At 39.7% G+C, this 142,742-nt stretch overlaps 10 protein-coding genes and 1 pseudogene across 12 annotated transcripts; 2 read left to right on the top strand and 9 right to left on the bottom strand.

The window, feature by feature from the left end:
- Positions 1-4,357: 4,357 nt before the first annotated feature.
- LOC128365740 (cathepsin S-like) lies at positions 4,358-8,851 on the bottom strand. Its single transcript, XM_053326304.1, has 7 exons — positions 8,708-8,851; positions 8,441-8,563; positions 7,807-7,950; positions 7,297-7,527; positions 6,419-6,584; positions 5,582-5,684; positions 4,358-4,457 (listed from the first exon to the last, which is right to left on the bottom strand). The coding sequence occupies exons 1-7, from the start codon at positions 8,843-8,845 to the stop codon at positions 4,358-4,360; spliced, it is 1,005 nt and encodes a 334-aa protein (XP_053182279.1). The 5' UTR covers positions 8,846-8,851.
- A 9,989-nt stretch (positions 8,852-18,840) lies between these two features.
- Positions 18,841-23,440, bottom strand: LOC128365739 (cathepsin S-like). Its single transcript, XM_053326303.1, has 7 exons — positions 23,297-23,440; positions 23,030-23,152; positions 22,418-22,561; positions 21,944-22,165; positions 20,877-21,042; positions 19,894-19,996; positions 18,841-18,963 (listed from the first exon to the last, which is right to left on the bottom strand). Exons 1-7 carry the CDS (start codon positions 23,432-23,434, stop codon positions 18,864-18,866), a joined length of 996 nt encoding a protein of 331 aa, XP_053182278.1. The 5' UTR covers positions 23,435-23,440; the 3' UTR covers positions 18,841-18,863.
- Positions 23,441-29,258: 5,818 nt separating this feature from the next.
- LOC128365732 (cathepsin S-like) lies at positions 29,259-35,479 on the bottom strand. Its single transcript, XM_053326296.1, has 6 exons — positions 35,357-35,479; positions 34,115-34,237; positions 32,517-32,738; positions 31,385-31,550; positions 30,569-30,671; positions 29,259-29,497 (listed from the first exon to the last, which is right to left on the bottom strand). Exons 1-6 carry the CDS (start codon positions 35,477-35,479, stop codon positions 29,398-29,400), a joined length of 837 nt encoding a protein of 278 aa, XP_053182271.1. The 3' UTR covers positions 29,259-29,397.
- A 3,594-nt stretch (positions 35,480-39,073) lies between these two features.
- Positions 39,074-45,146, top strand: LOC128366892 (cathepsin S-like; annotated as a pseudogene).
- Positions 45,147-46,280: 1,134 nt separating this feature from the next.
- On the top strand, positions 46,281-50,940 carry LOC128365728 (cathepsin S-like). The gene is made up of 8 exons (XM_053326291.1): positions 46,281-46,331; positions 46,496-46,623; positions 46,775-46,897; positions 48,096-48,248; positions 48,853-49,074; positions 49,773-49,938; positions 50,383-50,485; positions 50,721-50,940. The coding sequence occupies exons 1-8, from the start codon at positions 46,310-46,312 to the stop codon at positions 50,818-50,820; spliced, it is 1,017 nt and encodes a 338-aa protein (XP_053182266.1). The 5' UTR covers positions 46,281-46,309; the 3' UTR covers positions 50,821-50,940.
- A 2,432-nt stretch (positions 50,941-53,372) lies between these two features.
- On the bottom strand, positions 53,373-57,340 carry LOC128366893 (cathepsin S-like). Its single transcript, XM_053327657.1, has 5 exons — positions 57,203-57,340; positions 55,851-56,068; positions 55,254-55,423; positions 54,426-54,528; positions 53,373-53,472 (listed from the first exon to the last, which is right to left on the bottom strand). Exons 1-5 carry the CDS (start codon positions 57,338-57,340, stop codon positions 53,373-53,375), a joined length of 729 nt encoding a protein of 242 aa, XP_053183632.1.
- An 823-nt stretch (positions 57,341-58,163) lies between these two features.
- On the bottom strand, positions 58,164-63,609 carry LOC128365729 (procathepsin L-like). Of its 2 annotated transcripts, XM_053326293.1 has the most exons (8): positions 63,591-63,609; positions 62,147-62,274; positions 61,859-61,981; positions 60,963-61,115; positions 60,008-60,229; positions 59,063-59,228; positions 58,498-58,600; positions 58,164-58,263 (listed from the first exon to the last, which is right to left on the bottom strand). In XM_053326293.1, exons 1-8 carry the CDS (start codon positions 63,607-63,609, stop codon positions 58,164-58,166), a joined length of 1,014 nt encoding a protein of 337 aa, XP_053182268.1. The 2 variants fall into 2 exon arrangements, with proteins under 2 accessions (XP_053182268.1, XP_053182267.1); XM_053326292.1 differs by lacking the exon at positions 63,591-63,609 and having other exon boundaries at positions 62,147-62,296.
- A 5,492-nt stretch (positions 63,610-69,101) lies between these two features.
- Positions 69,102-74,675, bottom strand: LOC128365727 (cathepsin S-like). 2 transcript variants are annotated; one of them, XM_053326290.1, is made up of 8 exons: positions 74,657-74,675; positions 72,324-72,451; positions 72,085-72,207; positions 71,642-71,794; positions 71,118-71,339; positions 70,546-70,711; positions 70,077-70,179; positions 69,102-69,198 (listed from the first exon to the last, which is right to left on the bottom strand). In XM_053326290.1, the coding sequence occupies exons 1-8, from the start codon at positions 74,673-74,675 to the stop codon at positions 69,102-69,104; spliced, it is 1,011 nt and encodes a 336-aa protein (XP_053182265.1). The 2 variants fall into 2 exon arrangements, with proteins under 2 accessions (XP_053182265.1, XP_053182263.1); XM_053326288.1 differs by lacking the exon at positions 74,657-74,675 and adding an exon at positions 72,824-72,874.
- Positions 74,676-77,392: 2,717 nt separating this feature from the next.
- Positions 77,393-80,523, bottom strand: LOC128365733 (cathepsin S-like). The gene is made up of 7 exons (XM_053326297.1): positions 80,377-80,523; positions 80,120-80,242; positions 79,646-79,798; positions 79,161-79,382; positions 78,589-78,754; positions 78,001-78,103; positions 77,393-77,571 (listed from the first exon to the last, which is right to left on the bottom strand). Exons 1-7 carry the CDS (start codon positions 80,512-80,514, stop codon positions 77,475-77,477), a joined length of 1,002 nt encoding a protein of 333 aa, XP_053182272.1. The 5' UTR covers positions 80,515-80,523; the 3' UTR covers positions 77,393-77,474.
- A 2,406-nt stretch (positions 80,524-82,929) lies between these two features.
- On the bottom strand, positions 82,930-91,684 carry LOC128365737 (cathepsin S-like). Its single transcript, XM_053326300.1, has 7 exons — positions 91,553-91,684; positions 90,886-91,008; positions 88,711-88,857; positions 86,992-87,216; positions 85,419-85,584; positions 84,922-85,024; positions 82,930-83,315 (listed from the first exon to the last, which is right to left on the bottom strand). The coding sequence occupies exons 1-7, from the start codon at positions 91,673-91,675 to the stop codon at positions 83,216-83,218; spliced, it is 987 nt and encodes a 328-aa protein (XP_053182275.1). The 5' UTR covers positions 91,676-91,684; the 3' UTR covers positions 82,930-83,215.
- Positions 91,685-98,311: 6,627 nt separating this feature from the next.
- Positions 98,312-114,959, bottom strand: LOC128365726 (cathepsin K-like). Its single transcript, XM_053326287.1, has 8 exons — positions 114,870-114,959; positions 113,115-113,238; positions 106,925-107,047; positions 104,808-104,960; positions 101,989-102,207; positions 100,304-100,469; positions 99,393-99,501; positions 98,312-99,187 (listed from the first exon to the last, which is right to left on the bottom strand). The coding sequence occupies exons 2-8, from the start codon at positions 113,235-113,237 to the stop codon at positions 99,088-99,090; spliced, it is 993 nt and encodes a 330-aa protein (XP_053182262.1). The 5' UTR covers position 113,238; positions 114,870-114,959; the 3' UTR covers positions 98,312-99,087.
- Between the last annotated feature and the right edge of the window lie 27,783 nt (positions 114,960-142,742).

Raw genomic sequence — 142,742 nt, forward strand, 5'->3', positions numbered from 1 at the left:
AATGAATTTCTCTTACCATTACGGAGACATAATGGCATGGCGAAAAAGTTTAAGCAACTACAGTACGATTTTTTTTTTTTGCGAATAATGCGTATGAAAATATATAGAGAGAGAAGTCTTCTTCGGAGTCCGAACTTGACATTCGCAAGATCCAAATTTCCGTTTCAGTGCGCGCATAGTGGTGTGGTGGTGAAGTACAGCCATATGCGTTGCGGTATAATAAACACGTTCAATACAAAGTTGTGAATGCATGGTGATCGGAATATGAAACGAGTTTTATTTATTTGGCGATATTTATATCTAAATGGTGATATATTTAGGGCTATTATGCTCATTAAGGTAATATAATATGACGCATTGAAAACACAGAAAATCAAGTTTGCCTCTTTCATAGGAGCCTTAGGGAAAGGGAGCTCAGCTCCCCTTGGCTCCCACGTAATTCGAACACTGGTAGCGGTGCATCCTCGAAAAAGAGGGAAAAGAAGGCCGCATTTCAAGGCTGCATTTGAAGGAGTCTTCGAATTGGGACAGCCTTCGCGCGGCGTTGTGACGTAATCGGCCTCTAAATGCGTACTTCGAAGGATGCAGCCTCGCAATTGAGACACAGCCATAGCCTACTACTACAACAAAATGGACAATGCGGCTAAAAAGCGAAAAGGCGGAGCGGAAAAACAAAGAGATAAAAAAAGAAAAGCTCTAGCAACCGACGCTGCTACGAGCAAAAAAATTTCAGAAATGTTTGCTGCGGGGACCAGCGTGGCCGGAGCGGCTTCAGGAGTGGGTCCCTCTCAGCAGCAGGTGTCGGACAGTGAGTCAAGTGAGGCTCCCGCTGCCATGGTGGTGCAGGAGCAGGAGGTTGAGGAAGACTCTCCACCATGTGGAAGTGGTGATAGAGTTTTAAGCAGGTGTGAGCCTGCCAGCATGGTGTGGATAAAAACTCATTAAATGTTCAGAATGGTTACTAACTGTATGAACTTTACTTGACATAGCCTAATAAATAGCAAACTCTGCATAGTGTGGTGTGTTACAACTAGGCCTAAATCTAGTTATCTAAAGTATTAGAAAACAATAACCATATTCATATACTATCCTGATTAATTGATTAGTTGCTTTTATTAACCACTTAACCACTATTTTCATCAAAGGATGCCACACAATTACAAATGTGCAAGCTTACAACTCACATGTTGCAATGTGATGTGGTTTGAGCATGTAGATCTGCTACTTTCACAATTTTTGATAATTTCTACCTACAATGACATCCGCCAAATCAGGTCACCAGAGTTAAAGTGTTGTAAGTGTCAATATGCACCTTTCTTTGTGCCTATAGTCTAATTCAGGGGTCTTCAACGTTTTCCAGGCCAAGGACCCCCAAACTGATAGAGAGATGGCGCGGGGACCCCTTACTTTTATATATTGTATAAAATGGTGTTTTATATTAAACCGGTCCTATAGTGCCATGCATAAATGTACCTTATTATTATTATATATTACCAGGTGTATTTAAACTTGATTCATGTTGATTATGCCTGCAGCACAATGCCAAAAAATCCGGCGCACGTTTCCGCACACACATGTTGCCCTTTTCTGACTTTGAGCCCCTGCCCCTCTATAATCATGTGCACGTCTCTGATAAGGACGCTTTGCTCTCACACGCGCTGCATTTATAGTCACACAACACACACATGCGCACGCAGTCACTTTCTAGTGCGCGCTCTTGCTCTCTCCAGATTCCGGGAGATTGTGTCTCATTTGCGGGCGTCAGGGAGCCGCTATCAATATGCGGGAGACTCCCAGAACTTCCGGGGGAGTTGGAATGTCTGTAATACACAGGTTCATATATTCATGTTTTTATTTTAAGCATGTGCAAGGTACGACCTCGTGATTGGCACAGCAGCGATGGGGCCGGGTCCTCCTCGTTGGCGGGACAGTTGTTGTGAATGAACCGGTGCCCAGCTTGAAACAGCTCCTGTGTGTCGCTGAATGTGTGCACTGCTGACTGAAAGACGTCTTCTGCCTCCATTTATCTGTTCACTACAGTGTGTTGGATTCATGTTCATGTGTATTTAAAGACATTTCAATTTGTGGAAAAAATTGCAAGGGGGAATATAAAAAAAATGTCTAATCAACCAAAACTTTCGCGACCCCCCTGCAGTACCTCCGCGGACCCCCTAGGGGTCGCGGACCCCCTGTTGAAGACCTCTGGTCTAATTTGTTCATGATGGACATTGATCTAACACCATAACACATATGTAGCCTATGATGCTTTACATATTTTTTTCAGTCAGTGTTTATGGTTTATTGCTCGTTCAACAGTTTCACATTATACAGTTAAAACTAAGTCAAGCCTATTGAAGTCTCCAGAATATAAGGGATATTGTTCAGTATACTATTGTTATTAAGGGCTTGTGTGTTTAAATGTACATCAACATGAGTTGGCACAGTATCTGAGCATGGATTGTAGTGGGCCGAAAAAAAAGAACCAAAAAGTCCAGGGCCGAATTTTTGTCCCAGTCCAGGCCTGGCTGGAACTGTGTAGTGGAAAAGCGTATTGTATAAGTATTGTTGCTGACCATGTCCATCCCTTTATGACCACAGTGTACCAAAATGTCACAATGCTCAAATAATCTCAAACTGGTTTCTTGAACATGACAATGAGTTCACTGTACTCAAATGGCCTCCTCAGTCACCAGATGTCAATCCAGTAGAGCAGCTTTGGGAACAGGAGATTCATATCATGGATGTGCAGCTGACAAATCTGCAGCAACTATGTGATACTATAATGTCAATATGGACAAAAATCTCTGAAGATTGTTTCCCAGCACCTCGTTGAATATATGCCACAAAGACTTAAGTACGGTGGCCCTGAAGTGCAAAATACAACAGCAAATCAGAAAACACAACAGCATTAGAGAGACTCACAACGGAAAAGGTGGGTACATGGTAGGTGCTTACAGGTAGGTAGGTATTGGACAATGATGCCTCGTCCTGATTGAATGTACTGTCTGTCAGTCTGCGAGTAATAGGCGGGGGCCAAAGGGAAATTACGTGTATTTAGACGATCCCCACCGAGGGAGGACCTAATTGTCTGTGTACAACATCTTAATTTTTCAACAAATTAAACAAAAATTGTTACCGCTCTTACCTCTTGCACATTTTTTGTTTGTCTGAGTTATCGGTTCCGGCAAACCAAGCGGGCAGCTATGCTCGGGGTCCGACATGTATGACTTCATTGCAGTTATTGTCCAATGACACGACTCGAAATTTCCTGGGGTTTAACTTTTTTTTCTTTGTTTGCTGTTTACCATGGATACTGCAGTTATTGTCCAATGACACGCCATGGATCTGCTGCTGTCAAGTCGGAGTACAGTACATCAACACTTCACACACACATTGCTAATATAACACGGATTTTGCATATATATATATATATATATTAAAATAAATATATATATATAATATACATATATATTATAATATATTATAATATATTATATATATATATATATAAATGAGGTCAGCATGCATAGTTAGTAGACTTTAGATATGCTGATTTTGAGACATTTGGACAGAGCTGAACAAGTGGTTTCTGGTCTTTATGCTGCTGGCTATAGTTTTATATTTAATACTACAAGAGTGCTATCAATCATCTCATCTAACTTTTCACAAGAAAATAAAAAGCTATTTACCAAAATGTAAAACTCTTCTTTTAAACAAATTATATTGACCTTCTGAAAAAATCAACCCACTGTTTGATGAGATTGTATATAAAACAACAACAACACAGAATAAAAATAAAACATGCCAAAGGGCATTTTTTGGTTACATAAGACAATGTTACTTTCATACAGGCAGGTAATTTAAAGATGCTTTCATGTCAGCATGTGCACAGGATAGAGATATTTACCAGAGACACATGTATTGATTTTGGCGTTCATTCTGTTGTAACATGTAAAGACTGAATCGACCAGCAAGCCAATTTTCCAAAGAGTCAATGGATTGTTTCAGGCAGTTTTTATGGCAGTTGAAGCTACCAACAGACAAGCCTGATGCTGCTTCAGTAAAATCAGTAAGATCTTTACCTCCACTGCATCAATGGCACAGAACACAGATCTGATATTTACTGAAATGCCAACATTGGCCTAATCACATAACTGATATATCGATGCAAACCTGTCGTGTATCACTGTGACTGAGACTCAACAAGGGGGGTGATGCTTCATAACATCTTTATTATAGATTCAGAAATACAGGCACAAGATAAAGCGTATCAGTGATCACATGAAGAAGAAAGAAAATGCAAAAAAGTAGGAAGGAAACTTAAGTTTGTATAGACTCAGTCTGGTTTCCTCTGCAGCTACATGATGGGGTAGCAGGGGTGCAGAGCGATGCCACACTGGTTGTTCTTGTTGCGTGACATTTTGACGTAGCCCGCTTCTCCATAACTAGTTCCCCAGCTGGATGAAAAGTAAGAAAAGAATATGAGTAAAGGGAAAAATCAAAGTTTACATCAATAAACACAGCAAAGTCATCGAAAAAAGGGTCATAATGCATAATGATGTTCTCTAGCAGAACATGACAGAAATATGTTTAATGCATTAAACTTCATTGTATTCTGGGAACTGGTTATGTTTTTAATGTAATAATTGATGGGAAATTAAATTCCTTCTTCTCTTTTATGCAGAAATCATTTTGTGGCTTAGCCCAACTTTGCAGTCTGTGTTAATCATTGCTTTAAATACAAGTAGTTGAAGAATTTAGAATCAATGCCACCACGACACTCATGTCAGCAAAACACTCAAAATCTGAACAAAAATAATTCTTGTCCTGACCTCAGTGATTCACTTTCTCTTTGTCCTCCAACAAAGCCAGAGTGCTAAAGCTCATATAGGCCGAGGAACATACAGGACCCAGCTATCTTGTCCATGTGGGCCCCAGAAGGGTTAAATTTGGGCTGCAAATATGGGTCCCAAGCGGGTTTGTCTGCATATGGACCTGTGTTTGTCCATATGGGCTTTAAGTGGGTTCTGACTGGGTTTCAGGTGGGGCCAAGAGTAGTAAAGCTCATATGGGGTGAGGAACATACAGGACCCAGCTATCTTGTCCATGTGGGCCCCAGAAGGGTTAAATTTGGGCTGCAAATATGGGTCCCAAATGGTTTTGTCTGCAGTTTCCATGGTGTCCACACCTGTGTGTGTCCATATGGGCTTTAAGTGGGTTCTGACTGGGTTTCAGGTGGGGCCCAAATGGGTGAGACCCATATGTTTGCCCATATGGGGTCTAAGTGGGATCAGAATGGACCTTAAATAGGGCCCACTGAGCCAGCCCACATGGGCTTCACATGTGGGGCCCATGTTTCTGAAACAGTATGGGGCCCATACAGTTTGCCCTGTTCATACCCATGCCCGCTTAGCCCACGTACATCCCTTATGGGGCTCATACAGTCAGCCAAAGTGGGCTTCACGTTACTGAAATGTGGGACCTGCAAAATTTCCCCAGTTCAAGCAATGGGCATATGGGCATGAGGGCTGGGAAGCTATATGGACTGAGTTTATATTGTGTGTACTGTGTATATTCATACCTGTTCTTCACCAGCCAGTAGTCTTTTCCGTTCTCTGTGCCGTAGCCCACAACTACGACCGCATGGGTCACATCCTGTGTGCACATCGGGTTATCGTACACTCCTGAAATGACATCGTCATCACATTTATGTATTTTTTTCTTTTAAGAAGAGAGTAGAATAGAAAGCTTTATCCTTATTATATATTACATTTAGCCTTTATTTAAATGTCAAGGGGATCATATCATATATAAATATTATATTAATGAGATTACAGGTGCCACTCCATTTTTGCTTTAAAAACAGATATATAATAAAATAATATATAGTATATAATAGCATAACATGGAGAGTATTGCATATGAATAAAATAAATAGAAAAATAAAAGCAGCGGTCAAGAGTATTGCACAGTTAAACATGTAAAGACATGTTTATGCCAAGATTTCTTGAATTCTTACTCAATTTTGTATGAATTTAGCTATATTCTGATTTTGATTCAGATGTTTTATCTAAACTTGTATTGATATCATTACTGGGATCAATATACTGTAGCCAATAAATCCCTATCCAGCTGTAACTTTAACAATTACACCGGTCCTTCTCATGAGAGTTTTAACAATTTGAGCATTTCATATACTGTAGGTAAATAGTATTAACATGTAATGTCATTGTTTTTCCTCTGTAGAAAAGATTATAATATGTAATTGTAACCTGTTAGTTAAAAAGTTAAACTCTTTCTGTGACTTTTTGCTCCCACTCCTCTAAAAACAAAATGATAACATGTAGATCTGTAACTCCTCAGCTTGATGTAAATAAAGATGAGAGCCTGTGCAGCTGATGATGATGTGTGAACATACCACCCTTGTAGAACTTAAATTCTTCTGGTTTTGCGTCAATCGCAACTGCAATGGGTCCGATGGTGAAGACGGCCTGTTTCATCTTATACTCGTCCCCTGGAGCCAGGCAGGTGTGATCAATCAATGTTGCAACATTGTTGTTGGAGTTGTGGTGGCACTGTCCATCCTGAAATAAGAGGACAAACTGTTTTTATAGTAGAGAATTTAAAATGGATGCTATTAAAGAAAGCTGTTTAAACCCCCTCAACAGGACCCCTGTTTAATTTCTGATTTGGAAGCTTGCTGTTCTATCAGACTCCCAAATCCCAAAACGTTATTTAGAGAGCAAGAGTAGATGTAGTCTAATTATTTATTTATCTTTTAACTTCTGGAACATTTGAACTTTAATAATTGGTCAGAAATAAAACAGAAAACTGAGGTGAAGAGTGAGAGTTCTGCTAAAACGTAATGCTCATTTTTAGCGGGAACAAGTAGGAATCCAGTACAAACTCAAGTTTAGTTAGAGAAGTAAACTGCAAAAGGAGGATCATTTCACTCTATGGTTGCCTTTTTTGATAAAAATGTGTCTAAAGAACATTTTTGTTCTTTTTAAGTGTTATGAGTTTACAACCAAGGGAAACTCGCCTTCATTGCAACAAGGGTTTTAATTTCTTTCAGTCCGATGACAGACCTCTGCTGAAGAGGTCATAAACACCATGGAAGCATCAAGTACCAAAATGCATTTGTCAGTTACAGATCCATAGTTATTTGTTGTCCAGTAACAAAGCTCAAAGTGATCCAATTAGTTTCACATAGTTTCTCACTTGTCCTAAAATCAAGCTTAATGGGTTAAACTGATTGATACATTGTTGACCAGCAACATTGAACCAATTACTTACTTCTGCTTTGTATGGGTATGAAGCCTCAGACTCGATACCGTGGTCCTTGATGTAATTGAAGGCATTTGTATAGAAGCCACCGTGGCAGCCGTGGGTGCCGTATTGAGTTGAACAGTCCACCAGGTTTTGGGGGCTGAGGTCTACCAGCTTCCCTGTTTTCAAGGCCAACTGACCCTCCAGGGCACCGACAGCAGTGAAGGCCCAGCAGGAACCACAAATGTGTGGTTGTGACTGCAATATCATGGACACAATGCATCACACTCCCAGTATGAATCTGCTGCTGCATTTAGCTGAAGATATTGTAAATGCTTTATGCATCACTTTATACATTCCCACATTTAGAAACTCATGATAAGTTTGTATAGAGAGGTTAAAGGGCTCCAATAACTCTTAAGGTGAGATGTGGTGTTGGTGACGACTTCTTCTATGAACAAACTGAGTCAAGAAGAGTGGAACAGGATGAATTGTGTGTGTGCCTGTGTGTGTGTGTGTGTGGGGGGTAGGGGTTACCTGATCCTTGACACGGGTCACACAGCCATACTCTCTCCAGTCAACGGTATCTGATACATCGGCATCCAGAAAAGTAAGTGGTGCCCTCTTGAGGTCAGTGGGAGGAATGAGCTTGCCAGTGAACTGATGGATCTCCTCTTGTGTCTACAAGGAAGTTGTTAACAAAGGATTCATTCTCCTAATGGATTTTTTGCTGTTTTGTTGATACTATTATTTAAAGACATTTAAAGGACCTGCAAGTTCTCATTCCACTTCAGCTCTCTATAAACATCTATAAACGTAACCATAGTTTATAATAATAACTATAACTACTAACTAAAAAATAATAACTATATATTTGTTTATTTTTATGCTGAATTTTGAGGGTTTTTCTGTCTTTTAACATGTTGGAAATTTGTTTTTTCACTTTAACATGTGATCACTTGGATGTCTATAATCCACAAATGAATCATATCACATGATAAGATGTTAAGCTTTTGAGCTGAAACTAGTCATAATGTTTTCTGCCTGTATCTGGCTGACCTTTCAGCATCATTAAAAACATTAATGATTAATGAATACACGTGGTGGTAATATATCAATACAATTAATAAAACTTGATTTAATCTCTGTATAAAACAGCAGAGTTTCTCACCATGTCTCCCATGAAGTTCATGCCCAGTTCATAGGAGTGAAGCCCCATGGAGGCCTCCAGGTTGTGCATGGTGATGAGCATCAGATTCTTCTCCCACAATCCCCTGCGGTGTGTATTCTCCACCTCAACACACACACAAACACATACAGAATGAGTGCATAGGGTCAAATACTGTGTAAGTAAAAATTAAGCAGTCAGATTGTTTTGGGGGGAAAAATTACAAACATTAAAATTGACAATTTAGCAAGTAGCATTTTTATTACATACCTCATCCTGGTACGTCTTCCCATGGGTAATCTTCCACAGGTCCCAGTGGTCGTCCAGCTGTTTGCTGTCAAACATGGCTGCTTCCCCAACACACAGTGAGACAAGGAGCAGGCTCCCCAACATCAGGCCTGTAAACATACACAGAGAAACATGGACCACATGACTTTTCACCAAAATTCAAAAGTCTAAATCCACGAAAGAAGTTAAATATCTAACCAAGTACATATTCATCATCTTAAATGTCTAACACATCAACAAATAACACAAAAAGCATCAGATTGTATTAAAACTGTAAATTAATTGAGGTAGAAGGTTCAACTTGCCTTGATCAGTCAGACGCATCATCGCTTCTTTGTTGAATCCACTGCCACAGTTTTAACCTGGTTCGTATTTATCAAGAAAATGTCACGTAGTCTTTCACAATTCCCCCTCTTTGGAAACAGAAAGCTTTGGTAATCACATAATATACACAATCACAGTTTGGTAATCACAAAAATAAAATTGTGTACAGTGCATCACAGTATAACACCAAGTCAGTAAAACTTCAGGGATATCATTCTGTCCACTTAGGAAGCACAAGTGATTATGAATCAATTTCACCTTCTTTGGTTTAAATGAAAGTTACAACAGGTGCAATGGATCCTTCCTGATTCTTCTCTAGTTTTGAATTCTGAGCATGAGTTCTGCTTGTGTCCATGTCACTGCTGGTAGCATGAGGCGGTACCTGCAATCAGGTTGTATAGTCAATCCAGCTCCTCCAGGATGGCACATCCATATGTGTAGTTGCAAGATGGTTTGATGTGTCTCCCAGCGCAGTCTGAAGAGCATGGAGGAGATACCAGGAGACTGGCTGTGACACAAGTAGAGCTGGACAGGGCTGTAGAAGGGCATCAACCCAACAGCAGGACCAGAGGAACAAGGGGAGCACTGTCAGAGCCCTACAAAATGATCTCCAGCAGGCTACTGGTGTGCATGTTTCTGACCAAACTGTCAGAAACAGACTCCATTTGGGTGGCATGAGGGCCTGATGTCCTTTGGTAGGAGCTGTGCTCACAGGCCAGCACCATACAGCTTGATTGGCATTTGCCAGAGAACACTAGAATTACAGGTCTGCCACAGGTGCCTGGTTCTCTTCACAGATGAGAGTGTTGAGCACATGTGACAGGTATGAAAACTAACTGAAACAATCACTGATTACCAGATAAATACTGTAAATTTTGGATGTGCCTGGTGGGTTTGTAGATTTAACTTGGCACTTTGGCACAAAACCAATCTGTGTTCTGGGTTGTTATTATTACCATTACCCTGAAGGTAATTAAAATATATGTGTTTCTTAATGGAGGTAAGACCACAATGGAGGTCTTTTGGTCTGAAGATACGACTGAAAAGACTTCAAGGGATCAAAGTCCTTCAACTCACTCAAGATAACCAAATGTCATCTTCAGACATTTTTAAGAACATTGGAATCCAAGACACAACATTTAATCCTTTTTGTTACCAGAAGAGTTTATCCCTGAAGACAATAAGGTCAGTTTAAATTTCATTTCATTGTACACTTAAGTAAATCAAATGTCTCCTGTAGTTGTTTAGTGATTACTTTTTTATTACATTTTCGAGTGAACTTTGCGTACATTTCCAAGTGTATTCTTTGTGTGCAGTAGTCTTAGCAAAGTTCCTTGTATCTGTTTGAGCTCCAGACTCGTCTCCTCACATGATGGGATAGTTGGCGAAGTTGGCAATGCCACACGCGTTGCAACGGGTACGTGCCATCAGGATGTAGCCCTTGTTGTCCCAGCTTTTGCTCCAGCTGTTAGGGGCTAGACAAAAGATGACGACAGAGATAAAGACATGAGGAGTTGATCATCACCAGAAGTCAAACAACAATTCAGTTCATCACCAGTTTGTCACCAATACGGCCGACAGAAGGCATCAAATCTCAAACAAATTATTTTCAAGCCAGAGGCAGTTTCTACCTTTGGCCTGTTTATCAGAAACAAATTGCATCTCTTTGTTCATTTAAAAATAAGACAGATAAATTGGTGGCATTTGGCTGCAATACCTTCACATTTGGTGGCATATTATAGGGACAGTACTGAAATCCTATGGCATAAATATATTTTTTATCTTTCATCAACAAATGGAGCAGATTGTATGTCTCGATTTTATGTAGTACAGGGAACAGAAGAGGCAGCTGTATGAATGAGTATGAGGATCTATGCTTGCCATGAGACAGATACGGTGGTCGTCATCATTGAGGGAATACCTGTGCTAGCTGATCTTGACAAACTGGCCAGAGCATGCTGCCTCGTCCTAAATTTTTTAACATTTTTCTGAGTTTGATGAGTGCAGTTCTTCATAATGTACATCTGATGTTATAGTGCTAAAATGTTTTAAGACTATATATACGCACGAAAAGACACTACTGTGAAGGTGTTCTAGCGAGCTGAATATTGCAAGTTGATGCAAGGAGTTCTGGTAAAGTGAATTGTTCTTCATAAAGACACCGGACTTTGAAGGTGTTCTAGGGAGCTGCATTTTGCAACTTAAACAGGTCAGGATTTCATCACTCCATATTGCAAACAGAGGTCAGGATTTCATCACTCCATTTTGTAAACAAAGGTCAGGATTTCATCACTCCATATTGTGAACAGGTCAGAAATTCCTTGCTGCAAAAATGGCCTCATTAATATCCTATAAGCCGAATGGAAACCAAACTCATTCAAATCAGTTAATTGGAAACGAAAAAGAAGTGGTGAGTGCATTCTCCTGTGTGTTCACTGACAACTTTAATTCAGTTTGTTGGCTCAAAGACAGTGTGGTTGTTTGAACAGGAGTGTGCGCATGTCAATTAATAATAAACTGGTGATTAATGGACTGAACTGATACATCCCACATATTAACAATATGGAAAGCACTGATATTGTGTTCCAACATCTTGCAGAAAGCCTTTGCAGAAGAATGGAGCCTGTAATAGCAGCAGGGTTGGGCCCAACTGGTTCAATCAGCTTTCTTCTAAGCTTGGTGCATTCTTCCCCTGGGAGTATGCATGCCTCAAAGGTTGATAGTAATGTTTGGGATGCTCACGATGGGAATGTTTAATTTGCAGCGCTGCATCCATTGCAGAGATATTGTCAGCAGTAGAAGAGAATTCTTCCATTAGTGCTTAACAGAGCTCTTTGTAGTCATTTCTAACTCTGGAAGGTTGTGACTATATAACTTGTGAACAGCTTTAGAGCTCGTCTTCTACATAAGTCTAACTTTTTACTCTCACAGCCCAGCCACCCTACGGAGAAAACTCATTTTGGCCGCTTGTATCCGCGATCTTGTTCTTTTGGTCACTAGCCGAAGCTCATGACCATGACCACGAAGATTGACTGGTAAATCGAGAGCTTTGCCTTTCGGCTCAGCTCTCTCTTCACCACGACAGATCTGTGCAGAGTCCGCGTTACTGCAGACGCCGCACCGATCCGCCTGTCGATCTCACGCTCCATCTTTCCCTCGCTCGTGAACAAGACCCCGAGGTACTTGAACTCCTCCACTTGGTGCAGGATCTCATCCCATCTCAGAGTGCACTCCACCCTTTTCCGGTTGAGGACCATGGCCTCGGATTTGGAGGTGCTGATTCTCATCCCGGCCGCTTCACTCTCAGCTGCGAACCGATCCAGTGAGAGTTGGAGGTCACGGCCTGATGAAGCCAACAGGACCACATCATCCACAAAAGGCAGTGACCCAATCCTGAGGTCACCAAACCGGACCCCCTCAACGCCCTGGCTGCGCCTAGAAATCCTGTCCATAAAAATTATGAACAGGATCGGTGACAAAGGGCAGCCCTGGCGGAGTCCAATCCTCACCGGAAACAAGTAAGACTTATTACTGGCAATGCGGACCAAGCTCTGACACCGGTCATACAGGGAACAGACGGCCCGTATCAGGGGGTCCGGGTCTTGAGGAACTCGGGGCGGATCTCATCCAACCCCGGGGCCCTGCCACCGAGGAGCTTTTTGACCACCTCGGCGACCTCAGCCCCAGAAATAGGAGAGCCCACACCCGAGACTCCAGGCCCTGCTTCCTTACCAGAAGGCGTGTCGGTGGGATTGAGGAGGTCTTCAAAGTATTCCTTCCACCGATCCACAATGTCCCAAGTCGAGGTCAGCAGCCCACCATCCCCACCATACACAGAATTGACGGCGCACTGCTTCCCCCTCCTGAGACGCCGGATGGTGGTCCAGAATCTCCGTCCGGAAGTCTTTTTCCATGGCCTTGCCGAACTCCTCCCATATCTGGGTTTTTGCCTCAGCACTCCGCTTGGTCTGCCGGTACCTGCCTGCTGCCTCTGGAGTCCCACAGGCCAAAAAGGCCCTATAGGACTTTGACAGCATCCCTCACCGCCGGTGTCCACCAGCGGGTTCGGGGATTAACGCACGGCAGGCACCGACCACCTTGCGGCCACAGCTCAAGTCGGCCGCCTTAACAATGGAGGCACGGAACATGGCCCACTCGGACTCAATGTCCCCCGCCTTCCCTGGTACATGGTTGAAGCTCTCCCAGAGGTGGGAGTTGAAAATCTCTTTGACAGGAGACTCTGCCAGACGTTCCCAGCAGACCCTCACAATACATTTGGGTCTGCCAGGTCTGACCGGCATCCTCCCCCACCATCGTAGCCAACTCACCACCAGGTGGTGATCAGTTGACAGCTCCGCCCCTCTCTTCACCCGAGTGTCCAAGACATGCCGACGACACGACTACAAAGTCAATCATCGAACTGCGGCCTAGGGTGTCCTGGTGCCAAGTGCACATATGGACACCCTTATGCTTGAACATGGTGTTCGTTATGGACAGTCTGTGATGAGCACAGAATTCCAATAACAGAACACCGCTCGGGTTCAGATTGGGGGGGCCGTTCCTCCCAATCACACCCCTCCAGGTCTCACTGTCGCTGCCAACATGAGTGTTGAAGTCCCCCAGCAGAACGAGGGAATCCGCAGAGGGAGTGCTTTCCAGCACCCCCTCCAAGGAATCCAAGAAGGGTGGAGCTGCTGTTTGGACCATAGGCACAAACAACAATTAGGATCCGTCCCCCCACCTGAAGGCAGAGGGAGGCTACCCTCTCGTCTACCAGGGTAAACTCCAACGTACATTAAGTATTGCCACCCCTGCCCAGCGCCTCTCACCAGTGGCAACTCCAGAGTGGAAGAGAGTCCAACACCTCTCGAGGAGACTGGTTCCAGAGCCCTTGCTGTGTGTCGAAGCTGAGTTGAGGCTGACTATATCTAACTGGAACTTCTCAACCTCGCGCACCAGCTCAGGCTCCTTCCCCACCAGAGAGGTGACGTTTCACGTCCCTAGAGGTAGCTGCTGCAGCCGAGGATCGGACCTCCAAGGTCCCCTTAAGGTGAAGTCAAGACTCAGCTAGTACTACTATGGACCTGTGCATCATGTGCTGCAGTTCTCTGAATTAGAGGCAGTTCTGTAATGTTCTAGTCCCACCTTTGGAGGCTGTCAGGATGTAGCCCTTGTTGACTCAGCTCTCGCTCCAAGTGTTAGGGACTAGACAAAAGACAATGACAGACACAAAGACATGGAAGGAGTTGCGCATCACCAGAAGTCAAACAACATTTCAGTTCATCATTTTGTCACCAATACGCCCACGAACAAACAGGCTCCTGATGCTGTACAGACAGGTGATGTATCCTACCTGTTCTTGACAATCCAGTACTTCTTGCCCTTGGGGATGACTCCATAGCCCACTGCCAGCACAGCTTGATTGATGTCATCTTTGTTACAGTTGCGGCACAAGACAGAGAGGAAGAACGACCAGTGTGGCAGAAGTGCTGCCACTGTCTGCAGCTTTTGAAGGGCAAGTAAACCTGCTGAATGGAAATGGAAAGCTTCCAAATTAAGGTGCAATTTTAATGCTATGAAAAAGCTGTTAAAAGAGTTTAATAACACTGTGAATGAAGAAATAAAAATAAAAATAAATACTAATCCTCACAACCACAAGTTGCTCTTTAGGACTATTAACTCTTTCATCCACCATTCTCCCAATTCCAGTGAAGTCTCTTCTATTGAAAGATTTGAAACATTTGTGGTCTTTTTTGTTGATATAGTTAAAGCCAAAAGCATGCCATCTCTGTTCGTTATGAGGTATAACAGATGTTGTAAGGACACTAGACTGTGAAGGTGTTCTATCAAGCTGCATTTTGTAAACAGAGGTCAGGATTTCATCAATCCATTTTGTAAACAGAGGTCAGGATTTCATCAATCCATTTTGTAAACAGGTCAGAATTTCATCACTCCATTTTGTGAGCAGAAGACAGAATTTCGAGAGAAATTCGTCAGAATTGGAGGCTGTTATAGTAAAGATATCAAATATAATTATTAATTATGGAAATCAATCAAAAATATGAATAAGAATAACAATGACCCTTTAACTTCATCAGACAATGGGCTTCTCTCTGTCCTTGTTCTGTTAGATCTTAGAGCTGCCTTTGACACTATTGATCATCAAGTCCTGTTGCAGAGACTTGAACATTTAATTGGTATTAAAGGAACAGCACTGAAATGGTTTACATCATATTTATCTGCTAGATTTCAGTTTGTAAATGTTAATGACAAATCCTCCATGCAAACAAAACTTAGACATGGTGTTCCTCAAGGTTCAGCGCTTGGACCAATACTATTCTCCTTATATATGACACACACACACACACACACACACACACACACACACACACACACACACCTCTCAACCCCAACCAGTCGAGGCAGATGTCCGCCCACTTCTGAGTCTGGTTCTGAGGTTTCTTCCTGTTAAAAGGGAGTTTTTTTCTTGCCACTGTTGCTCATGTGGGAATGTTGGGTCTCTTTAAAGTTAAAACCTGAACAGTTCGGTTTAGAACCTGCTGTATGTGTAAAGTGCCTTGAGATAACTTTGTTGTGATTTGGCGTTATACAAATAAAGATTGATTGATTGATATTGAAACCTTTTTAAATCCAGTTCTATAGAGTAGGGCTATTTGGGCTGCAACTAATGATTATTATCATTATTGATAAATCTGACAATTATTTTCCTGATTATTTGATTAGTTGTTCAGTCTATAGAATGACAACAGTCACAACCCAAAGATATTCAGCTTCTATATTCATAGAAGACCAAAGAAACCAGAACATATTTCAGCAGCATTTTTCTTCTTCAATTATTTTAATTTAAATTTTGCTCCCAGACACAGGAAAATCCAAAGTAATATGTAAATAATTCATATATTTTTTGGATTGTTTTCATGTGCAGTAGTGCTGCATTATATACCTTGTATGAAGCAGTCACTGGCCTCCCTTTGTTAAGGTGGAGTGCCAGCTCCTCTGCTGGGGTCATATCCTGGCTTGGTGGGCTGTCCCCGTGCCAGTTGTATGGGCTTTTTCTTTTACTGCTACAAATCATACATTCAATATGTCAGACACCTAATCTATTCACCTCATTTGTTCACTGTAATCTAAACTGAAGTCACTTACCAGCTTGCAAAATATATATTTATATTTAATTTTGACTTGCTGCCAGGACCTCTTCTGGGAGGACAAGTTTGTTCTTTATGAAGGATAGATCAATGAAATAGACAAAACACATAACGTAGGAAAAACAGATTAAATAGATAACATTGACACACACTGTGGGTAATTGTTTGCACTTAATTATATTTCCTGAGTAGCATGCCCTTTTACTTGCCACATTAAAATCAAAGTGTTTAATTTAATTTAAATCAAAACTGTTGATTAGTGGGCTTGGACAATAACTTCTTTAGTCCTTTAATTGTAATTATGTTAAGCTCTAGTGGAGCACTGTTGTATTAATTGTACATTTTTGCACTACTTACGCATTGAGCTGGTCCGCGTTTGTCTGCCAGGCTTTCTCCCTTTCCTTGATTACAGTGCTTTGTGCTTGTGTTGCCTTTTTTTCTTATAATTTCTTTAACCTCATCATGAAATTCCATCAGGAGCTGTTGTTCAGCAGTCGTGAAGAATGACGCACAACACCTTTCCATTTTCCAATCTGTGATTCTGTGATCGATGCCATGGGTCTATTTGAGAATGCCGTGAACACGCACTTATCCCAACTATCTACACCTGGCTTGACATAGCCGCACCTTTTCATCCTGGCTCGGCAAACGTGCAACTGATTAAGCAAAGATGCGCCGGTCAGACTAGATCAAGCTGCGCTTGCTCAGTTATCCTGGATTTCTTTATTCTACTTTTGTGCAATACCCCTCAGCTTCGTAGTACGGAAAACCCAGAGTTAACCCTGAAATTACCTCGATAAGACAAAATCCAGCTTCGTAGTACAGGCCTCGGAAAGGGTAGGTACAAACCTACAGGTAAGTAGGTATTGGACAATGATGCCTCGCCCTGATTGAATGTACTGTCTGTCAGTCTGCAAGTAATAGGCGGTGGGCCAAGGGGAAATTACGTGTATTTAGACGATCCCCACCGAGGGAGGACCTAATTGTCTGTGTACAACATCTTAATTTTTCAACAATTTAAACGAAAATTGTTACCACTCTTGCACATTTTTTGTTTGTCTGAGTTATCAGTTCCGGCAAACCAAGCGGGCAGCTATACTCAGGGTCCGACATGTATGACGTCATTGCAGTTATTGTCCAATGACACGCCTCGAAATTTCCTGGGGTTTAACTTTTTTTTCTTTGTTTGCCGGTTACCATGGATACTGCAGTTATTGTCCAGTGACACGCAATGGATCTGCTGCTGTCAAGTCGGAGTACAGTACATCAACACTTCATATATACACACATATATATATCTATCTCAAAATCCGTGTTATATTAGCAATGTGTGTGTGAAGTGTTGTATTGTACTCCGACTTGACAGCAGCAGATCCATGGCGTGTCATTGGACAATAACTGCAGTATCCATGGTAACCGGCAAACAAAGAAAAAAAGTTAAATCAGGACGAGACATTATTGTCCAATACCTACCTACCTGTAGGTACCTACCATGTACCTACCTTTTCCGTTGTGAGTCTCTCTAATGCTGTTGTGTTTTGTGATTTGCTGTCCAACCCGGTACGAGCAAGATGGAGCTAATAAGGTGGCAGATAATTGACTACTTGTAGCTCTCTTATAGATACTGGTCAGAATTTTATCAAAGTGTCCCACAAATTCATAATAAGGTATTTACTAGAGTACTTTTGGAGGGTTTCAAACACTACTAATAAAAATGACATTTTGTCAGTTGAAACAATGTTTGTTTCTTGTAGAGAATTTGGTGATATTGTTATGTTAAACCACAACTGATTAAACAAATGAGGTCAGCATGCATAGTTAGTAGACTTTAGATATGCTGATTTTGAGACATTTGGACAGAGCTGAACAAGTGGTTTCTGGTCTTTATGCTGCTGGCTATAGTTTTATATTTAATACTACAAGAGTGCTATCAATCATCTCATCTAACTTTTCACAAGAAAATAAAAAGCTATTTACCAAAATGTAAAACTCTTCTTTTAAACAAATTATATTGACCTTCTGAAAAAATCAACCCACTGTTTGATGAGATTGTATATAAAACAACAACAACACAGAATAAAAATAAAACATGCCAAAGGGCATTTTTTGGTTACATAAGACAATGTTACTTTCCTACAGGCAGGTAATTTAAAGATGCTTTCATGTCAGCATGTGCACAGGATAGAGATATTTACCAGAGACACATGTATTGATTTTGGCGTTCATTCTGTTGTAACATGTAAAGACTGAATCGACCAGCAAGCCAATTTTCCAAAGAGTCAATGGATTGTTTCAGGCAGTTTTTATGGCAGTTGAAGCTACCAACAGACAAGCCTGATGCTGCTTCAGTAAAATCAGTAAGATCTTTACCTCCACTGCATCAATGGCACAGAACACAGATCTGATATTTACTGAAATGCCAACATTGGCCTAATCACATAACTGATATATCGATGCAAACCTGTCGTGTATCACTGTGACTGAGACTCAACAAGGGGGGTGATGCTTCATAAAATCTTTATTATAGATTCAGAAATACAGGCACAAGATAAAGCGTATCAGTGATCACATGAAGAAGAAAGAACATGGAAAAAAGTAGGAAGGGAACTTAAGTTTGTATAGACTCAGTTTGGTTTCCTCTGCAGCTACATGATGGGGTAGCAGGGGACCTGAGCGATGCCACACTGGTTGTTCTTGTTGCGTGACATTTTGATGTAGCCCGCTTCTCCATAACTAGTTCCCCAGCTGGATGAAAAGCAGGAAAAGAATATGAGTAAAGGGAAAAATCAAAGTTTACATCAATAAACACAGCAAAGTCATCGAGAAAAGGGTCATAATACATAATGATGTTCTCTAGCAGAACATGAGAGAAATATGTTTAATGCATTAAACTTCATTGTATTCTGGGAACTGGTTATGTTTTTAATGTAATAATTGATGGAAAATGAAACTCTTAGTTTAGGCTTAGCCCAACTTTGCAGTCTGTGTTAATCATTGCTTTAAATACAAGTAGTTGAAGAATTTAGAATTAATGCCACCACGACACTCATGTCAGCAAAACACTCAAAATCTGAACAAAAATAACTCTTGTCCTGACCTCAGTGTTTCACTTTCTCTTTGTCCTCCAACAAAGCCAGAGTGCTAAAGATCATATGGGGCGAGGAACATACAGGACCCAGCTATCTTGTCCATGTGGGCCCCAGAAGGGTTAAATTTGGGCTGCAAATATGGGTCCCAAATGGTTTTGTCTGCAGTTTCCATGGTGTCCACACCTGTGTGTGTCCATATGGGCTTTAAGTGGGTTCTGACTGGGTTTCAGGTGGGGCCCAAATGGGTGAGACCCATATGTTTGTCCATATGGGGTCTAAGTGGGATCAGAATGGACCTTAAATAGGGCCCACTGAGCCAGCCCACATGGGCTTCACATGTGGGGCCCATGTTTCTGAAACAATATGGGGCCATACAGTTTGCCCTGTTCATACCCATGCCCGCTTAGCCCACGTACATCCCTTATGGGGCTCATACAGTCAGCCAAAGTGGGCTTCACGTTACTGAAACCATGTGGCACCTGCAAAATTTGCCCAGTTCAAGCAACCTGTGGGGCCCACATGGGCCCACATGGGTATGCTGGCTGGGAAGCTGAGTTTATATCGTGTGTACTGTGTATATTCATACCTGTTCTTCACCAGCCAGTAGTCTTTTCCGTTCTCTGTGCCGTAGCCCACAACTACGACCGCATGGTTCAGCTCTTGTGTGCACATCGGGTTATCGTACACTCCTGAAATGACATCATCATGGTAAATGGTAAATGGACTGTACTTATATAGCGCCTTTCTAGTCTGTGCGACCACTCAAAGCGCTTTACATGACATGACATCATTTACCCTTTCACACACATTCATACACTGATGGCAGGGGCTACCACGCAGGGTGCCAACCTGCTCATCAGAGGAGTCTAACCATTCATACACATTCATACACCGTTGGCACAGCAACGGGAGCAATTAGGGGTTAAGTGTCTTGCCCAAGGACACATCGACATGTGGACTGGAGGAGCCGGGAATCGAACCACCAATCTTCCAATTGAAGGACGATCGCTCTCCTGAGCCGCAGCCGCCCTTCATCACATTTATGTATTTTTCTCTTTTAAGAAGAGAGTAGAATAGAAAGCTTTATCCTTATTATATATTACATTTAGCCTATATTTAAATCTCAAGGGGATCATATCATATATAAATATTATATTCATGAGATTACAGGTGCCACTCCATTTGTGCTTTAAAAACACATACTATAATAGATATAGTATATAATAGCATAACGGGGATGGTATTGCATATGAATAAAATAAAGCTAAAGCAGTTAAACATATAAAGACATATTTATGCCAAGATTTACTGAATTTTTACTCAATTTGTATGAATTTAGCTATATTCTGATTTTGATTCTGATGTTTTGTCTAAACGTGTATTGATATCATTACTAGAAAAGATTATAATATGTAATTGTAACCTGTTAGTTAAAAAGTTAAACTCTTTCTGAGACCTTTTGCTCCCACTCCTCTAAAAACAGAATGATAACATGTAGATCTGTAACTCCTCAGCTTGATGTAAATAAAGATGAGAGCCTGTGCAGCTGATGATGATGTGTGAACATACCACTCTTGTAAAAATTAAATTCTTTTGGATTTGCGTCAATCGCAACTGCAATGGGTCCGATGGTGAAGACTGCCAGTTCCATCACAGCCTCGTTCCCTGGAGGCAGGCAGTTGTACTCATAGCATGTTGCAACATTGTTGTTGGAGTTGTGGTGGCATTGTCCTTCCTGAAATGAGAGGACAAACTGTTTTTATAGGTAGGAATCCAGCGCAAACTCAAGTTTACAGTTAAATTCCTGTATGAGATAACAACGTGGGTGTACAACAGCAACAAGAAATTAAGTCCGACCATTCAGGCTGTAGACACAACACTTTTCTCACTTGTCTGTGGACTGCTGTCTCTTTGGAGCAACAATAAATGAATCGGAGCGGACAACATATTTGTCCTCCAGGCTTCATCTGGTTCACAGTTTGTGTTTTTGTGGAGGAGGAAGGCATTTCTGAGAGGATCCGACACACTGTCCAGTCTCACGGAGGTGTTGTGGCTCCAAATCAACCGAAAAATAAATAAACTCTGTCTTTTATATGTTGTATGGCAATGATACTGCCCTGCGACTGTCTTTACTGGTTGTAATGTCACAAATCCTGGGCGTAAGTAAACCTGTTTCATCTAGATTTAAGGTGAGCTAAAACTCTGCACAGAGAAGTAAAAAATGAGATTATAATATGTTTAAACACTGTAAAAGGAGGATAATTTTACTCTGTGGTGCACTAATAGTTCCCTTTTTGATAAAATCTGTCCAAAGAACAGAGATTTTTGTTCTTTTTAAGTGCCGCTCTCCAGGTTAAGATGTTGTTATGAGTTTACAACCAAGGGAAACTCGCCTGCATTGCAACAAGGGTTTTAATTTCTTTCAGTCCGATGACAGACCTCTGCTGAAGAGGTCATAAACACCATGGAAGCATCAAGTAACAAAATGCATTTGTCAGTTACAGATCCATAGTTATTTGTTGTCCAGTAACAAAGCTCAAAGTGATCACATAGTTTCTCACTTGTCCTAAAATCAAGCTTAATGGGTTAAACTGATTGATACATTGTTGACCAGCAACATTGAACCAATTACTTACTTCTCCTTCGTATGGGTATGAAGCCTCAGTCTCGATACCGTTGTACTTGATGTAATTGAAGGCTTCTGTATAGAAGCCACCATTGCAGCCGTGGTTGCCGTATTGAGTTGAACAGTCCACCAGGTTTTGGGGGCTGAGGTCTACCAGCTTCCCTGTTTTCAAGGCCAACTGACCCTCCAGGGCACCGACAGCAGCGAAGGCCCAGCAGGAACCACAAGAACCCTGGATTTAAATGACTGTTGTTACTGTAATATCATGGACACAATGCATCACACTCCCAGTATGAATCTGCTGCTGCATTTAGCTGAAGATATTGTAAATGCTTTATGCATCACTTTATACATTCCCACATTTAGTGGATGTGGTGTTGGTGACGACTTCTTCTATGAACAAACTGAGTTGAGAAAAGTGGAACAGGATTAATTGTGTGTGTGTGTGTGTGTGTGTGTGTGTGTGTGTGGGGGGGGGGGTTACCTGATCCTTGACACAGGTCACACAGCCATGCTCTCTCCAGTCAAAGGTGTCTGATACATTGGCATTTGGAAAAGTAAGTGGCGCCCTCTTGAGGTCAGTGGGAGGAGTGAGCTTGCCAGTGAACTGATGGATCTCCTCTTGTGTCTACAAGGAAGTTGTTAACAAAGGATTCATTCTCCTAATGGATTTTTTGCTGTTTTATACTATAATTTAAAGACATTTAAAGGACCTGCAAGTTCTCATTCCACTTCAGCTCTCTATAAACATCTATAAACGTAACCATAGTTTATAATGAAAAATAACTATATATTTTTTTTATTTTTATGCTGAATTTTGAGGGTTTTTCTGTCTTTTAACATGTGTCACACATCGAAATGTGTGTTTTCACTTTAACATGTGATCACTTGGAGGTGTATAATCCACAAATTAATCATATCACATCATAAGATATTAAGCTTTTGAGCTGAAACTAGTCATAATGTTTTCTGCCTGTATCTGGCTGACCTTTCATTAAAAACATTGATGATGTGAATAAATACACGTGGTGGTAATATATCAATACAATTAATAAAACTTGATTTAATCTCTGTATAAAACAGCAGAGTTTCTCACCATGTCTCCCATGAAGTTCATGCCCAGTTCATAGGAGTGAAGCCCCATGGAGGCCTCCAGGTTGTGCATGGTGATGAGCATCAGGTTCTTCTCCCACAATCCCCTGCGGTGTGTATTCTCCACCTCAACACACACACAAACACATACAGAATGAGTGCATAGGGTCAAATACTGTGTAAGTAAAAATTAAGCAGTCAGATTGTTTTGGGGGAAAAAATTACAAACATTAAAATTGACAATTCAGCAAGTAGCCTTTTTTTCTCATACCTCATCCTGGTATGTCTTCCCGTAGGTTGTCTTCCACAGGTCCCAGTGGTCATCTAGCTGTTTGCTGTCAAACATGGCTGCTGCGCCAACACACAGTGAGACAAGGAGCAGGCTCCCCAACATCAGGCCTGTAAACATACACAGAGAAACATGGACCACATGACTTTTCACCAAAATTCAAAAGTCTAAATCCACGAAAGAAGTTGAATATCTAACCAAGTACATATTCATCATCTTAAATGTCTAACACATCAACATATAACACAAAAAGCATCAGATTGTATTAAAACTGTAAATTAATTGAGGTAGAAGGTTAAACTTGCCTTGATCAGTCAGACGCATCATCGTTTCTTTGTTCAATCCACTGCCACTGTTTTATCCTGGTTCGTATTTAATCAAGAAAATGTCACATAGTCTTTCACAATTCCCCCTCTTTGGAAACAGAAAGCTTTGGTAATCACATAATATACACAATCAGTTTGGTAATCACAAAAAGAAAATTGTGTACAGTGCTTTGAGCAAAAAAGAGGAAACATTGAATATACACTGCTCAAAAAAAAGGGAGAACACTTAATCATCACAGTATAACACCAAGTCAGTAAAACTTCAGGGATATCATTCTGTCCACTTAGGAAGCACAAGTGATTATGAATCAATTTCACCTTCTCTGGTTTAAATGAAAGTTACAACAGGTGCAATGGAGAAGAAAAGGACTACAGACTACTGTTTTTCTCCTTATCCTTCCTGATTCTTCTCTAGTTTTGAATTCTGAGCACGAGTTCTGCTTGTGTCCTTGTCACTGCTGGTAGCATGAGGCGGTACCTGCAATCAGGTTGTATAGTCAATCCAGCTCCTCCAAGATGGCACACCCATACGTGTAGTTGCAAGAAGGTTTGATGTGTCTCCCAGCGCAGTCTGAGGAGCATGGAGGAGATACCAGGAGACTGGATGTGACACAAGGAGAGCTGGACAGGACATCAACCCAATAGCAGGACCAGAGGAACAATGGGAGCACTGTCAGCATGTTTCTTACCAAACTGTCAGAAACAGTTTTAATGAACGGATTCTAGAGATTCAGTACAGTAAAAAGAACTGCTGTTCCCATCACTACTTTCTTCTGTTGCCACTGTGTCATTCACTAATGAGGTGCGTTCACTTGTAGTTGTGCAATCTAAAACATGCAATAAAAACTAAAAACACACTAGTAATTTAAAACACACACACACACACTATATGAATAAAACCCATGCAAGAAAACTCTAATATTATACAACAATAAAACAATAAAACCAGTCCCAACTGCCGTGTGACATATTCTTTGTGTGCAGTAGTCTTAGCAAAGTTCCTTGTATCTGTTTGAGCTCCAGACTCGTCTCCTCACATTATGGGATAGTTGGCGAAGTTGGCAATGCCACACGCGTTGCAACGGGTACGTGCCATCAGGATGTAGCCCTTGTTGTCCCAGCTTTTGCTCCAGCTGTTAGGGGCTAGACAAAAGATGACGACAGAGATAAAGACATGAGGAGTTGATCATCACCAGAAGTCAAACAACAATTCAGTTCATCACCAGTTTGTCACCAATACGGCCGACAGAAGGCATCAAATCTCAAACAAATTATTTTCAAGCCAGAGGCAGTTTCTACCTTTGGCCTGTTTATCAGAAACAAATTGCATCTCTTTGTTCATTTAAAAATAAGACAGATAAATTGGTGGCATTTGGCTGCAATACCTTCACATTTGGTGGCATATTATAGGGACAGTACTGAAATCCTATGGCATAAATATATTTTTTATCTTTCATCAACAAATGGAGCAGATTGTATGTCTCGATTTTATGTAGTACAGGGAACAGAAGAGGCAGCTGTATGAATGAGTATGAGGATCTATGCTTGCCATGAGACAGATACGGTGGTCGTCATCATTGAGGGAATACCTGTGCTGGCTGATCTTGACAAACTGGCCAGAGCATGCTGCCTCGTCCTAAATTTTTTAACATTTTTTTGCACTCATCAAAAAGTTTGATGAGTGCAGCTCTTCATAATGTACTTCTGCTATTATAGCGCTAAAATGTTTTAAGACTATATATATATGCACCAAAAGACACTACTGTGAAGGTGTTCTAGCGAGCTGAATATTGCAAGTTGATGCAAGGAGTTCTGGTAAAGTGAGTTGATCTTCATCAAGACACCGGACCTTGAAGGTGTTCTTGCGAGCTGCATTTTGCAAACAGAGGTCAGGATTTCATCACTCCATTTTGTAAACAAAAGGTCAGGATTTCATCACTCCATTTTGTAAACAAAGATCAGGATTTCATCACTCCATTTTGTAAACAAAGGTCAGGATTTCATCACTCCATATTGCAAACAGAGGTCAGGATTTCATCACTCCATATTGCAAACAGAGGTCAGGATTTCATCACTCCATTTTGTAAACAAAGGTCAGGATTTCATCACTCCATTTTGTAAACAAAGGTCAGGATTTCATCACTCCATATTGTGAACAGGTCAGAAATTCCTTGCTGCAAAAATGGCCTCATTAATATCCTATAAGCCGAATGGAAACCAAACTCATTCAAATCAGTTAATTGGAAACGAAAAAGAAGTGGTGAGTGCATTCTCCTGTGTGTTCACTGACAAGCAGGCTTTGACAACTTTAATTCAGTTTGTTGGCTCAAAGACAGTGTGGTTGTTTGAACAGGAGTGTGCACATGTCAATTAATAATAAACTGGTGATTAATGGACTGAACTGATACATCCCACATATTAACAATATGGAAAGCACTGATATTGTGTTCCAACATCTTGCAGAAAGCCTTTGCAGAAGAATGGAACCTGTAATAGCAGCAGCCCAATTGGTTCCGTCAGCTTTCTTCAAAGCTTGGTGCATTCTTACCCTGAGAGTATGCATGCCTCAAAGGTTGATAGTAATGTTTGGGATGCTCACGATGGGAATGTTTAATTTGCAGCGCTGCAACCATTGCTGAGATATTGTCAGCAGTAGAAGATAATTCTTCCATTCGTGCTTAACTGAGCTCTTCGTAGTCATTTCTAACTCTGGGAGGTTGTGACTATATAACTTGTGAACAGCTTTAGAGCTCGTCTTCTACATAAGTCTAACTTTCTCACTTTGGGTTACATGGGGTAAATCAAGTACCGTACCGTACCGTCCTCTTCCGCTTATCCGGGGTCTTATCCGGAGCTGCTGTTTGGACCATAAGCACAAACAACAGTTAGGATCCGTCTCCCAACCCGAAGGCGGAGGGGGGCTACCCTCTCGTCTACCGGGGTAAACTCCAACGTACAGGCACGAAGCCAGGGGGCAATAAGTATTGCCACCCCTGCCCAGCGCCTCTCACCAGTGGCAACTCCAGAGTGGAAGAGAGTCCAACCCCTCTCAAGGAGACTGGTTCCAGAGCCCTTGCTGTGTGTCGAGGTGAGGCCGACTATATCTAGCCGGAACTTCTCAACCTCGCGCACCAGCTCAGGCTCCTTCCCCACCAGAGAGGTGACGTTCCACGTCCCTAGAGCTAGTTTCTGCAGCCGAGGATTGGACCGCCAAGGTCCCTGCCTTCGGCTGCCTCCCAGCTCACAGCGCATCCGACCCCTTTGGCCCCTCCCACTGATGGTGAGTCTGTAGGAGCGGGGTCCAATGTCCCGTCTTTGGGCTGTGTCCGGCCGGGCCCCATGGGTGAAGGCCCGGCCACCAGGCGCTCGCCCCCGTGCCCCAACCCCAGGCCTGGCTCCAGTACAAAAGATGGTTTTCCGTGTCCCTCGTCCGGTGACCCGCGTCCAGGCGATGGACACGGAAAAACATTTTTTGTACTCATCATTAGGGTCTTCTGAGCTACCCTTTGTCTGGCCCTTCCCCCCGGACCTGTTTGCCATGGGAGACCCTATCAGGGGCATACAAACACCAGACAACTGAGCTCCTGGGGTCATTGGGACACGCAAACCCCTCCACCACGATAAGGTAGTAGCTCAGGGAGGGGGGTAAATCAACTAAATATTTGTATTCCAGTTCCCTAATCATCAATGTGGTGATTACAGTTGTCTGGATACAATTGTTCAATGTCCTTTGCTATTAACTTAGAGACAGGGACACTGTGAGTGTCAAGTGCTGCCACTGTCTGCAGCTTTTGAAGGGCAAGTAAACCTGCTGAATGGAAATGGAAAGCTTCCAAATTAAGGTGCAATTTTAATGCTATGAAAAAGCTGTTAAAAGAGTTGAATAACACTGTGAAGGACGAAAGCTCAAAATACTAATCCACACAACCACAAGTTGCTCTTTAGGACTATTAACTCTTTCATCCACCATTCTCCCAATTCCAGTGAAGTCTCTTCTATTGAAAGATTTGAAACATTTGTGGTCTTTTTTGTTGATAAAGTTTCCAGCATTAAAACCAAAAGCATCTCTGTTCGTTATGAGGTATAACAGATGTTGTAAGGACACTAGACTGTGAAGGTGTTCTATCAAGCTGCATTTTGTAAACAGAGGTCAGGATTTCATCAATCCATTTTGTAAACAGAGGTCAGGATTTCATCAATCCATTTTGTGAGCAGAAGTCAGAATTTCGTGAGAAATTCGTCAGAAGTGGAGGCTGTTATAGTAAAGATATCAAATATATTTATTAATTGTGGAAATCAATCAAAAATATGAATAAGAATTAATAATGATGAGGTACCACCATGGAAAACAGGGAAAAGGTAGCCAATTGGTTCAGTCTTCTTAAATATACCGAGCTGTCTGGAATTTGGATCTGGCATAATAATGGGTCTTTTGATGTGCTATGTGCATCACACCTGTGAGCAGTGAGTCTGTCTCTTTCCTACACTCACTGAAATTCAACCTGCTGATGAATTCAAGGTAGCCAGGTTCTAGGCTCTGTGCTAGGGAAAAATAGACAACTCTATACAAGGGTTCTCCATTGTTGACTCTGGAACGAAGGGTTAGATTGGCTTGGTGACGGTGCAGGTCACCTTGTAGTGTAGCTTAGGCAGTACACTAACCTAACAAAATGTGGTGACAGATGAAAAACTACATTTTGTTGGTTGAAACAATGTTTGTCCACATAATGTTTTGTGTTGGCGTTTAAGCGATCTGAATGACTCAATGTTTTCTAGTTTTATTCTGTTCAGGATAAAATAGTTTGTAAAACTTTACATACAGTAAATCTTTCAATCAAAACCTCTATTACTGACATTCTTTAGGAGAAAGCGTTTACAGCAATTGTTTGACATTTTGGGACACATACGCTTATTAGCTTTCTTGTAGAGAATTTGGTGATATTGTTATGTTAAACCACAACTGATTAAACAAATGAGGTCAGCATGCATAGTTAGTAGACTTTAGATATGCTGATTTTGAGACATTTGGACAGAGCTGAATTAGTTGTTTCTGGTCTTTATGCTGCTGGCTATAGTTTTATATTTAATACTACAAGAGTGCTATCAATCATCTCATCTAACTTTTCACAAGAAAATAAAAAGCTATTTACCAAAATGTAAAACTCTTCTTTTAAACAAACTATATTAAGCTTCTGAAAAAATTAACCCACTGTTTGATGAGATTGTATATAAAACAACAACAACACAGAATAAAAATAAAACATGCCAAAGGGCATTTTTTGGTTACATAAGACAATGTTACTTTCCTACAGGCAGGTAATTTAAAGATGCTTTCATGTCAGCATGTGCACAGGATAGAGATATTTACCAGAGACATTGATTTTGCGTTCATTCTGTTGTAACATTTTTCAGGCAGTTTTTATGGCAGTTGAAGCTACCAACAGACAAGCCTGAAGCTGCTTCAGTAAAATCAGATCTTTACCTCCACTGCATCAATGGCACAGAACACAGATCTGATATTTACTGAAATGCCAACATTGGCCTAATCACATAACTGATATATCAATGCAAACCTGTCGTGTATCACTGTGACTGAGACTCAACAAGGGGGGTGATGCTTCATAAAATCTTTATTATAGATTCAGAAATACAGGCACAAGATAAAGCGTATCAGTGATCACATGAAGAAGAAAGAAAATGCAAAAAAGTAGGAAGGAAACTTAAGTTTGTATAGACTCAGTTTGGTTTCCTCTGCAGCTACATGATGGGGTAGCAGGGGACCTGAGCGATGCCACACTGGTTGTTCTTGTTGCGTGACATTTTGACGTAGCCCGCTTCTCCATAACCAGTTCCCCAGCTGGATGAAAAGTAAGAAAAGAATATGAGTAAAGGGAAAAATCTAAATTTACATCAATAAACAGCAAAGTCATCGAGGAAAGGTTCATAATACATAATGATGTTCTCTAGCAGAAAATGAGAGAAATTTGTTTCATGCGTGTCACCATTAAACTTCATTTAAACCAGTCTACTACAAAACAATCTTCCATATATATGAAATATGGAGCAACTGAATCACTTATATACTGAGAAGAGATCATCACTTAACCTCTCAATCCAAACACACTGTGGGGATTCTGGGAACTGGTTATGTTTTTAATGTAATAATTGATGGGAAATTAAATTCCTTCTTCTCTTTTATGCAGAAATCATTTTGTGGCTTAGCCCAACTTTGCAGTCTGTGTTAATCATTGCTTTAAATACAAGTAGTTGAAGAATTTAGAATCAATGCCACCACGACACTCATGTCAGCAAAACACTCAAAATCTGAACAAAAATAACTCTTGTCCTGACCTCAGTGTTTCACTTTCTCTTTGTCCTCCAACAAAGCCAAAGTGCTAAAGATCATATAATGTGAGGAACATACGGGACCCAGCTATCTTGTCCATGTGGGCCCCAGAAGGGTTAAATTTGGGCTGCAAATATGGGTCCCAAGTGGGTTTGTCCACAGTTTCCATGGTGTCCACACCTGTGTTTGTCCATATGGGCTTCAAGTGGGTTCTGACTGGGTTTCCGGTGGGGCCCAAATGGGTGAGACCCATATGTTTGTCCATATGGGGTCTAAGTGGGATCAGAATGGACCTTAAATAGGGCCCACTGAGCCAGCCCACATGGGCTTCACATGTGGGGCCCATGTTTCTGAAACAATATGGGGCCATACAGTTTGCCCTGTTCATGCCCATGCCCGCTTAGCCCACATACATCCCTTATGGGGCTCATACAGTCAGCCAAAGTGGGCTTCACGTTACTGAAACCATGTGGCACCTGCAAAATTTGCCCAGTTCAAGCAACAAGGTGGGCCCACATGGGCATGCTGGCTGGGAAGCTATATGGACTGAGTTTATATTGTGTGTACTGTGTATATTCATACCTGTTCTTCACCAGCCAGTAGTCTTTTCCGTTCTCTGTGCCGTAGCCCACAACTACGACCCCATGGTTCAGCTCTTGTGTGCACATCGGGTTATCGTACACTCCTGAAATGACATCATCATCACATTTATGTATTTTTTTCTCTTTAGAAGAGAGTAGAATAGAAAGCTTTATCCTTATTATATACTACATTTAGCCTATATTTAAATCTCAAGGGGATCATATATAAATATTATATTCATGAGATTACAGGTGCCACTCCATTTGTGCTTTAAAAACACATAATATAATAGATATAGTATATAATAGCATAACGTGGAGGGTATTGCATATGAATAAAATAAAGCGGTCAAGAGTATTGCACAGTTAAACATGTAAAGACATGTTTATGCCAAGATTTCTTGAATTCTTACTCAATTTTGTATGAATTTAGCTATATTCTGATTTTGATTCAGATGTTTTATCTAAACTTGTATTGATATCATTACTGGGATCAATATACTGTAGCCAATAAATCCCTCAGTTATCCAGCTGTAACCTTAACAATTACACCGGTCCTTCTCATGAGAGTTTTAACAATTTGAGCATTTCATATATTGTACGTAAATATTATTAAGATGTAATGTCATTTTTTTTCCTCTGTAGAAAAGATTATAATATGTAATTGTAACCTGTTAGTTAAAAAGTTAAACTCTTTCTGTGACTTTTTGCTCCCACTCCTCTAAAAACAGAATGATAACATGTAGATCTGTAACTCCTCAGCTTGATGTAAATAAAGATGAGAGCCTGTGCAGCTGATGATGATGTGTGAACATACCACCCTTGTAAAATTGAAATTCTTTTGGATTTGCGTCAATCGCAACTGCAATGGGTCCGATGGTGAAGACTGCCAGTTCCATCACATCCTCGTTCCCTTGAGGCAGGCAGTTGTACTCATAGCATGTTGCAACATTGTTGTTGGAGTTGTGGTGGCACTGTCCTTCCTGAAATGAGAGGACAAACTGTTTTTATAGTTGAGAGTTCTGCTAAAACTTAATGCTCATTTTTAGCGGGAACAGGTACTGTAGGAATCCAGCGCAAACTCAAGTTTACAGTTAAATTCCTGTATGAGGTGTACAACAGCAACAAGAAATTATGTCCGACCCTTCAGGCTGTAGACAACAACACTTTTCTCACTTGTCTGTGGTCTGCTGTCTCTTTGGAGCAACAATAAATGAATCGGAGCGGACAACATATTTGTCCTCCAGGCTTCATCTGGTTCAAAGTTTGTGTTTTTGTGGAGGAGGAAGGCATTTCTGAGAGGATCCGACACACTGTCCAGTCTCAGAGAGGTGTTGTGGCTCAAAATCAACCGAAAAATAAATAAAAACTTTTTTGCCGACTCTGTCTTTTATATGTTGTATGGCAATGATACTGCCCTGCCGCGACTGTCTTTACTAGTTGTAATGTCACAAATCCTGGGCGTAGGTAAACCTGTTTCATCTAGATTTAAGGTGAGCTAAAACTCTGCACAGAGAAGTAAAAAATGAGATTATAATATGTTTAAACACTGTAAAAGGAGGATAATTTTACTCTGTGGTGCACTAATAGTTCCCTTTTTGATAAAATGACCGAAGAACAGATATTTTTGTTCTTTTTAAGTGCCGCTCTCCAGGTTAAGATGTTGTTATGAGTTTACATCCAAGGGAAACTCGCTTGCATTGCAACAAGGGTTTTAATTTCTTCCAGTCCGATGACAGACCTCTGCTGAAGAGGTCATAAACACCATGGAAGCATCAAGTACCAAAATGCATTTGTCAGTTACAGATCCATAGTTATTTGTTGTCCAGTAACAAAGCTCAAAGTGATCCAATTAGTTTCACATAGTTTCTCACTTGTCCTAAAATCAAGCTTAATGGGTTAAACTGATTGATACATTGTTGACCAGCAACATTGAACCAATTACTTACTTTTCCTTCGTATGGGTATGAAGCCTCAGTCTCGATACCATTGTACTTGATGTAATTGAAGGCATTTGTATAGAAGCCACCGTTGCAGCCGTGGTTGCCGTATTGAGTTGCACAGTCCACCAGGTTTTGGGGGCTGAGGTCTACCAGCTTCCCTGTTTTCAAGGCCAACTGACCCTCCAGGGCACCGACAGCAGTGAAGGCCCAGCAGGAACCACAAGAACCCTGGATTTAAATGACTGTTGTTACTGTAATATCATGGACACAATGCATCACACTCCCAGTATGAATCCCAAAGTGTTGTTTCGGCTGCTGCACTCAGTTGAAGATATTGTAAATGCTTTATGCTTCACTTTATACATTCCCACATTTAGAAACTCATGATAAGTTTGTATAGAGAGGTTAAAGGGCTCCAGGACTCTTTAGGTGGATGTGGTGTGGGTGACGACTTCTTCTATGAACAAACTGAGTCAATAAAAGTGGAACAGGATGAATTGTGTGTGTGTGTGTGCGTGTGTGTGTGTGTGTGTGTGGGGTGGGGGGGGGGTAGGGGTTACCTGATCCTTGACACCGGTCACACAGCCATGCTCTCTCCAGTCAAAGGTGTCTGATACATTGGCATTTGGAAAAGTAAGTGGCGCCCTCTTGAGGTCAGTGGGAGGAGTGAGCTTGCCAGTGAACTGATGGATCTCATCTTGTGTCTACAAGGAAGTTGTTAAATGATTAAAATATTGGCAGCTGGCCTTTATTTATTTAGCTGGATTTGATTTGGACTGACATACGTTTTCGAATGTCATACATGTGTGAAGCCACAATAAACATCTACATATTATAATACTATTTGGACTGAATGCTTCAGTCATTCATGAAGTTAGACTCAGAATATACTGTATTCTATTCACTACATATGTGAGCAGCAGCTGAGGATCTGTGGACAAGCTGAGGACAGAAATAATCTCATTAGTTCAATGAAATCTCCAAGTCCTCAGCAACAACATGACTAATTCACAATCTGCATGAAGTTAAAACAAACTTATTGTGATTTATTCCCTCATTATCTCAAGCTTTTTATGTACTTTGCAATGTACTGAAACAATTAGTTGATTATTTCAAACATTTCATGTCTCCAGCTTCTCACATTGTTTTTTTTTTTTTTTTTTAAACATTTTAAACAGTTAATAGTTGTAAGAATGAACATGTTTCTTTTGTTGTTTGGATTTTTTGGTTAATATCTGAGACATTTAAAGAACCTGCAAGTTCTCATTTCACTTCATCTCTCTATAAATGTCTACAAAGGTACATAGTTTATGATAAATAAAATAACTATAATGCAGGGCCAGTGTGTGTTCATATGAAGTGCATCGACTTAATAATGTGGCCAGAAGTTGTATAATGTATAACGTGTTATGCTGTGAAACCGACTTCACACCTGAGAGGAGCTTATAGGAGTCAGGACATGACTTATTTATGGAACTGGGTCACATGTTTATGATGAAGTGAAAGATAAGACTTTAGCCATCTGACTGTACTTGTCTTATTAAGGTGTCTTATTAAGCTTATTAAGGACTTTAATCTCTGTATAAAACAGCAGAGTTTCTCACCATGTCTCCCATGAAGTTCATGCCCAGTTCATAGGAGTGAAGCCCCATGGAGGCCTCCAGGTTGTGCATGGTGATGAGCATCAGGTTCTTCTCCCATAATTTCCTGCGGTGTGTATTCTCCACCTCAACACACACACACACACACACACACACACAAACACATACAGAATGAGTGTGTAACAGATCATCTTTGTAATTTTTGTTTCTTATGTATTTTGTTGTAAAATGCGGCAATTTAAAATCCCCCATTCTTCTGCTCTTGGTATTGGGAGTACTGCATTAGGTTGTAATCTAGCGCCCTCTGCTGGCCATTAGCAGACATAGCCTACTGCTTAATTTCCCGTCTCTCGTCAGTGTTCATTTATCCTGACTGAGAGAGTTGTATTCAAGGCAGCGCGATCATAAAATGTGAATTTTAAGTTTTAAAATTGTTTAAGTGCACACAGCAGTGTAAACATACTTAATATTATTATTGTAGATGAGCTGTGTAATTTTCTGTCGTTCGTTTTACCTGTAGAGATGAGGTTTAAGGCTTCAAAAACTATCTTAAACACGTTTTGCTTAGTAAACGTTAACTAAGTAACGTTGTGTGGTTGGTTTTCGTCATGTTGGCTTATGGGACCCACGCTTCAGTTTGTTTTTTCATGTTAGGTGTGTTGCAGAGATAAAACAGCCTAAAAAACAACGTTTTTGCTGTCTTTTGAACTCATTTGAACAGGTATGTGTATGTTGTAATGTACTCCCCTTATCAGTTCAGTAAATGTATTTTTCATTTTCAGTTTGTGTTAAGTTTACTGTGTTAAGTGTGATAGAGGATAGCTTTCAAGTGTTTCATTGTATGATATATGTATTTTGATGTGTTTCAATTGTTTTACATTGACATAATTATTATTTCACATTTCATGCTGTTAATATTAAAGCTAAATATGTTAACAATGTAATTTTGTCACATAATTTGAGACAAGTTTGTGGCACTTTGTTCACATTTGATTGTATTTTATGTCATTTACATTTTGAGTCTGCATTTATCCTGACTGAGAGAGGTGTGTTGCAGAGATAAAACAGCCTAAAAAACAATGTTTTTTGGACTCATTTTAACAGAACACAACGCAGACCGACCCAGTTACAAGTGCATAGGGTCAAATAATGTGTAAGTAAAAAGTAAGCAGTCAGATTGTTTTGGGGGAAAAAATTAAAAACATTAAAATTGACAATTTAGCAAGTAGCGTTTTTTTCTCATACCTCATCCTGGTATATCTTCCCGTGTGTTGTCTTCCACAGGTCCCAGTGGTTGTCCAGCTGTTTGCTGTCAAACATGGCTGCTGCCCCAACACACATGGAGACAAGGAGCAGGCTCCCCAACATCAGTCCTGTAAACATACACAGAGAAACATTCAAAAGTCTAAATCCACAAAAGAATAAGTTGAATATCTAACCAAGTATGCCTCATACTGGACTTTATCCAAAGAAAATGGCCTTGATTGATTACTTTAGTATTTCTTTGGATTAGTTATCTCAGGAATAGATCATGCCAATAATAAATGTTTTTATGATAAAATACCCCACAGTGAAAGATTGAATACCTTATGCTTATGGGAGACATTTAAATACACTGTATTCATATAAAGTTGTCCTAAAGTAATTTTCAACCAGCTCAACCACAATATATCTCTATGTCTAAAACATGAACACAAAAAGCATCAGATTGTATTAAAACTGTGAATTAATTTAAGAAGAAGGTTAAACTTGCCTTGATCAGTCAGACGCATCATCGCTTCTTTGTTGAATCTACTGCCAGTGTGTTATCCTGGTTGGTATTTATAAAGAAACTGTCACATGGTCTGCCACATGGTCTGCCACAATTCCCCCTCTTTGGAAACAGAAAGCTTTGGTAATCACATAATATACACAATCACAGTTTGGTAATCACAGTAATGTACACAATCACAGTTTGGTCATCACAAAAAGAAAATTGTGTACAGTGCTTTGAGCAAAAAAGAGGAAACACTGAATGCTCAATAAAATGAAGGGGGCACTTAATCATCACAGTATAACACCAAGTCAGTAAAACATCAGAGATATCAATTTGTTCATTTAGGAAGGACAAGTGATTGTGAATCAATTTCACCTTCTTTGGTGTAAATGAAAGTGACAGGTGCAATGGAGAGGAAAAAGCAAGTATGAATAAGTATGAGGATGTACATTATGTTTGCCATGAGACAGATACAGTGGGCGTCGTCATTGAGGGAAAACCTGTGCTGGCTGATCTTGACAAACTGGCCAGAGCATACTGCCTCATCCTAAGTTTGACATACGCCCTGAATCCCAAGTATCGATCCAAACCTTCCCAAACTTTTGAAGTCTTTCAAAGACTTTTTGTAAGCTTCAACAAGCTTCTAGCATAGAAAAGTCAAATATGGCGCCTGGCCTTTCACCCATTAAAGGTCCTTCTGTTGTGTGTGTTCAAAAATGTTATACATTTTTCTGAGTTTGATGAGTGCAGTTCTTCATAATGTACACTACCGGTCAAAAGTTTTAGAACACCCCTATTTTTCCAGTTTTTTATTGAAATTCAAGCAGTTCAAGTCCAATGAATAGCTTGAAATGGTACAAAGGTAAGTATTGAACTGCCAGAGGTTAAAAAAAAGGTAAGGTTACCCAAAAATGAAAATTATACAAAAACACGTAATGTTGGTCTTTGCTACAGAGAATGTCAAGGTGTCAGTGAGTACAGTTTCCTTCACCATCAAAAAGCACTCAGAAACTGGGAGAAACTCTGACAGGCTCAAAGCCACAACAGAGTCAGACGAAAAGTTTCTGAGAGTCAACAGCTTGCGTGATAGGTGGCTCACAGGACAACAGCTTCTAGCACAGCTTAATAGTGGCCATAGTAAGCAAGTCTCAGTTTCAACTGTGAAGAGAAGACTTCGAGTTCCAGGTTTGACAGGTGGAGTTGCAGCAAGAAAGCCATTGATAAGATGTCAGAATAAGAAAAAGAGGCTTGCCTGGGCCATGAAACAACACCAATGGACTACTGAAGACTGGAAGAAGGTGTTATGGACTGATGAATCAAAATTTTAAATATTCTGTTCATCACGCAGGAGTTTTGTACGCCCTCGAGTTGAAGTGTGTGACATTAACTGTTAAATATGGAGGAGGAAGCAGCAAGATAATGACCCAAAACATAAGTCCAAGCTATGCCAGAACAACCTTAGAAAAAACCAAGATGGTAAGCTTGAAAACATTTTTTCAATAAAAAAACTGGAAAAATTGGGGTGTTTTTGACCGGTAGTGTACTTCTGATGTTGTAGTGCTAATATATTTTAAGACTATATAAACACTAAAAGACACTACTGTGAAGGTGTTCTAGCGAGCTGAATATTGCAAGTTGATGCAAGGAGTTCTGGTAAGTGAATTTTTTAAAAACTTTCTAAAGATACTGGACTATGAAGATGTTCTTGCGAGCTGCATTTTGCAAACAGAGGTCAGAATTTTGTCACTCCATATTGTAAACAGAGGTCAGGATTTCATCTCTCCACTTTGTAAAAAGAGGTTAGGATTTTATCTCTCCGTTTTGTAAATAGAGGTCAGAAGTTCTTTGCTTCATTTTTTATTAATTATGAAAATCATCAAAAATATTAATAAGAATTAATAATAATGATGCACCACCCTGGAAAACAGGGGAAAAATGGCCAATTGGTTTAGTCTTCTTAAATATACTGTGCTGTCTGGAATTTGGATCTAGCATAACAATGGGTCTTTTGATGTGCTATGTGCATCACACCTGTGAGCAGTGAGTCTGTCTCTTTCCTACACTCACTGAAATTCAACCTGCTGATGAATTCAGGGTAGCCAGGTTCTAGGCTCTGTGCTAGGGAAAAAATAGACAACTCTACACAAGGGTCTTCCATTGTGGACTCTGGAACGAAGGGTTAGATTGGCTTGATGACGGTGCAGGTCACCTTGTAGTGTAGCTTGGGCAGCACACTAACCTAACAAAATGTGGTGACAAATGCAGGTTTACGTGAGTACCTCTGCTCACCCAAAATTTGAACATGTACTAACTGAGATGCAGGGCAGTAACAGTCAGAGAGTTCTTGTTTTATGCTATGCCCAGTATGTTATCAAGTCCACAGAAGGAGAAAGATGCTTTGTGCAGTGCTGCTTCTAAGCTGGCAAATCCATAGTTGAGTCAGGCTGAGAAGAGTTTGTCTAAATGGTGGCTTTGTTGTTGGACTTCCGTGCTGGTCATAGATTGGCCATAACAAACACCATGTTCAAGCAAAAGGGTGTTCATAACTATACATGGCAGAGCACCCTAGGCCAAAGGTCGACGATCGACTTTGTAGTTGTCTTATCTGATCTGTGGCTGTATGTTTTGGACACTCGGGTGAAAAGAGGAGCAGAGCTGTCAACTGATCACCACCTGGTGGTGAGTTGGATCAGGTGGTGGTGAAGGCTGCTGGACAGACCTGGGAAACCTAAATGTATAGTAACATCTGGCAGAGGGCCCTGTCTGTGAGGTCTTCAACTCCCTTGTCCGAAGGAACCTCTTCTTTGTTCCCGGGGAGGGTGAGGACATGTATTCCGAGTGGACCCTGTTCAAGACCTCAGCTGTGGAGGCGGCGGCTTAGAATTGCAGCCAGAAGGTCGTCTGTGCCTGTCAGGGTGGCAACCGGAGAACTCATTGGTGAACACTGGCAGTAAAGGAAGCCGTCAAGCTGAAGAAGGAGGCCTTTAGGGCCTGGCTGGCCTGTGGGTACCCAGAAGCAGCAGATAAGTACTGGATTGCCGAGAAGGTGGAGGCTTGGGCGGTTGCTGAAGCAAAAACTGGGTGTGGGAGGAGTTTGGTGAAACTATGGAGAAGGACTATCGGATGGCCTTGAAGAAGTTCCCTCGACTGGGGATATTGTCGCATGCTGAAAGGAACACTTAAAGGAACTCCTAAACCCGGCCAACATGTCCTCTGTGGAGGAGGCAGAGCTGGATGATCCGGGGGGAACTTCACACATATCCCTGGCAGTGGTCACTGAGGTAGTTAAACAGCTCCTCAGTGGCAAGGTGCCGGGGCAGATGAGATTCGCCCTGATATGCTGAAACTCCTGAACTTTTGAGGTCTTTCAAAGGCTTTTTGTGGGGCTTGATACACAGTGGCTCAAAAACAAGCATAGAAAAGTCAAACATAGCTTTTGGTCTTGCACCCATTAAAGGCTGTTTTGTTGTATGTGTTCAAGAACGTTCCACATTTTTCTGAGTTTGATGAGTGCAGTTCTACATAATGTATTTCTGATGTTGTAGTGCTAAAATATTTTAAGACTATATACTGTATACGCACCAAAAGACACTACTGTGAAGGTGTCCTATTGCTGAATATAAGTTGATGCAAGGAGTTCTGGTAAGTGTTTTGTTTTAAGACTTTCGAAAGACACTGGACTATGAAGATGTTCTAGCGAGCTGCATTTTGCAAACAGAGGTCAGAATTTTGTCACTCCATATTGTCAACAGAGGTCAGAATTTTGTCAATCCATTTTGTAAACAGAGGTCAGGATTTCATCTCTCCGTTTTGTAAACAGAGGTCAGAAGTTCTTTGCTCCATTTTTTAAACAGAGGTCAGTATTGGAGGCTGTTATAACAAAGATATCAAAGATAATGATTAATTATGAAAATTATCAAAATTTTTAATAAGAATTAATAATAATGATGCACCACCCTGGAAAACAGGGAAAAAATAGCCAATTGGTTTAGTCTTCTTAAATATACTGAGCTGTCTGGAATTTGGATCTAGCATAACAATGGGTCTTTTGATGTCCTATGTGCATCAGACCTGTGAGCAGTGAGTCTGTCTCTTTCCTACACTCACTGAAATTCAACCTGCTGAAGAATTCAGGGTAGCCAGGTTCTAGGCTCTGTGCTAGGGAAAAATAAACAACTCTACACAAGGGTTCTCCATTGTTGACTGGTGAGATTGGCTTGGTGATGGTGCAGATCACCTTGTGGTGTAGCTTGAGCAGTACACTAACCGAACAAAATGTGGTGACAAATGCAGGTTTACAATACGTGAGTAAGTCTGTTCACCCAAAATTTTAACACGTGTTAACTGAGATGCAGGGCAGTAACAGTCAGAGGATTGATGTTTTATGCTATGCCCAGTATGTTATCAAGTCCACAGAAGGAGAAAGATGTTTTGTGCAGTGCTTCTTCTAAGCTGGCAAATCTATAGTTGAGTCAGGCTGAGAAGAGTGTGTCTCCAAGGCTGAATGATTGCCAAGTTGTTGGTGTTCAATCTTGCAGATCAGACAGTCTAGTTTACTGTGGAGGCCACTGATTGTCCCTTTGTTTTAAAAGTTAGCAGCTCAGTTCTAACTTTCTTTTCTTGCTGAATGTTAGGCAGGCTCTTGTGTCACTGCTAATTCAGGAGAGTTCTGTGTGTGTCTGCTGTGAGCACGCCACTGGTGAAATCAAGGAGCTGAGGAGCTGAGCTGCTCTTGCAGAAGCAGTAATGGAGAAAGAGCAATTGCTGCTGCTCCCAGCAGCAGTAATGGAGAAACAAAAATGAGGAGTTCTGGTTTTGTGCAAACAACTAAGGACTGTGGGAAGTTTCTTTAGGACTCCCTTTGTCAGAGTCTCAAAACATGGGATAATCTGGTTAGGCCCAATAAGCAGGTTAATGACATATAAAACTATCATAAATGGATGTAATGCTCAGGTGTCCACATACTTATGGCCTTGTAGTGAAGGCCTAACCCTAACCCTAACCGGGCACCTGTGGCAGACCTGTAATTCTAGTGTTCTCTGCTGTCAAATAATCACAATCAAGCTGTATGGTGCTGGGCTGTGAGCACTGCTCCCACCAAAGGACATCAGGCCCTCATGCCACCCAAATGGAGTCTGTTTCTGACAGTTTGGTAAGAAACATGCACACCAGTAGCCTGCTGGAGGTCATTTTGTAGGGGTATGTTCAAACATCATCATCAGCTGCACAGGCTCTCATCTTTACTTACATCAAGCTGAGGAGTTACAGATCTACATGTTATCATGTAGATCTGTACATCGCTCAGGTCCCCTGCTACCCCATCATGTAGCTGCAGAGGAAACCAAACTGAGTCTATACAAACTTAAGTTTCCTTCCTACTTTTTTGCATTTTCTTTCTTCTTCATGTGATCACTGATACACTTTATCTTGTGCCTGTATTTCTGAATCTATAATAAAGATTTTATGAAGCATCACCCCCCTTGTTGAGTCTCAGTCACAGTGATACACGACAGGTTTGCATCGATATATCAGTTATGTGATTAGGCCAATGTTGGCATTTCAGTAAATATCAGATCTGTGTTCTGTGCCATTGATGCAGTGGAGGCAAAGATCTTACTGATTTTACTGAAGCAGCATCAGGCTTGTCTGTTGGCAGCTTCAACTGCCATAAAAACTGCCTGAAACAATCCATTGACTCTTTGGAAAATTGGCTTGCTGGTCGATTCAGTCTTTACATGTTACAACAGAATGAACGCCAAAATCAATACATGTGTCTCTGGTAAATATCTCTATCCTGTGCACATGCTGACATGAAAGCATCTTTAAATTACCTGCCTGTAGGAAAGTAACATTGTCTTATGTAACCAAAAAATGCCCTTTGGCATGTTTTATTTTTATTGTGTGTTGTTGTTGGGGTTTTTTTTATCCACTACAATCTCATCAAACAGTGGGTTAATTTTTTCAGAAGGTCAATATAGTTTGTTTAAAAGAAGAGTTTTACATTTGGTAAATAGCTTTTTATTTTCTTGTGAAAAGTTAGATGAGATGATTGATAGCACTCTTGTAGTTGTCCATTAAATATAAAACTATAGCCAGCAGCATAAAGACCAGAAACAACTAATTCAGCTCTGTCCAAATGTCTTAAAATCAGCATATCTAAAGTCTACTAACTATGACCTCATTTGTTTAAGTTGTGGTTTAACATAACAATATCACCAAATTCTCTACAAGAAAGCGAATAAGCGTCACCAAGCCAATCTAACCCTTCGTTCCAGAGTCAACAATGGAGAACCCTTGTATAGAGTTGTCTATTTTTCCCTAGCACAGAGCCTAGAACCTGGCTACCGTGAATTCATCAGCAGGTTGAATTTCAGTGAGTGTAGGAAAGAGATAGACTCACTGCTCACAGGTGTGATGCACATAGCACATCAAAAGACCCATTGTTATGCTAGATCCAAATTCCAGACAGCTCGGTATATTTAAGAAGACTAAACCAATTGGCTATTTTTCCCTGTTTTCCAGGGTGGTGCCTCATTATTATCAATTAATCAATCAATCAATCAATCTTTATTTATATTGAGCCAAATCACAACAGAGTTATCTCAAGGCACTTCACACATAGAGCAGTTTCTAAACCGAACTCTTCAGGTTTTAACTTTAAAGAGACCCAACATTCCCACTTGAGAAACAGTGGCAAGAAACAACTCCCTTTTAACAGGAAGTAACCTCAGGCAGAACCAGACTCAGAGTGGGCGGCCATCTGCCTCGACCAGTTGGGGTTGAGATATATATACAGTCTATGAGTAAAACTTACTTATTTCTCAGTTTTGTTAGTGAACTTTAAATATTGTTGTACCGTCCATGATATTACAGTAATTAAAGTCAATTTAATCCAGGGTGCATGTGGCTCCTGTTGGGCCTTCAGTGCTGTCGGCGCCCTGGAGGGTCAGTTAGCCAAGACAACAGGAAAGCCGGTAGACCTCAGCCCCCAAAACCTGGTGGACTGTTCAAGGGAATACGGCAACAACGGCTGCAACGGTGGCCACAAGCACAAAGCCTTTGAGTACGTCTTTGACCACAGCATCGAGTCTGAGGCTTCATACCGCTTGGAAGGAAGTGCAAGTAACTGGTTAAATCCTGCTGGTCAAAAAGGTATCAAACAGTTTAACCCATTAAGCAGGATTGTGTGCAGCCTGTTCCATATTTGTTTTTCTGAGTTTTCAGTTTATCTGCTGAGTTTGCACTCTGTACATTTGAGTTTAAGATGTGTACATACGAGCATTATTTGGTGACATCACGACCAGATGTCTTGCTCCAATATGCAATTTGCAGATAAGTGATTTGGAAAAGTATTGAGCCTGTTTGTTTCTTGGGTCTTGGCTCACCACTGTTGAATCGTCAGCCAATCATTTCAAAGCTCTGTAACAAACAGCGTGCTGATTTTCTGCTTCCCTTTCACTTAAAGCAACATCTTTCTCTGATATTTTTACTGTCCTAATGGTCGAAAGCTAGCATCATTGCTGTATAGGAACAAATGAAAAAAATATAATCAAAAACATTGCTTTTTTTTTCAAGATTATTGTTCCTACAAATAATCATGACTCTGACAGAACAGCAAGCTTCGTAAATCTTTCCCAAATCAACTTTTTACTGAAATTAGTAAATGTGAAAACTGAGTCCAAAATTAAACAGGGGTGCTGTTGAGGGGGTCCTGAACAGCTTTCTTTAATAGCATCAATTGTAAATTCTCTATTTCAAACTCAGTTTGTTCTCTTATTTCAGGACGGAGAGTGCCACCACAACCCCATGAACCGTGCAGCCAACTGCTCGGTGTATATCATCCTGCCTAAAGGGGAAGATGAACTGAAACAGGCAGTTCAGGCAGTTGCTACCATCGGACCTTTTTCAGTGTCAATTGATGCAGGGCAGCCTTCATTTCATTTCTACAAGAGTGGTACATTCATACATCATCATCCGCTGCAAAGGCTCTCAACTTTATTTCTGTGAAGCTGAAGAGTTAAAGATCCACGTTTTTATGTTTTGTTTTTTACATTTATTTATGAAAAATTTACAAACACAACATTACACCTTAATAATATGTACATATACGAAATGCTCAAGTTGTTAAAACTCTCTTGAGTAGGACAGGTGTAATTGTGAAGGTTGCATTTGGATGACTAATTCATTTATTTGCTGCAGTATGTTGATCACAGTAATGGTAATAATACAAATTTAAATAAAATATCAAATTCAAAATCTGAATATAGCTAAATTTATATAAAATTGGTGAAGAAGTTCAGTAAATCTTGACATACAGTATGTCTTAAAAAGAAAAGAAAAAAACTAACTAGATGTCATTTCAGGAGTGTACGATGACCCGGACTGCACTCAGCACACGAACCATGCGGTGGTAGCTGTGGGCAGAGAACGGACAAGACTACTGGCTGGTGAAGAACAGGTAGGAATATACACAGGACACACTATATAAACTGAGTCCATATAGCTCCTGTATGTTCCTCTGCATTCTGGCTTTGCTGGAGGACAAAATGGAGGTCAGGGTAAGTGTTATGTTTTGTTCGGATTTTGAGTGTTTTGCTGACATGAGCGTCGTGGTGGCATTGATTCAAAATTCTTCAACTACTTGCATTTCAAGCAATGATTAACACAGACTGCAAGGTTGGGCTAAGTCACGAAATTGTTTCTGCTTAAGTGGAGAAGAAGGAGTAATTTCCCATCATTTATTACATGAAAAACATAACTGTTTACCAGAATCTCTGCAGTGTATTTCTCTGTAATTTTGTTTTGATAACTGATTTTTGTCCAAAACTAATTCAGATAAATAATAATAATCATCATCATCATCATCATAATCACAATGATCTTTATTTATATGTAACCATTAACACAAAGTATAACAAACTGAAAAAAGAAAAGAGCAGTTTGAATATATATATATATTATTGTATGTAAAGTCCTAACCTGAAAAGTGAACCAGTAAATATAAGTGGCAAGTGGAAATACTCAAGTAAAGTACAATTACCTTTAAATTGTATTTGAGTAGTGTACTTGGGTAAATGTTCCTGTTACTAGCAATAAGCATTATAAGCCATATAAGTCTTAGCTTTGCTTTTATTGATGTAAACCTTGGTAATCATACTCTTTTCCTGCTTTTCATCCAGCTGGGGAACTGGATTTGTAGAAGAGGGCTACATCCGGATGTCACGCAACAAGAACAACCAGTGTGGCATCGCTCTGTTCCCCTGCTACCCCATCATGTAGCTGCAGAGAAAACCAAATTGAATATATGCAAATGGATGGATCTATCTATCTATCTATCTATCTATCTATCTATCTATATTGATTTAATATCCACCAGTCTGAAAAAACAAAAATTCAATGTTGGAATTTGCCTTTACCACAAGACAGTTGCTGAATAAGACTGAAACCAAAGTGGTTGACAGTTCCTCACTTGGCTGATACACACATAGCTCAAATCACGTTTGAACATACAATACAAACTCATAAGCCTAATCTAGTAAATATTTGACTGTCATCTTAATTAGTGACTCAGTTTCCTTTTGAGCCATCTACATGTTGCAAGAATTGCTTGTTAATTATTAAAGGCTGCAACTTCCTCACTGTGTGGGTGCCAAGAATGAACACAGGCACTGACTGCAGACTTAATAATCATGATGTTCGGTGTTCTGGGGTTATTTTTATAATCACTTTATCTGACAGTTATTATTTTGATGAATCTGATACCAATCAGACACCACCAGGACAGCAGCCACCAACTCATCAGGAGCATGCCCAGATGTTGGATACAGGCACATGGGGGCCAAACACACTACTGAGTCACATCACAAGTTGTTGTGATGAAATTCACCAGGATTTAAAAATGTTTTATTAGATTTTTGGTGTGATTGGTTAAAGATCCACTTGTAATGTGTAAGCATGGGGTCATACCTAAAAACCCAATCAGGTTGCACAGGTAGTCCAGTTCTCCCAAGCACATCTATACATGTGGTTGCAAGAAGGTTTGCTCTTTCTCCCATCTCAGTCTTAAGAGCATGGAGAAGATAGCAGGACACTAGCAGAACTCAAAACTATAGAAGAATCAGTCAGGAAGGATAAGAAGAGTGCAGTAGTCTGTGGCCACCACGTGTCAAACCATTCCCTTTTTAGGGGTGGTCTTGCTTGGTGTTATACTGTGATGACTATCTTTTTAAGTGATGTACATTCAGCGTTTCCTCTTTTTTGCTGAAAGCACTGTATGCCGTTTTCGTTCTATGATTAACGTGTTATTATTGTGATTGTGTATATTATTGTGATTACCAAAGCTTTCTTTTTTTAAAGAGGGAGAACTGTGACAGACTATGTGACATTTTCTTGATAAATACGAACCAGGATAAAACAGTATCAGTGGATTCAACAAAGAAGCGATGATACGTCTGACTGATCAAGGCAAGTTGAACCTTCTTCCTCAATTTATTTACAGTTTTAATACAATCTTACGTGTTTTGTGTTTTAGACAATTAACTAGAATAGTCAGATGCTACAAAGGGCACATTCGTCAAAGGACATCCTGTCTTTTCATGTGGTCCATGTTTCTCTGTGAATGTTTACAGGCCTGATGTTGGGGAGCCTGCTCCTTGTCTCCATGTGTGTTGGGGCAGCAGCCATGTTTGACAGCAAACAGCTGGATGACCACTGGGACCTGTGGAAGAAAATGCAGGGGAAGACGTACCAGGATGAGGTATGAGATAAAAACACTAAATGATAAATAGTTGCATTTTTTTTAATGTTTGTAGTTTTTTCCATAACAGTCTGACTGACTGCAAGATTTATCATTTACCCACACAGTATTTGACCCTATGCACTCATTCTGTATTTGTGTGTGTGTTGAGGTGGAGAATACACACCGCAGGGGATTGTGGGAGAAGAACCTGATGCTCATCACCATGCACAACCTGGAGGCCTCCATGGGGCTTCACTCCTATGAACTTGGCATGAACTTCATGGGAGACATGGTGAGTAACTCTGCAGTTTTATACAGAGATTAAATAAAGTTTTATGAATTGTATTGATATATTATCATGTTTATTCATTAATCATTAATGTCATTAATGATGTTGAAAGGTCAGCCAGATACAGACAGAAACATTGTGACTAGTTTGAGCTCAAAAGCTTAACATCTTATGATATGATATTATTTATTTGTGGATTATAGACATCCAAGGGATCACATGTTAAAGTGAAAATACTTATTTCCAACATGTTAAAAGAAAAAAACTCAAAATTCAGTATAAAAATAAACAGAAAAATCTGAAAATCCAAAATCACATCACAGCAGTTCAAATAAAAAATAATAACACACATATCATAAGGCAAGGACAGTCACATGGCTAAAGTCTTTCACTTCATCATGAATATGTGACCAAGTTCCATAAATCAGTCATCACCTGACGCCTATAAGCTCCTCTCGTATATGAAGTCAGTTAAATATATATATAGCACATTATACAAAGAGGAACTTATGGTTTCATTTTTAACTCGACGCACTGCATATGAACACACACCGGCCCTGCATTATAGTTATTTTTTTTTATCGTAAACTATGGTTATTTCCCAGAATTAAGAAATCCTCATTAAAACATTTGCTACTAGAATATTAACTAGGTAGTTTGTGGCCTTTAATCTGTTTTGTGTCAATCTGTCTCTCTGATTCTTTGAAAATGCTCAGAGAGTAGAACGATGCCAGTAAAGTGTAAAATGACACACACTTATTAGATTAACTTTGATCTTTATTAGCATTACTTTGTGTACCAACAGTAATGTTATCTATGGCATTAAAATGTGTTCATATTGTAATAATTAAGATATGATCTCATGCAACAGCAACACTGAAGAGCTGACTTTTACAGCAACTATCTGTCCATAGATTTGAATGAATGTTGAATATTTTCTCGTTGTTACATGAAAATGTTGTTATCATACTGTTTATACTTGATTAGAAGCAATACAATTTTATTTAAAGCTCTATTTGTTGAGTTTGCAGTTGTAAATGCAACTTTGCAGACTGTAAAACCTAAACGATGAGCTGTAAGACACTACAATCTAAAATGTGCTGTATATCTGGGAGGAATTATCTAAAGGAACAATGAAACACAACAAATGTAAGAAAAAGTAAGTCATCTGTTCAATCATTTGTTAACAACTTTCTCGTAGACACCAACAGAGATCCAGCAGTTCTTTGGTGGGATCACTCCTCCCACTGACCTCAAGAGAGCGCCATCCTCTTTTCTGGGCAACACAGGCGCTCATCTACCAGACACCATAGACTGGAGAGAGAAGGGCTATGTCACCAGTGTCAAGAATCAGGTAAGACACACACACACACACACACACACACACACACACACATACACACACACAGTTTCCCTCAGCAGAAGCATCTCACGACTCACAGTGATTAAATCAGCAGCGTCGTCACCTCACTAGTTTCATTTCCCACATTTGTCCTGTTCCACTTTTGTCAACTGAGTTTGTTCATATAAGAAGCCGTCACCATGACAGCAAGTTTTGCACGTTTTTTATTTTTACCACATCCCTCCAATTACTTCTTGGTGCTTGACACAAAGGACAACTCACACTGTAACAACTGTTGCTTTCTATTTTTAGTATCAACTAAACAAACTGTATTTGGTTTTAATAGTATTTTATATGGCTGAACTTGGATCTCCAGATTTTATAGTATCTGCAGTACATAATTAATATTTACAGAACACATCCTATTTGTAACCCTAACCCTAACCCTTAATTATATTTTCACAAAGCACAGACAAATATCAGTTGTAAGATATGACTGGTAAATCTGCATGTGTCTTCAATTAATTGAGTAAAACATACTTGTTGTTCAGAGAAGAACTTTAAATATTGTTGTACTGTCCATGATATTACAGTAACAACAGTCATTTAAATCCAGGGTGAATGTAGGTCCAGTTGGGCCTTCAGTTCTGTCGGCGGCCTGGAGGGTCAGTTAGCCAAGACAACAGGGAAGCTGGTAGACCTCAGCCCCCAAAACCTGATGGACTGTTCATGGGAATACGGCAACAACGGCTGCGATGGTGGCTTCATGAGCAGAGCCTTCCGGTATGTCATGGACGAGGGCATCGAGTCTGAGGCTTCATACCCCTACGAAGGAAGTGTAAGTAACTGGTTAAATCCTGCTGGTCAAAAATGTATCAAACAGTTTAACCCATTAAGCAGGATTGTGTGCAGCCTGTTCCATATTTGGTGTTCTGAGTTTTCTGTTATCTGCTGAGTTTGAACTCTGTACATTTGAGTTCAAGTTTTAAATTTAAGCATTATTTGGCGACATCACGACCAGATGGGAAGCATGTCATGCTCTGACTTTTCACTGAAGTAGGATATGTCTTGTGTCTATGTATAAACTTTTGGAATGAACTGAAATATTAGCATATTCATAGATTGTAGATTTGTCAATAATTGAGGCAGTGAATTCAAAATTATTGTGACCCATTGATTAAAATAGCCACAATTATGAGAATAAGACTGAGGTTAATTTTTGATTTTGTTTTAACACTGAGCTGAAAAGTATTGAGCCTGTTTGTTTCTTGGGTCTTGGCTCACCACTGTTGAATCGTCAGCCAATCATTTCAAAGCTCTGTAACAAATAGTGTGTTGATTTTCTGCTTCCCTTCCACTTAAAGCAGCATCTTTCGCTGATATTTTTACTGTCCTAATGGTCGAAACCTAGCATCATTGCTGTATAGGAACATATAAACATCATACACTCAAAAAAAATTGATAATCTCATAATTTTCTTTAATAGCATCAATTTTAAATTCTTAGTTTTAAACTCAGTTCATCATCTTATTTCAGGATGAAGAGTGCCTCCACAACCCCATGAACAGTGCTACAAACTGCTCGGAGTACATCTTCCTGCCTGAGGGGGACGAGGAGGAACTGAAACAGGCAGTTGCCACCATCGGACCTATTTCAGTGTCGATTGACGCACGGCAGTCCTCATTTAAGTTCTACAAGAGTGGTACATTCATACATCATCATCTCAACTTTATTTCTGTGAGGCTGAAGAGTTAAAGAGTCACATTTTGTTTTTGTTTTTTACATGTATTTATGAAAAATGTATTTGTGCAGGAACCAGGTTACAATTACATAATATAATAACATTATTATAATCTTTTCACGAGAGGAAAAAATACAAACACAACATTACACCTTAATAATATTTACCTATTCGAAATGCTCAAGTTGTTAAAACTCTCTTGAGTAGGACAGGTGGAATTATAAAGGTTGCATTTGGATGACAGTAACTTATTTGCTACAGTATATTGAACACAGTAATACAAGTTTAGATAAAACATCGAATTCAAAATCTGAATATAGCTAAATTCATATAAAATTGAAAGAAATTCAGTAAATCTTGGCATATGTCTTGAAAAGAAAAAAAAATATGATGATGTCATTTCAGGAGTGTACGATGAACCGAACTGCACTGATGTTATTAACCATGCGGTGCTAGTTGTGGGCTACGGCACAGAGAACGGAAAAGACTTCTGGCTGGTGAAGAACAGGTAGGCATATACACAGTACACACTATATAAACTCATATCCACTCATATGTTCCTTCCCCAGTTTTAGTACTGCAACAGTACATGAAGTGCAGTACCTTAAAATTGTACTTAAGTACGGTACTTGAGGAAATGTACCTGTTACTACCAATGATCATAAGACTTAATGTGTTTATAAATGTAAACCTTGGTGTCCCTTTAATCATACTCTTCTTCCCTTTTTCTGCCTTTCATCCAGCTGGGGAACTGGATTTGGAGAAGAGGGCTACATCCGGATGTCACGCAACAAGGACGACCAGTGTGGCATCGCTATATATGCCTGCTACCCCATCATGTAGCTGCAGAGGAAACAAAATTGAATCTTTTTGAACTTAAGTTCAGTTTTTATGTATACTTTTTTTGCATTTTTCTTCTTCTTCTTCACATTTGATTTCTGAATCTATAATAAAGATTTTAAGCAGCAAACATCCTCCTTGCTGAGTCTCAGTCACAGTGATACACGACAGGTTTGGATCGATATATCAGTTATGTGATTAGGCCAATGTTGGCATTTCAGTAAATATCAGATCTGTGGTCTGTGCCGTTGATGCAGTGGAGATAAACATCAGATTTTACTGAAGCAGCTTCAGGCTTGTCTGTTCAGATTCAGATTAATTTTATTCTTTGTCCCCAAAGGGCATTTAGTTTGCAGCAGGAATACAGAAAAAACAACACAGACCACACAACAGATTAAACACAACAACAAAATGTATTCATTGCAGTTAAAAACATGAATTTATAAAAGAAAAAACTAATAAATACGAATAAATACTTCCAAGCCGGGGGGCTGTAAAGTGTGTTCAGTGCTTGGATGGAAAGAGGGATAAAGGAATTTTTGTACCGCTGTTTAAAAGCTATGGGAGTGCTGAAGCACCTGCCAGATGGTAAAAGCATATACTCTCCATGCATTTGTCTTGATAAATGTTAATTGCTTTGTTTAACAGCTGCTAAACTCCACTCCCACTATCTTGCTGGCCACCGTCGCAATCTTTGACAGTGCATTCTTATCTCTGATGGGGAGATTTTCCACACCAGCAAATTGCATACCAGCACCCTGGCATAGGCTTTCCAAGGGAGGCTGTGTAGTGTGATCCCCCAATAGTTGGAACACACCCTTTTAAAAAATGGGGACCATCATCCCGGTCTTCCAGTTCATGAACACTGTCCCTGACCACCATGCGACACTGAAGAGGCGCATCAACCATGACAACCCCACAATGTCCAGAGCCTTCAGCATCTCAGGGCGAATCTCATCTGCCCAGGCGCCTTGCCACTGAGGAGCTGTTTAACTACCTCAGTGACCACTGCCAGGGATATGAGTGAAGTTCCCCCCCAATCATCCAGCTCTGCCTCCTCCACAAAGGACATGTTGGCTGGGTTTAGGAGTTCCTCGAAGTGTTCCTTTCACCGTGCGACAATATCCCCAGGCGAGGGAACTTCTTCAAGGCCATCCGATAGTCCTTCTCCATAGTCTCACCAAACTCCTCCCACACCCAGTTTTTGCTTCAGCAACCACCCAAGCCTCCACCTTCTCGGCAATCCAGTACCTATCCGCTGCTTCTGGATACCCCTGGGCCAGCCAGGCCCTAAAGGTCTCCTTCTTCAGCTTGACGGCCTCACGTCACGTTGGTGACGGTGTTCATCAACGAGTTCTCCGGTTGCCACCCTGACAGGCACAGACAACCTTCCGGCCACAACTCTAGGCCGCCACCTCCACAGCTGAGGTCTTGAACAGGGTCCACTCAGAATACATGTCCTCACCCTCCCCGGTAACGCAGAAGAAGTTCCTCCGGACAAGGGAGTTGAAGATCTCACAGACGGGGCCCTCCGCCAGATGTTACGATACATTTAGGTTTCCCAGGTCTGTCTGGCAGCCTTCACCGCCACCTGATCCAACTCACCACCAGGTGGTGATCAGTTGACAGCTCTGCTCCTCTCTTCACCCGAGTGTCCAATACATACAGCCACAGATAAGATGACACAATTACAAAGTCGATTATTGACCTTTGGCCTGTAGGGTGCTCTGGTACCATATACACTTATGAACACCCTTATGCTCGAACATACTATCCACTATGAGTGGATTGGGCAGCCGGGGTGTTATTTATGTAAACAAGGGTTGAGCAGGAAGTACATAGATTGTGATATGGAGTAAATCTCTGCTTCCTGCTAACAGGCAGATTAACACCAGAATGATGTGATAGTATGTAATGAAAATCAGGTCTAATAAGGAAGCATAGAAGGCTAAGTAGGATATATTTATTTTTTTACATTATATAATATATCTTTTAATCTCGTTTAATTTATTGACCTTCAGTTTATTGGCAAACAGCATAAGAGGTATAATAAAACCAAAATTTGACAGGTTTATTGACTTAAACATTATCCTCAAATTAATACTGTTTTTTTAGAAGTTAATTGAACAAATGTCAAAAGGCTGAATCGACCAGTAAGCCAATTTCCCAAAGAGTCAATGGATTGTTTCAGGCATTTTTTATGGCAGTTGAAGCTGCCAACAGACAAGTCTGAAGCTGCTTCAGTAAAATCAGTAAGATATTTGCTTCCACTGCCTCAACAGCACAGAACACAGATCTGATATTTACTGAAATGCCAACATTGGCCTAATCGCATAACTGATATATCGATGCAAACCTGTCGTGTATCACTGTGACTGAGACACAGCAAGGAGGATGTTTGCTTCTTAAAATCTTTATCATAGATTCAGAAATACAGGCACAAGATAAAGCGTATCAGTGATCACGGGTGAAGAAGAAAGAAAATGCAAAAAAGTATGCATAAAATGTAGAAGGGAACTTAAGTTTGTATAGACTCAGTTTGGTTTCCTCTGCAGCTACATGATGGGGTAGCAGGGGACCTGAGCGATGCCACACTGGTTGTTCTTGTTGCGTGACATTTTGACGTAGCCTGCTTCTCCATAACCAGTTCCCCAGCTGGATGAAAAGCAGGAAAAGAATATGAGTAAAGGGAAAAATCAAAGTTTACATCAATAAACACAACAAAGTCATCGAGAAAAGGGTCATAATGCATAATGATGTTCTCTAGCAGAACATGAGAGAAATTTGTTTATTGCATTAAACTCAATTGTATTCTGGGAACTGGTTATGTTTTTAATGTAATAATTGATGGGAAATTAAATTCCTTCTTCTCTTTTATGCAGAAATCATTTTGTGGCTTAGCCCAACTTTGCAGTCTGTGTTAATCATTGCTTTAAATACAAGTAGTTGAAGAATTTAGAATCAATGCCACCACGACACTCATGTCAGCAAAACACTCAAAATCTGAACAAAAATAACTCTTGTCCTGACCTCAGTGTTTCACTTTCTCTTTGTCCTCCAACAAAGCCAGAGTGCTAAAGATCATATGGGGCGAGGAACATACAGGACCCAGCTATCTTGTCCATGTGGGCCCCAGAAGGGTTACATTTGGGCTGCAAATATGGGTCCCAAGCGGGTTTGTCCACAGTTTCCGCGGTGTCCACACCTGTGTTTGTCCATATGGGCTTCAAGTGGGTTCTGACTGTGTTTCAGGTGGGGCCAAAATGGGTGAGACCCATGTGTTTGCCCATATGGGGTCTAAGTGGGATCAGAATGGACCTTAAATAGGGCCCACTGATCCAGCCCACATGGGCTTCACATGTGGGGCCCATGTTTCTGAAACAATATGGGGCCCATACAGTTTACCTTGTTCATGCCCATGCCCGCTTAGCCCATGTACATCCCTTATGGGGCTCATACAGTCAGCCAAAGTGGGCTTCACGTTACTGAAACTATGTGAGACCTGCAAAATTTGCCCAGTTCAAGCAACATGTGGGGCTCACATGGGCATGCTGGCTGGGAAGCTATATGGACTGAGTTTATATTGTGTGTACTGTGTATATTCCTACCTGTTCTTCACCAGCCAGTAGTCTTTTCCGTTCTCTGTGCCGTAGCCCACAACTACGACCCCATGGTTCAGCTCTTGTGTGCACATCGGGTTGTCGTACACTCCTGAAATGACATCGTCATCACATTTATGTATTTTTTCTTTTAGAATGGAATAGAAAGCTTTATCCTTATTATATATTGCGTTTAGCCTTTATATAAATCTCAAGGGGATCATATCATATATAAATATTATATTAATGAGATTACAGGTGCCACTCCATTTGTGCTTTAAAAACACATAATATAATAGATATAGTATATAATAGCATAACGTGGATGGTATTGCATATGAATAAAATAAAGCGGTCAAGAGTATTGCACAGTTAAACATGTAAAGACATGTTTATGCCAAGATTTCTTGAATTCTTACTCAATTTTGTATGAATTTAGCTATATTCTGATTTTGATTCAGATGTTTTATCTAAACTTGTATTGATATCATTACTGGGATCAATATACTGTAGCCAATAAATCCCTCAGTTATCCAGCTGTAACCTTAACAATTACACCGGTCCTTCTCATGAGAGTTTTAACAACTTGAGCATTTCATATACTGTAGGTAAATATTATTAAGACGTAATGTCATTTTTTTTCCTCTGTAGAAAAGATTATAATATGTAATTGTAACCTGTTAGTTAAAAAGTTAAACTCTTTCTGTGACTTTTTGCTCCCACTCCTCTAAAAATAATAATAAATAGATCGTAGAGAAGATAGTTGATCTGTAACTCCTCAGCTTGATGTAAATAAAGATGAGAGCCTGTGCAGCTGATGATGATGTGTGAACATACCACTCTTGTAAAATTTAAATTCTTCTGGATTTGCGTCAATCGCAACTGCAATGGGTCCGATGGTGAAGACTGCCAGTTCCATCACATTCTCGTTCCCTTGAGGCAGGCAGTTGTACTCATAGCATGTTGCAACATTGTTGTTGGAGTTGTGGTGGCATTGTCCTTCCTGAAATAAGAGGACAAACTGTTTTTATAGTAGAGAGTTCTGCTAAAACTTTATGCTCATTTTTAGCGTGAACAAGTAGGAATCCAGCGCAAACTCAAGTTTACAGTTAAATTCCTGTATGAGATAACAACGTGGGTGTACAACAGCAACAAGAAATTACGTCCGACCCTTCAGGCTGTAGACAACAACACTTTTCTCACTTGTCTGTGTCTGTCTCTTTGGAGCAACAATAAATGAATCGGAGCGGACAACATATTTGTCCTCCAGGCTTCATCTGGTTCACAGTTTGTGTTTTTGTGGAGGAGGAAGGCATTTCTGAGAGGATCCAACAGACTGTCCAGTCTCACGGAGGTGTTGTGGCTCAAAATCAACCAAAAAATAAATAAAAACTTTTTTGCCGACTCTGTCTTTTATATGTTGTATGGCAATGATACTGCCCTGGGTATGAAGCCTCAGACTCGATACCATTGTACTTGATGTAATTGAAGGCTTCTGTATAGAAGCCACCGTTGCAGCCGTGGTTGCCGTATTGAGTTGCACAGTCCACCAGGTTTTGGGGGCTGAGGTCTACCAGCTTCCCTTTTTTCAAGGCCAACTGACCCTCCAGGGCACCGACAGCAGTGAAGGCCCAGCAGGAACCACAAGAACCCTGGATTTAAATGACTGTTGTTACTGTAATATCATGGACACAATGCGTCACACTCCCAGTATGAATCCCAAAGTGTTGTTTCTGCTGCTGCATTCAGTTGAAGATATTGTAAATGCTTTATGCTTCACTTTATACATTCCCACATTTAGAAACTCATGGTAAGTTTGTATAGAGAGGTTAAAGGGCTCCAATAACTCTTTTGGTGGATGTGGTGTTGATGACGACTTCTTCTATGAACAAACTGAGTCGAGAAAAGTGGAACAGGAAGAATTGTGTGTGTGTCTGACAGAGGTCAGAAGTTCTTTGCTTCATTTTTTAAACAGAGGTCAGTAGTGGAGGCTGTTATGATAATATATCAAAGATAGTTAGTAATTATGAAAATCATCGAAAATATTAATAAGAATTAATAATAATGATGCACCACCCTGGAAAACAGGGAAAAAATAGCCAATTGGTTTCTTCTTAAATATACTCAGCTGTCTGGAATTTGGATCTAGCATAACAATGGGTCTTTTGATGTGCTGTGTGCATCACACCTGTGAGCAGTGAGTCTGTCTCTTTCCTACACTCACTGAAATTCAACCTGCTGATGAATTCAGGGTAGCCAGGTTATAGGCTCTGTGCTAGGGAAAAAATACACAACTCTACACAAGGGTCTTCCATTGTGGACTCTGGAACGAAAGGTTAGATTGGCTTGGTGATGGTGTAGGTCACCTTGTAGTGTAGCCTGGGCAGCACACTAACCTAACAAAATGTGGTGACAAATGCAGGTTTACTTGAGTACCTCTGCTCACCCAAAATTTGAACACGTACTAACTGAGATGCAGGGCAGTAACAGTCAGAGAGTTGTTGTTTTATGCTATGCCCGGTATGTTATCAAGTCCACAGAAAGAGAAAGATGCTTTGTGCAGTGCTGCTTCTAAGCTGGCAAATCCATAGTTTAGTCAGGCTGAGAAGAGTTTGTCTCTAAAGCTAAATGGTGGCTTTGTTGTTGGACTTCCGTGTTGGTCATAGATTGGCCATAACAAACACCATGTTCAAGCAAAGGGTGTTCATAACTGTACATGGAACTAACACACATATCCCTGGCAGTGGTCACTGAGGTAGTTAAACAGCTCCTCAGTGGCAAGGCGCCGGGGCAGATGAGATTCGCCCTGAGATGCTGAAGGCTCTGGACATTGTGGGGTTGTCATGGTTGATGCGCCTCTTCAGTGTTGCATGGTGGTCAGAGACAGTGTCCATGAACTGGAAGACAGGGATGATGGTCCCCATTTTTTAAAAGGGTGTGTTCCAACTATCAGGGGATCACACTACACAGCCTCCCTTGGAAAGCCTATGCTAGGGTGCTGGTATGCAATTTGCTGTTGTGGAAAATCTCCCCATCAGAGATAAGAATGCACTGTCAAAGATTGTGACGGTGGCCAGCAAGATAGTGGGAGTGGAGTTTAGCAGCTGTTAAACAAAGCAATTAACATTTATCAAGACAAATGCATGGAGAGTATATGCTTTTACCATCTGGCAGGTGCTTCAGCACTCCCATAGCTTTTAAACAGTGGTACAAAAATTCCTTTATCCCTCTTTCCATCCAAGCACTGAACACACTTTACAGCCCCCCGGCTTGGAAGTATTTATTCGTATTTATTAGTTTTTTCTTTTATAAATTCATGTTTTTAACTGCAATTAATACATTTTGTTGTTGTGTTTAATCTGTTGTGTGGTCTGTGTTGTTTTTTCTGTATTCCTGCTGCAAACTAAGTGCCCTTTGGGGACAAAGAATAAAATTAATCTGAATCTGAACAGACAAGCCTGAAGCTGCTTCAGTAAAATCAGATCTTTACCTCCACTGCATCAACGGCACAGACCACAGATCTGATATTTACTGAAATGCCAACATTGGCCTAATCACATAACTGATATATATCGATCCAAACCTGTCGTGTATCACTGTGACTGAGACTCAGCAAGGAGGATGTTTGCTGCTTAAAATCTTTATTATAGATTCAGAAATCAAATGTGAAGAAAAAAAAGAAAAATGCAAAAAATGTATACATAAAAACTGAACTTTCAAAAAGATTCAATTTTGTTTCCTCTGCAGCTACATGATGGGGTAGCAGGCATATTTAGCGATGCCACACTGGTCGTCCTTGTTGCGTGACATCCGGATGTAGCCCTCTTCTCCATAACCAGTTCCCCAGCTGGATGAAAGGCAGAAAAAGGGAAGAAGAGTATGATTAAAGGGACACCAAGGTTTACATTTATAAACACATTAAGTCTTATGATCATTGGTAGTAACAGGTACATTTCCTCAAGTACCGTACTTAAGTACAATTTTAAGGTACTGCACTTCATGTACTGTTGCAGTACTAAAACTGGGGAAGGAACATATGAGTGGACTCAGTTTATATAGTGTGTACTGTGTATATGCCTACCTGTTCTTCACCAGCCAGTAGTCTTGTCCGTTCTCTGTGCCGTAGCCCACAACTAGCACCGCATGGTTAATAACATCAGTGCAGTTCGGTTCATCGTACACTCCTGAAATGACATCATCATATTAATTTTTTTTTCTTTTCAAGACATATGCCAAGATTTACTGAATTTCTTTCAATTTTATATGAATTTAGCTACATTCAGATTTTGAATTCAATGTTTTACCTAAACTTGTATTATTATCATTATTGTGTTCAGCATACTGCAGCAAATAAGTTACTGTCATCCAAATGCAACCTTTATAATTCCACCTGTCCTACTCAAGAGAGTTTTAACAACTTGAGCATTTCGAATAGGTAAATATTATTAAGGTGTAATGCTGTGTTTGTATTTTTTCCTCACTTGAAAAGATTATAATAATGTTATTATATTATGTAATTGTAACCTGGTTCCTCCACAAACACACATACATTATTCATAAATAAATGTAAAAACAAAAACAAAACGTGACTCTTGAACTCTTCAGCTTCACAGAAATAAAGTTGAGATGATGATGTATGAATGTACCACTCTTGTAGAACTGAAATGAGGACTGCCCTGCATCAATCGCCACTGAAATGGGTCCGATGGTGGCAACTGCCTGTTTCAGTTCCTCCTCGTCCCCCTCAGGCAGGAAGATATAATCAGAGCAGTTGGCAGCACTGTTCATGGGGTTGTGGAGGCACTCTTCATCCTGAAATAAGATGATGAACTGAGTTTAAAACTGAGAATTTAAAATGGATGCTATTAAAGAAAGCTGTTCAGGACCCCCTCAACAGGACCCCTGTTTAATTTCGGACTCAGTCTTCAGATTTAACAATTTCAGTACAATTTAAGCTTGGTGTTTTGTTAGTCATGTTTATTTATTAGGAACAATTATGAAATTATTAAGTATGTTGTTTATATGTATGTTGTACCATTAGGACAGTAAAAATATCAGAGAAAGATGCTTTAAGTGGAAGGGAAGCAGCAAAACAACACACTGTTTGATACAAAAATGAAATGAAGATACAACAGTGGTGAGCCAAGACCCAAGAAACAAACAGGCTCAATACTTTTCAGCTCAGTGTTAAAGGAAAATCAAAAATTAACCTCAGTCTTATTCTCATAATTGTGGCTATTTTAATCAATGGGTCACAATAATTTTGAATTCACTGCCTCAATTATTGAAACATCTACAATCTATGAATATGCTAATATTTCAGTTCATTTCAAAAGTTTATACTATATACTTTAACAATTAGACACATATCCTACTTCAGTGAAAAGTCAGAGCACAAAATCTGGTTCCTATCTTCCCATCTGGTCGTGATGTCGCCAAATAATGCTTAAACTCAAATGTACAGAGTGCAAACTGAGCAGATAAACTGAAAATTCAGAAAACCAAATATGGAACAGGCTGCACACAATCCTGCTTAATGGGTTAAACTGTTTGATACATTTTTGACCAGCAGGATTTAACCAGTTACTTACACTTCCTTCGTAGGGGTATGAAGCCTCAGACTCGATGCCCTCGTCCATGACATACCGGAAGGCTCTGCTCATGAAGCCACCGTTGCAGCCGTGGTTGCCGTATTCCCATGAACAGTCCACCAGGTTTTGGGGGCTGAGGTCAACCAGCTTCCCTGTTGTCTTGGCTAACTGACCCTCCAGGGCGCCGACAGAACTGAAGGCCCAACAGGAGCCACATTGACCCTGGATTTAAATGACTGTTGTTACTGTAATATCATGGACAGTTCAACAATATTTAAAGTTCTTCACTAACGAAACTGAGCATTAAGTATGTTTTACTCATAGACTGTATATATAATGGACGTAACAGCCGTAACATCACCCATTGGTTTGTGGACTGCTGCTTTGAGGCCAATAGTATCGGATCTGAGCAGTACCATCTTGAAAATTTGAGGTGAAAAAAAGAACATGGATTCGACTTATATGGGCATCTGGAGGAGCAAGAGGGCGGAGGGGAGGAGGTTGCGAGGGCTGGATCTCGAGGAAATTGCACGCCTACCTACCACAGTCTAACTATAACCAACAAGTTCACAGCTATTTCCATACAGTCTATCTGTCTGCCCTCTTGAACCTGTGAATCAGTCAACCTGTCAATCACGACGTAGCCACGCCCTAATGCATACCCTGCTTTATCGTCACATATAAAATCAGGGAGGCCAAAATTTCACAAATGATTATACTGCATTGAAGAAGGCTTTAAACTAGTGATTGAGACCATAAACACATTTTGAAAACGTTTACTGATGTTAGAAATCAAGTGAGAAGTTGGTGAATTCTCCATTGACTTGTATAGAGACAGAAGTCCTTTTGAACACAAAAGTCCCTTCTGCTGAGGGAAACTGTGTGTGTGTGTGTGTGTGTGTGTGTGTGTGTGTGTGTGTGTGTGTGTGTGTGTGTGTGTGTGTGTGTGTTTTACCTGATCCTTGACACTGGTGACATAGTCCTTCTCTCTCCAGTCTATGGTATCTGGTACATGAGCACCTGTGTTGCCCAGAAAAGAGGATGGCGCCCTCTTGAGGTCAGTGGGAGGAGTGAGCCCACCAAAGAACTGCTGGATCTCTGTTGGTGTCTACAAGAAAGTTGTTAACAAATGATTAATTCCTTTTATATTCTCTCTCTTCTCCTGATGGATCACACTTTCTAGACTCAAATATTAATTGATTAATCAAAAAAACTGAAATATATTAGTATTATTATTATATGTAATATTTAATTAGAATTGTTTTTAATGAGGATTTCTTAATTCTGGGAAATAACCATAGTTCATGATAAAAAATGCAGGGCCGGTGTGTGTTCATATGCAGTGCGTTGAGCTAAAATGAAACCAGAAGTTCCTCTTTGTATAATGTGCTATATATATATTTAACTGACTTCATATACGAGAGGAGCTTATAGGCGTCAGGTGATGACTGATTTATGGAACTTGGTCACATATTTATGATGAAGTGAAAGACTTTAGCCATGTGACTGTCCTTGCCTTATGATATGTGTGTTATTATTTTTTATTTGAACTGCTGTGATGTGATTTTGGATTTTCAGATTTTTCTGTTTATTTTTATGCTGAATTTTGAGTTTTTTTCTTTTAACATGTTGGGACCATGTTGGAAATCAGTGTTTTCACTTTAACATGTGATCCCTTGGATGTCTATAATCCACAAATAAATCATATCATATCATATAAGATGTTAAGCTTTTGAGCTCAAACTAGTCACAATGTTTCTGTCTGTATCTGGCTGACCTTTCAACCTTAATAAATCAATACAATTCATTAAACTTTATTTAATCTCTGTATAAAACTGCAGAGTTTCTCACCATGTCTCCCATGAAGTTCATGCCCAGTTCATAGGAGTGAAGCCCCATGGAGGCCTCCAGGTTGTGCATGGTGATGAGCATCAGGTTCTTCTCCCATAATGTCCTACGATGTATATTCTCCACCTCAACACACACACACACAGACACACACAGAATGAGTTTATAGGGTCAAATACTGTGTAAGTAAATGATAAATCTTGCACAGTCAGTCAGACTGTTATGGAAAACATTAAAAAACAAACATTAAAAAAATGTAACTATTTAGCATTAAGTGTTTTTATCTCATACCTGATTGTGGTACGTCTTCCCATGCATCTTCTTCCACAGGTCCCAGTGGCCGTCCAGCTGTTTGCTGTCAAACATGGCTGCTGCCCCAACACATATGGAGACAAGCAGCAGGCTCCCCAACATCAGGCCTGTAAACACACCAAGACACATGGACCACGTGAAAAGACTGGATGTCATCTCACCTTTGACGATATGGCTGCAACATCAGACAAAAGGTTCCTTGAGAATCCTGCTCATCTCAGAGACTGGTGGATTAGTCATAACTTTTAAAATTTGCTTGTGCTTACACCTTGGCATTCAGAAAAAAGAGATGCATAAACCTTATTTTTCTATTAGAAGAATCCCATATAAAGAACACAAAATAACCAAACTTTACTGTCTGACTGTCTTACTTAAAAGCTAACCTGGATACTTTGAAGTTGGGTCAGGGTAACAAAAACCAGAGTGCAATTCAATGTTTTGTATTTTCTGTTGGGTATTCTTGGCAGATAAAGATTTTAATTTCTAGTTTAATTTTTACATTTTTTCTCTCTTGGCAGATGTTTATGAAATAATAGCATAAAGGCTTTGACCATTTCCCATAAAATTGATGCAGATGAGTCTGGAGTGCAGTTAGCAGAAAACAAAATGTCCCACTGTTGCTTTAGGTATAATATAAATGAGGACTCACAGAGCAAAATAGGATTAAGATGTCTGGACAGATGGTCAAATTATGGAGGGTCTTACTATAGTGGCTAACTAAGGAATGATGAGAAAGGGCACATCCTTCATATGTGGGTACAATCTATATGGTATGGATGAGATATCTGAGAAGAGTCTAGAATAATACCCTATGAAATACATTTGAAACATAAATAGATATTAACACATAGTCCCCCAAAGAGAAACCTGCTAATATATATAGGAAATACATGTCTTCCATTTTTATCTGATTTTGTCTGAGTTTTATTGGAGGTGAAATTGAGCTTTTTATGAATTAATGTTGCTACTTCCCTGGAGTTATGGTAAATGGTAAATGGACTGTACTTATATAGCGCCTTTCTAGTCTGTGCGACCACTCAAAGCGCTTTACATGACACGTCATTCACCCTTTCACACACATTCATACACTGATGGCAGGGGCTACCACCCAGGGCGCCAACCTGCTCATCAGGAGGATCTAACCATTCATTCACATTCACACACCGTTGGCACAGCAACGGGAGCAATTAAGTGTCTTGAGCAAGGACACATCGACATGTGGACTGGAGGAGCCCACAGCCGCAGTTAGAGTTATATGAGGAATAAAAGACCTGTCTGATCCCTGCCCTCCTATGTTTTAAGTGTTCAGTGTCAGTGAAATGTGCCCTTTGTAGCATCACTACTGTAGTTAAATGTCTAAAACACAAAACACGTAAGATTGTATTAAAACTGTAAATAAATTGAGGATGAAGGTTCAACTTGCCTTGATCAGTTGGATGCATCATCGCTTCTTTGTTGAATCCACTGCCAGTGTGTTATCCTGGTTTGTATATATCAAGACAATGTCACGTGGTCTGTCACAGTTCTCCCTCTTTGGAAACAGAAAGCTTTGGTAATCACAATAATATACACAATCACAATAATAAATTGTTAATGACAGAACGAAAACTGCATACAGTGCTTTCAGCAAAAAAGAGGAAACGCTGAATGTACACCGCTTTAAAAAAATAGTCATCATAGTATAACACCAAGTTAAACTGAAAGTGACAACAGGTGCAATGTAGAGGCAAAACCAAGACAACCCCTAAAAAGGGAATGGTTTGACACGTGGTGGCCACAGACTACTGCTCTCTTCTTATCCTTCCTGACTGATTCTTCTATAGTTTTGAGTTCTGCTGGTGTCCTTGTCACTGCTGGTAGCATGAGGTGGTACCTGCAGGCCAATCAGATTGTATAGGTAATCCACCTCCTCCAGGATGGCACATCCATACGTGTGGTCACAAGAAGGTTTTCTGCTCCCAGTGCAGTCTGAAGAGCATGGAGAAGATACACTTTTGTTATTTTGTTGTCATGTATGTTTTGTTTTTCTGTGCTTATTATGTATTTGGTGAATATCTGCAGCTGCACCTGGCACTTTTAGCCCACAAATTTCCTTCGGGACAATGAAGTTCATCTAATCATCTAATGTAATTATCTAATCAACCCAGCAACAGAACCGGTATTGGCTTCTTTGTGCAAGGAGGAACAGGAGGAGAATTGGCAAGACCCCCATTCTCTTCACAGATGAGAGCAGGTTCACACTGAACACGTGATAGGTGTGAAAGAGTCTGTTTATGCTGTGGTGATGTTATGCTTCCTGTAACATCATCCAGCATGACCGGTTTGGTGGTGGATCAGTGATGGTCTGGAGAGGTATGTCCTTGGAGGGTCGTATAGACCTCCATGCCATAGCCAATGGTTCCCTGATTGGTGTTAGGTACCGGAATGAAATCCTCAGAGCAATTGTAAAACTTTACTCTGGTGCAGTGGGCCCTGGGTTCCTTCTGGTGAAGGACAATGCCTGTGATGTGGAGTGTGTAGGCAGTTCCTGGATGTTGAAGGCATTGATGCCACTGATTGCCCCTCACCTTCCCCTGACTTAAATCTAATTGAGCATTTTGTATTGGTGCATCAGACGCTGGCAAGTACTGCCACAGACTGACCAGGAGCTCAATGAACCCCCAGGACACCATCCGCCAACTCATTAGGAGTATGTCCAGACATTGTGTGATTTCGAATCCAGCCCTCAATAGGTTGATGATTTGTGTTATGTTATTTTGTTAAAAGATAAAAGATGTAAAGATTTTCAACTTGAATAATTTGTTAATCAACATCCGATGTGTGATTTAAGTGTTTCCTCTGTTTTTTAGAGCAGTGTATAGCCCAAAATGTTAAACCATTCCTTTCACACACTGGATATAACAGATTAATATCCACCAGTTTGAAAAAACTCAAAATGACGACAATGTCCATAGTTTGCACACAAGACAGCTGTTGTATAAGACTGAAACTAAAGTGGTTGACAGTTCCTCACTTGGCTGTCAGTGTGTCACACACAGCTCAAATCACGTTTGAACACACAACAGGAAGGAAACTCATAAGCCTGATCTAGTAAATATTTGAGTGTCATCTAAGTGAATAAGCGGAAATGATGAGATGGAAATTCTCTTTACAAAGCAAACATAGTTTCCTTTTGAACATGCTATTTGTAGTTTACAGATACTGGTCCTGCTGTTGTGCTTGGGAGAACTGGATTACCTGTGCAACCTGATTGGGTCTCAGGTTTCAAGTGGATCTTTAACCAATCAAAACAAAAAGCTCATTAAAAAATTGAAATCACAGGCTGATTCATCAATTTCATCACAACAACTTGTGATGTGACTCAGTAGTGTGTTTGGCCCCCGTGTGCCTGTATGCACTCCCGTCAACACCTGGGCATGCTCCTGATGAGTTGGTGGATGCTGTCCTGAGGCCTGTACTACGAAGCTGGATTAACCTATCCAGGATCTTTCTCCGTTACCTGGGTTGACTTAACCAGATCTTCGCAGTCCAGGATAAGCGGTACTACGAAGCTGGTTATCAACTCGGTAAATCAACCCAGGGTTTTCCAATCTGGATCTCTGCGCGTTCACATAAAGGGGAGGTGTTTGCAGCGTCTGACCAATCACAAACATGCAGAAACCCTGCAGAGCAGCCTACTTTACCATGGAGGAGCAGACAATTATTCTTCATAAATATGAAGAATTCAAACATCATCCAGGCCAAAAGCAACTCTGATGCTGCAGCAAAAGCCAGGAAGGAATGCTGGCAGAAAATTGCCGACTCTGTTAATGTGTAAATTCACGAGATCATACAATATTAATTTATCAGACAATATAAACGGACAGCACTCTGATCACACAATGCCACTTTATTACGGCACAGACGTTTGGGGCAGATCGCTTCCTCAGTGCCCTTCCTTTCATAAGAGACATTAAGTTAATTTAATATTCAACATTCAAAATACAAACCTATTATGCGCTTCAACCATTTGAGTGAATGATTTCAAACCAACTGTATAACATACAGAATAATATCCCTCATGTGCCTCAAGGCTTATTTTACAAATATATATTTTCGTCAATTTTTTACAATTACAATAAATAAATACAGTTATTATGCTCCCTGACACTTTGATCTCAGGATGTCAAACCTACAGAATAATATCCCCCACGTGCCTCAATGATTATTTTTTAAATATATATTTTGGCCAATTAAAAAATTGCATCCATCCCTAAAAGCTCATTCTCTCCTAAGCGCTCCTCTCGCGATCCGCGTGTTGACAGGATCTTTTAAGAATGGGCAGGTCATTTTCTAAGAGAACTGATTGGTCAGGAGGTGGTGCTTTTATACTCATTGATCTCTTATCCAGAACATAACCTGCTCCGGAGCAGGTTAGCCGTTCAGCATAAGTTACCATGGTCATTTACCCCGGTAAGAAGTGAACCAGCTTCGTAGTACGGAAAACCCAGGGTTAACCCTGAAGTTACCTCGATAAGAGAAAATCCAGCTTCGTAGTACAGGCCTCTGGTGGTGTCGGATGCACCGATACATAATGTCCCATAGGTGCTCAATTGGATTTAAACCAGGGGAATGTGAGGGACAGCCAGTGAGATTAATGCCTTTGACATCCAATAACATCCAGTAACAGCTCCAGTAACACACTGCCCACAACACCAGTGTATGGTCTGACATCAGGACTTCATCCCGATACCTAACAGCAGTCAGGGTACTGTTGGCTATGACATGGAGGTCTGTGTGACCCTCTAAGGATATGCCTTCCCAGACCATTATTGACCCACCACCAAACCAATTATGCTGGATGATCTTACATGCACCATTATGTTCACAATGGTGTCTCAAGACTCTTTCTCACCTGTAACATTTGCTCAGTGTGAACCTGCTCTCATCTGTGAAGAGAACAGGCGTTTTAACTTTTTTTTTTCTTTCCTCGTTTTCTCCATTTTTACTGTGTTCTGTTCAGTTTCACTACATGTAATAACGGGCTAGTACCAGTAGGTGGCAACATAGCGGCTGCTGCATAATGCTCAAGAAGAAGAAGATGTTTCAGGCAGAAAACGCCACAACCTATGGGAATATGTAGACTACAAACCAGTAGTAGACACAATTAAAGGTGTAGTAAACTATAATAATCCAATACATTTTGCGTCAAAATCATCAAATCTCTCCTCACTATCCGCTAGCTGTCCCTTCTAAGTTCGCGAAAAAAAAGTCCAGTCTCAATACACAGCCTGAATCTGAGACTCAGCAGATAAATATGTAGCTCGGAGCGAGCCAACACAACAATGCTCCAGGCAATCAGAGACAGGGAGCGTTTATGTGCGGTCATGGTCAGACAGAGGGGGGAGGGGAGGTTACGTAGTGACGCAGTCGGAGAGAGAAACGTCTGGTACAAACATAGTGGAGAAGGAGAGTTGACCAAGAAACATCCAGAGAGGAGAAAGTTAGACGAACAAAACATTTGAAAGAAGGACTTTGACCAGACAAGGACTTGCAAACACATCAGTGTGGTTTTCTAATTGCGGAGGGACCGACGGAGACCGGCGGAGGGACGGAAGGAGACCCGGCAGAAGGACAGACGGAGACCGGGCGGAGGATCGGAGAGTGAAGGCAGTCGCTGATCTGCCGGATAGGTGAATAACATCAACTCTGCTTCACATAAACTGTAACGCTACCTGCTAACATTCAGCTCACTGTCTAGTTAGTCAGGATATGTTGTTGTTGTGATGTTAGCTGTAAAGTAGCAGATTTGTTACTACAGCTGTTTGATGCTCTGCACGTTAGCTTCGCAGCTAACGTTAGCAGCGTGCTAATGTAACCTACAACGGAGCAGCTGTGTTGTTACTCGCTGTGTATCTGGTGTTTGTTCACTGCTTTCAAAGTGTGTTTACAGTCATGAAGACATATAAACACAGGTTTGCTATCACAATAATCTCAAATGAGATTGAGACGCGGTCTGGTGTTAGCCAGGCTAGCCACCTGTACTATCAGAGCAATAAATGCTGCTATCACACTGAAGCTTGCCCAGTAGTTACGTCCGTTACCATGACATTGCGCGTGCATGAACTTCTTGGGTGGAGCCCCCGAAGGAGCACGACAAGGAGCAAACTAAAGCTAAACTGAAATAAAAAAGCAAACTGAAAAGCTAAATAAAAATAAAAACTAATGAGAATTTCAAAACTATAAATCCTGGTTACCACACCAGACTAATTCTCCTTGCCTCACATAGAAGACTGTATTAACAGTGTAGGCTGTGTTTGTCCAGTTGTGTTTATCACTAAGCCTGACCTACTGGAAGGTTACTGGCAGGTCCCTTTAACATCCTGAGCATCTGTCATCTCTGCTTTTGTGACCCCTACCCACTTCCTCATTTGATATGAAGAATGCACCTGCTACTTTTCAGTGCACCATGGACCTGGTCCCTCATTGTAATGTTTACCTTGATGATGTTGCGGTGTAGTCAAATGACTGGACAGAGCATATGGCTAGAAAAAAGAAACCAGAATATATTTCAGCAATTTCTCAAAGAGTCAATGGATTCTTTCAAGCAGTTTTTATGGCAGTTGAAGCTGCCAACAGACAAGCCTGAAGCTGCTTCAGTAAAATCAGATCTTTATCTCCACTGCGTCAACGGCACAGAACACAGATCTGATATTTACTGAAATGCCAACATTGGCCTAATCACGTAAGTGATATATCGATCCAAACCTGTCATGTATCACTGAAACTCAGCAAGGAGGATGTTTGCTTCTTAAAATCTTTATTATAGATTCAGAAATACAGGCACAAGATGAAGCGCATCAGCGATCACATGTGAAGAAGAAGAAAATACAATAAAATGTAGAAGTCTGTATAGACTCAGTTTGGTTTGTATAGACTCAGGTTGGTTTCCCTGCTACATGATGGGGTAGCAGGGGTACAGAGCGATGCCACATTGGTTGTTGTTACGTGCCATCCGGATGTAGCCCTCTTCCCCATAACTAGTTCCCCAGCTGGATGAAAAGCAGGAAAATAGTATGATTAAAGGGAAACAGCAAGGTTCATATCAATAAAAGCAAAGCTAAGCCTTATATGACTTATAATGCTTATTGCTAGTAACAGGTACATTAACCCAATTACAGTACTCAAATACAATTTAAAGGTACTTGTACTTTACTTGAGTATTTCCACTTGCCAGTTATATTTACTGGTTCACTTTTCAGATTAGGACTTAAAAAATAATATATATATTCAAACTGCTCTTTTCTTTCTTCACTACTTGGTGTTAAAGGTTACATAAAAATAAAGTTTATTATGATTATTATTATTATCATTATTATAACAAAAACGTATGATATACTTCAATGTAGTGTTCCAATCTAAAATTGGCTCCACATTGATGAATTACAACATTAAAATCAACAGTATAATATACTGTAATATTATAACTCTACAAGACGCCAGTCTCCATATTGGGTACTTTTCTTACTGACATTATTTCTACTTTTAATTAAGTAAAGGATTAGAGAATGATTATGTTTTAGTTGTTTTCTAAATGATCAAATAAATACAGGATAAGAGACAACATATTTATTTTCCAGCTGATCTGTTTTCTACCTTGATCTAATGCTAGTTCCATTATCGTAAATGGTTATGTTTTTCATGTTATAAATGATAGGAAATCACTCCTTCTCTACTAAGCGACTGTGAGTGATGTGACTTAGCCCAACCTGGCAGCGTGGCGCTCATGTCAGAAAAACACTCAAAATCCAAACAAAACATAACAATTACCCTGACCTCCCTTTTGTCCTCCAGCAAAGCCAGAATGCAGAGGAACATACAGGAGCTATATGGACTCAGTTTATATAGTGTGTCCTGTGTATATGCCTACCTGTTCTTCACCAGCCAGTAGTCTTGTCCATCTACTGTCCCGTAGCCCACAGCTAACACTGCATGGGTCGTTATCTTAGTGCAGTTCGGGTCATTGTACACTCCTGAAATGACATCTTCATCATTATGTCAAGATTTATTGAATTTCTTCACCAATTTTATATAAATTCAATGTTTTATCTAAACTTGTATTATTACCATTACTGTGATCAACATACTGCAGCAAATAAATAACACAGTTATCCAAATCAGCCTTTATAATTACACCTGTCCTACTCAAGAGAGTTTTAACAACTTGTAACATTATAATTATGTTAATATATTATGTCATTGCAACCTGTTTCCTGCATAAATACATTATTCATAAATAAATGTAAAAAACAAATCATAAAAACGTGGATCTTTAAATCTTCAGCTTCACAGAAATAAAGTTGAGAGCCTTTGCAGCGGATGATGATGTATGAATGTACCACTCTTGTAGAAATGAAATGAGGAATGCCGTGCATCAATCGCCACTGAAATAGGTCCGACAATGGCAACTGCCTTCTTCAGCCCCTCCTCGTCCCCCTCAGGCAGCAAGACATAATCGGAGCAGTTGGCAGCACTGTTCATGGGGTTGTGGAGGCACTTTCCGTCCTGAAATAAGATGATGAACTGAGTTTGAAATAGAATTCACTGCCTCAATTATAGAAAAATCTACAATCTATGAAATGCTAATATTTCAGTTGATTCTATTATCATATTCTATATATCCAACTTCAGTGAAAAGTCTGTTCTCATTTATGTACACAGGAGGTTTCAGGTTTCCAAATCACTTATCTGCAAATTGCATATTGGAGCAAGACATGCTTCCCATCTGTTCGTGATGTCACCAAATAATGCTTGTATGTACACATCTTAAACTCAAACGTACAGAGTGCAAACTCAGCAGATAAACAGAAAACTCAGAAAAACAAATATGGAACAGGCTGCACACAATCCTGCTTAATGGGTTAAACTGTTTGATACATTTTTGACCAGCAGGATTTAACCAGTTACTTACCCTTCCTTCGTAGGGGTATGAAGCCACAGACTCGATGCCGTGGTCAATGACGTACTGAAAGGCTTTGAGCACGTTGCCACCGTCGCAGCCGTTGTTGCCGTATTCCCATGAACAGTCCATCAGGTTTTGGGGGCTGAGGTCTACCAGCTTCCCTGTTGTCCTTGCTAACTGACCCTCCAGGGAACCTACAGCACCGAAGGCCCAGCAAGAGGCACAACGACCCTGGACACAATTAAAATCAATCACACATACACACATATATATGTATGTATGTATATATTATATACACCGGTATATATGTATATATATATATATATATATATATATATATGTGTGTGTGTGTATATATATATATAATTATATGTGTATATATACATTCATTTATATAAACATGATGAAATGTCACTGTGAGTGATGAGATGCGTCTTCTGAGTCCTGCTGACTGTGTGAAACGAATTTATTTGTGTGTCTGTGTCTGTGTCTCTCTGTATGTGTATGTGCGTGTGTGTGTGTGTGTGTTTTACCTGATTCTTGACACTGGTGACACGGCCCTTCTCTCTCCAGTCCATGGTGTCTGGTACATGAGCACCTGTGTTGCCCAGAAAAGAGGATGGCGCCCTCCTGAGGTTAATGGGAGGAGTGAGCCCACCAAGGAACTGCTGGACCTCCTCTTGTGTCTACGAGGAAGTTGTTAACAAATGATTTATCCTTTTATATTCTCTCTCTTCTCCTAATGGATTTTTTTTATGTTTTGTTGATGCTATTTTTTTAAACTAAATTTTTATTTCAGTTTCATACATAATCATACATACAGAATCACAGTCATCATATTATCTGCTGTTTTTTCAAATTAGTTTTCAATACAAAGTAGTACTAACATTAATGATTAATAAATAAACTTGATAATAAATCAATACAATTAATAAAACTTGAATTAATGTCTGTATAAAACAGCAGAGTTTCTCACCATGTCTCCCATGAAGTTCATGCCCAGTTCATAGGAGTGAAGCCCCATGGAGGCCTCCAGGTTGTGCATGGTGATGAGCATCAGGTTCTTCTCCCAAAATTCCCTTCGGTGTGTATTCTCCACCTCAACACACACACACACACACACACACACACACACACACACACACAAACACATACAGAATGAGTGCATAGGGTCAAATACTGTGTGAGTAAAAAGTAAGCAGTCAGACTGTTTACCTCATCCTGGTATGTCTTCCCGTGGGTTGTCTTCCACAGGTCCCAGTGGTCGTCCAGCTGTTTGCTGTCAAACATGGCTGCTGTCCCAACACACATGGAGACAAGGAGCAGGCTCCCCAACATCAGGCCTGTAAACATACACAGAGAAACATTCAAAAGTCTAAATCCACAAAAGAATAAGTTGAATATCTAAGCAAGTATGCCTCATACTGGACTTTATCCAAAGAAAATGGCCTTGATTGATTACTTTAGTATTTCTTTGGATTAGTCATCTCAGGAATAGATCATGCCAATAATAAATGTTTTTATGATAAAATACCCTACAGTGAAAGATTAAATACCCTATGGTTAGAGGAGACATTTAAATACACTGTATTCATATTAAATTTGTCCTGAAGTAATTTTCAACCACAATATATCTCTTTGTCTAAAGCATGGACACAAAAAGCATCAGATTGTATTAAGACTGTTCATTAATTGAGGAAGAAGGTTAAACTTGCCTTGATCAGTCATACGCATCATCGCTTCTTTGTTGAATCCACTGCCACTGTTTTATCCTGGTTCGTATTTATCAAGACAATGTCACATAGTCTGTCACAGTTCTCCCTCTTTAGAAAAAGAAAGCTTTGGTAATCACAATAATATACACAATCACACGTTGGTAATCACAATAAGAAAATTGTGTACAGTGCTTTGAGCAAAAAAGAGTACATAGAATATACAAAATTAAGGGAACACTTTATCATCACAGTATAACACCCAGTCAGTTAAACTTCAGGGATATCAATCTGTCCATTCAGGAAGCACTAGTGATTATGAATCAATTTCACCTTCGTTGGTGCAAATGAAAGTTACAAGAGGTGCAATGGAGAGGAAAAAGCAAGACAACCCCTAAAAAGGGAATGGTTTGACACGTGGTGGCCACAGACTACTGTTTTTCTCCTGATCCTTCCTGACTGATTCTTCTATAGTTTGAGTTCTGCTAGTGTCCTTGTCACTGCTGGTAGCATGAGGTGGTACCTGCAATCAGGTTGTATAGGCAATCCAGCTCCTCCAGCATGGCACATCCATACGTGTGGTCACAAGAATGGTTGCTGTTTTTCCAAGCGCAGTCTGAAGAGCATGGAGGAGATACCAGGAGACCAGCTGTGACACAAGTAGCGCTGGACAGGGCCGTAGAAGGGCATCAACCCAACAGCAGGACCAGAGGAACAAGAGGAGCACTGTTAGGGCCTGACGTCCTCTAGTGGGACCTGTGCTCACAGCCCAGCACCATGCAGCTTGATTGGCATTTACCAGAGAATTATGCACATCTGACAGGTATGAAAGAGTCTGGAGACGCTGTGGTGAACCTTATGCTGCGTGTAACATCATCCAGCATGACTGGTTTGGCTCATATTTCGCAGAGTGTATGTCAGATTTTATGCTGGTGTAGTGGTATATCACATATCTGCTTGTTAGAGTTTGATATTTCTTGTGTAACAGTGAAAATGTTGGAATGCCTTGTGGTGCATCAGGAAAGGTCAGGAGGTCACTAAAAACATTTTCCAAACAGTGTGTTGTGGTTTGTTGCTCTGGACCAAAGTGTTGGTCAAGAGGTAGGCTGGATGAAAGGTCAAGAGGTCAGCATGTTTAATGGCAGTCTGCCAGATGCTGTAGGAGTGTGGATCAAAGAGTTTGTTGGACAGATAGAAGAAGAACCTGTTCTGAGTCAGTAAGAAGATTAAAATATAAAAAATTGTAACTTACTGTGACTATAAATGCTATACAATGCTTTATTACTCTGTATCATTTGGTTATGGCCCGTGACATACAATATTTGTATGAGGGGTCGAAGTAACTGATGATCAGCTGTGTGGTAGGATGTCAAACTATGTGATCTTATCTGACATAGAAGCACATCTATCCTACCTTCCCGAATGTCTGTGGGATTATATTTCGCTTGCCCCACTCACATCCCACTCTGTTCAATGATGTTCTATCTCATACTAACATGTTGGAACATGACATCGATGTAGGCAACGTCCCATAGGTGCTCAATTGGATTTAAACCAGGTGAATGTGAGGGACAGCCAGTGGGATTAATGCCTTTGACATCCAGTAACAGCTCCAGTAACACACTCAAGGCCCACAGCACCAGTGTATGGTCTGACAATCACCCTGAGGACTTCATCCCGATACCTAACAGCAGTCAGGGTACTGTTGACTCTGACATGGAGGTCTGTGTGACCCTCTAAGGATATGCCTTCCCAGACCATTATTGACCCACCACCAAACCAATTATGCTGGATGATCTTACATGCACAATTATGTTCACAATGGTGTCTCAAGACTCTTTCTCACCTGTAACATTTGCTCAGTGTGAACCTGCTGCTCTGTGAAGAGAACAGGCGTATTAACAATTAGGGACAAAATTAATCACCTCCTGCCCTCAATAGTCACTGATTTTTCCTCAAACACAGGAAACTGCTGTTAAACATGATATTTATTTAGTCTTTTTCTCCAACACTAACCCCCCCCTTTGTCTCCAAGATCCTTGAGAAAGCAGTTGCCAATCAGTCTGTGTGACTTTCTTTCTACAAAGGATTTTCAGTCTGGATTTAATGGATTACATAAAAGTCAGCTAAGACTTTCTAAATGACAGTACTGAGCTGCAACAATTAGTTGATGAAACTGACTAATTTCATGCAAGTATTGACAGTTGAAGGTCCTAAAATATGACAATTTGCAGTTTTTTCTTGTCTAACATTGTAGTCAATTGAATATTTTGGGGTTTCGAAGGAAAAATACCTGATTATGTCAACTTGGGCTCTGGGAAATTTTGATAAGAATTTCTCTATTTGTTCTGTTTTTTATTGAGCAAATGTTGAACAGATTCATCAAAATAATAACTGTCAGATAAAGCAATTATAAAAATAACCCCTGAACATCATGATTATTAAGTCTGCAGTCAGTGCCTGTGTTCAATCTTAGCACCCACACAGTGAGGAAGCTGCAGCCTTTAATAATTAACAAGCAATTCTTGCAACATGTAGATGGCTCAAAAGGAAACTGAGTCACTTTAGATGACAGTCAAATATTAACTAGATTAGGCTTATGAGTTTCCTTCCTATTGTATATTCAAACGTGATTTGAGCTATGTGTGTATCAGCCAAGTGAGGAACTGTCAACCACTTTTTCAGTTTCTGTCTTATTCAGCAACTGTCTTGTGGTAAAGGCAAATTCTGGACATTGTCATCATTCAGATTTTTTGTTTTTTCAGACAGATATTAAATCATAGATCGATAGATAGATCCATCCGGTGAAACTTCAGCGACACTGGAAATCATAAGAGTGGTGCTGCTCTCAGAAGTAAAGAAAAGAAACCATTACAACAATGATTGCGACAATGATGGACAAGACCTTTACACACAGAAGGCAAGAGGTAGTTCGAGAGGCAACAATTTCAAAATTAGGTGGCCAGCTCTCCTCCATGTGCATGAGTTAAGTGAAGGACCCTGTATACAATAAATACTTCATGGTTGGACAGAGGGGGGAGGGGAGGTTACGTTACGTAGTGATGCAGTTGGAGAGAGAAACGTACAAACATAGTGGAGAAGGAGAGTTGACCAAGGAACATCCAGAGAGGAGAAAGTTAGACGAACAAAACATATGAAAGAAGGACTTTGACCAGACAAGGACTCGCAGACACATCAGTGTGGTTTTCTAATTGCGGAGGGACCGACGGAGACCGGCGGAGGTACGGAAGGAGACCCGGCAGAAGGACAGACGGAGACCGGGCGGAGGATCGGAGAGTGAAGGCGGACGCTGATCTGCCTGATAGGTGAGTAACATCAGCTCTGCTTCACATAAACTGTAATATTACCTGCTGACATTCAGCTCACTGTCTAGTTAGTCAGGATATGTTGTTGTTGTGATGTTAGCTGTAAAGTAGCAGATTTGTTACTACAGCTGTTTGACGCTCTGCACGTTAGCTTCGCTGCTATAGTTAGCAGCGTGCTAATGTAACCTACAACGTAGCAGCTGTGTTGTTACTCGCTGTGTATCTGGTGTTTGTTCACTGCTTTCAAAGTGTGTTTACAGTCATGAAGACATATAAACACAGGTTTGCTATCACAATAATCTCAAATGAGATTGAGATGCGGTCTGGGGTTAGCCAGGCTAGCCACCTGTACTATCAGAGCAATACATGCTGCTATCAAACTGAAGCTTGCCCACTAGTTACGTCCGTTACCATGACAATGCGTGTCCATGAACTTCTTGGGTAGAGCCCCAGAAGGAGCACGACAAAGAGCTAACTAAAGCTAAACTGAAATAAAAAAGCAAACTGTAAAGCTAAATAAAAATAAAAACTAATGAAAATTTCAAAACTATAAACCCTGGTTACCACACCAGACTAATTCCCCTTGCCTAACATAGAAGACTGCATTAACAGTGTAGGTCCAGCTATGTTTATCAGTAAGCCTGACCATCCTGAGCAACTGTCATCTCTGCTTTTGTGACCCCTGCCCACTTCCTGCAGTATACCATGATGACATTTGATATGAAGAATGCACCTGCTACTTTTAAGTGCACCATGAACCTGGTCCCTCATTGTAATGTTTACCTTGATGATGCTGCGGTGTAGTCAAATGACTGGACAGAGCATATGGCTAGTTTAACTGTGAGTGTGAATTTGTTAAGGCAACTCTTACCTACCAGGGGAAACATATATGCCCAACAGATATTGTTATTACCATAGAAGACCAAAGAAACCAGAATATATTTCAGCAAGCCAATTTCCCAAAGAGTCAATGGATTCTTTCAAGCAGTTTTTATGGCAGTTGAAGCTGCCAACAGACAAGCCTGAAGCTGCTTTAGTAAAATCAGATCTTTATCTCCACTGCGTCAACGGCACAAAACACAGATCTGATATTTACTGAAATGCCAACATTGGCCTAATCACATAACAGATATATCGACCAAACCTGTCATATATCACTGTGACTGAAACTCAGCAAGGAGGATGTTTGCTTCTTAAAATCTTTATTATAGATTCAGAAATACAGGCATCAGCGATCACATGTGAAGAAGAAGAAAATGCAAAAAAGTATACACAAAATGTAGAATGGAACTTAAATTTGTATAGACTCAGTTTGGTTTCCTCTGCAGCTACATGATGGGGTAGCAGGGGTACAGAGCGATGCCACACTGGTTCTTGTTGCGTGCCATCCGGATATAGCCCTCTTCTCCATAACTAGTTCCCCAGCTGGATGAAAAGCAGGAAAATAGTATGATTAAAGGGAAACACCAAGGTTTACATCAATAAAAGCAAAGCTAAGCCTTATATGACTTATAATGCTTATTACTAGTAACAGGTACATTTACCCAATTACAGTACTCAAATACAATTTAAAGGTACTTGTACTTTACTTGAGTATTTCCACTTGCCACTTTACATAAAATAATATATATATTCGAATAATAATAATTTGTTATACTTTGTGTTAAAGGTTACAGAGAAATAAATATTATTATGATTATGCTGATTATTTATTATCATTATTATAATAAAAATGTATGATACACTTCAATGTAATGTTCCAATCTAAAATTGGCTCCACATTGATGTAGGGGGACGAACATATAAGTGGTATATGGACTCAGTTTATATAGTGTGTACTGTGTATATTCCTACCTGTTCTTCACCAGCCAGTAGTCTTGTCCGTTCTCTGTGCCGTAGCCCACAGCTACCACCGCATGGTTCGTGTTCTGACTGCAGTTCGGGTCATCGTACACTCCTGAAATGACATCTTCATCATGTTAATGTTTTTTTTGTTTTTTTAAGACATACTGTATGTCAAGATTTACTGAATTTCTTCACCAATTTTAAATTGAGCTATATTCAGATTTAGATTTAGATGTTATACCTTAAGTTGTATTATTACCATTACTGTGATCAACATACTGCAGCAAATAAATAACTTAGTCATCCAAATGCAACTTTTATAATTACACCTGTCCTACTCAAGAGAGTTTTAACAACTTGAGCATTTCGAATAGGTAAATATTATTAAGGTGTAATGTTGTGTTTGTATTTTTTTGTCACTGGAAAAAATTATAATGATATTGTATTATGTAATTGTAACCGGTTTCCTACATAAATAAATTTTTCATAAATGAATGTAAAAAACAAAAACAAAAAGTGGATGTTTAACTCTTCAGCTTCACAGAAATAAAGTTGAGAGCTTTTGTAGCTGAGGAATGTACTCCTGTGTGAATGTACCACTCTTGTAGAACTGAAATGAGGACTGCCCTGCAGCAATCGCCACTGAAATAGGTCCGACAGTGGCAACTGCCTTCTTCAGCCCCTCCTCGTCCCCCTCAGGCAGCGAGACATAACCGGAGCAGTTGGCAGCACTGTTCATGGGGTTGTGGAGGCACTTTCCGTCCTGAAATAAGATGATGAACTGAGTTTGAAATAGAATTCACTGCCTCAATTATTGAAAAATCTACAATCTATGAAATGCTAATATTTCAGTTGATTCTATTATCATATTCTATATATCCAACTTCAGTGAAAAGTTACTTCTCATTTATGTACACAGGAGGTTTCAGGTTTCCAAATCACTTATCTGCAAATTGCATATTGGAGCAAGACATGCTTCCCATCTGTTCGTGATGTCACCAAATAATGCTTGTATGTACACATCTTAAACTCAAACGTACCGAGTGCAAACTCAGCAGATAAACGGAAAACTCAGAAAAACGAATATGGAACAGGCTGCACACAATCCTGCTTAATGGGTTAAACTGTTTGATACATTTTTGACCAGCAGGATTTAACCAGTTACTTACCCTTCCTTCGTAGGGGTATGAAGCCACAGACTCGATGCCGTGGTCAATGACGTACTGAAAGGCTTTGAGCTCGTTGCCACCGTCGCAGCCCCTGTTGCCGTATTCCCATGAACAGTCCATCAGGTTTTGGGGGCTGAGGTCTACCAGCTTCCCTGTTGTCCTTGCTAACTGACCCTCCAGGGAGCCTACAGCACCGAAGGCCCAGCAAGAGGCACAACGACCCTGGACACAATTAAAATCAAATACAATTTCTTGAGGATCAGGATATGGAAACTGTAGAAATGTCAGACAAAATATAAAGGCACCAAAACAAAAACATAAAATAATTATTATCATTATATTTGTACACACACACACACACACACACACACACATATATTGCAGTCATGGTGACAGCTTCCTATGTCACTTTGAGTGATGAGATGCGTCTTCTGAGTCCTGGTGACTGTGGGAAACAAAAGTGTGTGTGTGTGTGTGTGTTTTACCTGATTCTTGACACTAGTGACACGGCCCCTCTCTCTCCAGTCTATGGTGTCTGGTACATCAGCGCCTGTGTTGCCCAGAAAAGGAGATGGCGCCCTCTTGAGGTTAATGGGAGGAGTGAGCCCACCAAGGAACTGCTGGATCTCCTCTTGTGTCTACGAGGAAGTTGTTAACAAATGATTTATCCTTTTATATTCTCTCTCTTCTTCTAATGGATTTTCATTTTTATTTCAGTTTCATACATGATCATACATACAGAATCACAGTCATCATATTATCTTCTCAAATTAGTTTTCAATACAAAGTAGTACTAACATGATGACAATTAGGGCACACAACAAAGGGACCAAAGACTGTAACAACAGAAAAGATAAAGTTAAGTAAAATGGCATTAATGATTGATGAATAAACATGATAATAAATCAATACAATTTATTAAACTTGCTTTAATCTCTGTATAAAAAAAAGTGTCTCACCATGTCTCCCATGAAGTTCATGCCCAGTTCATAGGAGTGAAGCCCCATGGAGGCCTCCAGGTTGTGCATGGTGATGAGCATCAGGTTCTTCTCCCAAAAGTTCCTGCGGTGTGTATTCTCCACCTCAACACACACACAAACACATACAGAATGAGTGCATAGGGTCAAATACTGTGTAAATAATTAAGCAGTCAGATTGTTTTGGGGGAAAAAACATTAAAATTGACAATTTAGCAAGTAGCCTTTTTTCCTCATACCTCATCCTGGTATGTCTTCCCGTGGGTTGTCTTCCACAGGTCCCAGTGGTCGTCCAGCTGTTTGCTGTTAAACATGGCTGCTGCCCCAACACACATGGAGACAAGGAGCAGGCTCCCCAACATCAGTCCTGTAAACATACACAGAGAAACATTCAAAAGTCTAAATCCACAAAAGAATAAGTTGAATATCTAAGCAAGTATGCCTCATACTGGACTTTATCCAAAGAAAATGGCCTTGATTGATTACTTTAGTATTTCTTTTGATTGGTCATCTCAGGAATAGATCATGCATAATAAATGTTTTTTATGATAAAATACCCCACAGTGAAAGATTATATACCCTATGGTTAGGGAATGGTTATGAAGTCATTTTCAACCACCTCAACCACAATATATCTCTATGTCTAAAACATGAACACAAAAAGCATCAGATTGTATTAAAACTGTAAATTAATTGCCTTGATCAGTCAGACGCATCATCGCTTCTTTGTTGAATCCACTGCCACAGTGTTATCCTGGTTGGTATTTATCAAGACAGTGTCACGTAGTCTGCCACAATTCTCCCTCTTTAGAAAAAGAAAACTTTGGTAATCACAATAATGTACACAATCACAGTTTGGTTATCACAAGAAGAGCAAAAAAGAGTATACATTAAATATAAACTGCTCAAAAATTAAGGGAACACTTAATCATCACAGTATAACACACAGTCAGTTAAACTTCAGGGATATCATTCTGTCCATTTAGGAAGCACTAGTGATTATGAATCAATTTCACCTTCTTTGGTTTAAATGAAAGTTACAAGAGGTGCAATGGAGAGGAAAAAGCAAGACAACTCTTAAAAAGGGAATGGTTTGACACGTGGTGGCCACAGACAACTATTTTTCTCTGATACTTCCTGACTGATTCTTCTATAGTTCTGAGTTCTGAGCATGAGGCGGTACCTGTAATCAGGTTGTATAGTCACTCCAGCTCCTCCAGGATGGCACATCCATACGTGTGGTCACAAGAATGGTTGCTGTTTTTCCCGGCGCAGACTGAAGAGCATGGAGGAGATACCAGGAGACCAGCTGTGACACAAGTAGAGCTGGACAGGGCCGTAGAAGGGCATCAACCCAACAGCAGAACCAGAGGAACAAGAGGACTACTGTTAGGGCCTGACGTCCTCTAGTGGGATCTGTGCTCACAGCCCAGCACCATGCAGCTTGATTGGCATTTACCAGAGAATTATGCACATCTGACAGGTATGAAAGAGTCTGGAGACGCTGTTGTGAACCTTATGCTGCGTGTAACATCATCCAGCATGACTGGTTTGGCTCATATTTCGCAGAGTGTATGTCAGATTTTATGCTGGTGTAGTGGTATATCACATATCTGCTTGTTAGAGTTTGATATTTCTTGTGTAACAGTGAAAATGTTGGAATGCCTTGTGGTGCATCAGGAAAGGTCAGGAGGTCACTAAAAACTTTTTCCAAAACAGTGTGTTGTGGTTTGTTGCTCTGGACCAAAGTGTTGGTCAAGAGGTAGGCTGGATGAAAGGTCAAGAGGTCAGCACGTTTAATGGCAGTCTGCCAGATGCTGTAGGAGTGTGGATCAAAGAGTTTGTTGGACAGATAGAAGAAGAACCTGTTCTGAGTCAGTAAGAACCTTAAAATATAAAAAATTGTAAGTTACTGTGAATATAAAACGTACAATGCTTTATTACTCTGTATCATTTGATTATGGCCCGTAACATACAATATTTGTATGAGGTAGTAGGATGTCAAACTACGTGATCTATTCTGAATGTCTGTGGGATGATAATTCGCTTGCCCCCACTCGATGTAGGCAACGCAGCTCCCGTTAAGCAACATGCTTATCACTGTCCTGTAGAGAAAAGGCAGATTCTGAAGAGAGAGGTTGTATCCGAGCAGCGGAGTATCTGTTGGAAAATGGTTTAGCTTTAGGTTAAAATTTGTGGAAAATATGCAGTATAAACCCATTGTTTCTAGTCGTCATGCTGCTGGCTATAGCTTTATATTTAATGGACAACTGCAAGAGTGCTATCAATATTCTCATCTAACTTTAACCAGGAAAATTAATAACTATGTACCTAATACCTAATAACCTGTATTTTCCAAACTCTTCTTTTTAACACACTATATTGCCTTTCTGAAAAAATAGCTCAGTTTGATGAGATTGTAGTAGACAAAAAATAAATAGAAAAACATACCAAAAGGCTTTTATTGGTTACATAAGAGTAAGACAATGTTACTTGCCTATAGGCAGTTAATATGTGGTATGCTTTACCACAGACACAGGCATTGATTTTGGCGTTCATTTTGTTCCATTTTCCAAAGAGTCAATGGATTCTTTCAAGCAGTTTTTATGGCAGTTACAGACAAGCCTGAAGCTGCTTCAGTAAAATCAGATCTTTATCTCCACTGCATCAACAGCACAGAACACAGATCTGATATTTACTGAAATGCCAACATTGGCCTAATCACATAACTGATATATATCGATCCAAACCTGTCATGTATCACTGTGACTGAAACTCACTAAGGAGGATGATTTCTTCTTAAAATCTTTATTATAGATTCAAACAAACAGATTCGAGTTCACATACAGACAGCAAGACACAAACAAATACAGTCTTACAACATAAAGCGGATCAGTGATCACATGTGAATAGAAATAACTTTTACTCCTCTCCGCAATATACAAAACAAACAAACCTTAGTATTAAAAGACTTTTTGATATCTGTAGCAAAAAATAATAGCAATATACGGAAAAGGTATACATTAAACATAGAAGGAAACTTAAGTTTGCATAGATTCAGTTTGGTTTCCTCTGCAGCTACATGATGGGGTAGCAGGGGTACAGAGCGATGCCACACTGGTTGTTCTTGTTGCGTGCCATCCGGATGAAGCCTTGGTCTCCAAAAGTGGCTCCCCAGCTGGATGAAATGAGCAGGAAAAAGGAGAAGGATATGATTAAAGGGACACAACAAGGATTACATCAATAAACATCATCCATGTGCAAGTATTTTCAGTGATAGCAAATATTTGGCATTAGCTTGAAAGTGAGAAAAGTACATATTTGAATCTGCTCTTAAACTTTGTGTTGTCTGTCTGTTTAAAAAAAAAAAATGACAAGCAGTCTTTTGCTTATTGGTAGTAACCAGGCGGGAAGTTCTGATCCTCTGAAATGAAGCCGACACGGAAGTAACTTAGAACTGCATTCTAGCAAAAGGCCACCAGGAGGCGACCGTGGGGCGACCGTTTTGGTGTCAAAAGGACTTCCGTCTCAATACAAGTCAATGGAGAATTCACCAACTTCTCACTTGATTTCTAACCTCAGTAAACGTTTTCAAAATGTGTTTGTGGTCTCAATCGTTAGTTTAAAGCCTTCTTCAATGCAGTATGATGTTCATTTGTGACATTTTGGCCTCCTGATTTTATATGTGACGATAAAGCAGGGTATGCATTAGGGCTTGGCTATGTCGTGATTGACAGGTTGATTGCCCAATGTCCTCGAGATCCAGCCCTCGCAACCATAGCAACCTCCCCGCTCTACCCATGGCTCCGCCTCATGCCCATATAAGTAGAATCTGTGTTTTTATTTTTCCCAGCATGCACCTGAAATTTTCAAGATGGCGCTGCCCAGATTCGAAACTATTTGCTTCCGAGCAGCAGTCCACAAACCAATGGGTGACGTCATAGATGTTACGTCCATTTCTTTTATACAGTCTATGGTAGTAACAAGTACATTTACTCAAGTACTATATCTAAGTACACTTTTAAGGTATTTGTACTTTACTTGAGTATTTCCATGTTATGCTACTTTGTACTTCTACTCTAAGCCAGTCTTACTTTTGATGCTTTTTGCTTGATAATACTTCTTAATTGATTTTTTTTTCAGGACTGACTCGTAATGGAGTATTTCTAGACTGCAGTATTTCTACTTTTAGTTAAGTAAAGATTAGAGAACACTCTTAATTTTTCTAAATGATCAAATCTACAGGAGAGCTGGCCTGTTTTCTGCCTTTGTCTAATGCTTGTTTCTGACTTTTATTCGGTGTGCTGTGTGCTTATCTGAATGAATTCCTCAAAATAAAAACAACACTGTCAGAAAAGTATTCCAAAAGCTCCAAATTAATAGTTTTAACTCCTAAGTCAGAGGGCCAATCTCCCTGTTTACACATCTACACCAAAGATAAAGGAGAAGAAGAACACACTCTGGGGATTGTGGGTACTGTTTATGTTTTCCATGCAATAATTGATGGGAAATGAAACTCCTTCTTTTCTAGTAAGCAGAAATAATTGTGTGACTTAACCCAACTTTGCAATGTGTGTTAATCATTGCCTGACATGCACACAGTTGAAGAATTAAGAATCAATGGCACCACAGCGCTCACGTCAGCAAAACACTCAAAATCTGAACAAAATGTAACAGTTGCACTGACTTCCCCGTTTCACTTCCTTCTTGTCCTCAAGCAAAGGCAGAGTGCTGAAGGGGGGGGGGGCATACAGGAGCTATATGGACTCTGTGTATATTCCTACCTGTTCTTCACCAGCCAGTAGTCTTGTCCGTCCAGTGTACCGTAGCCAACAGCTAACACACCATGGTTCACCCTCTGAGTGCAGGTCGGGTCATTGTACACTCCTGAAATAACATGATTATCATATTTATTTTTTTCTTTTTTTCTTTTAATGATGTATTTAACCCAGGATTTATTGAATTTCTTTATATTCATATGAAATTAGCCCAATATACCGTAGCCAATGAATCACTCCTCATTGTGAATTTTAACAACTTGAACAATTTGTATGAGTAAATATTATATCAATGTACAATAAGTGTTTTTTATTCAATGGAAAATATTATTAAATGTAAATGTAGCCTGATTCCTGCAAAAATACATTTTTTTCATAAATAAATGATAAAAAAAACAAACATACAAAAAAACTCCATAAAATATATAAATCATTAACTCTTCAGCTTGATGGAAATAATGATGAGAGCCTGTGCAGCTGATGATGATAATGTGTGAACGTACCACTCCTGTAGAAAGTAAATCTGGGCCGTGTCGCGTCAATCGCCACTGAAATGGGTCCGATGGTGCCAAGTCCAATTTTCAGAGCCCCCTCGTCCCCCTCAGTAAGGAAGCTGTATTTGGAGCAGTTTGCAGCGCGATACATGGAGTTGTAGCGGCACTGTCCTTGCTGAAATTAGAGGAAAAACTGGCTTAAAAACTGAGATTCTACACACAATCTATATGAAATAAACCTGATGCTATTAAAAGAAAGCTGTTTAGGCTAACCCTAACCCTCAACAGGACCTCGGTTTAATATGGTCAAATTTAAGTTTAAGAAAGTTTTAGGAGGCTTGATGTTCTCTCAGAGTCATTTACCCAAAACTCCATTAGCAAGCAGGAGTAGATGTAGTCTAATTTTAAATACTTTAGACAAATTTAACTTTTTTGCAGAAAAACCCAGTCTGATGCAAATTCGCAGATGTTTAATAATCGGTCACTGTGCCAGAAATAAAACAGAAAACTGAGGTGAAGAGTAAAACTTAATTCTCATTTTTAGCAGAAACAAGTAGGTGGTTTACAGTCCTGTATGAGATAACAACGTGGGTGTACAACAGCAACAAGAAATTATGTCCGACCCTTCAGGCTGTAGACAACAACACTTTTCTCACTTGTCTGTGGTCTGCTGTCTCTTTGGAGCAACAATAAATGAATCGGAGCGGACAACATATTTGTCCTCCAGGCTTCATCTGGTTCACAGTTTGTGTTTTTGTGGAGGAGGAAGGCATTTCTGAGAGGATCCGACAGACTGTCCAGTCTCACGGAGGTGTTGTGGCTCAAAATCAACCGAATAATAAATAAAAATGTGTGATGTGAAATGTTCTCTTAATGAACACTGTGACCATTGTCCGTGTCTAAAATTCATTGTCTGGCTCATCTGCCAAGAGCTGGAAAATGTTCAAAAAATGTTCAAAAAGAAAAGTAAAGTTGTTTATCATGAACAAATGTCACCCTAAGATGCCCTTTAATTCATTTCTTATGTGCAGGAACAATTATCTTTAGAAATAAATGTTCATTTATTTATATGTTCATATTGTTATTTACTGTAGATACATTATTATTATTATTATTATTATTATTATAATACATTAGATTCTGGTGAATACATGTTTTTGTCATTCCAGCTATATCTCATTAGGTACCAATTCTGTCCCATTCCAATAGATACATGTTTTGTACCAGGACATAAGAGTACATTTTCTTCACTAGGGGTGCAGAAATGTTCTTTTAGAGGTACAGACAAGAAGGTACAAAAAATGTACCAATACTGTAAAAGGAGGATAATTTCATTCTGTGGTGCTTGAATAGTAGTTGTTTTTCTATAAAATGTATCCAGAGAACAGAGATGTTTGTGATCCATACAGATCTATGTTAGAACTGATCTACTTATTCATTTTTTTAATCATCATGCCCAATAACAAAGCTCAAACGTAGTTCCTCACATATCCTAAATTGACTCCCTAGAGTTGAAGTTTTATAGGTTTCCTAAATCTATTTGATACATTTTTTGACCAGCAGGATTAAACCAGGTACTCACATGTCCTGTGTAAGGGTATGAAGCGTCAGAGTCGATGCCCTGGTTGTCGATGACGTACTGGAAGGCTTGGTGCATGAAGCCACCGTTGCAGCCTTTGTTGCCGTATTTGCTTGAACAGTCCACCAGGTTTTGGGGGCTGAGGTCTACCAGCTTCCCTGTTGTTTTGGCCAACTGACCCTCCAGGGCACCGGCAGCACTGAAGGCCCAGCAGGAACCACAAGATCCCTGGATTTAAATGACTGGTGTTACTGTAATATCATGGACATGATGAATCCCAAGTGTTGTTTCTGCTGCTGCATTCAGCTGAAGATTTGCTTTATGCATCACTTTATACATTCCTACATTTAGAGTTTAAGAGGTTAAAGGACTCCAATGACTCTTTTGGGAATTTGGCCCGTTGCAGCATCTAATTTAGCTTTTACATACTGCAACAGAAGGAAAGCCGAAATCAATCAATTGTGTCTTTGGTTGAATGATCGTCTGCACAATATTTCTAAAAAGTAGGATGCCAATAAGATGAAATAAAATTCACTTCTTCACAATGCAAATCAACTTTTATGATTTTGTAACAGGAACATTTTAAATATACTTTTCTCACTATTGACCTTTCAGTTCAACAATATATAAAGTTCAAAACAGTGAAGTATATCTCCTTCTGCTCTTTGTTGGCTAGGAGGCTTATCCTATTTAAATGGAAAGATGCTCTGCCCCCAACATATGGCCAATGGATTAGGGAGGTCATGAGCCATTTTCATTTAGAAAAAATTAGATGCACTGTAAGAAGGTCCACCAGTAAATCTTTTGTCATTTGGCAGCCATTCATTTCCTTTGTAGAAGACACAGCAGCTACTAACATATCTATGTAACCCAAATGTGTGTATGTACCCCTTTATAAAATGTATTTATCTATTTGTATGTGATGTGTTGTTTTTTTCACCTAGATACTTTAATTATATATATACATGAATCTGCAAGCTCAGATCTGAATATGTCTGGATGTATTTAAATTGCTGGGGGTCCAGTACCAGTGGGTGGGTGGGTAGGAACTAGACTTGACTATTTCATGTGTGAGTTGTGTATCTTTTGTTTGTTATATTTGAAATATAAAAGAGACCTTGATCAAAACAGTGAAGTAGACTGAACTGCTGAGCAATAAGCATGTCTCTTACCCAATTAATTGAAGCAATTTGCAGATTGCGGTTGTGTTTCTGTCAGTTTATACTTCCTGAGCATCAGTTTGTCAAAATATTATCAAGATTACAAATAGGACTTGTTATCTAAATATTAATTATGTACTGCAGTTATATAACGTTGCTACGGAAACAGTCAAAAAGTCTGTATAAAAATTATGATGCAATTTTTCAAGTTCAAACATACAAAATACAAGTATACACAAAATACAATTTCTTCGGGATCAGAGTAAGAAAACTAAAAATGTCAGACAAACTATGAAGATAAAAGCTCAAAAAATAAACTTAAGTGCAACAGTCTGATTGTGTTCTGTACGGTAATTTATACAAAAAGTGATGAGAAAGCATCAGCTGTTAGAGGGTGAGTTGTCATGTGAGTAAAGCAGTGATCTAAGTGGGCGGAGACGACAAAGTGGAAATGGATGAATGTGAGAAATGAGACCGTTGAGGTGACGACACTGTGAGTCACAAGATGCTTCTGCTGAGTCCTGCTGACTCTTCACTCAGTATGTGTGGGTTTTATTTTTACCTGCATCTTCACGCTGGTGACACAACCCTTCTCCCTCCAGTCCATGGTGTCTGGTACATCAGCACCCATAAGACGAGGAGATGGCCCCCTCTTAAGGTTAGTGGGAGGAGTGAGCATGGCGAAGGATTGCTGGATCTCCTCTGGCGTCTACGAGGAAGTTGATAACAAATGATTCAATTATGAGCAGCTGGACTTTTTCGGTCAGATTAGAAACTGGTAAATTTAAGAATTTCTGGAACAATTGGGCAGATCAGACTTTATTGAGTAATAATATTGTATCCTATAAACCCCTTTGGTTTTGAGCTACACACTTTATATTGTTCACTTAGTCATATGATCATAATTTTTTTAATGTCTTCCATTAAGAGGAAACAGAACTGGAAAAAAGAGAAAACAAACCTTGACTTGTCTTGATGGTAATTTTGAAGAAATTATACAGGATGTAATGTGTGGAAGAATATTATGTATTTTGATATCAATAAAAAGGTAATTACAAAAAAAATGTTTTTTAATATTATCGGCAGCTAGCCTTTATTTATTTGGCTGAATTTCTCAGGACATTTAGACTGAAACACATTATCAAATGTCACAAATTCACAAATGTGTGAATCTAGAATGAACATCTATTTACTATATCCTAAATTTACCTTTTATATTCTCTCTCTTTTCCTAATGGATGTTTTGCTGGTTTAATGATGTTGTTTTGTTTTGTCTTGTATTTTAACCCTTTTATTCCATTTTATTTTACTTGATCTCATTTGGTTTATTTTATTTATTTATATATTTTCATCATCTCCTTACTGTTTTTCATTGTTCTCTAGCTTCATCTGGTCAATGTCAGTCTTGTTATTGCTCTCTGTGTTGTGTGTCTTCCTTTGCATCAAACCGCTTTGTAAACTTTTAAAAGGTGCTATATGAATATTATTATTATAACTTATATCTTGTGCTGGATGAGCTGAGGAAGAGCAGAGTTTACTTCCACTCCAGCTCAGCCTTGTTTCTATTGACATAAATAAAGATCTTTAAACCTAATATTGCACTTTAGAAACCAGTTAGTTGATAGTTTAGTTTGGACTGAACGCTTCAGTCATTCATGAAGTTAGAATATACTGTAGTAGGCTATTAACTACATATGTGAGCAGCAGCTGACAATCTCAAATTACACTTTTTTACATTTTGTTAATAGTCACTTGGCATCTGGTTGTCACATTTTCTAGACTCAAAGATTAATTGGTTAATCAGTGGAGAAGGGTTTATATTTGTATTATTCGTTAATTACAAATGTTTTTAGTGAGGATTTCTTAATTGTGGAAAAGAACCTGCAAGTTCTGGTTTCACTTCTGCTCTCTATAGATGTCTCTGGTGTTTCCTGTGTGTCATTAATAATGACTGACCTACTCACATGATTTCCTCTTGATATAAGAGATTATGACTCACTAAGACACTCTGATCAGATCCTCTTCATGGTCCCCTTTGTATTTGTATCGAAGGAGCAGTACATTTGTTAGGTACTGTTAAAATCTGCTGATACACATTTGGTACTCCAGTGAAAACTTATCGGGTCAAATCTCTCAAGTTGATATTGTACCTTTAATTAATCTGTCTTTGGAGTCCATTGGGTAACCATCCTTCATGATAAAAGTAACTATAACACCAGGGCCAGTGTGTGTTAATTTAGAGTGTGCAGAGTTAATACTGAAACCAGAACTTCCTCTTTGTATAATGGGCTATGCTGTGAAACCGACTTCACACCTGAGAGGAGCTTATAGGAGTCAGGTTATGACTTACTTTTGGAAGTGGGTGACATATTTATGATAAAGTGAGAGACATTTTTATTTTAGCCATCTGACTGTCCTTGTCTTATTATGATGTGTTATTGTTTTTTATTTGAATTGCTGTGATGGGATTTTGGATCTTGGATTTTGTTTGTTGTGTTTTATGCATTTTGAGGGTTTTTTATGTCTATTTGTCTTTTAACATGTTCTGACCATGTTGGAAATCAGTGTCTTAGTCTATAATCCACAAATAAATCATATCATATCATAAGCTGTTATGTAAACTAGTCATAATGTTTCTGTCTGTATCCTACAGCCTTTCAACATCATTAATAACATTAATGATTAATGAATAAACATGATAATATATCAATACAATTAAAACAGCAGAGTTTCTCACCATGTCTCCCATGAAGTTCATGCCCAGTTCATAGGAGTGAAGCCCCATGGAGGCCTCCAGGTTGTGCTTGGTGATGAGCATCAGGTTCTTCTCCCACAATCCCCTGCGGTGTGTATTCTCCACCTCAACACACACACAAACACACACACACAGAATGAGTACATAGGGTCAAATACTGTGCAAGTAAATTATAAATCTTGCACTAACAGATTGTTTTGGGGGGAAAAAACTACTACTACAAACATTAAAATTTTTTATTATTAACGCTAAACAACATGTGGTCTAAATGGCCGATGGCGCTCCATTTTTCAAAAGTTGTGTAACAATAAGACTTACTAATAGGTTAACAAAGAGATTAAAACTCCTAATTTGGCAAAACCTGGAGTCTGATGAATTGAGTTAATTCTACAATTACAAAGACAATTGTACACATCTGTCAACATAAAGGTCGAACACAATACAATACAAACAATACAAAATCTTCAAATGTGTGGACATTGTCACTTTTACCAATTCTTTCTCCTTGGTCTTCTAATTTGCATGGAGAACTTCAGCTGCATAAACAGTGTTTTTCAGTGATATACTGGAGCGTTTGACCATGCAAAGCTCTATAGGTTAGCACCAGTATTTAAAATGACTATTTAGTATTTAGTTTTTTATCACATACCTCATCCTGGTATGTCTTGCTGTGCGTCTTCTTCCACAGGTCCCAGTGGTCGTCCAGCTGTTGGCTGCTAAACATGGCTGCTGCCCCAACACACATGGAGACAAGGAGCAGGCTCCTCAACATCAGGCCTGTAAACACACACAGAGAAAAACATGGACCACATGAGAAGACAGGATGTCATCTCACCTTTGACGAGACGGCTGCAACGCACTGAGAGAACAATCTGCCGGGCAGAGAGCAAACCACGACTTGGAAACAGACGAAAGGTTTTTGCATCATAAATACCACACAGAGAGAATCGTCCTCGTCTCAGAGACTGAAGGATTAGTCATAAAAAAAACCTAACTTCAATAGATATAGATGTCTACTTATTGTTTATGCTTACACCTTGTAAATTTGGAAGAGATGCATAAACCTCATTTAAAAATTCATATATAGTACACAACAGAAACCCAGCTTTACTCTCATTTACTCATTTAGCTTTTTGGCTATTTGGCTGTGGCTATACAAACTAGCCAGCTTACTTTTATATGCTATTTTGCTTTGAATTAGGAAGATCAGCAATCTAGCAAACCTAGATCATTTAACATTATTCATTTGCATATTTCAGTGCTAACCTACGGTTGCTGCCTCGTTTTACACTGTAAACTTTTACCTGTCAGAACAAACAAAGCACTTTAGATGCCAACGTTAAACTCAACCAATTCAATTTTATTTTATTTTATTTATATAGTGTCAAAAACACAACAGAAGTCTGGACTGCACTATGAGCTGTACTCGATGGCAACAGTAAAAGAAACTCGCCTTCGACAACAAGAAATGTCAAATAGTGCCAGTTGTGTTTAGAGAGAAAGACGGAAGTGGAGAAAGGACGGAGAGACAAAGAGAAGCAACAATAATAATAATAGACATCTGACTCATAAGCATCTAGCTAAACATAGCTGTAAAGTCATGATGTTTCTGAGCAATTAGTAAACTTCATTTTCTCAGAGTCAGGAGTTCAAAATGTGTTTTTAACAGTTTTGGTATAGAGGTTTTATTTTCAGTAGTTACCACAGAATTAACATATCTAACAATGATTTGAGTCTGTGTACAGGCTTGCAGCAGGTTGAGGAAGTGGTTTTCAAGTGTGTTGCAGGTAGGATGCCTCTGCCAGTCAGTTGAGTAAGAAAAAATGCCGCAACACATCAACACATCAACCCATCAACAACATCATGGCTGAGCAAAGGTTAAAGTTTGCTTGATTTTCAAATCGCACAAACACACACATAAACATAAAAAACATGACAGTTCATAAATCAAGACTAATTTAACAACATGAATAATATACATTACATGACTATAACACACAAAAGGAAACTATTGTATTCCAGTAGGCCACTAGTTTTCAGAGAAAGAGAGAGGAGAGAAGATAAATTCATTAAAAAATTGGGAAGTTTTTTATGAGATGGGATTCACCCTGAGGTTAATGCCTGATTTTTATGAAATATGTGTTGGGAGTTTGTCTTTAATCCACTGTAATCAACTTCCAACTGAATAATCCTCTAGTCTAAATATCTTCATTGCATTCAATAAGTAGCGTACTCACAATCCACCCTATCAAATGCCTTTTCTCTATCTAATAACATAAATCTTGGTTCTACAACTAGACTACTACATAACCTTTAATAACCGTTGCATGGGAGTGTCTGTTAATCATAAATCCTGTTTGGATAAAAAAATGTCTTCAACCTGCTAGAAAATACCTTGACCAGTGTTTCACAATCTACTCTAATCAGTCTAATTGATCTATATGAGGAACAGCTGTCAGGTGGTTTGTTCTTTGTAAGTATTAAAGATATATGAGCCAGATTAAAACTAGGAGGGTGAAAGCCATTTATGAAACATAGCCGATTGGTTGACTGCTTGTAGAACCCTATAGAACCATATAGAACTCTATAGAACTCGATAGAACTCTATAAAACTGGTGCTTCCCCCCTTGTAAGTTCCCAGTAGCTACTTCCTGTTCAGTAATTGGGCAGCATTTGGTTGGCCTTGCATCATCAAACAGAAAAAAAATAGGATTAAGATTTCTGGACAGACGTTCAAAATATGGAGGGTCTCACGATATTGAATTAATACTTCAGATGATCTTTCTTGAATAGTGTTTATGTGGATATGAACATAATATATATAATATGTATATTCCTTTCTTCCTTTCCTTTCTTCTTCTTCAGAACATAATTCCTTTGTTGCTTTTGACATTTTTGGTGGTGCCAGTTGTTTGTGTGGATTATAATCCATTAATATGTCAGAGCCACAATTTAAGTCACTTTTTAAAGATGATATAATCATTGAGTATGGATGAGAAAAATACTCTATCAAATACAGCTGAAGCATGAACAAAACCTATCAACATGTTCTCCCCCCCAAAAAGAAACCTGCCACTATCATATATCTCCCATCTCCATATATCTCCTATCAGTGGTGAAGTTGAGATTTTTATAAATCAATATTCCTCTTAGAGTCATGTGAGGAATAAAAACCTGTCCAACCCGTTTCCTCCTTGGTTTTAAGTGTTCAGTGTTTATGAAATGTCTCTCTCATTGCTTCACTATTCCAGATGTATCTTTCTTAAGCTCTGGATGAAGAGTTAAGCCTTTTACCTGCACTGTTTAACCATTGATAATGAGTGAGTTTGGTCTTTAATACATCTGTCTGAGTAGGTCCGAATGAAAAAGAAAAATATATCTATCATCTATCATCTATCATCTAAAACACATAAACACAATTCAAGGGTATTTCAGTAAATACTCTGCTTGCCATTGGATTACACAGTGGAAGCAAATACGGCCGTCTTTATGCTGCAGTTTTGTCCTGCCACCAGATATGTGAACCAAAATGTTAGAACAAGGTAGATATAATATTGATCAATTAACTATTAATGATGTAATGAGTCTGGATTGTCAGGTCTTGGGTTAATTACAGTGTACAGTGTGTTTCACCTGATCTACTTCACACATAACCTGGAAATATAATCAAAACTTTTTTAAATCTCTACTGTTCTAGCTGTTCTATAATTTGCCTTTAACCCACTTTGTCATTATTCTGCCCTCCCTTGGTGTAACTAACTGGCTAGTTTGGTGTATCGTAATATCTTAATATGGCCAGTCTTTTCCTGGTTTTAAAGTCTGAATTTACCAGATGTTGCTATGATTTGCATTTTACCTGCTTATATCCACATTACTGATGATTAATTATCAAAAATCTCATTGTGTGAATATTTTGTGAAAGCACAGGCAATCATCCCTACAATATTGTTTCACTATCAAGGTATTTGGTCAAAAATATTGTGATATTTCATTTTATCTATATCGCCCAGCCCAGCTCTAACAACTAGTGCACTTCCCTGACTGCCTCTTTATGAACTGTGCTTATCTATGTTTTTTACATACTTAACTCTGAGACTAACTCAAACAACACATCTCAGATATTTATGAGTGGCTCATCACCACAATTGAAAACTCAAAACTTCTCAGTATTACCAGGATAAATTGAGTATCTATCCATAAAAGCCTAATACTGGACTTAATCTGAAGAAGACCTTAACTGATTACTTCTGTGGATTTTAATTAGTCATCTCAGAAATACCATTGCGTCAGGCCTATAATAAAGATTTTCAATAAGGTTTTTAGAGACACTAAACTACACTATATTCATATAAAGTTATCCTAAAGTCATGTTTGTCACCTCATCCACACTATATCTCGCTGTAACGACGTTATAGCAGCATAATTAAGTTTTTCCGTAACTTGATAAACTACACCTGCGGGGAAAGCCGATTATAAAACAGAAAAAACGAAAGTAAAATCAAACACATATAGGCTACAGTTATGTTTTCACTGTATCCCCCGTTCATGAACACAAAAAGCATCAGATTGTATTAAAACTGTAAATTAATTAAGGAAGAAGGTTTCAACTTGCCTTGATTCGTCGGACTCATCGTCGCGTCTTTGTTGAATCTGCCAGTGACTTTTCCTGGTTTGTATTTATCAAGAAAATGTCACATGATATGTCGCAGCCAGCTTCCTCTTTAGAAACAGAAAGCTAAGCGGGTGTGTTTGGTAATCATAATGAGAAAATTGCGCACAATGCTTTCAACAACAACCACAAAAAGAGAGGAAACACTGAATGTATTAACGTGACTGAGCAAAACTGAGGCATTCATTTCGAAAGATTAAAAAACAAAAAACAAAACTAAATGACAACATATGAGTTTTTAGCTGGTGATTAAATAGAGGCTAAATGCTTTCAAAGCAAACAATCAACACGCTTAAAAACCACCAAAACACACACACACAAGAAATACAGTATGTTTTTTAAAGTTTACAGCCTCACTAGTGTAGCCTACAGGCGGAAATATGAATTACACACATCAAAATACATTAAAGTCTTCAGCGCACAAGATAATTTACTATAAATGCATAATCTTTTCTAACACACAACCATTTAACTTCTTATGTACACAGCCAGCATAAAATAGAGGTAACTCAGCTAATTAAGGCTTGATTTCATCTTAGAGTGTCATACAATTTGTTGTACATAAAGAAAGAAACTAAAGAAAATCAATATATTAATTTAAAAACTGAAGATTTTATTTATTTTCATTATTAACTTTGATGGCTTAGAAAATGTGAAACACTAACCCTTTATTAATGACTTATAATCATTTATAACTGCAGACCTGATTATTTATTATAAAGTGTGAAACATTTAACCATTATTTTAATGATTCACACAGTAGAAGTTCAACGTTTTGGAGAAGGGCCTGGCTTTGCTCTAACAAATCCTGATGATCTACTTTGTTCAGGGACAAACACCAAGACTATCCAGTGTGACTGCAGTTGCAGCATTTTCAAGCCTGTTGAAAAATACCTTGTAATTATTGTGAAAGTTATAAACTGGAACAGATGTTTTACTTCATACCACTGAAAACATTCAATGGGCTATGTTGCTCGTTTTGTGTTTTAGCTTCACCCAAAATGATTTTTTTGGATAGTAAATAATTGCTTGATTGATAGTCACATTCACTGATCAGTCATGAGTCCTCCTTATACATATTTATGAGTCTTTAATAAAAGGTTAAATGGTTAAAACATAGTAATTTATAGTAATGTATCTTGTTTGCACAATATAATCATTTGTATAATAACTTTCACCATTTGGATAAACGGATTATTTAGCCATAAAAAGAAGTGTCCAATCATTTTAGCAGCTTAAAATGCTTAGTTAAATACCTTGCAGCCATTTGAGATTTTGAGTTACACTGTGTGCACAGCCCTGAGGGTGAATAATGGGAAAGCTCAGCAGAATATATAACAGAATATATACCAATATATAACTTCTTGTGCAGCCGTGAAAATGTTGGGATACCTCATGGTGCAACAGCAAAGGTCAGGAGGTCACTGAAAACATTTTTTGAAAAAGGAGTCGCTCTCTTAGGAATGCTGCAAATGTGTCGGAAATCCAAACAGTGTGTTGTGGTTTGTTGCTCTGGACCAAAGTGTTGGTCAAGAGGTAGTTTTGACCTGTCAGGAGGCTGGATGAAAGGTCAAGAGGTCAGCACGTTTAATGGCAGTCTGCCAGATGCTGTAGGTGTTTGTGTGGATCAAAGAGTTTGTTGGACAGATAGAAGAAGAACCTGTTCTGAGTCAGTAAGAAGATTAAAATATAAAAAATTGTAACTTACTGTGAGTATAAACGCTATACAATGCTTTATTACTCTGTATCATTTGGTTATGGCCTCTGACGTACAATGTTTTGTACCATATATTTATATAATCATGACATTATGCTTCTATAGATGCCTACCTACTGCATGATACCAAAATACAGACTGTATACACAGGTCTATACACCATTTTAGATTTATATATTTTTATATATTTTGGGATTTCAACATATTATTCATATGATCAACTGTAACATTTATAAGATATATTAGTTTTGATTATTTTGAATTGTGAGGATTAGCAAATAGTTTAGTTTTCTGGACTTGTTTCACAATGTTTATGCCAAAATCTATTCTTGTCAGGAGAAGAAATCAGAATGTTTTTTTGGAACAGAAGCAGAAAAACTTAAATTCTTTTTCATACTTTAATTTAATGAAAATATTTTTCTGAACGTCTGAATTATCTCTTTAAGCAGCTTTAAAAAGCTTTTCTTCTCTTCAATTGTAGAGAATCTCTGGGATGCATTTTGCATAATTTTGCTTTTACATAAACTGTTTAATCGTGGAAACATTTTGCAAGAAGAAAAACATTAATCTTCTTAGTTAATAACATAACACTGACTAAAAGGTGTGGTGCAACAATTTGTCATATATTCATTGTACTATGTGATTACTTTGACAAACTGAAACCTGTGATAAGTTTCTTACAATGAATAAATTCAATGAACCCTGGCCTTGTTACCGCTGTGTTTAGAGATAACAGGTTGTTCTCCTTTTATGCTGTCAGCCATTTGATCACTGCTCATTTACAAATTCACATGATGCAATGTCACATAAACATTGTGTTATAATATACAGGCAAGCGTTTGGTGTGAACAGGTTTGTCACTTTGTTTTCAGGTGGAATAAATTCATTCAAGCATTTTAAATTTGATCAGACTTGCAACAGTTTGTGTACTGTATGAAATGGAAATGACTCTGGCTACTGGTTTATTTCCCTGTTGCCTTGTTTTACCATAGAGAAAAAAATCTAAATGATGCATTCAACTGCAAAATGAAACCTTTATTCAATTTCATAGAAAACATCAATTTACAGTTTAATCATCAGAAAAGTGCTGAACAGAACAACAACGACAACAAAAAAGTCAACATGATCAAAAGACAAACTGGTTACGATTTTAAAAGGAAGAGGCTTCCCTCTGCATCAACAGGAAAGGAGGAGCTCCCATTGCCCAGCAACGGTTCCTGTCACACTGAATTTGAACTTTATTGGTTTTCACACAAACTGTAATTAAAAACTGGGACTGAAACTATCACTGCCTACAAGTCAAATGTTGGATGTGCCTGATGGGTCTGGAGATTTAACTTGGCACTTTGGCACAAAACCAACCCTAGTTCTGGGTTACTATTACTGTACCATTATCCTGGAGGTATTTAAAGTATATGTGTTTCTTTATGGAGGTAAGAGGTCTGTTGGTCTGGAGATACGACTGAAAAGACTTTAAGAGTTCAAAGTCCTTCAACTCACTCAAGATAACTAAAGTCATCTTCAGACATTTTTAAGGACGTTGGAATCCAAGACTCCACAACAGAGTTTATCCCAAAAGACAAATAAGTCCAATTTGATTTTCATTTCATTGTACACTAAAGTATTTCAAATATGTGTTATTAAACAAAGTAATATCTGCTGTATTTGTTTGTAGTGATTACTGACATTTTCGAATGAACTCTGCGTACATTTCCAAGTGTATTCTTTGTGTGCAGTAGTCTTAGAAAAGTCCCTTCAATCTGACTTGTGTCTTCCCCTGAGCTCCAAATTCTTCTCCTCACATGACGGGGTAGCTGGCGAGGTTGGCGATACCACAAGCGTTGCCACGGTTACGCGCCATCAGGATGTAGCCCTTGTTGCCCCAGCTCTCGCTCCAGCTGTCAAGGGACAAGACAAAAGACGACGACAGAGACAAAGACAAAGGCATGAGAGGAGTAGTTGAGCATCATCGGAAGTCGAACAACATTTCAGTTCATCATCAGTTTGTAACCAATACGGCCGACAGAAGGCATCAAATGGGCTGCTGTTTCATTTTGGTGGTGTTATGAGCCACCTGATGCTCAAACAGGTGATGTATCCTACCTGTTCTTGACAATCCAGTACTTCTTTCCCTTGGGGGTGACTCCGTAGCCCACTGCCAGGACGGCGTGATTGATGTCATCTTTGTTACAGTTGCGGTCGTAGTAAACACCTGGGCACAAGACAGAGAGGAAGAGTGAGCGACCTGTGTGAGCCTGAGGTCACGGCAGGAAAGATTTAGAGCTGGAAGTGTGTCAGTGAACCTTATGGCATGATTTATACAGTGGAGGCTAGGTCATACAATTTTTATACTGCTTACCCTTTTAAAAATCGTCTTGCAAAAACATTAAATGTGTTTGACATGATGTTAGGGCTGCTCGATTATGGAAAAAAAATCACGATTATTTGGGTCAAAATTTAAATCGCGATTATTAAAACGATTTTTTAAAAAACTTTAGAAACATGCTACATTTATTGTCCATTTGGTTTAATTAATTTTCTCTCCCAGCAGCAGCCTTTTATCTGCTGCTTAACGCAACACACAGCAGAAAATGTGCAGGGATATTAGAGCTGAGCGGGTTACCATGACGATCACTTCCAGGTTTTTAATAATCAGTCAGTAAACTCAGCATCGTCTGACGCAGGCTGGAAACTCTGCACTTTTATTTACAGTTAAAAACATTTCGCCGTGTGTTTCAGCTTCTGTCACACTGCTGCGGCGGCTTCCGGTGGTTTCCGGTCTAATCTTTTCAAAATAAAACCTTTGTTATTGAGCGCAATCTCATTATAATTAAAAATCGTTTCCCCTCGATTTTATTACTTTTGTGATCGTTTGGCCCCTAAATCGTAATCATGATCACATTTCGATTAATTGAGCAGCCTTGCATGATGTAAGCTACATAATCTCTCATAATGAGCATTTTATTTTTTCAGTATCTGTTATCAGGAAATAGACGTTAGACAGAGTCACTAACCTTTCTGGTAGAACTGGAAGCTGCTCAATGTGGCATCGATGCCCACAGATACTGGACCAACTTTAAACAGTGCAACAGTCAGTGCATGCTCATCTCCTACTGGGATCTCTTTGTAGCTTTTGCATTGAGCTGCCATGCCTGATGAATTGTAGCGACAGGGCTGGTCCTGCAGAGAAGATAAAACATGGAAAAAAATGCTGAAAATATTTTTTTCTGATTTCTTAATTTTCACTCTGATAAAATAGTCAAATAAGAATTAAGATTTGTTGCAAAAAGCAGTTTTATAACAGTGTTACCTGAATTTCAACACCTAGTTAAAAACCTAAATGTTGCGACAATTAGTCCATGAAAATTAACTGCAACTTAGTTTCATGCAATAATGGCAAATATTTGACTGTTCAAGGTTTTAAAATTGGACACTTTCCTGCATTTTCTTGTCTAACATTGTAGTCAATTGAATATTTTGGGAATGTTATTCAGACAAAACAAGACATTTGATGATGTCAACATGGGCTCTGGGAAATTGCCAAAGTAGTTCTCTATTTGTTCTATTTTTTTACCGATTAAATGGTGAACAGATTAACCAAAAATATATCTGTCAGATAAAGCAATCATAAAAATAACCCCTGAACACTGAACATTGTGGTTATTAAGTTTGCAGTCACATGCATATTTCTCATGTGTTTGATCACACCCTGCGTGCATTGTTAGCACCCACACAGTGAGGAAGCTTTAATAAGTAACAAGCAATTCTCACAACATGTACATGGCTCAAGAGGAAACTATGGTTGCTTTGTAAGACAAGAGAGTTTCCATTTCATCATTTCTGCTGAGTCACTTTACATGACAGACAAATATTTGCTGGATTAGGCTTATGAATTTTCTTCCTGTTGTGTGTTCAAACATGTGATCTGAGCTACTCGTGACACTCTGACAGCCAATTGAGGAACTCTCAACCACTTTGGTTAGAGTTTAGAAGTTGTCATCATTTCGATTTTTTTTGTTTGTTCCCAGACTTGATCTTTTGTAACCAGTGTGTTAAATAAATAGTTCCATATTTTGGGAAATGTGTTTTTACATCGTGTTTTTGTGTATCTTCACACAGACTAGCTTTCTCTTAATTGAGAAATGATTGATTGGACATAATTGACAAATCCAAAATGTCTCCCTAAACTATACTTTCCAGTGATGTTTGGGACACTGTAAGATTTCATACCTTTCTTTTTCTTCAGGTCTGACCTGTCGCTGGATGGTTGTGACTGTAACATACCCTATTAACGTCTTAATAATTCAGAGATGTTGTCAAACACTAATTGAAATATTAATATTATAATTTTCACTCCATTTTGCACTCATGCATCCAGGTGACATTAAAGTCTATAAAGGTTTTGGTCATAGGATGGGGATTGAAACTGGGTCAAGTGGCAGTTTGCCGCAGAACAGGAAGTCTCACTATTGACGGCAAGGGAACAAAGTGCTAACATGCGAGAGGAAAACAAAACTAAATGTGGTGAACCTCAGTTCATGTGAACAGTGCTTTGCCTCAACCTCAGGACAGATGGCTGCAAATTTGTTTGGGCAGCAATTTTGACACTCTAAAAGGAAAGTCTATAGGGATTAATATGATATGATATGATTCTTAGTTAATTCCCCAGTATTTCTCCTGTAACAGTTCACTTTCTTACCTGTCCAATGTATGGGTAAGCCTCCTCAGAGTCGATGCCTCCATTTTCTTCCACATACTTGAAGGCATTGGTCATGTATCCTCCTCCACAGCCGTCGTTCTCTGTGACGCAGTCCACCAGGTTCTGAGGACTGAGGTCTACCAGCTGTCCTGTCTTCTTGGCCAACTGGCCCTCGAGGGCACCAGCAGAGCTGAAGGCCCAGCAGGAGCCACATGAACCCTGCAAAACATGTTTTTGATGGTTACATGGCATGAAAAGAGAAGAAATACAGTTTGTAGGCAGACTGATACAGTGGAGCTAGCTAATAGATACATGCAACAAGTGCTGCCACTCTGGTTACTACCTGTCTGAAGCTTTTGAAGGGAAACTAAACATGCTGAAAGGAAATGGAAAGCTTCCAAATTAAGGTGCAATTTTAATGCCATGAAAGAGCTTTTAAAAATCCCCAATCATGCCAACTTTATTCTAAGCTGTATTTTATTTGGTATCCCAATCAGATTTAATGAGAATGACTAATGTAATGAAATCTTCCTTCTCTCCTTTAGATATTTTATCTGCAAGATTTAAAAAAAGAGGTTTCTGCCTTTTATTTTTTAGCAATATTTAAAAAGTCTGTCTTCAGAAGTGGTGAGTGCATTCTACTGTGTGTCCACTGAGGGGCAGACTTTGACAACTTTAGTTCGGTTTGTTGGCTCAAGGACAGTGTAGTTGTTTGTAACACTAGTGTGCACATCACACAATAATAAATTGAAAAAAGTAAAATTTATCATATGAAGCAGAATTTAACACCTGTTCTCCTCCAAAGAACAGGATGACTGACCTGTGCTGGAGAGCAAAGCTGCTGTGTTCATGGTCTCTCAGTGCTGAACTACTACACCTCAATTAGTCATTGTCTGACTATTTATTTCTTGCCTGGCCTTGGGTTAAACCACCTCTACTGCTCCTCCTAGAGGCAAAGATTTTAACATAATGCTGCTCCCAATTAATAATTTTAAATACATAATCACATCAGTACACTGAGTTCTTAATGCGGCTTCGAGCTCTGGTTTAACTGTGAAATGTTGAAACATCAAACACAAAATCCAGTCATCATAAAGTGTGCTCGGTAGGAAGCAGCAGAGTTGTTAGTATGCAGAGAGTGCAGTCAGTTTGCTGCATAATTCATGAGCAACAGGGAGCCGAAGAGCATTTCAATAAATCCTGCTGCAGTTTGTTTTGCATCCACCAGAGGACGGCAACATCCTGCACATAAATTGACATCAAAGTAACACTGAAACAAAATGTTAAACTGCATAATCTACTGGTAATAAAAAAAGCAGGCTTAAATTTGTCCAGTTAACTTCTTAAACCAGATGTAATCAATCTTTGTTAAGGGTAAAAATGAAAAGACTATTCATTTGAGCCTCATTTGCATAATTGTAACTTAATAAACCTGCCAAATAATGGTCATTTTGGTATTTTCATCACATTATAAAAACATTCCTACTGAGCCTTCTGTGCTTTGTTATCAACCCTGATGTTCATTAGATACCATGACATCATTCTGGTGTTAATCTTCCTGTTAGCAGGAAGCAGAGATTTACAATCTATGTACTTCCTGCTCAACCCTTGTTTACATAAATAATGCCCCAGCTGCCAAATCCACTCATAATGACTAATTATATTTAATAACCAAATCAATTTCTTTGTTTTCAGAGGCCATTAGCAGTGAGAACAGGCTGTTTCCTCCAGTGGGTTATGTGATCGTATACTCTAACTGGGATTGTGTGCTTCATTTTCCATTTCAGGAGCAGAGGGAAGGTTGACAGGGGGGAAATACACTGGAGGTTGATTCAAGGTATTTTTCTGAAAGCTTTTAGAAATGAAAATATTTACAACATACTCTGAATCTCATGCATTTCAGTCTTTTTAAGGTCACATAGTGCTGCTCTGAAACATGCTGGTGGAGGTTTATGAATATTTCAATTCAAAGCAGTGAAGAATATAAAGGCTTTTTCGATGTCTGGTGTAAACCATGTATCTCCAAAACATGTTCTTGAGTTCATGCAATGATGTTTGAAAGTATTTTATAACTAATTCAATAAAGAAAAGCTTTGTTTTAAACTGAAGATAAAGAAAAAATAAAAATAACAGAATCTGGAGTTTCAGTGAAAGTATGAAATAATAATTATATTCTTATAATTATCTTCATATGTTCCCCCTATTGATCATTACTTATATGTATTTTATCATATGAGGGTAATTGATCATTATTTTCTTTCCTTATGCTGTGCTGCTGATGTGTTTCATATTTTGTTTACACCTTTTGGTATTTCACCTTTTATTTGTGCTTCTTTGCCACAGAAATTCGTGATGTTTACTGTTTCATTCTTAAGATTTTGGGAATTTTTTCTCCATCAAACTAGCACCATCACAGGTCAAAATTTAACAGTAATGTGAGTCTGTTGACAGGAATATGACAGTAACTTCCTCCTACGTGACACAATGGCTCGATCCTGTGTTTATTCTAGTGAACTATGACAGTCATTTCAGTCTGCTTTGGCTGAGGTATCGCTTTTATCATGTGTTCTCAGTATGTTGAAATGTTCTCTTCAATGATCCCGGCCCTTCTTTGTGTTTTGTTTATCATCATAGTTCCTAGAATAGTGCCACTGTGCAGAATTTCAAGTATGTTGTTGGTTCAGCTCTTTAGATTATAACATTCAGCAAACCAATGTTGTGCTTACTGCCTGTGTAACATTCAACAGTATCAACCTGGAGACACCTTTCTAAGCTTCCAAAAAACAAACAAATCTCAACATTTTGTTCTCTGCTCTGACCTGGTTCTTCACTGGAGTCACCATTCCCTTCCTGCGGTAGTCGATGGATTTGGGAAGCTTGGACACCTTGTCGTCCAGGGACATGGTGAAGCTGCGATCGCTGTTCATCGGGACCTGCAGGCCGGTCATCTTCTCAACCACTTCCTCTGACGTCTGCATGGACAAAGACACAGCTAGGTTATATTTTACAGCACAGGTTTTTAGCTGAAGTGCTGATAGAGTTTCTAGATCAAACACTATTACAAGGAACAAAGAGGTCAGAGGTCAAGAGTCAAGAGTTACAGGTTGTACCTCTATGACAATTGAAGGTATAAAACTGTCTTTGGTCTCTAGAATAATCGTGTTCAATGAAAATGTTTTAAGGCGAGAGAAGAGAGGTAGAGAGGGTTTATCTTTAGATGTGAAGCTAGAACAAGTTGAAGAAGATATAGGAGAGGAGGGGATTTGATTCAGCAGGGTGACAGAGGGTGAAAAGTATTTCATGAAGAGATTGGTTTTACACAATTTACTCCAAAGTGAAATGTCACTTTTCTGTGCTGTACTGATGTCAGAAAGGGACACCAGAAGATGTCTGAAAGCATACATAAAAAGCTACAAGATTTATAAAACAATGGCTTAAAAGAAGGAGTAGAAGAGAGGGAGACATGAAGAGGAAAAAAGGAAGTGAAATAGCAGATAATGGTTCATTTTCAGTTTTAAGTGACTTCTGTACTATTTACTGTAACAGTAAGTATAAAAACCCTGCCATTTATAAATACCCAGTGCTTTCATTACATATCAGTCTGCAAGCAGAGAGATCAGCAATGGAAGAAAAGTAGAAAACATCTGTTAATTTTATTTCATTTCAGTTAAGTGCTTCCTGTTAAATGGAAATGTATCCTTTGTTTCCCAGCCACCTGTTCTTACATGAAATTGGCAATTTATGCAGCATTTGAATGTTCCTACCTCTAACAAATGAGCCCAAGCCCTGGCATGCTGTCTTTCCACCCATTCTTGATATACAGCTTTTTACAGCCAACATCTTTATGCAGAAACAACTATCAGTCACGACGTGTGCTGACACACATGTCACTGACTGAAGCTGATTTAAAGCCACCAAATCCATTTTATTTCACCTCACTGGGATGCAGCACGCATGAGTGAGGCAAACACACAGACGGCAGCTGACTGCAGAAGCTAAGAGCCAGAGGAAAATATGAATATATTTAATCTACAAGCATGAATATGTGATACAAAATCAGATGCTGAGGCATGTGAATGTCACACAAGCTATTTAGTAACTTGGCTAGACAGCTGGTTAATTTTTACTTCATTTACCTCTGAACGTTGGCACCACAGCAGCTGGGCTGAGCCAGTGATATCATAACATTAAAACTCGGAGTAAAAGAAACAGAATGACTGGTATTTGGGGAGATGCCCCAATTTAGATTTAACTAACTGCGCCACAGGGTGACAAAAACTCACTGTCATTGCTGCTCTGCATTTTGTGGGCTTTAGTGACAAGCATGAGATGCAAAAGTGACGGGGCAGAAATATTGTAGGCCACAAACATGGCGTCTACAGCATTATATAGGAAAGTGTGAAAGTATGCAAACAAGGTAAAATAATTCTAGGAGGGGAAAGAAGAGTTGGTTGTTTTACACCGCAGCGAAAACAGCAAATAGTTGTGTCTTAGGGTAGTTTTCATTCTCAATCAATCAATCTTTATCAATCTGTATTTGTATAGCACCAAATCACAACAGAGTCATCTCAAGGCACTTTACACATAGAGCAGGTTCTAAACCGAACCCTTCAGGTTTTAACTTTAAAGAGACCCAACATTCCCACATGAGCAACACTTGGTGACAGTGGCAAGAAAAAACTCCCTTTTAACAGGAAGAAACCTCAGGCAGAACCGGGCTCAAAGTGGGTGGCCATCTGCCTCGACCGGTTGGGGTTGAGAGGAGAGAAAGGAAGGATAGAGGAGAGAAGCACAATGAAAATCAACAATGAAGCTAGAAGGTCCGGGACTGGAGTCTGTCATCCATACATCTACAGGCCCAGATTACCTGTGAGACCTGTCTCTATATCCATCAGATCAGATAAGCATGCATACCTGCCGCAGTGTCTGTACTCACCATGTCTCCCAGGTGGTTCATCCCCATCTCGTAGGAGTGTATGCCGAGCGCTGCCTCCTCGTTGTGGGCTTCGATCATACGTGCGTTCTTCTCCCAGATGGCCCTGCGAATGCCCTCTTCATCCTGCGACAAACAAAAGTGCTCATTTTTACTTTGTGTGTCAAGACAAAAACGGAAACTTTAACACCTTGAGAGGGAATCCACTTTATTTGAGAAACTTTGGAATTGCTCTTTTATCTTTTTATCTTCCTAATTTTCTAATTTAGGATGAGACGTAAAGCCCTGTGATTAACAACATGATTAACCTTCGTGACGTCCTGCTGGGTCAAATTGACCCCGTCTGTTTTGACTGTTCCTTCTGTCCTCCCTTCCTTCTGTCCTTCTTTCGTCCCTCCCTCCTTCCTTCCCTGCTCCCTCCCTCCTTCCTTCCTTCCTTCCTTCCTTCCTTCCTTCCTTCTGTCTGTCCTCCCTCCCTCCCTCCTTCCTTCCTTCCTCCTTTCCTTCTTTCCCTCCCTTCTACCTTCCTTCCTCCCTCCTTTCTTCTTTCCTCCCTTCCTAACATCCTTCCTTGACTCTAGGACAACAGGAGGGTTAAGCCACTGACAGAAACAAACAGTGGAGTTCATGTCTGCTATATTTCAAGACTTGGATCACAGCACCATTAGACTGAAAACATCTGATAATTCTCCAAAGTTAGACAAAGAAGGCTCCATTTCTTGTCAATATTTGGATGAGCATTTGAAAGTATAATTCAGGTCATATTCAGTCTAGAAATTTGAACTTTGGAGCATCCGGCTCTTACAGTAAGATGCAGAAATGGCACTACAAGCTGTTTCTTTTCCACTATCTTAACACTGATAACATGTGAATAAATTGTCTGCTATCTCCTAGATTTTTACAGATTTGTTAGTTGTAAGTATATACTGAATCCAATTTCAGTTTTGCTTGTTGTAATCATTCCTTCTGTTCATATTGATCAATAAAAGCTCTCATTAATGTGCTTTCAGTGTAAGTGATGGTGGTCAAAAAAAGAAAAAGGTTTTAATCATGTGGATATCAGCACAATTGTTTTGTCTGGGAATGGAAACAGAAGGGAAATTTGTACTAAGAAGACAATTACTTTGGGAGACATTCACTTTGAATGGACTAATCTGGACAGCTGAAATGATTAGCTTCACATTTTATCCAATTTTTGCATGGAATGAAGGCTGTGGATTTTGACTCTTACTACATTAGAAGAAATCCTTTAATAACTAGTAAGAAGAAGACCTGTTTAAGTGTTCATATGGCTACCATGGTTACCTGATGATTGAAAAAAAAAAAACCCTTTAAAATATGTGAACCTATCTTTCAAAGTTTCGTGCCTCCTTCTTTCCTACATCAACACACGACAACGGAAAGATATTAATCTGGGCAAATAGGACAAATTTACCTTTTAATTAGCAAGGAAAGGAAGCCTATCTCTGCTACAGCCCCATTTCAATAATTAGGCCAATTAAACCAGTACACAGTCACTAACCCTCTTCCCTAGATCAGCATACAGCAACATAATAAACCAATGCAATTTATGTTTTATTCTTAATGTCAGTATATGAGTCTGGTATATTCTAAGAAATGTCTCCTATAAGCAACTGTCTTTCATTTATTTGCAAACTGTTGATATTTCAATATGTGAATACCACACAGCCAAGCTCTTGGTTGGTTACTTATAAAAAAATCTATGTTATACTTTGTATCCATGGTCTTAACAACCATTAGCATATAACTATAATCATTATTTCTCTCAAGATATCCATTCCACTAATGGAAAATGCAAATGATACTATGAGACTTTGATTCTATTACATTGATGTCAGTTCAAGGAGGGTTGAATTAGACGAACCGTTGCAGGAATACTGATTAAAACACCTTGAAAGAGAGCTAGCTGTGCCATCATTTTCTGCTGACTGCACTAGAATGTAAATATGCACCACATACAGTATAGTACAGTACAGTAATGATCATATCAGTGCACACACATTCAAATTATAATAAAATGCATGTGCACAAATATACGGCAGCACTGTAGATAAACTGCACTTATGCAAACACAAACATACTCTACAGATGTGGAGCGATGACCTTTAGCTGGAGGTGAAGAGCGGATGGATAACAGATGCTCAGTGAGTGCAGAAGGTAAACTCAACATCAGCTAAAATACATTTTATTTCCTTTCTTCACAGCCAAAAAACTAGAATGAATGGGAATTTTACTCACAGAGAAACTAACACATGGGGTTAAAGCTGTGGGGAAATTCCACTTTTAGAAATTTACCACCTGCTGATGTAAATTGACCTCAATTCAATTTTTTTTTTTACACTACATTACAATAAAAGATGTTTTTTTTTTTTTTGTCCCTGTGATTTCAGTTGAAAGGCTTGTTCAGTACTTGCATGGTTAAGTCCTCATAAAAGAGCTTTTTGATTCAAAGTAAACAAGGAGACAAAGCCAGTTTGGCAAAAGTGGGTCTTTTTTTTTAATTACTGGCTGAGGATGACAAAGATGAAGTCACAGTAAATTCTCATTGTGCATGTCCTGCTTTACTTTTGGTTCTCTGTTCTCTAACTCCATCTGTCTTGTTCCCACTCCGGGCCAAAACAAGGAAGTAGAGCAACCAGTGCTGCCCAAAACATTTCTCGTTTTTCTCGTCAGTGTTGTTTCCATTTGTAATTACAGCACAGAGTGTATTGTGTGTGTATTGTGTGTGTGTGTGTGTGTGTGTGTGTGGTTAAAGACAAAATGTCAAATGTGATCACGTTTTTTTTACATGTGTGTTAAAGATTTACAGCTAATGATGAATAACTCTCTGACTCACAGTGAATTAGTAGCTGCTGTGTGTGTGTGTGTGTGTGTGTGTGTGTGTGTGTGTGTGTGTGTGTGTGTGTGTGTGTGTGTGTGTGTGTGTTGTGCAGCTTATACACTTATGTTTAAAAAAAATCAAAAATCAGCATTCAAACATCTTGTTGTATTTATCATATTCTATAAAATGGACCATGAAATAGTGATTGTAAATGTTTTTTTCCCCAACAAGATCAATCTTATATTTATTAATGACTGATGGGGGATTTATAAATGTGAATATGAACAGTATGTGAAGATTAAGGGAATCAGGCTGTCAGATATTTATCACAGAACTACATTAGATAAAACATCTGGTGGCTTAATGATAATCTCTTTAATTTACTCTAGCTCATAAATTGTCACTTTTTCATAAACAATAACAGCTTACCTCAAATAAAAGAAACAGTTACTATCATATCTGAACATGCTGGCTTTTTAATTCAACATTAAAAAACTTTGCCGAAAACCTCTGAAGACTGTTTTTCTACATCAGTCTTTCATTTCAGCTTAAATAAATTAGACAATGGGGCTTTGTGCTAGTTTTTTAACCCATTCTCTTTAAAATAAACAAATTAAAGTTGGTACTAATAATCACAAAACTCAGTCTATATGCTGATGATATAGTCATATTCACTCAAACACCATGAATAAAAGTAGCTCAACCCAATATTCTGAAATACTTTCAGGCAGTAAAACGTCAGTACATGAGAGACTAGATACCAACATTACACTGAATGACCTCTTTCATATCTGTAATTGTATCATTCTTAAAACAAAAGTCAGCCAACCTGTAGCAATATCTACAGCTCGTTGACTAATTAGCTGCATTAATTGATTTCTGTCGTCTTGGAAACAGCTCCCAGCAATTCTAGAGTAACATTATGGATTATAAGGGATAAACTAACCTATACGATGATATTGATATGATATTCCTAATCATGAGCTTATTATAATAATTTATTTACAAAATCAACATACTGCACTGAACATTGGCATTAAGACAGAGCAATAATGCTAGCCAAATGTAGGTTTACAGTAGTATCACCATCAAGTTACTCAAAAGTAAAAATGTGTAACTGAGTAGGGCGGGGCAAGTAATCGAAAAATAATCGAAACCGACATTTAGAAACTCTAAATCGAGTTAATCTTGCTCATGTCAATTAATCGTGGTGTTCACTGTTGCCATGACAGCAAAGGTTGCATATCTTTATGGGATTTGTAAAAACTTGTCTCCAGTGATGATTTGAACCCAAACCATGATCTTTACATAGTTCTAATCAAGTAAACTAGACATTAACCACAGCGTCACACCTTAAAACATCTTTATTTTCACTCCCTAAAGATCCTCATGTGTGAGGGCAGCAGTGGAAAATACTAAACTAAAGAAACTGTGAAAATACATAATTGTTCATCAAGGGTGGAGATAATCGTTCATTAATCGTAATCGAGGTTAAAAGTTCAATTAATTATGATTTTTATTTTTGCCATAATCGCCCAGCCCTACAACTGAGTATTTGTGCATTGGTTGTAGAATGAATGTACCTCTCTGCAAAACTGCATCCTCCTACATAAATATACACCAGACTGGCGACAGCAAGAAAAAACAAGCCAGCTGACAGACAGAGGAGACTAACAATGAAGTGACTGGCCTTTTAATTGAGTCAGATGTAGACAGACAGTGAGTCAAACACAAAGACGTCCACATGTCAAGCAACTCACTGAAGCCGAGAGAGAGAGAGAGAGAGAGAGAGAGAGAGAGAGACAGAAGGGAGGTAACGCAAAACAACTTTAAGACAGGAGGGAAGGAGACAGAAGTAAAAAAGAAAAGACAGATAAATGCCTACACATTCACACATATATAGTACAGACAGAGTTAAGGGGGAAAAGTCAGTGACATTTGGGGAAATGTTCTGCTGAGAGACTTTGACAGTCGGTATGGTAGAAGGAAATTGTTAAGTAAACTCAGCTTTAGTAGTCTTCAGAGTTCTAATTAAAATTTGACATCCTTTCCCATTAAAGCTTCCTCTTTCTTTTTGACCTGACTGTTGTTTGAACTTGTGCAAAAAAAAAAAAATCCCAAGACATTTGCAACACTGCAAATATGAATCAGATGAGTTTGACGAACTTCCTCTATATAAAGTTCTTGGTCTTGAGGCTTCTGAGTATGAGGCTTCACCACCAAAGCTCACGTGTTTATTTAATTGTGCAATTTCAATTTGATGATGATCAAGTGAGAAATTGTGCAATGATGGGTTGGTTTTTTTCCAGTTGAAGAGAGAAATGCACATTATCAATATATAAAAGTAAGTATTTACACAAAAAGAGAGTAAACACTATTTTTTCCTTATCTGTTTCCTTGTGAAAAACACTTTTTGACCCTCCTGTTGTCCTCAAGTCAAGGAAGGAAGGGAGGAAGAAGGAAGGAAAGCAGTGAGGGAGGAAGGGAGGAAGGAAAGGAGTGAGGGAGGAAGGGAGGAAGGAAGGAGGGAAGGGAGGAAAGAAGGGAGAAGGGAAGGAAGGAGGGACGGAAGGAAAGGATGTATGAAGGAAGGGAGGAAGGAAGGAAGGAAGGACAGGAGGGAGTGAGGAAGAAGGAAGGAAAGGAGGAAGGAGGGAAGGGAGGAAGAAGGAAGGAGGGAGTGAGGGAGGAAGGGAGGAGGAAGGGAGGAAAGAAGGGAGGAAAGAAGGGAGGAAGAAGGAAGGAAAGGAGGGAGGAAGGAGGGAAGGAAGGAAAGGATGGATGATGGAAGGGAGGAAGGAAAGGATGGATGAAGGAAGGGAGGAAGGAAGGAGGGAGGGAGAAAAGAAGGGAGGAAGAAGGAAGGGGGGGGGGGCTCAGCTCCTAATGAGAATTTGACGTACAATGCCTTGTAAGTATGCAATAGCAAAACCCTAAAAAGGGTCTAAAATCGCCCCTGGATATTAGTATAGTGATGTGCACCAGTTTCTACATGTTGATTAAAAATCAATATTCCCAAAATCAATCATTTTTGTGCAGAAGTATTATTCTAATATTCAAAACTAAGACATACACATTTTGACATGATGCATATTTTTAAAAGCTTGAGATAAACAGCATTTTTTCTATGAATCAGTAAGCAGGAAGTTAGCAGAAGGTGCTCAGTTCTACATCTGCTGCACATTATTGTCTGCTGATTTCATGATATTTTCTTCTGTGCTGTTTCTATTTTCTGTTTATAATCCCTTTTATTTTGTAACCTTGCTGTATTCTTAATTTTGCATAGTCGTGCTTTTTTGCACATTTTAGCTGAGACATGCATACAGAACATAGGAGCACACACACACTTACCAGGCCATTGTACTCCTTCCTGTGCGTGACCTTCCACTGCTCCCACTGGGCGTCCAGAGTGGCTTCATCCAGATGGGCCAGAGCCGAGGCCACCAGCAGCAACACGCAGACACACGGCAACATCCTGGAAAACCAAATGCGAGAGCTCAAAAACACAAACACATACACATCTTTATATTATTAAACCTGAGGGATTTTTCTCAGTGTGGTCTGAGATCTACTGACTCAGGTCAGATAGTTGAGCCCAGAGTTCAAACTAAACATGATGAAGCAGCTTTTACACAACTGGAACAAACTACCGGCAGAACTGAAATCATTTTTAAATCCAGGTTAAAAACACTTCTCTTCTCCTGTGCTTATGATTGAGCTCTTTTAAAGCACTTTACATTTTAATCTTTCATTTGCACTCTATGTCCTTTTAATGATTTTAAAGCTAATCATTATTTTATGCTGCAATCTTATATTTAATGCTCTATTCTAGTATTTTATTTCTCTCTTTCTATTTTTCTGTACTTTCTCAAATTACATGTTTTTCTGTTTTATGTAAAGCACATTGAGTTGCCATTGTGTATGAAATGCGCTATATAAATAAAACTGCCTTGCCTTTAGAATAAGGTTAATATTGTTTCACTGTTAAATCACTGCATTTCTAGTCCTGTGTCAGTGAAGACAAAGCATGCCGGTTTATGTTTCCCTCCAACAGCTGATTTTTAGAGGGAAGTCCTGCATACCAACCAGTAGTCTACTGCTGGCCTGTGAGCTTTTTCCATTCTGCCGGGAAAAAAAAAATAGCCTGGGGAGAAATACTGAGTCTTGCTTTCTTTTGCCACTAAAAACGATCAAATTTGGCCATGTGAGTATAGCAGCCACCCACATATAAAAGTCAAATACAATGACATAAACACTTTGTTGTTGTTATGTTGGAAAGCTTCTCTTGCTCTCTTCAGACTTAACTGTGAACTATTTTGCACCACCTTTGCTCCTCTCTGCTTTTCCTGCCATCTGTTTTCTATCAGCTTCTCCTCACTGTTTTACTACATCTGCATTTTGTGTTTCTGCTCATTGTTTCTAGAAAAGGCCACTGCCCTTTCAGTTTACCTCAGCTGAAAGCAGAAATGAAACTGTGTCTACGCTGTGTGATCTGAGCTGCTTTACATTTTTAAGCTTCCTACACACATTGATTACATTCACCATGGCTTCACTCTTCACCGATTCAAAGAAAATAGATCTATGCAAATCATTTACACTTTATCTAAACAATATATATGCATGGAAATTCCCATGACATTAGTTTCTTTATGCTTAATAATCCGTAATGCACATAAAGCATCAGTATTTCTAATCATATCCATATATATTAGTTTTTTATATGATTTCTTCACATTAACTCTGACTTCTAAAAACTCCTTTTCTGTTAAAGGTGCAACTGGGTCAAAATCATTCTTGCCTAATCCTAATCCTATTATGGTTAATTACTTTTTTAGCTGGAAAAAATACGTATGGATTTAACTGAGCCTCAATTCAAAGGGAATGCATTTTAAAAAGTCAAATCCATAATCTTTACTTTGGCTCTGAAATGAAATGAATTCTGCATCGTTTTGGTTGAGTTAAGCTCAGTTACACATAAGTTGGTTTTACCTCAAGTGCAACACATTACTATTAGTCTGTTTTTAATCCTTTTAAGCTTTCAGGAGACGCAACTCACTAAACTGAAAGTAAAGCTCTGTAGCAGGAAATCAGTCAACTTTTATTTACCTTGAGTCCAAAGAGAGTAGGAGTTTTGGGTGAAGTCTTTCTTGAGTCCACTGCTGTGTGTGAGTCCTCTGATGTCGAAGTAGGTCAGTGTGTGAGTTTATATTTGTTGGAGTTTGAGGAAGTAGGATGGGAGCTCCAGGTACAGGGGGAGGAGTTTTTCATTTTTTCCAAGTAGGAAGGGGAATTACATTTGTTTTCACTCGGATAGCAAAGATCTCTAAACCAGATGATGTCGTCAGGTGTCGGGTTACACAGACGTGACTGAGACTTCAGAGACCAGCAGAGAACACTTTGCTCTGCTGCAGTCTGACTCTGCTTAAAAATGCCAGGAATCTTTTTTACTGAAGTGAGATATTGGACTGTATTCTTTGCCAAAACCTCAAAAGCCGGGTTGTATAATTTATCAGATCATTGTAAAACTTGAATATGCACTTTGCTCTGAGCTGTAATGAACATGAATCAACATGATATCAAACAGGGAAAGACATCCAGACTCTTACTAGTTTGAATAATAATAGAAACTAAAGCATTTTAAAGAATACTTCTGTATTTAATGTAGATCAGGGGTGTCAAACATGCGGTCCTTGGGCCAGAACCGGCCCACCAAGGAGTCCAATCCGTCCTTCCTTCCTTCCTTCCTTCAATCTTTCCTTCCTTCCTTACAGTCTTCTCTCTTCCTTCCATCCATCGATCCTCCCTTTCTGCCTTCCTTCAATCTTTCCTTCCTTCCTTCCTTCCTTCCTTCCTTCCATCTTCCCTTACTGTCTTCTCTCCTTTTCCTTCCATCTTTCCTCGCTTCCTCCGATCCTCCCTTCCTCCCATCTGTCCTTCCTCCCTTCCTTCCTTCCTTCAATCCTTCCTTCCATTTATCCTTACCATCTTCTCTCCTCTTCCTTCCTCCCTTCCTTCCTTCGATCCTTCCTTCCTTCCTTTTATCCTTCCTTCTGGCCCACATCAGATCAAATTGGTCTGTATTTGGCCCTTGAATGAAGATGAGTTTGACACCTCTGATGTAGATGAATGGATGAACCCTGAGGAAGTCTATTGCCTTGAAACTCGAAGCATTTCTCCCCCAAACCTAATGTTTATGCAAAGTAACAACCATTAAAATGCAATATGACACTTCCTCTGTTCCTCTGTTGAATTCACTTCCAGGGATTGATGAGAGAGTAAAAAATCCTTCCTCAGCAATGTCACATAATCTTTAACGGAAACAGCTAAGAGAAGATTGTCTTTATTTAATCTGGAGCTGAAAAATAGCTTCTTTTTTAAAAGGAAATTAAAAGGATATTGAAGTAAAGATGAAAGGAGAGTGGTGCAAAGTGGTGTGTAAGCTCTGCTTTTTATATGTAATACTTCATGTAGGCTACTTAAAGGATACTTAACCTTCCTGTCGTCCTCCCGGGTCAAATTGACCCCGTCTGTTTTGACTGTTCCTTCTTTCCTCCCTCCCTCCCTCCCTCCTTCTCTCTTTCTTCCCTTCCTCCCTTCCTTCCTTCCTTCTGTCCTTCCTTCCTTCCTTTCCTTCACCCCACCTTTCCTTCCCTCCTTCATTCCCGCCTTCCTTCTTTCCTGTCTTCCTTCCTCCCGCCTTTCCTCCCTTCCCGCCTTCCTTCCGTCCTTGTTCCTCCGTCCTCCCTTCTTTCTTTCCTTCCTCCCTCCTTTCCTTCCTTCCTTTCCTTCCTTCCTTCCTTCTTCCTCCCTTCCTTCCTCCCTTCCTTCCTCCCTCATTTCCTTCCTTCTTCCTCCCTTCCTTCCTTGACTAGAGCACAACAGGAGGGTTAAAGGAGTCATGTTATATTATGTAAAGTATGATGCAAGGTTTATGTCTCCTAGAAAGTTGATTGTACTACTACATGGTCGCCCATCAAGTTGGAATAATTTTGTTTTCACATTCCTCTTTTCATTTTCTATTAATACACATCAGTAATCACCTTTGACTATAGGTGCAATGAGATTGATCATTTAATGTTGCTTCTGTTCTTATCCTAATTTTATTTATTATTTTGCTATTTTATTATTTACTTGTGTTTTTTACATGTGTATGTGTATGTATATATATTTTTTATTATTATTTTCCTAATAAATAATGTTTTAACTTTTAAAAAAAAATGTGTTTCCAGCTTTTGTAAAGCACTTTGAATTACACAGCGTATGAATGGTGCTATACAAATAAACTTGCCTTGCCTTATATAGAATATATTCACTTTATCTATCAAGAAAATATCACATTGTCACAATAATTTCATGAGAAGAAGTAAACACATATTTTATTCCAACATTATGGCCGCTTGTGTAATTTGTTGTGCTAGTTATGTATTGACAGGAAGTGTACTTGATTATTTTCCCTGTCAGCATTTTTGTAGTGCAGAAGGTGGAACATTGTTGAACCACGTGTATGTTAAGGTAACAAAAGCATTTTGGTTAATATTAGGGAAAGATCATGGTTTCAGTTAGGAAGGGAGGAAGAAGGAAGGAAGGGAGGGAGGAAGGAAGGATGGAAGGGAGGGTGGGACAGAGGGAGGGAGGGAGGAAGAAGGAAGGAAGGGAGGAAGAAAGGAAGGATGGAAGGGAGGGAGGAAGGAAGGATGGAAAGGAGGAGGGAGGGAGGGAAGGAAGGAAGGAAGGGAGGGAAGAAGGAAGGATGGAAGGGAGGGAGGAAGGAAGGATGGAAGGGAGGAGGGAAGGAGGGAAGGAAGGAAGGAAGGGAGGGAGGAAGGAAGGATGGAAGGGAGGAGGGACAGAGGGAAGGAAGGAAGGAAGGAGGGAAGGAAGGGAGGAAAGAAGGAACAGTCAAAACAGACGGGGTCAATTTGACCGGGGAGGACGACACGAAGGTTAACAGGTGAAATATTTTAGGTTGTTAATATAAATATGTATTATAGCATATCTGCAGCATGAATTGAAAACCAAGTAAGGAAAAAAGATACTAAATCATAATTGGATATGGTGTTAAGATCATTTTAAACTATTGTAGATGTGACATGTTCTGTGTATTATGATATTTCACCTTATACCTGGACATACCTCAGAGCCCTCGGACCAAGCACCGAACTTGGGGGGACAGAGCCTTCTACGCTGCCACCTCCACCCTCTGGAATTCACTCCCCAAACCCATCAGAGACTGTACAGACCCCCATACCTTCAAATCACTCCTAAAAACACACATTTTTAACCCTCCTGTTGTCCTCGAGTCAAGGAAGGAAGGGAGGAAGGGAGGAAAGGAGGAAGGAAGGGAGGGAGGAAGGAAGAATGGAAGGTTGGAAGGGAGGGAGGAAGGAAGGATGGAAGGGAGGAGGGATGGAAGGAAAGAAGGGAGGAAGGAAGGATGGAAGGAAGGAAGGAAGGAAGGAAAGTAGGAAAGTAGGAAAGAAGGAACAGTCAAAACAGACACGGTCAATTTGACCCGGGAGGACGACAGGAAGGTTAAACTGGCTTTTAACCTGTAAACTGTTCTTTTATCCTCTTTCCATTTTATGTCTTATTTTAACCGTCTACATTGTTTACTCCACATTGTTCTATATTTTTTGTGTCCTTTGTAAAGCATCTTTGAGCATTTGTAAAAACCCCTTATAAATACAATTTATTATTATTATTATATTGATCATAAGCATGAACGTAATCAAAATCTGTTCCCACGCCTGAACCAAAATACATCTTTACCATATTTATTTTCTCTAGCATGTCGTCTGGTTTTTTCACTTCCTCATAGTGTTAGTCAAGAGCCTCATATGTCAGGTCTGTGTGTGTGTGTCTGTGTGTGTGTGTGTGTATATATGTGAACATGTCGTGTGACTCCTATAGTCATACACAAGTCTACCACATGTAGTCACCCGTCTAAATATAAGAACATCCCGTGTACCTCATATGTCCGGTGATACATGTCTGTGTTGCAGCATGTTACTCATGAATGTAATGAGGTTAATAACATGGAGAGGCTTCGATAGTACTACAGCTAGAGTCCTCGTACTGCGGAGCTAAAACTCTTACTACGACTACAGTCATCTACTTCAACACTCATCATAATCCATAATAATAAGGACCTTTTTGTTCAATGTTTAAAATGTCAAGTGCTTATGGACACTTATGTGAGTTTTGAGTGTGACTGTCTGATTTTAATATCATTTTAGATTTGGTTGCAGTTTCAGGAGACGGGCATCTCAACATTCACACAGATACAGGATTTAAAAAGTGAAACAAGAAAAGAAAGACCACTAAAATGCCAATATAAAAAACCTGTTAAGAGCATTATGATTCACAGGACATGGATGATAAATAAATAAATAAATAAAGTTAAAGTCAGGTCTAATTTCCACCAATGTATTAATTGTCGAAGTGAAGAAGGGACACTATCCCACTTATTCTTGTCATGTCATAAGCTACAATCACTCTGGGGCGGCTTGTTTGAGTTCTTCACTAAGGCCTTTAACCCTCCTGTTGTTCTCAGGTCAAAGAAGGAACAAAGAAAGGAAGGAAGGAAGGAAAGAAGGAAGGAAAGGAGTAAGGAAGGAGGAAGGCAGTAGCAGGAACGAAGCTGTTCCTATGGCGTGTGGTCTTAGACCTTGGGACTTTGAATCTCCGTCCAGACGGCAAAGGCTGGAACTCATATGATAGGCGATAGGAGTCATCACTTCATCGCATGTTCAGTATCTTCTTTTAAATCACTTCTCAAAACTCACTTCTACAGACTAGCTTTTATGTGATGTCATCTGCTTGTTTGTTCGTTTTGCTTATTGCTACTGTCTTTTATTTAATCTTATTTTTACTTTGTTTTATTTATTTTATATATTTTTAGATTCTCATTATCTCCAACTGTATTCCATTGTCCTCTCTCATCTTGTCAATGCCAGTCTGTTACCTCTCTCTGTATTGTATTATTGTAATGCTTTTGCTTTCCTTGTCTGTCAAAGCACTTTGTGAACTTTGTTTTTGAAAGGTGCTATATAAAAAAAGTATTATTATTATTATATTATTATTACATTACTTAAAATGGAGCTGGCTATCCGCTGTAACTGTCTGTCATTTTTCATAGTTATTCACGATGATATTACCCCCCCCCCCCCCCCCCCCCAACACACACACACACACACACTAATAGTAATACAAATATATAAAATTAAAAAAATAAATAAAAACAAACTGCAGAAAGATAGATAGAATAGAGCATTAAATATGAGGTTGTAGAATAAAATAATGATTATTAGATGATTATAATATTCATTTTTCATAGTTATTCACTATGATATTTGTCTTTTAAACAATGTCACAGTTTTTCTAAGAAAACAACCTTTTTTGATATATTAAACTTTTTTCCCCTCCTACACTTGTAACTATCATAATAGCTGCTGTTCTTAATTGAACTTTATAAACCTCTGATGCTTGTTTACATACATTTTGATCATTTAGATTTTATGTTATATTTTCAAGATGGGGAAAAGACATATTTCCACCACAGTAGGTAATAAATAATTGTGTCTGTGAGTCAGACGATTCTTCTGTCTGTCCAGCTCTTGGTTAGTTTACCATATGTATTAATAATTCTCATGATCCCCAGACGATGACTCCACATTAATCCAAATATATAAAAGTATATCAAGTATGACTATTTGCTTAACTTCCATAAAAATTGATGAATGAGAATGAATCATTATGATCTTTCCTGAAGCATTAAGATACAGTAAGGCTCAAACATAGACTTTTACAAAAGAATAAGAAAATCTAATGACTAATTACCATTTAAATGTTTACTGTAGATTATTGCTACAGAGAGAATAAACCTGTTCATTTTTGGGAGGCAGATTTCAGTGAATTATACTGAGCTAATTCTGCACTTTTTGTTGAATAACAGCCGCTTTAGCATGAAAACCGGAAAGAGATAGGTGGTAAAACAAAGTGTAGCTAATAGTAGCATAATAAGAGATGAAGTCATTATAAAATTGGTTAAATTACCCGGCAAAATAAACCTGAGTGTGTTAAATTGAGCGAGGATGCATTTCTTTTCCTATGAATTCAACTTTTAATCTTAAAAAAAAATCATAATCACGATTATTTGGGTCAAATTTTAAATCACGATTATTAAAACGATTTTTTAAAAACTTTAGAAACATGCTGCATTTCTCGTCCATTCAGCTTAATTAATTTCTCTCCCAGCAGCAGCCTTTTATTTGCTGCTTAACGCAACACACAGCAGAAAATGTGCAGAGATATTAGAGCTGAGCGAGTTACCATGACGATAGTTCGCACATCACTTCCAGGTTTTTAATAATCAGTCAGTAAACTCAGCATCGTCTGACGCAGGCTGGAAACTCTGCACTTTTATTTACAGTTAAAACATTTCGCCGTGTGTTTCAGCTTCTGTTAAACTAAAGGAGCTGCGGCGGCTTCCGGTGGTTTCCGGTCTAATCTTTTCAAAATAAAACCATAACCCCCGTTTTGACCGCTATCTCATTATTATTAAAAAACCGTTTCCCCTCGATTTTATTACTTTTGAGATCGTTCCTGTGGCTTCCTGTCTAAGCTTTCAAAATAAAACCTTTGTTATTGTGCGCTTCTCATTATTATTAACAAACATAGTTGGGGCAGGTAAAATTCCGGGAGATTCCGGGGAGAAAAGACAAAACGGGAAGAGCGGAGGGAGATAGGTCTAAAAATACGGGAGAAACCCGGGAAAAAGGGAGTGTTGGCAGCTCTGGTGTACAGTGCTGCAAGCTGTGGAGGATACACAAATACAGATGCGTGGCTTTTTGCAGGAAAATGGAGTAATGACAAAAAATCGTTTCCCCTCAATTTTATTAGTTTTCAGATCGTTTGGCCCCAGAATCATAATCATAATCAAATTGTGATGAATTGAGCAGCCTTAGCTCCCAATAGACCCTTCGGACTTAAATCAACCCATGAACTGACTTCTGGTTTTAAAAGTTTTATTATACACTGAATTGTTGTCCTCTCAATACTGATGAGACTATATGATTAACAATGTTGAACGTTGAACGTTTGTATTGTGTATCGTTGTAATGAACATTATGACCTCTATGGGGCAGACTTTCACCCTTTCAGTCTCATTTTCCAGTCAAATATGTAATATAACACTTAATTATGAGTGTATGTCTAATGGTTTAACGCTCCAAATAACTTTATTGACAATAAAATCCAGTCAGTGCCCCCAACAAGAGTCTTTAATTGGCATTTCATGTAAATCCAACTATCTCTATCTCTCTCTCACGTTAGCAGTGTCAGCACTTCTCAAGGTCACAAACAATCTCTGGCATGCTAAGATCTCTGTCGCGTTCAGATCTCTGGTGTGTTAAGTGCGGCCTAGGCGAGCAGCTGCAGACTCCAGCCTTTCATCACAGACAGCTCACTATCTATCTGATTGATGGCTTTTTTGTTTTTTTCAGAGTGCATCTTAAGCTCCTTTAGGACTCTTCCTCCAGGTTCCTCTATGAGCACTTTAGATAATGAGACTCATGTGGACGATAGTGTCTGGATTGATCCATCATCCAGTACCCAACCCCCCTTGCAGCTCCAGCGAACATACCATGAGGCAGCAGGTCATGACCCATGTGTAAATGTATGAGTGTGTGTGTGTGTGTGTGTGTGTGTTGACTTAATGAAAGGAGAACGGGTACTGGCGGTGATAGATTCATCATCCAATATGCCTTACTCAGGTGGATACCAAGTGGTCAATATCTCTATTTTTTATTAGGAGTGTTAAAAAAATCTATTAAGGATCCTCTACAGACTTGTATTAACCCTCCTGTTGTCCTCGAGTCAAGGAAGGAAGGGAGGAAGAAGGAAGGAAGGAAGGAAGAAAGAAGGGATGGAGGGAGGAAGGAAGGAAGGAAGGGAGACTCGAGGACAACAGGAGGGTGAAGGTGTGACGCTGTGGTTAATGTCTAGTTTACTTGATTAGAACTACAGTATGTACAATAAGATCATGGTTTGGGTTAAAATGATCACTGGAGACAAGTTTTCAAATTCCTTAAAGATATGCAACCTTTGTTGTCATGGCAACAGTGAACACCACGATTAATTGACATGAGCAAGATTAAGTCGATTAGAGTTTCTAAATGTCGGTTTCAATTATTTTTCGATTCATTGCTCAGCCCTACATGGAATTGTTAACACTTGATTTTCATTGGAGGGGGGTTTAATATTTAATATTTCTTGGTAGGCTGATGCTGAGAATACTTTTCAACAATCCAAACAGTTTGGCACTGATGTTGGCAGTGGCAGCCATAAAATAATCCTACTGACTGATTTCTAGTTCTAATCTGACTCTTCATTGTGCACATACATACAGGAAAGAAATCTGAGGCCCAGCTTGATGGTAAATTTCTCTTCTCTTCTCCCCTCCTCCCTCTATTGGGACACATCTGTTTCCTATTTTGACTCATTCTGTCAAAACCGACTCACCACAAAACTGGAAACAGCTCAACTCCCAGCATCCTGTGCGCCAGTCATATGATCAACCTGCTGACTCAGGACATCACGGGACGTTGTTTCTTTCTTACTATACTACAGAGCTGACTTGGCTCTGTACTGTAATAGCAAGAAGAAGTAGTCTGACATCACAGTGGCGCTGCACTGCAGAGAAAACCTAGTGTCATCCTATTTCCTATATATGCATCTCCAATCCATATGACTCCCTCAGAACGGACAGATTACGTAACCCCTAATGCTGTCCCCGTTAAAATGAATTGTGTTTAAGCACTAGAAAACATCGGGCCTCATTCAAATTCTTCTCCCTTGCCAATCTACTGAGAGCCCAAGAGGTTTTAAATCCTCATCTGAACTGTGTGCACTTTTCACTGACCAGTTCAGAGATTAGTGCAGCAGACACCAAAGAGGTTTTAAACGCTTGTTTTGATTCCAACAGATTAGACTGTGTTGTCTTTTTTTCGTTCCAAGCGCAGATTGTTTGTCGAGGGAACAACAAGCGAGTGAATTCATGGTGGTTATAAAGTTCTCAACATTTCTGCTGTTTTTGATCAATGTTTCATATTAAAAAGCAAACAGGAAACGTGTCTGTCCTGCACTGATGTTATGATGAAGTAGGATACAAAACAGACATGAAATATAAATTAAAATATTCTGTAGCTGAAACAAAAGAGCAGCAAAGAAGGAAAGGAGGGAGGGAGGGAGGAAGAAGGAAGGAAAGGAGGAAGGAAGGAAGGGAGGAAGGAAGGGAGGAAGAAGGAAGGAAAGGAGGAAGAAGGAAGGAAAGGAGGAAGAAGGAAGGAAAGGAGGGAGGGAAGAAGGAAGGAAGGAAGGAAGGAAGGGAGGGAGGGACGGAGGAAAAAGGAAGGAAAGGAAGGAAGGGAGGAAGAAGGAAGGAAAGGAGGAAGAAGGACGGAAGGAAGGAAGGGAGGGAGGGAGGGAGGGACGGAGGAAGAAGGAAGAAGGAAGGAAGGAAGGGAGGAAGAAGGAAGGAAAGGAAGGAAGGAAGGAAGGAAGGAAGGAAGAGAGGGACAGAGGAAGAAGCAAGGAAAGAAAGGATGAAGAGCAGCAAAGAAAAATCACAAGGAAAGAACAAGCAAGCAATATAGTGTAATTTATATGGATTCATGTCATATTGTGGCAAAAGAAATGAATGACATTTAACAATACATGAAATTGCATTGTATAGTTGTACGGTATATTTTGACATTTTTGAGAAATACACCTATTTTTGTATTTTAGTTATAGTTTTAGTTTGTTTATTTTTTATATTTTCTCTCATAGATGTGTTACATTTGAAGCTACTGCAACAAAAGCCAACAGTCAATAGCACATAAACTCCTATTGTAACAGTAGAAGAAGAGAATCAGCAGTTGTTTAAACATTTTAATGAAACATTCTCCAGAAGAAAGATAAGATTGCTTACAGTGAGAGGAAATTCCTGTGATCATTATCGTTACGTATTGATTAGATGACTGGTCTGGTTAATGACTTCATGGTTTAAGTGTTGTTGTTTTTATTAGAGAGAATAAGTCAGATGTTTGACTCTGCTCGCTTTTCTTTTATTAACATTAACAAACAACAATAATACAACATTTAAAAAAAATGTATCCACCAACTATCACACACACACACACACACACACACACACACACACACACACACACACACACACACACACACACACACAATTGATTACTGGACCTTTTCATTGGTCCTGTAGGATTTTGTACTAAATACTATGTAAAACAGGGATGTCAAACATGCGGCCCATGGGCCAGAACCGGCCCGCCAAGGGGTCCAATATGGCCCACCTACATACTGTACCTTCCTTCCTTCCTTCCTCCCTTTCCTTCCTTCCTGTCTTCTTTTCGTTCCTTTTATCCTTCCTTCCATCTTTCCTTACTTCCTTTCTTCTGTCCTTCCTCCCTTTCTTCCTTCCTTCACTCTGTCTGTCCATTATATCTTTCTTCCCTCCCTCCTTCCTTCCATCTTTCTTTCCTGTCTCCTTTTCGTTCCTTCCTTTCTTCTTTTTTTTCTTCCCTCCTTCCATCTTTTTAATGGTCCGGCCCACATGAGATCAAATTGGGCTGTATATGGCCCTTGAATGAAAATGAGTTTGACCCCCCTGATGTAAAAGAAAATCGGCCTATGATCTGTCTGTCTTTGTTGAATTTGATGCCTTAGTGGCCAAAATCACATTTTAGCTCAATGTACTGTATGTAGTAAAGGGAAACTAAACTAAAATAGCATGTTGTGTCATCATTGTATCTCTGCAGGAATGGGATCAAAGTGGTGTTTTTATCTACGCTTCCCTCCCGAAGATGCCTCACAGATGCCACCTTGTGGTTGAAAGTACGCATTGCAATTATTTCTCTTATAAACCTTCTGAAAACAATGAAATGGAAAAAAAGCACGATAGTCGGAAAGAATAGGAGACCAAAATCACACACAACTTAAAAATCTCAATTCTTATTTACTGTATGTTGTGAAATTTTACATTGGTTTTTGAGGATCAAGCATAATTATACTGACAGAGTTCAACGAAGGGGCAATATTCTTTTCTCTTTTTTTGTAATTCTAGCATACACCTCAATAAAAAATAAAAAGCAGTGTGTGCATTTTACAATGATTGAGGCCGTTCTGGGTGTAATAAAGCCGTTATGAGCCACTGGAGCATTGTGATGATACCATGCGTAATGAATCATTACGACCTAGAATTTCATTTACAGACTTCTGAATGAGCTTCTTGGGGGATACATCTATTTTTAATCTCTTTTATAGTTTTCCTCCCTATACTGTCATCTTCTCTTATTTCTTTTAAAAGGTGCTGTTGCTTCAGTCATGTCAGAAAGGCTCAGACTGATATCTGATTTTGGCCCAATTTAAGAAGACAGAGGATAGAGTAGTAAAACATCTATTATGAGCAGTGAGATATGAGCAGTGGGAGCATACTGTACTTGACTCTGCAAGAAGAGTTGGATCCCAGCTATTAAAGCAATGCATACGAAAAAAAGCCTATATCTTGCCAATTTGCATGTCAGGTGACTCACTGGGGACTAGATGGGAATCCGAGATGGAGGAGAAGGAAGAGTAGACAGGAATGAAAGACGGAAGGAATAATATCTTTAATTTTTCCTTCGTTCTTCCCCTCCTTCCCTCTTTCTTTGCATTTCTTCTTTCCTTTCTCCCTCCCTCCTTACTCATTTCTTTCCTTCCTTCCTTCCTTCTTTCCGTCCTTCTTTCCTTCCTCCTTTCCTTTCTCCCTCCCTCCTTCCTTCCTTCCTTCCCTCCCTCCTTACTCCCTTCCTTCCTTCCTACCTCCTTTCCTTTCTCCCTCCCTTCCTTCCTTCCTTCCTTGACCTGAGGACAACAGCAGGGTTAATCACTACTGCTATTGTTTCCTTTTCTTTTTTAAAAGTAGAATATAAAAGGAAAAAAAAGAGATTGTGTAACATCTGAAACGTGTGTGATGTGTATGAAAATGTTGCTCAATAAACATAAAGTTGAAAAACAAAAAAAACCCAAAAAAAACAATGCATACTCCTTTGGTCCAGCTGGGACGATGCAGGAAGGTCCAGTGATGGAGGGTTTATGAGGAGGCAGCTCCAGAAGAGGTGAATATGTTCAGATGGTAGTCGCTCTGATAACAATAATAAAAACACCTTTCTGACCTCAGACTCACTTCAACAGCAGCATGTAACCATTTTAAGTATGTTTTCGATATTTGTCCTCGAATCGGTTCTTTTGAGTCCACCAATCAGAAAGCTTTTTAAATTCTTGTTTCCATCCAAACAGATTAGTTTAAATCTGAAAACACTGAATCCAAACTTGATCATTTAATATATGTTCTAGTCTGCTGTAATACTTTGTTCCTGTTTGTGAACACAATGCATTAAGAGACTCTGATGATTTTTGTAGCTTTGCAACAATATTCAGACTGAGATCAGAGCTGCCAACAAGTGAACCAAGGTTCCTTCATTCTTCCTCCCTCCTTTCATTCCTTCTTCCTTCCTCCCTCCTTTCCTTCCTTCTTCCTTCCTTCCTCCTTTCCTCCCTCGTTCCTCCCTCCTTTCCTTCCTTCTTCCTTCCTCCCTCCTTTCCTTCCTTCCTTCTTGCTTCCCTCCTTCCTCCTTCTTTCCTTCCTTCTTCATTCCCTCCTTCTTCCTTCCTTCCTTCCCTCCTTCCTCCCTCCTTTCCTTCCCTTTTCCTTCCTTCCTCCTTTCCTTCCTTCCTTCCTCCCTCCTTTCCATCCCTCTTCCTTCGCTCCTTCCTTCTTCATTCTCTCCTTTTTCCTTCTTTCCTTCCTTCCTTCCTTCCTTCCTTCCTTCCTCCCTTCCTTCTTCCTTCCTTCCTCCCTCGTTCCTTTCTCCTTTCCTTCCTTCCCTCTTTCCTCCTTCCTTTCCTTCCTTCTTCCTTCCTTCCTCCCTCATTCCTTTCTCCTTTCCTTCCTTCCCTCTTTCCCTCTTTCCTCCTTCCTTTCCTTCCTTCTTCCTTCCTTCCACCTTCCTTCCTCCCTCCTTCCTCCCTTCCTTCCCTCCTGGACCCGAGGACAACAGGAGGGTTAATTACTAGTGGTGTTTAAACTGAACTCATCAACAACACAGATAAAATAACTAAAAAAAGTCAAGGAGAATTACCGCCCAACTCTGCAGCTCTTTTAATTTGTTTTTCTCTGCACTTTTACTTCATGGTTCAGTTTCATCACTCTCATCAACCCAATTTCAAGCAACGGCAAGTAGCAGTTTTCAGAAAGAAGAGCTCTGACAACTCACCTGTCTGCCAGCTTTCCATTAACAAATGACAAATAGACAAAGTTATAGATCAGCTGTTGCAGAAAATTAAGATCTCACACATATTTTCCTCAGGAGTTTGTGTAGATCAAAATAGAGCTTAAATAAATAATCCTGCCTCATGTCAGGCTAACCTTTTAGCCATAAGTACGTGAAAAGGTGATGATACCTGTTGTGTGTCTTTGTGTCTTGTGTAGTTGAACGATATATCTTGACAATTACTGGTCAGCCTACCATGAATTCTTGATATTATCACTGACCATAGGATTTGGTTGCTTTATTTTAGTCGTACATGCTAAAATCTGAACGCTAACATGGCCATAGTTATTAACAAAACCTTGGACTTTTGACCTGGCAGACAGCTGTTTGTGTCCTGCTCTCAAGAGTACCTTGCTGCAGTAAAGATGGCCGACAAGAGCGCCGCCATAAATCCAATCCTTGCCGGAAGTGTCAGGTGGACGTTAATCGCCGCTCCTAGCGAAAACAAAAATAAAAGCCTAAACAACTCCACATACGTTGTTTACACATAATTTTATGAACTTTGTTGCAGTTACATGTTCATCGTAACGGTATAATTGACTCCTCAAGTTTATAGGTTACTGTAAAACTCAGGAGTTAGTTAGAAGCCTACACTAATCAAGTTATATGTGGGGGGTTCACTCTCTCTCACACACACACAATAGGCCTAACTAAGATTGAATAGAGTTCTCAGATTAAATAAAACAAGGATTAATACAATATTTAAGCAACCAATAAATTAACTGAGCACTTTCAGATTAGGTAGCAGTTGCAACATGTACACACAGTCACTACAAATATCATACTTACTTTCACATGAATATTAATTTATCAATACTTAATATTTAATGTAATTTAATACTGTGCAATGTCCATATACTGTGCAATATCGTTACTCTCATTGTCCATACCCATTACTCACTGTATTATCACCATTGACACCATCACTGTGCAATATTTAAATAACATGCTAACCGCTAATCGATATGGACCATGGATGTATTATGGACGCCGAAAAAGCATTACATTACATGAAGAAGAAACTTCCGCTTGGGACTTCTGGCATGGATTAGATATATGGCGGCACCCTGGTCAGTCATCTTAACTGCAGTTAACTCCCTGCTCTAGACCGACAGTTGACACAGATTTTCTTTGAACTATGCTCACAATCATTTTCCATCCATTAACCAGATGAGATAGTTGTTGTTTTTTTTACCCCAAATCATGTTTTTGTAAGATCATAAAATGTTTATAATGCACCAGTGTGGAGGATTTAGTGGCATCTAGTGATGAGGTTGCAGATTGCAGCCAAATTAATAATCTTTCGCTCACCCTCCAAACGTGTACGAGAACCTACGGTGTCCATGAAACTCACGAAAAATGTGAAAGTCCTCCTCTAGAGCCAGTGCTTGGTTGTCTGTTCTGGGCCACTGTAGAAACATAGTGGTACAAAGTGACAGGCTCTGTGGAAGAGGACCTGCTCCCTATGTTGATGTAAATATTTCATTCTAACCATGTTTTGTTTTTATATCTTTGTAAGATCATAAAATGTTTATAATGCACCAGTGTGGAGGATTTAGTGGCATCTAGTGATGAGGTTGCAGATTGCAGCCAAATTAATAACTTTTTATAGCTTGTCGGGCTAGTTCACTTAATTATTTTCTTTTTGTTTGTTTTTTGTTTGCTTTTTATTGGGTAACCAAACAGATTATAAACACAAACTGGCTGTTTAAGGAAAACAATGGCTTATTTTATATCTTGTTGTTTTTAACCCTCCTGTTGTACTTCTTTCCTTCCTTCCTCCCACTATCTTTAATTTTTCCTTCGTTCTTCCCTTCCTTCCCTCTTCCTTTGTTCTTCTTATTTCCTTTATTTTCCTTCCTTCCTTCCTTCTTTGGATTGCAGCCAAATTAATAACCCTTCCCTCACCCTCCAAGCGTGTAGAAGAAACTACGGTGGCCATGAAAAATGTGAAAGTCCTTCTCTAGAGCCAGTGCTTGGTTGTCTGCAGAAACATAATGACAGGCTCTGTGGAAGAGGACCAGCTCCCTATGTTGAAGTAAATATCTCATTCTAAGCTTATAAAAACAGGATTCTTATTTTCAAGTGATTGTAGACTAAATAAAACAAACACATGAAGATTATATTGCATTTCTATTGTTTTCCTCTTAATGCCACTAAATTATGTGCGCTGGTTCTTTATTTTAAGGTCTCCAAAGCAAAGTAACTAAGTCCTTCAAATTAAATACATGTTGCCTGTCTATAGTATAAATCCTCACAGGAATAATGCCTTTCATCCAGTGTGTACTGGCCAAGGTGTACTGCCCTGTGACCCTGAACAGAACAAGCTGTTCAGAAAATAGAAATAGACATTGAATGATTCTGTCATCACCTGTGGCGTCGGAGAAGTGGGAAAAATTGTGATCTTGTTCATTGCAGCAGATGAAAGTCCAAGGATCAGTAAAGTTATTAGGTCTCACTCTCTTGGCAACACGAACGTCTGCACCAAAGTATAATTCAATCCGAGATATTTCTGGACCAAATCGACTGTGGGATGTACTTTCCAACAAGCGGGTGCCACTGCCAAGACCGCAGTGCTGGTGTGGCTGAAAAGAAAGAAAAAGACAGATGAATACAACAAATAGCATGCAGGGGGGTGGGGGTGGGGGGGTTGGTTAGGACGAACACATTGATCAGAATACTGTAGTGCTACTTAGCATTCACGCCTCAAGGAGTCAATGTTTCCAGGTTGTACAGCCAATATGTTTCCCTTGATCTACACCATTAATCAGTGTCTCCTGCCTTTGCTACTTTGCTCCTTCGCTTTGTGCCAAAATGATAAACAAGCACAAACAGAGTGATTCCTCTTCTTACAGAGGATGCTGGGTATGAGCCTGCTAGTTTTTGGTTGTGCCGTTTAAAAAAAAAAAGTCAACTTTCAAACATATTAGGTGATCGCGTTTAAGTGTTTCATGCATATAGAATACTGATGGTTTACAGCATGGGTGGAAGGAAGGAAGGAAGGAAGGAAGGAAGGAAGGAAAGATGGAAGGAAGAAAGGGAGAAAGGACAGATAGAAGGAAGAAAGGAAGGAAAAGAAGGAGAAGGAAGAGTAGACAGGAATGAAAGATGGAAGGAAGAAAGGGAGGAAGGACAGATAGAAGGAAGAAAGGACGGAAAAGAAGGAGGAGAAGGAAGAGTAGACAAGAATGAAAGATGGAAGGAATAAAGGAAGGAAGGAAGGAAGGAAGGACAGATGGAAGGAAAGAAGGAAGGAAGGAAGGAAAGATGGAAGGAAGAAAGGGAGAAAAAGAAGGAGAAGGAAGAGTAGACAGGAATGAAAGACGTAAGGAAGGAAGGAAGATGGAAGCAAGGAAGGAGGAAGGAAGGAAGGAAGGAAATAAGACAGGAAGGAAGGAGAGAAGCAAGAAAAAGAAGACAGAAAGGAAGGAAGGGAAGATGGAAGGGAGGAATAAGGAAAATGGACCGGATTGGACCCCTCAGTGGGCCGGATTTGACCCACGGGCCGCATGTTTGCCATCCCTGGTTTACAGTTTCATTATTTTATTCACATTGGATTTTTAACAAAGTTTGTCACCAACGTATTTTGTTGTTGTTGTTTTCAACCTCTAATCTGTCTGTGTGGGTGGGGCTTTAAAATAGATCCTGCTGGCGGGTGGTGGGGTTATATTCATGCTATTACCCCTCCTCCAACCCCCCACTGTGTATTGCCCACACCATCCAGATGTCACCGGCACAGTGACAAGGACAGGATCCTCGCCAAAGCTAAGGGCGGCTACGCTGGGAATACTGAACACGATAAAGCTGCTGATATCTCCAGCAGCACACACACAGATTTCAATAAGGAGAGATCAACAGGAAGTGTATTTATTTAGGTTTGAAACAAAGACAGACGAGTGATTAGACTCCATTCAAGTAGTACGTCTCTTCTGACTGTTCCTTCCTTCCTTCCTTCCTTCCTTCTCTCCTTCCTTCCTTCCTTCCTCCTTCCCTCCTTCCTTCCTTCCTTCCTCCTTCCTTCCTTCCTTCTTTCCTTCCTTCCTTCCTTCCTTCCTTCCTTCCTTCCTTCCTCCCTTCCTTGACCTGAGGACAACAGGAGGGTTAAGTTAGGTACATCATTAAGATAAATTGGTGATCTGTCTCAGAAACAGAATGACAAAAGCTAAACGATCAAAGAAAAACATCCAAGAATCGATTAGCTTGAGGAGCAAAGTAGAAATCAGATGTTTGTGACTTTAAGGGACTGAGATGATTAATGAGGAGAGAAGTAGCAGAAATTCCCACATGGGGGAATAAAAATAAAATCAGCTTTATTAAACGTTGGAGGTTTGAGTAGTTAAGATCAATAATGATAAAAAATTCAGTCTCTGATTCCTCAATGAATAAATTAATGAGTTTTATTCTATTCTGTTATTATATAGGTCATTATAGACTTTGGAGATAGAACCATATTAGCTTTAACCCACAGTATGCACACTGAAAAATGCAATGTTTATCTGTATATTTCTATTATATATTTGGACAGATGACAGATACAAGAAATCTATCTATCTATCTATCTATCTATCTATCTATCTATCCATCTATCCATCCATCCATCCATCTATCTATCTATCTATCTATCCATCTATCCATCCATCCATCCATCTATCTATCTATCTATCTATCTAGCTAGCTATCTATTGTGCAAAGGAATCCTATGATATTAGCATCACCAACCAAAGAAAACGTGACAAACAGGAAACTGTAGACTTTTCATCATTATAGTTCACCAGTGACAGTGAAGCCACAACAATACACAATGACATTAATATGTGTGCTCAGAAAACAAGCACGACTATGAGAACTGAATTCACCTATAACATCTGCATCTGTGTACAACTCTGTTGTTTTTCACGTGCCGACGAGAAAATTGCCATTGAATCTCATCGAAAGCTGGCAGCGAGACAAAGTCATTCATGATTCCTGGCATTTAATCGCTTTATATGGCCTGACTGTTGTGCATCTGTGCTTTCTGTTGATGCACACATGTGCTGTAATGTTTAAGGGATTAGTATTTATTCTAAGTAGAAAGAGAAACCCGCCCCCTCCCCCTACCCCTCCATATCACACATACTCAAATGAATTCCCACTTCACAAACACAAGCAGCAGGCACACATTCACAATTTTGCTGATGGCTGATCTGTCATCACGTGCTGATCTGTCTCCAAGTTCGCTTTTTAAGGGATTAGTAGTTGAAATGCGATTTTTTAAAAAGTGCTGCAGTGCCTTTACACTTTCCATCTTTTAATTTCATATTTTTAGATGAGGGGTTATGCAGAAATTGCTGACAGGTGAGAATTAAATGAGCTGGAGGTTTGTAGCTTAAGTGACACTCTCTTTATAGTGGTGCTGATATTTCGACCCCTAAAGAACACTTGAGCGTTGAGCATCAGCTGGACTGTCATTAGAGGAGGCAGCAGCTGAGGCCTCAACGAGGATTTAAAAGGTCTATTTGTTCTTGTCTGCTTTGGTCTGTGGAATAGCATTAGTGTGACCTTTTGAAACCAGTTCATAGCCCATCACAGCTTCCATTCATAGCTTCCATTCATAAAGACAGAGATTTACATCAGTGGATTTATGGAGGTTTAACTTTCAGATGCTTCAAGGTTTCACAGGGGTTAGCCATGTTGGAAAATGTTTAAGAGAAAAACAAAATGTAGATTCAAAATATAAAATATAAAATATTATGATATTGTTTTCTACTTTCACCGACATATATACATAATGCCACTCTTGTTTGCAAAATGCTAGGGCAATTGTTTCCTTTTTTACAGTCTGGGTTATGTCAGTGATTAGCAATAACATTAATTTTGATGCATTATTATTTTTTGTGCAGTGTCAGATTCCTTCCTTCCTCCCTCCTTTCCTTCCTTCTTCCTTCCCTCCTCCTTTCCTTCCTTCTTCCTTCCTTGTGTCAGACACTTATGAGGACAAAAATGTTGCTTTCCTAAGTCTGCAATACACTAAATATCAATATTATTTTCCGCAATTTTTAGCCTGATTCAGTCCTGATTATCACTACGAATAACCCTTTTTTGACGGAGAGAAACTGGGAGGAGAGGAACTGTGATTATCTGAGTGTTTATTATAGATTATATGTAGCAGCTGGGGTTAAATTTCCAAAATAAAAAAAAGAATATCCACTCATCAGAATTTATGCAATATGCATTAACCCTGACAAAGCAATAGAACAATCCCAAAAATGCCCCTAGTATTCAGTCCCCCCCCCCCAAAAAAACAGCCATTTGTCACAGCTTACATCTCTTGTGAAGAGTTTGGCTCTTGTTTGTTTTCCCTTCGTTTCATTACAAAAAAAAAAACATTACTGCATGGACCAGATCTGCTGAAGAGAAATAATCCCTACGTAATATTCATGGTTATAAGAACCGGCCCAGCCTGTGGATGGCAGCAGGATGACCAGATGTCACTGGCAGCCATCACTAAAGGATGAGCACTTGAGAAGACCCCTTCTGCACCCCCCCCCCCCCAAGCACTTCCTGTTGGCTCACTTAGCTGTGAGGTGCTGGGCAGAAGCCAGACTTGCTTTGCTGATGCAGACATTTAATTAAATATCATATCAGCCAGTCAGCATTGTGGCAGAGTGTTTCCCTAGAGTTTAACCCTCCTGTTGTCCTGGAGTCAAGGAAGGAAGGAAGGAAAGAAGGAAAGGAGGGAGGAAGGATGGAGGGAAGGAAGGAAGAAAGGAAGGAAAGGAAAGAAGGAAGGGAGGGAGGAAAGGAAAAAAGGAAGGAAGGAAGGAAGGAGGAAAGAACGAAGTGAGGAAGGTAGGGGGGAGGAAAGAAAGAGAGAAGGAGGGAGGAAGGGAGGAAAGAAAGGAAGAAAGGAGGGATGGAAGTAAGGAAGGAAGGAAGGAAAGGAGGGAGGAAGGATGGAGGGAAGGAAGAAAGGAAGGAAAGGAGGAAGGGAGGAAAGGAAAGAAGGAAGGGAGGGAGGGGGAAGGAAGGGAGGGAGGAAAGGAAATAAGGAATGAAGGGCAGAGGAAAGAAGGAAGGAAGGAAGGAATGAAGGAAGGTAGGAAGGAGGGAGGAAAGAAGGAAGGAGGGAGGGAGGGGGGGGGGGAGAAAGGAAAAGAGGAAGGAAGGAAGGAAGGAAGGATGGAAGGAAGGAAAGAAGGAAGGACAGAAGGAAGAAAGGAAGGAATGAAGAAAGGAAAGAAGGAGCAGAGTGTTTCCCTAGAGTTTAATAGATTTAGTGAATCAACCTATGATCTACAAGTTCAGTGATATTGGTCTCAGTGGAGAGTTTCAGTGTCTCAAGATGCTTTAAATCTAGTTTCTGAGGGTTAAAATAAAGAAAATTTAAAGGAAAACCTTGAGTACTTCATGATAAAACAATAATCCTCTCACTACCATCTTTAATTCAAACGTAAATTTAAAAACAGGCTGCCAGCACCGACAATTTAAACACAAGACAGGAACCAATACTATCTCTCTTAAACCTGCAGCAATAGTCAATAACAATCCTGACTCTGTGCTTGTAAAGATATTAAAGCTCCATTCATTGATTTTTTTTTTTTTGTTAGCCACTTGGGTACAATAAAAGAAGCTGAAAACGTATTTACACAATTGTGTCAGCAGCAGTTTCCAATTGACTCAACCAGCAGACACAACATTAGCATTTATTTGAAATGTGCCTGTCCATCTAGTCTAAAGTCCAATTATGTACTCTCCTCTCTTTTTAGCTATTGTTTAGTTTCCAACACTGTTTGTTCCCTATTGAGGGAAATATCTTTCTACGCCGACTAGTAATTTTGTCTGCTGTTTAGCTAGACAGGACCATAGACTGTATAAAAGAAAATGGACGTAACATCTTTGACGTCATCCATTGGATTGTGGACTGCTGCTCGGAAGCCAATAGTTTCGAATCTGGGCAGCGCCATCTTGAAAATTTCAGGTGCATGCTGGGAAAAATAAAAACACGTATTCTACTTATATGGGCATGAGGCGGAGCGGGGAGGTTGCTATGGTTGCGAGGGCTGGATCTCGAGGACATTGGTCAATCAACCTGTCAATCAGGACGTAGCCACACCCTAATGCATACCCTGCTTTATCGTCACATATAAAATCAGGGAGGCCAAAATGTCCCAAATGAACATCATACTGCATTGAAGAAGGCTTTAAATTAGCGATTGAGACCATAACACATTTTGAAAATGTTTACTGATGGTGGCCTTTTGATAGAATGCAGCTCTAAGTTACTTCAGCGTTGACCTCATTTCAGAGGACCGGAACTCCCCGCCTGTGCTTAGCTGGACAGGACAGGACTTTTTTTTACCTTTATAATGGAAATGGAAAAGGTTGATGAGAGCAGTGAGACTAAAGCACACTGCAAATGTGCCAAAAACAATTAGCTAATTAAAAGTGGCCAAAAAGCTCACCACTGTTGATAGAAAATGCAGACATGTTTTAACCTTTGTGTCGTCCTCCCGGGTCAAATTGACCCCGTCTGTTTTGACTGTTCCTTCTTTCCTCCCTTCCTTCCTCCCTCCTTTCCTTCCTTTCTTCCTTCCTTCCCTCCTTTCCTTCCTTCTTCCCTCCTTTCCTTCCTTCCTTCCTTCTCCCCTCCTTTCCTTCCTTCCTTCCTTCTTCCCTCCTTTCCTTCCTTCTTTCCTTCCCTCCATCCCTCCTCCCTTCCTTCCTTCCTTCCTCCCTCCCTCCCTTCCATCCTTCCTTCCTCCCTCCCTTCCTTCCTTGACTCGAGGACAAAAGGAGGGTTAATCCACTAGTAACAGAAACAATAGGCGGTGCTTTGAGATAAAAGTTTAAAGTTGTTCCTGATGTTGGTGACATTCAAACTTTCAATGTTGGCACCAAATATAAGGAATTAGGAGATAATAACTGTAAATATCGTCCAATATAGTCTCAACTCGAAATCATACTGAAGTGAAATTAAGCAGAAAGGACGCTGAAAGTCAAACAAGTCTCTTTTCCACATACATTCACACAATAACACACAAACACACGAACACAAAGGACAACAGAGGAGTTTAATTGGAGGCAACCAACCCTGCAAATTATTCTCCTCATATGCATACGGACACGATGGTCATCAGCTGTTTATTTTTGTCAAGGAAAGCAGCCACATGCTGTTGAGAATCTGCTAATGTCTCTCCCTATTCATGCAGAAATTATACTCTTTTAACCCTTGTGTCGTCCTCCCGGGTCAAATTGACCCCGTCTAATTCTTCCTCCATCCCCCTTTCTTCCCTTCTTGGTTCTGGCCCACGGGCCGCATGTTTGACAGCCCTGCTCTAGATGGAAACAAATAAAGTTCATAGGTACATTTTCCTGGTAAACCACTGATATATTATTTAATATTTCTCATGTGGTTTCCTCCATATAGTACGGCTGCTCTGTGACTATATACAGTTAATGGCTCTTTCCTTTCCTGATCAATCATGCCTTTCCCAGTCAGTGCTGCTGTCAGTTTTAGGATCTCGACAGGAACTCCTCCTGGGGCAAAGGTCAAGCTTCATGATTCCTCTCTCCTAATAGGCTTTGGTTTCCCATTGTTCATTTCAAGCAGGGCTGACCTCTCCTAGGACGAGTATCTAATTAAACCCCTGCAGAATTTGCAGAGTAACAGCGTTTCTCCCAAAACACTGACAAACTGAATCTTTATATCTAGATTGCCAGTTTATCTTTGGGCTACATTGTCCTTTTTTAAATATACTTACATTTTTAATATATCAAAAAAAATAAAAACAAAACATCAAGGTCAGGCACATGACATCCTCTACATCTTTACAATATGTATGAGTTTTGGACAGGGGTTTCAACACAGTACAACACAGTATATATCATGCAAAAGGTAAATTACATTTTTAACCCTCCTGTTGTCCTCAGGTCAAGGAAGGACAGAAGGAAGGATAGGAGGAAGGAAGGAAAGGAGTAAGGATGAAAAGCTGAAGGAATTTAGGAGAGAAGGAAGGAAGGAAGGAAGGAAAGTAGTAAGGACGAAAAGAGGAATGAATTTAGGAGAGAAGGAAGGAAGGAAGGAAGGAAAGGAGTAAGGATGAAAAGAGGAAGGAATTTAGGAGAGAAGGAAGGAAGGAAGGAAGGAAGGAAGGAAGGAAGGAAATGAGTAAGGATGAAAAGAGGAAGGAATTTAGGAGAGAAGGAAGGAAGGAAGGAAGAAAGGAAAGAAAGGAGGAAGGAGGGGGGAGGGAGGAAAGGAGGAAGGAAGGAAGGAAGGAGGGAGGAAAGAAAGAAGGGTGGAGGGGAAGAAGGAAGGAACAATTAAAGAAAGAGGGAAGAAGGAAGGAAAGAAGGAACAGTCAAAAGAGAGATGGGGTCAATTTGACCCAGGAGGACAACAGGACGGTTAAACACTCTTTTAAATAGTTTACTGGCAATCCCCAAACACCTTCCCTACTCCAACAAAAACATTGTCCATTTCATCCATCTTGCGTTATACAAATCTTTTCTCAGTCTAAGTAAAAAAGTCAATCTTTCCATCTCATGGTACTACACCAGAGGTGTCAAACTCATTTTCATTCATGGGCCGCATACAGAACAATATGATCTGATGTGGGCCGGAACATTAAAATGATGGAAGAAAGGAAGGAAGGAAGGAAGGACAGATGGAAGGGAGGGAGGAAGGAAGGACAGATGGAAGCGAGAAAGGAAGGAAGGAAGGAAGGAAGGAAGGAAGGATGGAAGGAAGGAAGGAAGGAAGGACAGATGGAAGGAAGAAATGAAAGAAGAAAGGGAGGAAGGAATGAAAGAAGAAAGGGAGGAAGGACAGATGCAATGAAGAAAGGAAGAAAGGAAAGAAGGTAGGAAGGAAGGACAGATGGAAGGAAGGAATGAAGGAAGAAAGGGAGGAAGGACAGATGGAACGAAGAAAGGAAGGAAGGAAAGAAGGTAGGAAGGAAAGATGAAAGGAAGGACAGATGGAAGGAAGGAAGGAACGAACGAAGGAACGAAGGAAGGGAGGGAGGAAGGACAGATGGAACGAAGAAAGGAAGGAAGGAAAGAAGGTAGGAAGGAAAGATGAAAGGAAGGACAGATGGAAGGAAGGAAGGAAGGAACGAAGGAACGAAGGAAGGGAGGGAGGAAGGAAGGGAGGGAGGAAGGACAGATGGAAGGAAGGAAAAGAACACAGGAAGGAAAGTGGGCCGGATTGCAGCCCTCGGCGGGCCGGTTCTAGCCCACGGGCCGCATGTTTGACACCCCTGTACTACACTGTCCTTTTACATATGCAGCTCTCTTCTTGCATCTAAAATACAGTTAAATCATCTAACACTGCTTCCATGATGTTTGGTTTTCTAGCTGCTACATCAAATGAATTCTGACCAGACCTAAATTAACATTAGTGTGTGTGTGCTGACTGTTGTAAAACTTAATAACCTTTTGCACCTGCCTGTGTGTATCAGCTGTGGTCTCCCTGCTCTCCTCTGTCATCTGGCAGATGCTCTGTGTTCTGCTTCAGGGAAAAGAGGAAGTGCAAGGCTGCCCTGCTGTAATCAGAGCACCACAGGCAAGCGGATGAGGATTAATTAAAATGGAACGTGAGGTTGAGCCTCATTCCCGCATTGCCTATCGGGAGACAAAATGCAGATAGCTTCCTGGAAATCTGTTTACGGACTCAGAAAACAATCTCAGTGTTGTGTGGTAAATCCCTGATTGCACATACAGCTACGGAGAGGAGGATACTTGATTCAGATTTTTACTACAGTTGTTGTCAAGGTGAGAATCTGTTGCACAAGTGAAATATACGTAATAGATTTGATTCTGTTGTTTGGTTACGTCCCTCATGTCTATGACTCTGATACGACTTGAAGCCTAGAGACTGAATATTTCATTACCATCCTGAATATGTTAGAGTTAGATCAAACAAACTATATACTGAAGACTTTTATTAGGAAAACACCAGTAGTGTGGCTGAAAGGTTTGTCCTGATGGTCACGCTAGAGCAGGGGTGTCAAACTCATTTTCAATCAAGGGCTACAAACAGCCCAATTTGATCTCATGTGGGCTGGACTATTAAAAAGATGGAAGGAACAAGAGAAGAAAAAAAGGAACGAACGAACGAACGAATGAACGAACGAACGAACGAACGAAAAGGAGACAGGAAAGAAAGATGGAAGGAAGGAGGGAGGGAGGGAAGAAAGATATGATGGACGGACAGAATGATGGAAGGAAGAAAGGGAGGAAGGGCAGAAGAAAGGAAGTAAGGAAAGATGGAAGGAAGGATAAAAGGAATGAAAGGAAGACAGGAAGGAAAGAAAGAGGAAGGAAATATGGAAAGAAGGACAGAAGGAAGAAAGGAAGGAAGGAAGGAAGGAAGGAGGGATGAAAAGAAGGAAGGAAGGAAGGAAGGAAGGTGGGCCGGATTGGACTCCTTGGTGGGCCGGTTCTGGCCCACGGGCCGCATGTTTGACACCCCTGTGCTAGAGCAAATATCAAAATGGAAAAGGTTCAAGATTCAAGGTAGGAGACCCCGAGGAAGACCCAGGACATGCTGGAGAGACTATGTTTCTCGGCTGGCCTGGGAACGCCTCGGGATCCCCCGGGAAGTGCTGGACGAAGTGGCTGGGGAGAGGGAAGTCTGGGCTTCTCTCCTTAGGCTGCTGCCCCTGAGACCCGACACCGGATAAGCGGAAGAAGAAAAAAGGTTCATCCTCTTGAGAGCATGAAATGACTCTGAACATGTTCTTACAATCACCTGTGTATCATAATATACTCACAGCAAAGTTTGTGGAAATTTGACCAGTAATTGTGGAGATACCAAGCTTTGGACCCAAAGGTTGACGACCATGGAGCCTTAACTTTTGAGGTGATACTGGTGGACTGAAGTTCTGCATCTATGTTATAATTTTGTTATTTTTTTTAACCATAAAATGATACTTGTCTGACTTAACCCTCCTGTTGTCCTCGAGTCAAGGAAGGGAGGAAGAAGGAAGGAAGGGAGGGAGGAAGGAAGGAAGGGAAGGAGGAAGGAAGGAAGGGAGTAAGAAGGAGGGAAGGAAAGAGGGGAGGAAGAAAGAATGGAAGGAAGGAAGGGAAGAAAGGAAAGAAGGAAGGGAGAAAGAAGGAAGGAAAGGAAAGAAGGAAGGGAGGGAGGAAGGAAAGGAAGGAAGGGAGGGAGAAAGGAAGGGAGGAAGGAAGGAAAGAAGGACAGAGGAAAGAAGGAAGGTAGGGGGAGGAAAGAAAGAGAGAAGGAGGGAGGGAGGAAGGAAGGAAAGGAAGGAAGGAGGGAAGGGAAGGAAAGAAGGAAGGGAAGGAAAGAAGGAACAGTCAAAAAAGACGGGGTCAATTTGACCCGGGAGGACGACACAAGGGTCAAACAACAAAACAGGTTGTTTGTTGGCGTCTTACAGGATGCTCTTTAATAAATTGATTCACATGAGTGTTTCCTGATCTACATCCTTCATGGTGAAGACTAGATTAGGCAACTAAAGCTATTTGATTGAAGTCTTCCTTAAAATAGACTGACTGACTGTAGCAGACAGGGCATGGTGGGAAAGTTACAAACCTTTGTACACATGACTATCCAGGTTGGCCTCTTCATTAACACATTGTTGACTTGGACTTTATTTAATGGAATTTATTGACTAATTGATAAATATAAAATGAAAAACCCTAAATCAGATGTTAACCAACAAATAACACTTTAAAGAAGTCATTTTCCAAACATGCTTTCACCTTCAAGGTACATAAATTCCCTTCTCTGCAGACTTTACCCGCCCCCTTTCTGAAAATCTAATCTCAGTTGCACTTATAGCGTGTGAAGCCAGATTCCAAGCCGCCAGGTAAAATGTGTTTTCTGGGTTAGGATTAGGGTTAGGGCATTTTCTTCTAAACACATTAAATAGGTCATGAATGTATTTCTAAAAAAGGTGTAAAAAAATGCATTTCAACTATTTAGATTTGAATTGTGGAGCTAGGCTTCACAAACTGTGTTTCAACATTTCTGTGTTCAGGATTTAGTGGAGGGCCTGAAAATTAGCATAGACTCGCCCCTGCTGCTGTAGAGGTATAAATATATTCAGCGCACACTACTACTACTACAGTCTACAGTTTACAGTTAGCTCAGTTAGCTGCCAAGCTAGCAGCAGAGCTAGCAGCAGAAAGCTCTCAGATATAGCGTCCATGTTTCGGGTAGAGGTGGTGACTTTGATTGACGGGTGACATTTGGTAGGGGGCGGGGTTTCCGCAGACTCTGCAGCCACGCCCACAGAGTTTGGTAGCAGAGAAAGAGGCTGATTTTTACACAACTTTGAAGCCTAATTTCATATATTTGGCGATTTTTTTAATCATTCAAATTTGGCAGGGTGGTTAACAACACACTTTTCTGTGGTATGTCAAACTCAGAACACATTTATTCTCATTTCACACAGACTTTAAATATCTGACCAGACGCAGAGTGAAAGTGAGAGTTGTGTTGTTTTTAAAATGTTGCATGGTACATTAAAGGCATTTTGGTACACTGCAGTGCTTCCATACTGCTCCACTGGGTTTTTGCTGCACTTGCATTGGCTTTCGGTCTCGTCACACTGACCAAATGGGAGCAAACATATCTCAAAAGGCTGTT

The sequence above is a fragment of the Scomber japonicus genome, chromosome 10 (assembly GCF_027409825.1).
Source record: "Scomber japonicus isolate fScoJap1 chromosome 10, fScoJap1.pri, whole genome shotgun sequence".
Taxonomy (NCBI): Eukaryota; Metazoa; Chordata; class Actinopteri; order Scombriformes; family Scombridae; genus Scomber; species Scomber japonicus.

Excerpts from the sequence above, each read along its gene's own strand:
- LOC128365740 (XM_053326304.1), bottom strand. The coding sequence starts at position 8,845 with ATGTTTACAGGCCTGATGTTGGGGAGCCTGCTCCTTGTCTCACTGTGT. Across the intron at positions 7,951-8,440 it reads TGAACTTCATGGGAGACATG|ACACAAGAGGAGATCCATCA; the intron begins GTGAGAAACTCT and ends ACTTCCTTGTAG. Across the intron at positions 4,458-5,581 it reads TACTGGCTGGTGAAGAACAG|CTGGGGAACTAGTTATGGAG; the intron begins GTATGAATATAC and ends CTTTTCATCCAG.
- LOC128365739 (XM_053326303.1), bottom strand. The coding sequence starts at position 23,434 with ATGTTTACAGGCCTGATGTTGGGGAGCCTGCTCCTTGTCTCACTGTGT. Across the intron at positions 23,153-23,296 it reads GGAAGACATACCAGGATGAG|GTGGAGAATACACACCGCAG; the intron begins GTATGAGAAAAA and ends GTGTGTGTTGAG. Across the intron at positions 22,166-22,417 it reads TGACCTGTGTCAAGGATCAG|GGTTCTTGTGGTTCCTGCTG; the intron begins GTAACCCCCCCC and ends ATTTAAATCCAG.
- LOC128365732 (XM_053326296.1), bottom strand. The coding sequence starts at position 35,479 with ATGTTGGGGAGCCTGCTCCTTGTCTCCATGTGTGTTGGGGCAGCAGCC. Across the intron at positions 31,551-32,516 it reads CATACCCATACGAAGGAAAA|GAAGGACAGTGCCACCACAA; the intron begins GTAAGTAATTGG and ends CTCTCATTTCAG. Across the intron at positions 30,672-31,384 it reads ATTTCAATTTTACAAGGGTG|GAGTGTACGATAACCCGATG; the intron begins GTATGTTCACAC and ends ATGTCATTTCAG.
- LOC128365728 (XM_053326291.1), top strand. The coding sequence starts at position 46,310 with ATGATACGTCTGACTGATCAAG. Across the intron at positions 49,075-49,772 it reads CATACCCCTACGAAGGAAGT|GATGAAGAGTGCCTCCACAA; the intron begins GTAAGTAACTGG and ends ATCTTATTTCAG. Across the intron at positions 49,939-50,382 it reads ATTTAAGTTCTACAAGAGTG|GAGTGTACGATGAACCGAAC; the intron begins GTACATTCATAC and ends ATGTCATTTCAG.
- LOC128366893 (XM_053327657.1), bottom strand. The coding sequence starts at position 57,340 with ATGGGGACCATCATCCCTGTCTTCCAGTTCATGGACACTGTCTCTGAC. Across the intron at positions 56,069-57,202 it reads GGCGAATCTCATCTGCCCCG|GGTTCTTGTGGTTCCTGCTG; the intron begins GCGCCTTGCCAC and ends ATTTAAATCCAG. Across the intron at positions 53,473-54,425 it reads TACTGGCTGGTGAAGAACAG|CTGGGGAACTGGTTATGGAG; the intron begins GTAGGAATATAC and ends CTTTTCATCCAG.
- LOC128365729 (XM_053326292.1), bottom strand. The coding sequence starts at position 62,296 with ATGTGTCTTGGTGTGTTTACAGGCCTGATGTTGGGGAGCCTGCTGCTT. Across the intron at positions 61,982-62,146 it reads GGAAGACGTACCACAATCAG|GTGGAGAATATACATCGTAG; the intron begins GTATGAGATAAA and ends GTGTGTGTTGAG. Across the intron at positions 60,230-60,962 it reads TCACCAGTGTCAAGGATCAG|GGTCAATGTGGCTCCTGTTG; the intron begins GTAAAACACACA and ends ATTTAAATCCAG.
- LOC128365727 (XM_053326288.1), bottom strand. The coding sequence starts at position 72,845 with ATGATGCGTATGACTGATCAAG. Across the intron at positions 71,340-71,641 it reads TCACCAGTGTCAAGAATCAG|GGTCGTTGTGCCTCTTGCTG; the intron begins GTAAAACACACA and ends AATTGTGTCCAG. Across the intron at positions 69,199-70,076 it reads TACTGGCTGGTGAAGAACAG|CTGGGGAACTAGTTATGGGG; the intron begins GTAGGCATATAC and ends CTTTTCATCCAG.
- LOC128365733 (XM_053326297.1), bottom strand. The coding sequence starts at position 80,514 with ATGTTTACAGGACTGATGTTGGGGAGCCTGCTCCTTGTCTCCATGTGT. Across the intron at positions 78,104-78,588 it reads ATTTCAGTTCTACAAGAGTG|GAGTGTACGATGACCCGAAC; the intron begins GTACATTCACAC and ends ATGTCATTTCAG. Across the intron at positions 77,572-78,000 it reads TACTGGCTGGTGAAGAACAG|CTGGGGAACTAGTTATGGAG; the intron begins GTAGGAATATAC and ends CTTTTCATCCAG.
- LOC128365737 (XM_053326300.1), bottom strand. The coding sequence starts at position 91,675 with ATGTTGAGGAGCCTGCTCCTTGTCTCCATGTGTGTTGGGGCAGCAGCC. Across the intron at positions 87,217-88,710 it reads TCACCAGCGTGAAGATGCAG|GGATCTTGTGGTTCCTGCTG; the intron begins GTAAAAATAAAA and ends ATTTAAATCCAG. Across the intron at positions 83,316-84,921 it reads TACTGGCTGGTGAAGAACAG|CTGGGGAGCCACTTTTGGAG; the intron begins GTAGGAATATAC and ends CATTTCATCCAG.
- LOC128365726 (XM_053326287.1), bottom strand. The coding sequence starts at position 113,237 with ATGTTGCCGTGTGTCTGCGTGTTGCTGCTGGTGGCCTCGGCTCTGGCC. Across the intron at positions 104,961-106,924 it reads TGAACCACCTGGGAGACATG|ACGTCAGAGGAAGTGGTTGA; the intron begins GTGAGTACAGAC and ends TTGTCCATGCAG. Across the intron at positions 100,470-101,988 it reads CTTACCCATACATTGGACAG|GACCAGCCCTGTCGCTACAA; the intron begins GTAAGAAAGTGA and ends TCTTCTCTGCAG.